The sequence below is a fragment of the Chrysemys picta genome, chromosome 18, assembly GCF_011386835.1.
Source record: "Chrysemys picta bellii isolate R12L10 chromosome 18, ASM1138683v2, whole genome shotgun sequence".
Classification (NCBI taxonomy): Eukaryota; Metazoa; Chordata; order Testudines; family Emydidae; genus Chrysemys; species Chrysemys picta.
Window position 1 is genome coordinate 7,153 of NC_088808.1, and position 139,265 is coordinate 146,417.

The following is a 139,265-nucleotide window of genomic DNA, read 5'->3' on the forward strand; positions in this document are numbered from 1 at the left end:
ACTTTTTAACTTGATACATATTTTGAAGCATGTGAATTTGCTCTTGTACTTTAGAGATTTTTTGAACTTCTGGTAACAGTGAAAGCAAATTTTGAAATCGATTAGGTACTAAACTAGTCCAATTAAAGGGTATTTGGAACCTAAGGACTACTTGCAAAATTCTATCTGCAGGCCAGTAAATAATATGATTGCCTGCAGTGGTAATGAGATTAAAATGTATGTCTTGCAATGTGGTGGTTTTAACAAACACACAGCTATTTTTAGCTTGAAAAAATAAGTGTCCTGTCAGGGTAGTTCTTTTTTTTCTACTTTTTTAGCAAACGTAGTCATGAAGAGTAACAACTTCTTCTGGCTTCAGTTTACGGATACACTGAAGCTGTGGGGGTTGTAACGGCCAAAATGTCCATTGACTCCTTAACTTTATCTAAATGTCAGATGTAATCTTAGGAGCACTGACTAAAAATCGATTGGGCATACCAGGAGGTCTAATTTCCCAGATGTTTCGGTGAATTACTTAATTTTACATGCATCTTTTTCATGGACCCAGCAGGATTCGGTATGTGGGAGCCCACACCTTCTGAACCGGTCCATATGCTTGGAAGGAGCACTGAGAACGTCCGCACTTCTACTTAGAAAGTTTCCAAGTATGTTTCCATGGCCACAGATCAGATGGTACTTTTGATGTGTCTGTAAGGGCAGTGGGCCAAGCCTGGTGCTCTAGATCATTCCGAATGGCCATTAGCTGGTCATTTAAGAAATCCTGAATCTCTGAGCATGCTAGATCTCACTGCAATGCCTTTCCAGCTTCAGTGATATTTAATACTATTTTTGTCAGCAACTTCTGGGTCATTGAACTAAGGGCAGAAATAACATGTAACTCACTAACTCTAGCCTGTACTTGGGTTAGTTGTGCTTCAGAAACAAGGCCAATGGCCTTCTCTAGTTGGCCCAATTTTTTATTATGTTTTTGGTTCTTAAAAATATTCCAGACTGCTGCTGCATTATTGGCTTCATCCCACAGGGATCCAGTCAAGTCACTTTTTTTTTTAGAGGAAATAACTCAAGCCCTTTGTTGTGCTAATTTAATGGCAGCCTCTTGTGAGCAATTTGGGTATGTAGAGGTAATTTGGAAACTGGATAAGGGTAATGAAAATTTAACAGTTTCTAGTGTAGTGTTAATTACAGTTCATTGATATTTTAATACATTTTTTTTGGTGTAGTACTATACCACATTTCTAAGCATGGGTCCTACAAGTTTCTTTTTGCCAGTGTATAATTTTTTGTTTCTTTACTAGGGTTAGTTCTTAATGTCTTTTGTAGTCAGGAATCTCTGGACTTTGTGGTTTTAATGAAGCAAGTGTTTTTTTTTCTTTTTTTTTGAAACAGTGTGGTTTAGCATTATACAGGGGAGAGGTTACTAGCACATCACCCTGTAATGGTTTTGCTTTTTCTAGAAAAATCCAGAGGCACAGTAGGTCTGTCAGTGGACAAGGGAGAGGTTACTAGCACTTCACTTTGTCTTTTTTTTTTTTTTGCTGTCTAGAAGACACAGCAGAGCTAGAAGGAGAAATAGGCTTATTATTAGTTGGAGAGTTTTTCCGGGGTGGAGGGGTCTTTTTACAGTGAGAAGCATGGGTCCAGGCAGGTAGTCCTTGGCACTTCACAGTGGTGGTGGTGGTTAACAGGACTTGGAAAGGGCCTTTCCAGTGTGGAGCCAAAGCAGTCTTTCGTTGATGGACTTTACGTAGACTTAGTCTTCTTGTTTCAATGAATGGCAGGGCTGCTAGGGTCTTTGGGTAGCACTTTTTTTATTTGTGAGAAAAGAAACCTAACACATTTCATTAATGCCTGGCAGTGTTTTGCAGATCTTATAGTTGCTTGGGCACATTCAGGCCCCTTTTTTATTGGCTGTCAGCCAAGTCTTAGCTGTGGGTAGTATTTTTGGATGGTGCTAGCATTTTATTTTTGGACTGAGCTTGCTAGCTATTTTTTTTTTAGTTAACTTATTTTGTTTTTTTTTTTTGTTTTTGTTTTTTGGCTTTTTTTAACTTACAAAGGAAACTTTTACTTTTTACTTATACACTTTTTTTTAACAATGAACACATACACATTGCTATTATACAGTACATTAGTTTTATTATTTAATGTATGCTATGTACACTTTTCTAGTAAAATAACTTTATTACAGAGCTTTGGAGCAACAAACCAGGACAAGCACACCCACTTTTGAGGAGTCTACTCGGTACAACTTTAGGTGTCCAATAGCTTTCTTTTTTTTTCAGCCCTTTGGCTAGAAATCTGAAGTAGCCAGAAGGATCCCATGGGCAATATGGGGAGTGGGTTAATCTTCCATGTCTTTGCTTTCAAAGACTGTTGGTATGCAAATTTTAACAACAATTTTTTCAATTAAAAAAAAATCTGGCCAATGAAGTTTTTTTTTTTTACTTAAGCAACTGTATTAGACTTTAGTATATTACATTTTTTTGATTTATTCAAACACTTTTTGTATTTCAAGTTGAATAAAACAAGTATCTGCTTTTTGATTTAACTCTTCTATTTAATTTTGAACTAGACGGTTTTATGAAAATATTAAACTCAACAATTTTGGCCACAAGACAAACACCACAAGACAGGACAAAGAACACAAAAATAATTCTTATTGTGCCAGTAAATGCATGGTACGTTGAATGCTATTCAGCTGGCATCCGTTTTTTTTGATGATTTGAAAGACAAAAGAACAGAGGTCTACCCTTTCTGGGTAGTCAGTCATTGCTTAAAATATTTTTTTTATATACACACATATTTTTGTTGATTTTAGACAAAACAGAGGAATTACCTTATATTTCTTTGTATTTGTTTTATAGGCAGCCCAGGTTTCAGTGGCTTCTACTTTATTAGTTAGAAAATTGCATTAATACAGATGCTTTTTGGCTTGCTTCTAGATCTAAAGCTATCTACAGCTTAAAGATTCTTACTTAAAAAGGGTCACAATTAACTTTACCAGACTTTTGATTGCCTTTTACTTCTAACTCTTGCTTTTAAACACCCAGTGATCTGAAAGGGACGACACAACCTATATTGGTAGGTTTGCATTTCTTTTACTTTTGCTACAATATACACTGCACATGTTCTGGGGAAAATGCACATTCTATTCACAATTCAATTTCTACAACACTAGCCACATCAATTTTTACACAAGGTGTAACTGTTTTTTTTGTGCTTACAAAATCTTCATGCACTCCTAGTAAAGTGACAGCTCGACCACACAGAGCCAGGGGCACTGTCTTTCTTTTTTTTTTTACTAGATTTTTTATTTGCTATTTTGTTACCCAAAAACAAATTCAAATTTTTATTTTTTTTTGAACACTGGGTAAAGGCCATTTACTTACTTCTTTCTTTTTACTATGCCTTCAAAGTTTCTAACCTGTTCTCTAATTTCTTTATTTATTGCTTGCCCGCTTGGGCCCGATCCTGCTTTTCTCGCTGAACTGTCTTTTTCATGGGCACTAGCTTTTTTACTACTAATTTAGATAGGAGGGTGGGCTTCTTAACTAGCCTCCACTCTTCTTGGTCTTTTTTCTTAAACATTCTTACTCACAAGGCTACTCAATCCTCCCTCGTGAGGCTTGCCACTTGGGCAAAACACATGGCCCATTGGCATTTAACTATTCAATTTTCTTTTGTGGCAAACACACTGCTCTTACAGCATATGCAAACACAAATGGTTAAATTTTGACACGTCCCTGAAGGACCGGTACTTGCTTAGCCAGTGCTTCCTTTTCTGCCTGGAAGTCCTGTCTCAAGGCTTGCAACTTGCCTTGGGCGTAGGTTTGAGTTGCTGCCTGGTTCATGATCTATGCTTTTAATTGCTCAATTCTAGTTATCAAGTACACAACTTTTCTCTTTTTTTTAACTTTTTTATTGCCCAGTCCTGCTACGACTGGGGTAGATCCACCTGACACTCTTCTCGGTCAACCGGGGTGGAGAGAGGAATGCTAAATCCCTCTCCGGTTTTCAGACTTACTGCGGCTGAGAGTAGGCACACTTTTATACTCACACACGTACGTCCAGACTGGCCATGTCTGTGTATAACGTTCAGAGAAGGTGCTGTGCAATCTCTAACTTGCTTCCTCTCTTGGGAGGGCAGTTCTTTTACGCCCTGGGGTCTCCTGGGGCGTCTTTTCAGTGATTCCAGTCCAGGCCGGCTGCCTGTGGCTTCTTCAGCTTCCCCAAACCACGCCAGCTCCAGGGTCGCAAAGGCAGACTGTTGGATCTCACTGGACAGTTAAGCTTTGCAAATGTAATCTCAGCACTGTAACTTGTATTGCCTTTGGTTTGACTATGTCTATATTTTTTCACAGTCAGCTGGGGCTGAAAGCAGTTTTTCTTTGTACTTAGCCTGGTCTGCATTGATTCTTGACCTTGAACGCAGATTAACTTTCTTTTTATTTTTGGACCAAGCTGAATTTCAAATTAACCCGTTCTTTTCCTCAATAGACAAATTGCTCCCATTGTGTGTCAGAGGCTTTTTTTGTGATTAAAAGCTCTTCTGAGATGTATGATTTTATCTAGATTGAAGGTAGCTTCTAGTGGGCATTGTTTAGATGAATTTTCACGCGTGTAATGATTCCAATTCTCTAAATACCTGCAGGTTTTAGGACCATAATGTACGTACATGAAATAAGATGGGGTACCCTTAGGGGGTGAGAGGGAATCCTTAGACAGTCCCCCACCCATTTTCCAATCACACACACAGGGAGGAGGATGCCCTGTCCACGCTAGCGGCACATAAACTAAGGATCTCTCCCTACAGGGTATTCACACAGGAGAGACTAACGAGGATGGCTACGACCCTCCTACACCTCCTTTCAGCAAAGAGCGTCGGCTAGTCTCAGAGAGACGGCGCCGCTTACTCTGTTGCATCCAGTGAGATGATCAGACTGTCAGTGGCTCACACGGAGAGGAAAAGGGGAGGGAAGATGGGTTCACACACTCTTAGACCCAGGTAGCCTCCTTGCCGGACGATGCCAGGCCGATTTAGCCCACCGTGGGTCGGATCGCCTAAAAGATCCTCTAGTTACCGGGCTTGCGTTAGAGTAGTTCTGGTCACGAGCCAAAAGACTTCGCAGAGTACTCTGGGCGTCTTCCGGTAACACTCAATTCACACTGCTCACACACACACACACAGACCACACACACACACCAAGGCCTTATACCAGGTACTACTCCTAAGTACCTCCAGGTACTATTCCCAAGTACTTCGATGCATCACTTGAGGCGGTAAAAACCCCTCTTGAGGCGGTAACAACCCCTCAACACAGGTGCAAACCCTATGCACCTAGCATATGCATACAGGGGGCGGCAACAATTCCCCTAAGCCGCTCAGCATCTGACCTTGCTGCACAGTCAATAAGTTCGGATGGCGTGAGCCCAACAGGGACAGACGGCCCCACGGACAGTCCTCCTCCGACACCCCAATAGAGATTTCAAAAGGTCTCCTACCTCTATTGTGGCGCCATGGGGTTCGAAGGGGAACGATCCGTAGCAGCTGCCGGTGCCTCTGCGGGCGTTGCCATCCCGGACGAGCCCCCAAATTGTCGGAGAAAAACAGAGTTCTCACTATTTGTTTAGGTATAGCAAGTCAGATGCTTTATTAACTCTCACAATTGCGCAGAGGGAGAGAGCTAAGCAGGTCTCTCAACAGGTAAACAATTACAGCAAGCATTTATACCTTTTGTTACAGACAATAATGAGCAACAGTTGCATTTTGTTTATACATAGGTCATTCTGATATCTTGTTTTGCTCACTAATGTAGACTCTTAGTCTACATTCCATATTATCTACACAAGGTCGCAGCAACTTCTTACACAGTTCTTTCTCACTTGCCTCACACATTCTTCGCTTTTACAAATCTCGCGTTATTAGGGTTACAGTTAGCCTAACTCTTGCTAATGAACTGTCATGCATTGCATCCCCTTCTTGTCAGTTCTTTCTTTGCTTCTACACAATGAATGAAAGGCTGTCTTTAAACCGAAGGGGGAGGGGTCTTTTGGTAAGGAGGGTAGAAGAATATAAACATCCAGTGAGGATGAGGTTTGAACCTAAACATGTGAAGCAATGTGGATTAAATGGCTAGTATCGTAACTAGTCAGGCACTTCATTTGTAAAGGCACGGAAGTGAAAATCTATGGCCAGCAGAGTTAAGGACATAAGAAGGAGTTTTTAAAAAATCTATTAGTAATTAAAAGAATTCTGACAATGCAACTGCTGTAGGGTCAAGTCATACTGCCTAGAAGTTTCAGCAGAAAAATGTAGAGCTCAAACTCTGTGTTTGGAGGAGGGGTGTGTTTATCCTTTTAAATATCTTCGATCATTTTTGAAGGTAAAAATCATAGAATCATAGAATATCAGGGTTGGAAGGGACCTCAAGAGGTCACCTAGTCCAACCCCCTGCTCAAAGCAGGACCAATTCCGAACTAAATCATCCCAGCCAGGGCTTTGTCAAGCCGGGCCTTAAAAACCTCCAAGGAAGGAGACTCCACCACCTCCCTAGGTAACGCATTCCAGTGTTTCACCACCCTCCTAGTGAAATAGTGTTTCCTAATATCCAACCTGGACCTCCCCCACTGCAACTTGAGACCATTGCTCCTTGTTCTGTCATCTGCCACCACTGAGAACAGCCGAGCTCCATCCTCTTTGGAACCCCCCTTCAGGTAGTTGAAGGCTGCTATCAAATCCCCCCTCATTCTTCTCTTCTGGAGACTAAACAATCCCAGTTCCTTCAGCCTCTCCTCATAAGTCATGTGCTCCAGACCCCTAATCATTTTTGTTGCCCTCTGTTGGACTCTTTCCAATTTTTCCACATCCTTCTTGTAGTGTGGGGCCCAAAACTGGACACAGTATTCCAGATGAGATCTCACCAATGTCGAATAAAGGGGAACGATCACGTTCCTCGATCTGCTGGCAATGCCCCTACTTATACAGCCCAAAATGCCGTTAGCCTTCTTGGCAACAAGAGCACACTGTTGACTCATATCCAGCTTCTCGTCCACTGTGACCCCTACATCCTTTTCTGCAGAACTGCTACCTAGCCATTCGGTCCCTAGTCTGTAGCAGTGCATGGGATTCTTCCGTCCTAAGTGCAGGACTCTGCACTTGTCCTTGTTGAACCTCATCAGGTTCTTTTTTGGCCCACTCCTCTAATTTGTCTAGGTCCCTCTGTATCCGATCCCTACCCTCTAGTGTATCTACCACGCCTCCTAGTTTAGTGTCATCTGCAAACTTGCTGAGAGTGCAGTCCACACCATCCTCCAGATCATTAATAAAGATATTAAACAAAACCGGCCCCAGGACCGACCCTTGGGGCACTCCGCTTGAAACCGGCTGCCAACTGGACATGGAGCCATTGATCACTACCCATTGAGCCCGACGATCTAGCCAGCTTTCTATCCACCTTACAGTCCATTCATCCAGCCCATACTTCTTTAACTTGGCGGCAAGAATACTGTGGGAGACAAAAGCTTTGCTAAAGTCAAGGAATAACACATCCACTGCTTTTCCCTCATCCACAGAGCCAGTTATCTCATCATAGAAGGCAATTAGGTTAGTCAGGCACGACTTCCCCTTCGTGAATCCATGCTGACTGTTCCTGATCACTTTCCTCTCCTCTAAATGTTTCATAATTGATTCCTTGAGGACCTGCTCCATGATTTTTCCAGGGACCGAGGTGAGGCTGACTGGCCTGTAGTTCCCCGGATCCTCCTTCTTCCCTTTTTTAAAGATGGGCACTACATTAGCCTTTTTCCAGTCATCCAGGACCTCCCCCTGATCGCCATAAGTTTTCAAAAATAATGGCTAATGACTCTGCAATCTCACCCACCAACTCCTTCAGCACCCTCGGATGCAGCGCATCCGGCCCCATGGACTTGTGCACGTCCAGTTTTTCTAAATGGTCCCGAACCACTTCTTTCTCCACAGAGGGCTGGTCACCTTCTCCCCATATTGTGCTGTCCAGTGCAGCAATCTGGGAGCTGACCTTGTTTGTGAAGACAGAGGCAAAAAAATCATTGAGTACATTAGCTTTTTCCACATCCTCTGTCACTAGGTTGCCTCCCTCATTCAGTAAGGGGCCCACACTTTCCTTGACTTTCTTCTTGTTGCTAACATACCTGAAGAAACCCTTCTTGTTACTCTTAACATCTCTTGCTAACTGCAACTCCAAGTGTGATTTGGCCTTCCTGATTTCACTCCTGCACGCCTGAGCAATATTTTTATACTCCTCCCTGGTCATTTGTCCAATCTTCCACTTCTTGTAAGCTTCTTTTTTGCGTTTAAGATCAGCAAGAATTTCACTGTTTAGCCAAGCTGCTCGCCTGCCATATTTACTATTCTTTCTACATGTCGGGATGGTTTGTTCCTGCAACCTCAATAAGGATTCTTTAAAATACAGCCAGCTCTCCTGGACCCCTTTGCCCTTCATGTTATTCTCCCAGGGGATCCTGCCCATCCTGCCCATTCCCTGAGGGAGTCAAAGTCTGCTTTTCTGAAGTCCACGATCCGTATTCTGCTGCTCTCCTTTCTTCCTTGTGTCAGGATCCTGAACTCGACCATCTCATGGTCACTGCCTCCCAGGTTCCCATCCACTTTCGCTTTCCCTACTAATTGTTCCCTATTTGTGAGCAGCAGGTCAAGAAGAGCTCTGCCCCTAGTTGGTTCCTCCAGCACTTGCACCAGGAAATTGTCCCCTACACTTTCCAAAAACTTCCTGGATTTTCTGTGCACCCCTGTATTGCTCTCCCAGCAGATATCAGGGTGATTAAAGTCTCCCATGAGAACCAGGGCCTGCAATCTAGCAACATCTGCTAGTTGCCAGAAGAAAGCCTCGTCCACCTCATCCCCCTTGTCTGGTGGTCTATAGCAAACTCCGACCACGACATCACCCTTGTTGCTCACACTTCTCAACTTTATCCAGAGACTCTCAGGTTTTTCTGCAGTTTCATACCGGAGCTCTGAGCAGTCATACTCCTCTCTTATATACAACGCAACTCCCCCACCTTTTTTGCCCTGCCTGTCCTTCCTGAACAGTTTATATCCATCCATGACAGTACTCCAGTCATGTGAGTTATCCCACCAAGTCTCTGTTATTCCAATCGCATCATAGTTCCCTGACTGTGCCAGGACTTCCAGTTCTCCCTGCTTGTTTCCCAGGCTTCTTGCATTTGTGTATAGGCACTTAAGATAACTCATCGATCGTCCCTCTTTCTCAGCATGAGACAGGAGTCCTCCCCTCTTGCGCTCTCCTGCTCGTGCTTCCTCCCAGGATCCCATTTCCCCACTTACCTCAGGGCTTTGGTCTCCTTCCCCCGGTGAACCTAGTTTAAAGCCCTCCTCACTAGGTTAGCCAGGCTGCTGGCGAAGATGCTTTTCCCTCTCTTCGTTAGGTGGAGCCCGTCTCTGCCTAGCACTCCTCCTTCTTGGAACACCATCCCATGGTCGAAGAATCCAAAGCCTTCTCTCCGACACCACCTGTGTAGCCATTCGTTGACTTCCACGATTCGACGGTCCCTACCCAGGTCTTTTCCTTGCGACACCACTCGCGCCTCAAACTCCTTTATCCTTCTTCCCAGAGCCACGTAGTCTGCAGTGATCTGCTCAAGGTCATTCTTGGCAGTATCATTGGTGCCTACGTGGAGAAGCAGGAAGGGGTAGCGATCCGAGGGCTTGATGAGTCTCGGCAGTCTCTCCTTCACATCGTGTATCCTAGCTCCTGGCAAGCAGCAGACCTCTCGGTTTTCCCGGTCGGGGCGGCAGATAGATGACTCAGTCCCCCTGAGGAGGGAGTCCCCGACCACCACCACCCTCCTCCTCCTCTTGGGAGTGGTGGTCGTGGAACCCCCATCCCTAGGACAGTGCATCTTTTGCCTTCCAATCGGTGGAGTCTCCTTCTGCTCCCTTCCCTCAGATGGGTCATCTAGTCCACTCTCCGCATTAGTACCTGTAGAGAGAACATGGAAACGATTGCTCACCTGTATCTCCATTGCTGGTGCATGGACGCTCCTCTTTCTCCTTCTGGAAGTCACATGCTGCCAAACCTCTTCACAATCCTTCTGTCCCTGCTGCGCCTGCTCTGAATCTTCAGAATATTGTGGCCGTAGAAGCATCTCCTGACGTCTGTCCAGGAAATCTTCGTTTTCCCTTATGCAACGCAGAGTCGATACTCGTTTCTCCAGCCCTCGAACCTTCTCTTCCAATATGGAGACCAGCTTGCACTTTGTACAGACAAAGTCGCTTCTGTCCTGTGGAAGAAAGACAAACATGGCACAACCTGTGCAGGTTACAACAGCTGATCGCTCACCTTCCATATCACCGTCCTCTTAAGAGCTTCCTCAACTGTTGCAGGAACTACTCAGAGAAACCTGCAGATGAAAGCCTCAGTGCGCTCTCCCAAAGCGAACTCCCAGGCAAACTCCCTCTGTTAGCCTCTGCTGTTCGCCTCTCAGCTGGTTCGCTGCTGACTGCTCTTATGTACCAGTCAGGACCACTCAAGGCCCACCTGGAACAAAGCACTCCCAGTTGGTACAAGACCAAGTAAAAGGAAGAAGACTTGAAAATCTGCATGAAAGCGTGAGGATCTCTGACTGCCAGGGCAGGGGGGGAGATTTTCATTGAGAGGGATTAAGGGATAAAATAGTCTTTTGCTGGAGCAAAGGGAGAGCTTTTTGCAGTTTAATTTTACCAATTGATAAACCCACCATCCTGCTACCCCAGCTCAGAGTCCATTGTCACCTCCCCTAAATACTGGCAAAGCATCTTGGTGGCCCTGAGACACACCCCTTAGTCTGGCCCTTCTCTCACATGCAAAACCTTCACTGATGCCAGAGCAGTCACCTCCCAATTAGGTCCCCTGGCAGTCACAGCTCTTCGAGCAGCTCCTCTGGGTGATGCCCTCAGTGTCTGTGCAAAAACACCTAGCAGCTTTTTCCTCCTTGGGCCAGTGGTGAGTTTCCCTGCCTCTCACACAGGAGCCCAGGTGTTGATTCCCCAACAAGGAGGCTGCAATTTTGACACAAATATCCAAAGTTGGACACTGAGGTCTGGCCTATACTAGGAATTTCCTTTGGTGGAGCTACGTTGCTCAGGGGTATAAAAAAAGCCACCCCTTGAGATATGCAGCTATTGACCTTACCCCAGGTGTAAACCAGTGCTAGACTGACTCCCATCACCATAGCTACTGCCTCTCAGCATAGCTACTGCCAATGGGAGAAGCCTTCTCACCACTGTAGGTAGCATCTTCACTGAGGAGCTGTAATGGGGCAGCTGCACCGCTGTAGTGTTTTAAGAGCACACAAGCCCTGACTCAGATCTTCCTTCTGATCAGCCCTTTCCTTTGTGCAGATCCATGAACAGCAAAACATTTCTGTGCCTCTTACAGAGGGGAGGGATAGCTCAATAGTTTGGCATTGGCCTGCTAAACCCAGGGTTGTGAGTTCACTCCTTGAGGGGACTGTTTAGGGATCTGGGGCAAAAAATTGGGGATTGGTTTTGCTTTGAGCAGGGGGTTGGACTAGATGACCTCCTGAGGTCCCTTCCAACCCTGATCTTTTATGACTACCTGAACCAGGACATTCAACTCTATTGAAACCTTCTCTCCTGCAATGGAAATGATCAGACAGAGGGAAGGTAGCCACCTTTCTCCCTGACAGTGAGATATTCGCTCTCCTCTTTCTTCATGCTGCTGTTGTTATTCCATGCTTTGGCCGGATGAGAACTGGAACATGCTAGGAGAGCACCTGCCCCACTGAGCTTTCTAGGCTGGTTGCAGACCCAATGTTGTTCACACGGCTTCACTTGGCTGAATCAAATTGAAATCTGAATCTTTGGAAGTTTGCCTGACACTGGTCATCTTGGCTGTTTCATGTTTCTGTAATGAGATGGCTGATTTACTTGTATATACCATCTCTGCTTTACCCTGGTCTGGGCAATCCTGACTGCCAAAAAAACTCTCACTGCTCAGCACTGAGTGATGCCCATAAGCCTATTTCAAGGACGATCCTGCCTGAATCCCACCCCTCCCCTTGTTTAAAAAAATGATTCTGGAATTTCTGGGGAGTTTTGAAAGCCATGATCACTAGGGAAAGATCCTGGCTCTGCTTAGGCATCCACTGCTGCAGAGATCTGCAGAGACATCAGCAAACCTTGATTTGAAAGTGATTTGTATCCCACAGGCATGTTGAATACAGAAGAGGGCCTCATTGTGCTATTTGACAGTGGTGTAACTCCCTTGACTTCTATAGATCTACTCTGGATTTAACTGGCTTAACTGAGAGCAGAGTTTGGTTCAAGAGTCTCCATTCACTCTCAAAGTCAAAAAGCATTGATCCACAGATGGAGACCTTGGCACTTACTGTTAGCTCGAAGGAAGAGAAAATGACCTAGATGGAAAATCCCTCCTGGAAGATTGAAGGAAGACTTAATGTGTAACGTCACCAGGTCCTGGCCTCCCCAGGAAAAGAGATGAGAGAGTCTCCTTGTGCCACTGAGCCCTGGGGCAGGATGGAATGGAGCATGGAGCAGGATGGAGCTGTTGCAGGGTGAATTGCTAGTTGAGGATACCACCCAGGGACATTGCAATGCTTAACTTTTAGGCACCCTGCGGTGTCCAGGCTCCCCATACAATGCATGGGAAGAGTTAGATGTGTGTGTGTGTCTCTGTGTGTGTGTGTGTATATATATACATAGGTATTAGATATTAGTTATTGGTCATAAATCAAATTGTGTTATCATAATAAACGTGGCATCTTGTCTTGTCCCCTGAAACGATCCTGTGTGGTTTTGTCTGCGTAACAGGAGTGGCCCACTGACCCACCTCTGAACGCACGGGCCACCAGCCTTGTAAGCCTATCTGCTTTCAGAAGCTGCAGCCTGATCGTGTCGCTTCTTCTCTGTATTCCAAGTTGACCTTGAACTCCTTGAAATGTCAGGTCAGCAAAGCTAGTATTACTGAGACGTTAGTCCATGGGCAGTACTGATGGAGGCCTGCTTTCCCCACAATCATTCTGCTGTTGGTGAGGGAGAGCGGCACGGTCCCAGGTCCCCTGCCCATCTGTCAATGACTGAGCTCAGACACGCTGGGACAGAGTTTATTTTTTCTAGGAAAGCTGATATCTTAAGGGATTTTGAATGGGGGAAGCAGGATGACGCTAATCTAGCAGCAATTGAATAAGGCCCTTTATCTTTGCCTTTGCCTTCCTGTGTCACTGTCTACAGTTTTTAAATAATGTTATGGGTTTTGTTGTTTTTCATATCAGCTCTGCCAGTTCCTGGCAGCTCTTCTCCTCACTCGAAAACTCCAGCCATCATACCCCATCTGTGGCAGCCACATTATAAGAAACTTGAATCGACTAAGGCCTGGTCTACACTACGAGTTTAGGTCAACTTTAGCAGCGTTAAATCGAATTAAGCCTGGACACGTTCACATGACGAAGCCCTTTCTTTCGACTTAAGGGGCCCTTTAAACCGGTTTCTTTACTCCACCTCCGACGAGGGGATTAGCGCTAAAATCAGCCTTTGCGGGTTGGATTTGGGGTAGTGTGGATGGAATTCGACGTTATTGGCCTCCGGGAACTATCCCACAGTACTTCATTGTGACCGCTCTGGACAGCACTCTCAACTCAGATGCACTGACCAGGTACACAGGAAAAGCCCCGAACGTTTGAATTTCATTTCCTGTTTGCCCAGCGTGGAAAGCACAGGTGACCACGCAGAGCTCATCAGCATAGGTAACCGTGATGGAGTCCCAGGATCGCAAAAGAGCTCCAGCATGGACAGAATGGGAGGTACGGGATCTGCTCGCCATATGGGGAGATGAATCAGTGCTAGCTGAACTCTGTAGCAGTAAACAAAATGGCAAAATATTAGAAAAGGTCTCCAAGGCCATGAAGGACAGAGGCCATAACAGGGACGCACAGCAGTGCCGCGTGAAAATTAAGGAGCTAAGGCAAGCCTACCACAAAGCCAGAGAGGCAAACGGAAGGTCCGGGGCAGAGCTGCAAACATGCTGCTTCTACGCGGAGCTGCATGCCATGCTAGGGGGTGCAGCTACCACTACCCCAACCATGTGCTATGACTCTGTCACTGGAGAAACACACAGGGAAGAGGGTTCGGGGTATGAGGAAGATGAGGATGAAGATAATGTAGATAGCTCACAGCAGCAAGGAAGCGGAGAAACCGGTTTCCCCAACAGCCAGGATATGTTTATCACCCTGGACCTGGAACCAGTAACCCCCGAACTCACCATGCTCCTGCTCGGCTTAACAGAAATGTTCCCCGCTGTTAGCCACGCAGTTGGGGGGAGGGGTGAAGTGATCATCCACGATAATTGGGTGTGTGGGGGGGAAGGGGGTTAGTTGGGTTTGTGCTGCATGTTAACCCGGGAACGGCAGCCCCTCCTTTTACATTGCAAACCCATTTTAAATGGCCAACCTAATGGGTCCTTGGTATGGGAAATGAGGGCGCTACTGTTTGAAACCATTCCCACATGTTAAGAAAGTTAAAAAAGCCAAAAGACTGTGGCTTACCATGGCTGCCTGCAAGCCGAAATCTGTTGCCTGGCACTGCGTGAGTGATCTCTCACACCAAACCGGCAGGCCCTCAATATAAGAGGAAAAATGCGACCTCGTAACGAAAGCACATGTGCTGTGTAATGTGAACAGCAAAATTTAACGTGAAAGAGTGTACTCATTGTTCTCTAAAATGTGTCTTTTTAACCACCTCTCCCTTCTCCTCCACCAGCTGCAAATGTTTTTCCTTCGCAGAGGCTAGTGAAGATTAGAAGGAGAAAACGGCGGACTCGGGATGACATGTTCACGGAGCTCCAGATGTCCTCCCACGCTGAAAGAGCACAGCAGAATGCGTGCAGGCAGTCAATGTCAGACTACAGCAAAGCACAGTATGAACGAGAGGAGAGGTGGTGGGCTGAATTGCGGGATGAACAGAGCAAGTGGCGGGCTGAAGATGATAGGTGGCATCAGCTTGCACACAGAAGGCAAGAGTCGATGCTCTGGCTGCTGGAGCATCAAACTGATACGGTCCAGCGTATGGTTGAGCTGCAGGAAAGGCAGCAGTAGCAGAGACCGCCGCTACAGCCCCTGTGTAACCAACAGCCCTCCTCCTCAAGTTCCATAGCCTCCTCGCCCAGACGCCCAAGAACACTGGGGGGGGGCCTCCGGCCACCCAGTCACTCCACCCCAGATGATTGCCCAAGCATCGGAAGGCTGGCCTTCAAGAAGTGTTAAAGTTTTAAACTGCAGTGTGTCCTCCCCCACCCATCCCAGGCTACCTTGGCAATTATCCCCCTAGTTGTGTGATGAATTAATAAAGAATGCATGAATGTGAAGTAACAATGACTTTATTGCCTCTGCAAGCGGTGCTCGAAGGGGGAGGGGAGGGTGGGGTGGTTGGTTTACAGGGAAGTAGAGTGAACCGGGTGGGGGGGTGGGGCGGAGGGTTCATCAAGGAGAAACAAACAGAAGTTTCACACCGTAGCCTGGCCAGTCACAAAACTCATTTTCAAAGCTTCTCTGATGCGCACCGCACCCTGCTGTGCTCTTCTAACCGCCCTGGTGTCTGGCTGTGTGTAATCAGCGGCCAGGTGATGTGCCTCAACTTCCCACCCCGCCATAAATGTCTCCCCCTTACTCTCATAGATATTGCTGCTTGCTGTGCGCTCCACAATAACAATGGGGATATTCTTTTCACTGAGGTCTGAGCGAGTCAGTAAGCTGCGCCAGCGTGTTTTTAAATGTCCAAATGCACATTCCGCCAGCATTCGGCACTTGCTCAGCCTATAGGCTGAACTATAGTTGAACAGGTCCTGACTACTGTCCAGGCTGCCTGTGTATGGCTTCATGAGCCATGGCATTAAGGGGTAAGCTGGGTCCCCAAGGATAACTATAGGCATTTCAACATCCCCAATGGTTATTTTCTGGTCTGGGAAGAAAGTCCCTTCCTCCAGCTTTCGAAACAGACCAGAGTGCCTGAAGACGCGAGCATCATGTACCTTTCCCGGCCATCCCACGTTGATGTTGGTGAAACGTCCCTTGTGATCCACCAGGGCTTGCAGAAGCATTGAAAAGTACCCCTTGCGGTTTATGTACTCGGTGGCTTGGTGCTCTGGTGCCAAGATAGGGATATGGGTTCCGTCTATCGCCCCACCACAGTTTGGGAATCCCATTGCAGCAAAGCCATCCACTATGGCCTGCACATTTCCCAGAGTCACTACCCTTGATATCACCAGGTCTTTGATTGCCCTGGCAACTTGGATCACAGCAGCCCCCACAGTAGATTTGCCCACTCCAAATTGATTCCCGACTGACCGGTAGCTGTCTGGCGTTGCAAGCTTCCACAGGGCTATCGCCACTCGCTTCTCAACTGTGAGGGCTGCTCTCATCCTGGTATTCTGGTGCTTCAGGGCAGGGGAAAGCAAGTCACAAAGTTCCATGAAAGTGCCCTTACGCATGCGAAAGTTTCTCAGCCATTGGGAATTGTCCCACACCTGCAGCACGATGCGGTCCCACCAGTCTGTGCTTGTTTCCCGGGCCCAGAATTGGCATTCCACGGCATGAATCTGCCCCAGTAACACCATGATTTGCACATTGCTGGGGCCTGTACTTTGTGAGAGGTCTATGTCCATATCAATTTCCTCATCATTCTCGTCGCCGCGCTGCAGTCGCCTCCTCGGCTGGTCCTGGTTTTGCTTTGGCATGTCCTGGCTCTGCATATACTCCAGGACAATGCGTGTGGTGTTCATAGTGCTCATAATTGCCGCGGTGATTTAGCGGGCTCCATGATCCCAGTGCTATGGCGTCTGGTCTGAAAAAAGGCGCGAAACTAGTATCTGACAGACGGAGGGAGGGAGGGGCGAGTGATGACATGGCATACAGGTACAGGGAATTAAAATCAACAACGGTGGCTGTGCATCAGGGAGAAACACAAACAACTGTCACACAGAATGGCCCCCCCCAAAGATTGAACTCAAAACCCTGGGTTTAGCAGGCCGTTGATTTCACGGAGGGAGGGGGAAACAAATTAATACAGAACAAATCTATTTTTTACATCTTAAGCTGGCAGACGACGGTGCAGCATGACTGATAGCCCTCGGCATCTTCTGGGTGCTTGGCAGAAAATACTGGGTGCTTGGTAGAAAATAGCATACTACGACTGATAGCCATCATCGTCGGGACTGCCCATGATTGACAGCCACTGCAGTACAATGACAACGGATACCAATCATAATATACCATCTTCTACCAAAAGGCAAGGGGCTGCTGCTGTGTACAATGCAGCCCCATGTCTGCCAGCCCCACGTCTGCCAGCACCCGGATTGGCGATGAAGTCTACCAGTCATACTGCACTGTCTACTGCCAAAAGGCAATTAGCTGTTGCTGTGTAGCAATGCAGTACCACGTCTGCCGGCACCCAGAGGACATATGGTGACGGTGAGCTGAGCTGAGCTGAGCGGGCTCCATGCTTGCCGTGGTATGTTGTCTGCACAGGTAACCCAGGTAAAAAGGCGCGAATCGATTGTCTGCCATTGCTCTGATGGAGGGGGAGGTGCCTGACGACATGTATCCAGAACCCCTCGCGACACTGTTTTGCATCATTCAGGCATTGGGATCTCAACCCAGAATTCCAAGGGGCGGCGGAGACTGCGGGAACTGTGGGATAGCTGTGGGATAGCTACCCACAGTGCAAGGCTCCAGAAGTCAACGCTAGCCTCGGTACTGTGGACGCGGTCCGCCGACTTCATGCACTTAGAGCATTTTATGTGGGGACACACATAATCGGCTGTATACAACCGATTTCTATAAAACCGGCTTCTATAAATTCGACCTAATTTCATAGTGTAGACATACCCTAAGTTGCAAGAGGGTCTTTGGTGCAGAACCTGAACTGTCTTTTGCTGTACTTGTTACTCCTTGGAAAGCTGTGGTCACTGTTAAAGCAACCAGCCATTTCTGTGTCCCAGCAACTACCAACAGCAACTGCCAGTCCTGTGTCCACGGTGTGTCATGAAGACAAAGGGCACAATGCAACCCTGATGCAACTCAAAGCTGCTCTGCCAGGGAGGACTGTGGTACAAGAGGCTTAAAATGTGTCCAAATGAAAGTGCTGGGGTCTCCCACGTGGTCCAGAGGGATTGTGGGATCTTCTCTGGGTGTATCTAACTGCAAAGGTGTTGCACCTCTTGTATTCCATGCTTTGCCCGTGCCCTAGAGTGGAGTGTGGGGGCAAAAGCTGTCAGCCACTGCGGGGACCCCAGAGCTCCAAGATGCTGACCCCGGAGCTCTGAGCTGCAGCGGGGGCTTTGGAGCTCTGAGCCATTGCCACAGGGGATGGGGGATGGAGCTGTTAGTCCCCTCCAGTCTTCCGCTCCTTTGTTTTTAGTAAACATCACAGACAGACTTCTTTGAATTTCTTTCTATTGCCCATGACCTGTCAGTAGCTTTTACTGGACATTACCGTGACAACATTACCTTACTGTTCACGCTAAGTACGCTTTTCCAGACAGTTGTGCATCCACCTAGGCTGTAGTTCCCTAGTTTCCTTATAAGTAGGTCATGTGAAATAGTATCAAATAGTATCAAAAGCCTTACTAGAGCTGAGATATATACCGCTTCCTCTATCCCCAAGGCTTGTTACACTGCACTGCTACCCAGCAGTGTGGGGTGGGATGGGGGGATTAAGTTTGCTCTCAGGGCAGAGACATAGTATTGTATGTGTATGTGTCATCTGCTGGCTGGGTGGCATAAATATAGTTGTTAAATAACTGACTGAAACCAACCCAGATCAACTAACACACGCTCCAGTGACTCATGAATCGATACTCAACAGTGGAAACTCTGGCCAGCAGGGTGGTGAACTCGGCATCGCTCTGCATGGAGAAACAAAGGACAGATGTGTCTAGCAAAGTATAAATGTGGGTTCTGGAAGAAGCTTGGGGCTCTCACCTGGGCTGAAAGAAGGAAGTCAGAGGGAGACAGAGACAGAGCCTGAGAATGGAGTTCACTGCAGCTTGGCTTGTGCATTGTGGCTTGACCAGAGTGGACTATGCTTTAACCTTCTTTTCTTTTATGCTCAGGACTTCCAGTGCTGCGTTCCAATTGACCAATAAACCCTCCTCTGGTCTGAAAAGGCTGCCTGAGGGTGTCACTGTCACTGCGAATACTTGCTGAAGGGCAGTAGGGGTTCTCACGACACATGTTTTGGTGGCAGTGCTAACAATTTTTCCTAAAATACTTAACTTTAGGGGGGAGAAATGTACATATCCACATCCAAGTCATTGTCATTTATTTATGTAGGGCTTTTTTACAGACTGAATAATCAAAATAATGTACAGTTGTCCTCTATTCTTTACCGGAGCTAAACAGAATAGAAACACAAATAAGGTGCTTTTTGTTATTTCTTGTTCTTTTTAGTTGATTTTTTTGACCTGCTAGTAAGTCAACTGTGAAAAGTGATACTTGTGCATTAATGTCACTTTTCATGACCTCCCAGCTAGCTACTAAGTCTGACAAGAAAAGTGATATTAACAAACAAACAAATATAACTTTTCACAGCAGATTTACTCAGCCTTGGCTATTCCAGGGACAAATTAAGCCCTGGATGGGGAGGTGGGCATGGAGGCAGTGGGGGTCAGGGGCGATGGGACGTGAGGGAGGTGAGCCCAGGGGCCAAAGCCCCAGGGCTGGAGCCTGCTGCCTGTCACCCCAAGACTGAAGTCTGACCCCACTGCCTCTGGGAAGATGGGGAACTCACTGGTTGCCTGCTTCTCCAGCATTTGTATCTCTAGAGGGAGGCAGGGCCCAACCCCTGCTGGGAGCACGTGGTGAGGGGGCCACTGCTTCCCACACACACATCACTGCATAGGAGGCTGTGTTCACAAGAAAAGACCTTGGTGGCTTCATTTGAGAAACACTCCGCTTGTCCCTGAAGAGTGGAGGAGGAGGAGGAGGAAATCAAGTCATTATTTCTGCAAGGAGCAGAACTCTGGAGTAGCTTTATTCAGTGGCGCACTGCTTCTGGGCTTGGCCAGTCCACACTGACGGGTGGGATGGGGTGGTGGTGTAGAACTGGGGCTGGCAGGGCTAAAGACAATAAGCACTTTAAGTATATTAGGAACAAAAGCAATCTTACAATGGCCTAGATGGAGACAGCAAACAGGTTAATGATGCAGAAAAGGCAGCTGTGTTCAATAAATATTTCTGTTTTGTGGCTTTCTTCCTTTGCAGGACTGTAGTGTACAGTTTTCACTCTCTTCTCGGTGACTCTGTATTTATCTATGTATATTTCCAGAAAATGTTCCATTGTTCAAAGCCAAGGGCACAATGAGACAATAAGCACTTTAAGTATATTAGGAACAAAAGCAATCTTACAATGGCCTAGATGGAGACAGCAAACAGGTTAATGATGCAGAAAAGGCAGCTGTGTTCAATAAATATTTCTGTTTTGTGGCTTTCTTCCTTTGCAGGACTGTAGTGTACAGTTTTCACTCTCTTCTCGGTGACTCTGTATTTATCTATGTATATTTCCAGAAAATGTTCCATTGTTCAAAGCCAAGGGCACAATGAGACAATAAGCACTTTAAGTATATTAGGAACAAAAGCAATCTTACAATGGCCTAGATGGAGACAGCAAACAGGTTAATGATGCAGAAAAGGCAGCTGTGTTCAATAAATATTTCTGTTTTGTGGCTTTCTTCCTTTGCAGGACTGTAGTGTACAGTTTTCACTCTCTTCTCGGTGACTCTGTATTTATCTATGTATATTTCCAGAAAATGTTCCATTGTTCAAAGCCAAGGGCACAATGAGCCTTGCAGAGACATAACAAGTACAAACCCTTTTATTTAGATCAGTCCCTAGCTATGTACTAGTGCCTCCTTGCTCAGAGTGAAAACCACTTGGTGGTTTATTTGTCAGTCTCAGCAGCACAATCTACTGGTGAGTCCATTACAATGCATAACACTTATATGAATTCACATGGCATCGGCCCTCTTTCTGAAAGCATCCTCCCAGGATGGACTCTGTAGACTGGGGTGTAAATACATCTGTTCGGAGCATGCAGCCACAAAGCTCTCTTCCCCATTCTGCTTTCCAAATGAGATAACCCGGCCCCAACACATATAGATCCTTTAGGAGTTTAATATAAACAACTAGGGATTGAGAATATTTCTCTAGATTTCATAATGAATCAATCTCTCCAGAGGCTGGAGTCCTCTGTCCATCCATGGCAGAGATACTGTGACAGGTAGGGAGTATTAACCGGATAATATTGCATGGGAGTTTTACTAGTTTATTGTCTGCACTAATACTAGATGGTGATGGGATATAACTGTTGTAACCTGCACAGGTTGTGCCATGTTTGTCTTTCTTCCACAGGACAGAAGCGACTTTGTCTGTACAAAGTGCAAGCTGGTCTCCATGTTGGAAGAGAAGGTTCGAGGGCTGGAGAAACGAGTGTCGACTCTGCGTTGCATAAGGGAAAATGAAGATTTCCTGGACAGACGTCAGGAGATGCTTCTACGGCCACAATGTTCTGAAGATTCAGAGCAGGCGCAGCAGGGACAGAAGGATTGTGAGGAGGTTTGGCAGCATGTGACCTCCAGAAGGAGAAAGAGGAGCGTCCATGCACCAGCAATGGAGATACAGGTGAGCAATCGTTTCCATGTTCTCTCTACAGGTACTAATGCGGAGAGTGGACTAGATGACCCATCTGAGGGAAGGGAGCAGAAGGAGACTCCACCGATTGGAAGGCAAAAGATGCACTGTCATAGGGATGGGGGTTCCACGACCACCACTCCCAAGAGGAGGAGGAGGGTGGTGGTGGTCGGGGACTCCCTCCTCAGGGGGACTGAGTCATCTATCTGCCGCCCCGACCGGGAAAACCGAGAGGTCTGCTGCTTGCCAGGAGCTAGGATACACGATGTGACGGAGAGACTGCCGAGACTCATCAAGCCCTCGGATCGCTACCCCTTCCTGCTTCTCCACGTGGGCACCAATGATACTGCCAAGAATGACCTTGAGCGGATCACTGCAGACTACGTGGCTCTGGGAAGAAGGATAAAGGAGTTTGAGGCGCAAGTGGTGTTCTCGTCCATCCTCCCTGTGCAAGGAAAAGGCCGGGGTAGAGACCGTCGAATCGTGGAAGTCAACGAATGGCTACGCAGGTGGTGTCGGAGAGAAGGCTTTGGATTCTTCGACCATGGGATGGTGTTCCAAGAAGAAGGAGTGCTAGACAGAGACGGGCTCCACCTAACGAAGAGAGGGAAGAGCATCTTCGCCAGCAGGCTGGCTAACCTAGTGAGGAGGGCTTTAAACTAGGTTCACCAGGGGAAGGAGACCAAAGCCCTGAGGTAAGTGGGGAAATGGGATCCTGGGAGGAAGCACATACAGGAGAGCGCAAGAGGGGAGGACTCCTGTCTCATGCTGAGAAAGAGGGACGATCGATGAGTTATCTTAAGTGCCTATACACAAATGCAAGAAGCCTGGGAAACAAGCAGGGAGAACTGGAAGTCCTGGCACAGTCAGGGAACTATGATGTGATTGGAATAACAGAGACTTGGTGGGATAACTCACATGACTGGAGTACTGTCATGGATAGATATAAACTGTTCAGGAAGGACAGGCAGGGCAGAAAAGGTGGGGGAGTTGCGTTGTATGTAAGAGAGGAGTATGACTGCTCAGAGCTCCGGTATGAAACTGCAGAAAAACCTGAGAGTCTCTGGATAAAGTTGAGAAGTGTGAGCAACAAGGGTGATGTCGTGGTTGGAGTCTGCTATAGACCACCAGACCAGGGGGATGAGGTGGACGAGGCTTTCTTCTGGCAACTAACAGAAGTTGCTAGATCGCAGGCCCTGGTTCTCATGGGAGACTTTAATCACCCTGATATCTGCTGAGAGAGCAATACAGCGGTGCACAGGCAATCCAGGATGTTTTTGGATAGTGTAGGGGACAATTTCCTGGTGCAAGTGCTGGAGGAATCAACTAGGGGCAAAGCTTTTCTTGACCTGCTACTCACAAACAGGGAAGAACTAGTAGGGGAAGCAAAAGTGGATGGGAACCTGGGAGGCAGTGACCATGAGATGGTCGAGTTCAGGATCCTGACACAAGGAAGAAAGGAGAGCAGCAGAATACGGACCCTGGACTTCAGAAAAGCAGACTTTGACTCCCTCAGGGAACAGATGGGCAGGATCCCCTGGGAGAATAACATGAAGGGCAAAGGGGTCCAGGAGAGCTGGCTGTATTTTAAAGAATCCTTATTGAGGTTGCAGAAACAAACCATCCCGATGTGTAGAAAGAATAGTAAATATGGCAGGCGACCAGCTTGGCTAAACAGTGAAATCCTTGCTGATCTTAAACGCAAAAAAGAAGCTTACAAGAAGTGGAAGATTGGACAAATGACCAGGGAGGAGTATAAAAATATTGCTCAGGCGTGCAGGAGTGAAATCAGGAAGGCCAAATCACACTTGGAGTTGCAGTTAGCAAGAGATGTTAAGAGTAACAAGAAGGGTTTCTTCAGGTATGTTAGCAACAAGAAGAAAATCAAGGAAAGTGTGGGCCCCTTACTGAATGAGGGAGGCAACCTAGTGACCGAGGATGTGGAAAAAGCTAATGTACTCAATGATTTTTTTGCCTCTGTCTTCACGCACAAGGTCAGCTCCCAGATTGCTGCACTGGGCAGTACAGCATGGGGAGAAGGTGACCAACCCTCTGTGGAGAAAGAAGTGGTTCGGGAATATTTAGAAAAACTGGATGTGCACAAGTCCATGGGGCCGGATGCGCTGCATCCGATGGTGCTAAAGGAGTTGGCGGGTGAGATTGCAGAGCCATTAGCCATTATTTTTGAAAACTCATGGCGATCGGGGGAGGTCCTGGATGACTGGAAAAAGGCTAATGTAGTGCCCATCTTTAAAAAAGGGAAGAAGGAGGATTCGGGGAACTACAGGCCAGTCAGCCTCACCTCAGTCCCTGGAAAAATCATGGAGCAGGTCCTCAAGGAATCAATTATGAAACATTTAGAGGAGAGGAAAGTGATCAGGAACAGTCGGCATGGATTCACGAAGGGGAAGTCGTGCCTGACTAACCTAATTGCCTTCTATGATGAGATAACTGGCTCTGTGGATGAGGGGAAAGCAGTGGATGTGTTGTTCCTTGACTTTAGCAAAGCTTTTGATACGGTCTCCCACAGTATTCTTGCTGCCAAGTTAAAGAAGTATGGGCTGGATGAATGGACTGTAAGGTGGATAGAAAGCTGGCTAGATCGTCGGGCTCAACGGGTAATGATCAATGGCTCCATGTCTAGTTGGCAGCCGGTTTCAAGCGGAGTGCCCCAAGGGTCGGTCCTGGGGCCGGTTTTGTTTAATATCTTTATTAATGATCTGGAGGATGGTGTGGACTGCACTCTCAGCAAGTTTGCAGATGACACTAAACTAGGAGGCGTGGTAGATACACTAGAGGGTAGGGATCGGATACAGAGGGACCTAGACAAATTAGAGGATTGGGCCGAAAAAAACCTGATGAGGTTCAACAAGGACAAGTGCAGAGTCCTGCACTTAGGACGGAAGAATCCCATGCACTGCTACAGACTAGGGACCGAATGGCTAGGTAGCAGTTCTGCAGAAAAGGACCTAGGGGTCACAGTGGACGAGAAGCTGGATATGAGTCAACAGTGTGCTCTTGTTGCCAAGAAGGCTAACGGCATTTTGGGCTGTATAAGTAGGGGCATTGCCAGCAGATCGAGGAACGTGATCGTTCCCCTTTATTCGACATTGGTGAGGCCTCATCTGGAATACTGTGTCCAGTTTTGGGCCCCACACTACAAGAAGGATGTGGAAAAATTGGAAAGAGTCCAGCAGAGGGCAACAAAAATGATTAGGGGTCTGGAGCACATGACTTATGAGGAGAGGCTGAGGGAACTGGGATTGTTTAGTCTCCAGAAGAGAAGAATGAGGGGGGATTTGATAGCAGCCTTCAACTACCTGAAGGGGGGCTCCAAAGAGGATGGAGCTCGGCTGTTCTCAGTGGTGGCAGATGACAGAACAAGGAGCAATGGTCTCAAGTTGCAGTGGGGGAGGTCCAGGTTGGATATCAGGAAAAATATTTCACTAGGAGGGTGGTGAAACACTGGAATGCGTTACCTAGGGAGGTGGTGGAGTCTCCTTCCTTGGAGGTTTTTAAGGCCCGGCTTGACAAAGCCCTGGCTGGGATGATTTAGCTGGGAATTGGTCCTGCTTTGAGCAGGGGGTTGGACTAGATGACCTCTTGAGGTCCCTTCCAACTCTGATATTCTATGATTCTATGATAAGGGTGTGACTTCACTTGAGGGATGATATTTGATGGCTAGCACATAAGCTAAGCCCAGGAGGCTGTTGGGGCCAGGTGACACCTTCTGTCCAGGAAATTGGACAAAGGCTGGAGGAGGAGCTGGGGTGTGTGGCTGGGTGAGACTGCTGGAGAGGGTTTCAGTTTGGAACTGGCGGGGGAAATGGAAGGGGGCCCAAAACCGGGATCTGGGCTCCCTACTCCCCAAGAAGGACCTGACTGAGGGGTCCTGTTCTCTGTACCTATTTAGACTAATCTTCTGTTTTACTGGATGGCTGAGAGTCATGGTGAATTGCAGGAATTGGGGGGGTGCAAGGCTCTGACTCCCATATGCTGCATGACAACTGGTGGACGGGGTGGGATGTACTGCACCCCGTGGATGGACATTTCTGCAGTGAGTGACTGGGGAACAGTAAAACGAAGGGGGATTAATGAGAACCAGGCGTGCTGAAGGCTAAGAGCGGTTTCAGGAGATGAAGGAGCTACAACTTAACTCCTGGGAGTGTGTGACCACTGAGAAGGACTGTTGCAGTAATGGGGTCCCCCTGAGGACTGCGGTTAGTGGTTCCAGGGGCAGAGGTGTATGTGGCTTGACCCTGGGAGAGAGAAGGACTGCTGCAGGAAAGGGGTCCTCCTGGTGAGCAGGTCCAGGGGTGGAGGAGTCTGCAGCTTGACCCTGGGAGAGAGGTGGTGACCAGGAGAAGGGCTGGCACAGTAGGGGTTCTTCCTGGAAACCGTGGGGCACTGAGAGCACACAACTTGGGAACAGCAGGTAGATGTATAACCATCTCCTTAAGATGGACCTTGTAGAGCTGTGCAGAGAGAGAGGGTTGTGCATTGGAAAGCTCACCAAAGCACAGCTGATTGCCCAGATGGAGGAGGAGGATCGCTCAGAGGAGCTGATTCCTGCCCAGGAGGGAAGCAGCTCGGCAGATGCAGTGCCAGTGCCGGTGTCTGTCCAGGCTGGGAGTGATCAGACTGCTGCCAAGGGCACTTTGAGGCCCCTCCTACCTATGGCGAGGGGAGGGGCTGGAAGGAGCCCGGCAAACTCCAGGGGCATTGTGCCCTCCACACAGTGTTTTCCCCAGGAATTGATATTAGGGGGGGTGTTGGAATATTCGGGAGGAAGGCCGATGAGGGCTGAGACCATGAGGGCAAAGGTGGGCTGTATGGCACCATAGTAAAAACTGCAAAATGTTTCATGACCATTTTATTAGATTTAACTCATTTAACAAAAATTAAAGTTGGCTACTCAAGCCTCCTATGAAGCACTACATCTACATCTGTCTTGGTTTCTTGTTGTAATTTTGCACTCCGTGGTGTCTTCTTGTGTGTCCGTTACTTCCAGTCCTTCATGATATGCTCATGATCAGGCAGAAGGCGACTTCTTTCAGAACACAAAATTCTATTCAATGAGGAAAAAATATGCTCAATTGTAGCTGTTGTGACTGGGATTAGCAAGAGATGAATTCCTACTTTCATCCCAGGAAACATAGCACAAAGATTGGGTCGAACCACTATTGATGATAAAGAAGTTGAAGTTAAATCTTCATTTGTTCAAAATTCTCTATTCTGTCCTAATCACATAGCAGCCCCATTGCTGGTAGTGCCTCACTCCACTCAACTGTGGGTGTTTTATAAGACAGGCGTCTGTAAAAGCTACGTGAAGGTTGAATAGAATCCAGAAATCTCTATTGTAGGTTTGTAAGAATCAAGTCTGTGTACTTTTTCAGCTCTCTTAACAAACATTTCTTTTCCTCTTTACTTATGGAGTCAATGTAAGTACCTTCATTAGTCAACTTCTCGACTGAAGAATTTGCTTCTTCCAATACATTTTCAATGGGTATCTCTGATCAAAGGATAGCTTCTATTTCTGCACAAAGATCTACTACCGTTGTAGCAGATGCCTGGATGACAATGTTTAATGACCCAAGTGGTTTCAACAGTAGACTTACAAGAGAGAGAATGGTGATCGTCTTCTCTGAACTTAGTAACAAAAGTAGTCCACCATTCTCACTACTTAGATCTGTCCTATCTTGGTGGATACTTTCCAAAGCCAGTAATAATGGTTGCAGTAATTTTAAAACAACTGCCAAGAATCACTCATGAGAAAGCCAGCAGGTTTTCCCAGTTTGGACTCATTTGAACTTCAATCCCAGTGTATCTTCTGTTTGTTTCCAAAATGTTCAGTCCTTTTGGACTCTTGCTGAAAAAAGAGTATAAAAAAAGCCATTTTGATGATTCTGCAGCTTGTACTAATGCTAGCTGGAGTAGATGGCCTCTACAGTGTGTATAGGAAAGATTAGGGTTACACTTTTCTCTGAGCAAAGTTTATACTCCACTATGTCTTCCAGAGAAATTTGTAGCTCCATCAAATGCACAAGCAGCCATCTGTTTGGGGTTCAATTTACAAGCATTTAACTCTTCTAAGATGTCACAGATGCAGCTGATATGTCTTCTATATAACCTGAAAATCTAGTATGCATCTACTGGCCTACCACAGACATCAAGATAACATACACAATGACTTAATACTTGATGCCTATTTGCATTGGTGCTTTCATCAGCCATGTATGCACATATTTTGAATATGGTGAGAGAATTCTTCACTTTTTCAACTCTTGAGTCTTTCACTGTTGCACCATATGTTTCAAGAGAGTCAGCTGAGTTTTTTGCAGAAAGATAGTGAGCATTTGCCAGTCTTGTTCGGAACCAGTGTCCAACTTCAGGATTAACAAGTGACAATGCACTTAACATAGGCCTCTAGTTTGTAGTGTGTGGTATCTCTTGCTTAAATAGAAAGTATGATGCAATTGCCATGTTGTTTCACATAAACTGAGTTCAGAGTAGCAGCCATGTTAGTCTGTATCCGCAAAAAGAACAGGAGTACTTGTGGCACCTTAGAGACTAACAAAGTTATTAGAGCATAAGCTTTCATGGGCTACAGCATCCGAAGAAGTGGGCCCACGAAAGCTTATGCTCTAATAAATTTGCTAGTCTCTAAGGTGCCACAAGTACTCCTGTTCTTTTTATAAACTGACTTGTGTCTCCAGCATTCTTAACAGCCTCATTAAGTTCTTGTAAAATTGGCTTTGACAGTGACTGGCTTATAAGGCTTTCTGCATGTTGATGGAGTCCAGAGGCATGGTGTTTTGCAGCCTTTTCATATAGGTTGTCAGTATTGGCTTAGCTGATCAGTGGCAAACCAAGCTCCTCCACTTTTACTATACAAATCCATGACATGCCCACATCTTAAATACTGTGTGTAGTTCTGGTCACACCATCTCAAAAAAGATATATTGGAAATGGAAAAGATACAGAGAAGGGCAACAAAAATGATTAGTTTCAGAGTATGGAACAGATTCCATATGAGGAGAGATTAAAAAGACTGGGCTTTTTCAGCTTGGAAAAGAGACTAAGAGTGGATATGATAGAGTCTTATAAAATCTTGATTGGTTTGTAGAAAATGATAACGAAGTGTTATTTACCCCTTCACTTAACACAAGAACCAGGAGTCATCCAATGAAATTAATAGGCAGTAAGTTTAAAACAAACAAAAGGAAGTATTTCTTCACACAACGCACAGTCACCTGTGGAACTTTTTGCCAGGGATGTTGTGAAGGCCAAAATTATAACAGGGTTCAAAAAAGAACTAGATACGTTCATGGAGGATAGGTCCATCAATGGCTATTAGCCAGGATGGGCATGGATGCAACATCATGATCTGAGTGTCCCTAGCCTCTGTTTGCCAGAAGCTAGGAGTGGACGACAGGGGATGGATCAATTGATGATTCCCTGTTCTGTTCATTCCTTCTGAAGCACCTAGAATAGTCACTGTCAGAAGACAGGATACTGGGATAGATGGACCATTGATCTGACCCAATATAGCCATTCTTACATAAAAAATAATTATAATAATAAAAAAGTTTAGTACAGAAACTCCCCAAGATAATGACCTCTTGAGATAGCTATGATGTAAGATAATGATCTTGGCAAATAATTCATTTTAAAAATCTTGGGCTATGAGGAAACATATATTTATTTAAGTTTCCCAGTCACAAATCTAGCTTCTGGAGAAAAGTCACTAAAACATAGTCCAATGCTCTGGCCGCTGTTCACTCTTTGCTTGTCTTGTCACCGTTCACTCTATTGCTCTGTCCCAATGGCCCTGCACTGTCCCTTCTGCTGTCACCTGCCACTGTGACCTCTGCGAGTCGGTCTCTCGTGGTTCCACCCGACTCTCAGTGATTTCAGATCTGGGGGGGGGGGGGGGGGGGGGGACCTCGGTGCTAGTGCAGACTGGGCCATCTCTTCCAGAGAAACACTATCCCACAGCAGGTCTAAGCACTTAGCCCTGATTATCAGAGATTTCAGCTCTAGTGGTCACTTAATGAAACAAAAGACTCTCTATGAAGCCTAATCAGCTCTGTCTTTAAACAATGGAGAGGGGAAGGTCAAATAGTACTTGTGACTCAGGCAGATCATCAAGCAAAACACCTGTCCCCACCCTCTCTCTTGATGCCCTCAATCAGCACAAGCTAAGGACAGTTCTACTGCCCTTTACTCATACAATAAAAACAACATATCATTCCCCCCCCCCCCCACATTCAAGTGATTTGTAACCCAATCCCAGCCAAAATCTGTCACTTGGGCAACACAGCTCTGTTTTCTGGATTCCTAGGTAGATTAGATGTGAATGTAAATACAATCTGGTTCTGAAGCCTTTTCCCCCAGCCCTTAGCTCATCATAGACTCATAGACTTTAAGGTCAGAAGGGACCATTATGATCATCTGGTCTGACCCCCTGCATGCTGCAGGCCATAAAACCGTCCCTACCCCTTCCCTGGACTCTGCTGCTGAAGTCCCCAATCCTGTTATTAGTGACTTCAATCAGCAGAGACCCTCCTGTTAGAGATCCCTGCCCCATGCTGCGGAGGAAGGCGAAAAACCTCCAGAGGCTCAGCCAATCTGCCCTGGAGGAAAATTCCTTCCCGACCCCAAATATGGCGATCAGTAAGACCCCGAGCATATAGGCAAGAGTCTCCATCCTGACCCCTGTTAGCCATTATACTATTTACCTACCATTGCTTGGTTTTCCTTGACTACTATGTTTTACCATTAAACCATTCCCTCCATAAACTTATCTGATTTAATCTTAAAACCAGACAGGTCCCTCGCCCCCACCGTTTCCCTCGGAAGGCCGTTCCAATATTTCACCCCTCTGACGGTCAGAAACCTTCGTCTAATTTCAAGCCTGAACTTCCCCACGGCCAGTTTATATCCATTCGTTCTTGTATCCACGTTAGTACTAAGCTGGAATAATTCTTCTCCCTCCCTTGTATTAATCCCTCTAATATATTTAAAGATAGCAATCATATCCCCTCTCAGCCTTCGCTTTGTCAGACTAAACAACCCAAGCTCCTCTAGTCTCCTTTCATACGACAGGTTTTCCATTCCTCTGATCATCCTAGTGGCCCTTCTCTGCACCCGTTCCAGTTTGAGTTCATCTTTTTTAAACATGGGAGACCAGAACTGCACACAGTACTCCAAATGAGGTCTCACCAGCGCCTTGTACAACGGAAGCAGGACCTCCTTATCCCTACTAGATATACCTCCCCTAATGCATCCCAAGACAGCATTGGCTTTTTTCACCACGTCACATTGTCGACTCATAGTCATCCTGCGGTCTACAAGGACCCCTAGGTCCTTCTCCTCTTCCATTACTTCTAACCAATGCGTCCCCATCTTGTAACTAAAATTGTTATTAGTCATCCCCAAATGCATCACCTTACACTTTTCACTATTAAATTTCATCCTATTTCTGATACTCCAATTCACAAGCTCATTCAAGTCTCCCTGCAGGATATCCCTATCCTCTTCTGAATTTACAACGCCTCCCACCTTCGTATCATCCGCAAACTTTATCAGCCCACTCCTGCAATCGGTTCCGAGGTCAGTTATAAATAGATTAAATAAAATGGGTCCCAAAACCGAACCTTGAGGCACTCCACTAGTAACCTCCCTCCAACCTGACAGTTCACCCTTTAATACGACCCGCTGCATTCTCCCCATTAACCAATTCCTTATCCACCTCTGGATTTTCATATCGATCCCCATGTTTTTCAGTTTAACCAATAATTCCTCATGGGGTACAGTATCAAACGCTTTACTGAAATCCAGGTATATTAGGTCCACCACATTTCCCTTATCTAATAAATCTGTTACTTTCTCAAAGAAGGAGATCAGATTCGTTTGGCACGATCTGCCCTTCGTAAAACCATGTTGTAATTTATCGCAATTGCCACTAACCTCCAGGTCCTCAACTAGTTTCTCTTTCAGAATTTTCTCTAACACCTTGCACACTACAGATGTTAAACTAACAGGCCTGTAGTTACCCGGATCACTTTTTTTCCCTTTCTTGAAAATAGGAACCACATTAGCTATTCTCCAGTCTAATGGGACCACCCCCGAGTTTACAGATTCATTAAATATTATCGCTAACGGGCCTGCTATTTCCCGCGCCAATTCCTTCAATATTCTCGGATGAAGATCGTCCGGTCCTCCCGACTTAGCCCCATTAAGGTGTTCAAGTTTTGTTTCTGCCTCGGATATGGTAATCCCCCATCCTGAATGCCCCTCTGTAGTGGTGCTAGTATCCCTAATACCTTCATTGGCCTCATTAAACACCGATGCAAAATATTCATTGAGATATTGCGCCATGCCTAGATTGTCTTTAATCTCCTCTCCGGCAATAGTCTTCAGCGGTCCCATTTCTTCTTTCTTTGCTTTCTTCCTATTTATGTGGCTGTAAAACCTCTTACTATTGCTTTTAATTCCCCTCGCTAGGTCCAACTCTACACGGCCTTTGGCCTTTCTCACTCTATCTCTACATTCTCTGACTTCACTTAGGTACATTTCCTTACTGATCCCTCCCCTCTTCCACTCTTTGTACGCTTTCTGTTTTTTCCTAATCACCCCTTTGAGTCGGTCGCTCATCCAGCTCGGTCTAAATCTCTTGCTTAGTAATCTTTTTCCCCTTTTTGGAATACAGGCCTCCGACAGCTCATGCATCTTTAACTTAAAGTAATCCCAGGCTTCTTCTGCCTTTAAATCCATTAATAAGTTTGCCCAATCCACTTCCCTTACCAGTCCCCTTAATTTGTTAAAATTGGCCTTTTTAAAATTATAAACCCTAGTCTTTGACTTAATTCTGTTACTCCTTCCATGTATTTTAAACCGAATTAGCTCATGATCACTGGAGCCCAAATTGTCCCCTACTACCACTATCTGTCAGGGAGAGCTCATTTAGACTTTGCTTACAAATCATAATTTGAAATTATTAGGTTGGCCAACATCATTGAAATGAATGCACTGACAGTCACAAAAAACAAAAGCTGTATAAGGAAGCTAGTCTATCATCATACTTTTCAAATATATTATACTTTTTCAGATACATGTATTTTATCATACACTTAATATGCTTTTAAAGTGTGTATTAATGTTTCAATTTCCATTCAAATTTCCAAACGATCACTAAATTGGCCACACTGCATGTAACTAGTTCACAAAACGGGTGGGGGGGGCGGTATTGGGAAAATTCAGGGTGGGGGGGGTAGGGAAATCCCTGCCCTCGTGGCCAGCAGGGAATCTGCACGGCCAAGCTTCCCCACTGGAGCTGAGGGGGCTGGAATAGGAGAGGGAGATAAAACTGAAAGAGCTAGAGCTGGAGGATCAGGAGAAACAGCAGCAGCATGAACTGGAGTTGGCAAGACTGAGGAGCAGAGAGCCCCCTGCTGTGGTGAGTGAGGGGAGGGGGACGCAGGACTGCATGGAGCTTTGATAAGCGCATCCTGTCCCAGTTTAAGGAAGGGAAGTACATAGATGAATACCTGATGGCCTTTGAGAAGTTCCTGTGGGAGAAGGGATTCCTGTACCGGGAATGGGCTCTCCCAGGGGAAGTGGAGTCATGGCGGATCCGGAGGCAGCTGGTGGTCCCCCTGAAGTATCGCTGCAAGCTACTGTACCTGGCCCGTGACATCCCTCTCTCAGGGCACCAGGAAATCTGGCACACCAGGCAGAGGCTGCTACAGAACTTTTACTGGGCTGGGGTCTTTACCACTGTCCAAGAGTATTGCCGATCCTGTGACCCCTGTCAGAGGGTGGGGAAAGCCCAGGACAAGGGGAAAGCAGCTTTGAGACCTTTGCCCATCATAGAGGAGCCTTTTTCAGAATGTGGCTATGGACATAGTGAGGCCTCTCAGCAAGACGACCTGGTTGGGGAAGAAATACATTCTGGTGGTGGTAGATTTTGCTCCCCGTTACCCTGAGGCCGTGGCAGTCACAGTGGCAGATGCACCGCTGACCATTTTCAGCCGTGTGGGGTTCCCCAAGGAAGTTTTGACAGATCAAGGATCCAACTTCATGTCAGTCGTGCTCCGGTTCTTGTGGGAGAATTGTGGGGTCTGGCACATCTGGACCTCAGCATATCACCCCTAGTCCAATGGACTGGTGGAGAGGTTCAAAGATGATACTGAAAACCTTTATGAACCAGCACCTGCAGGATTGGAACAAGTACTTACCTTACCTGCTGTTCGTGTACAGGGAAGTGCCCCAGGAGTCTACCAGGTTTTCGCCTTTTGAACTGTCATATGGAAGAAGGATAAGGGGGCCCTGGACCTGATGAGAGATGCATGGGAGGGGAAGGCCATGCCTGATGGAGAATCAGTGGTGGAGTACATCTTGACCTTCTGAGAAAGACTTGCTGAGCTCATGGGCTTGGCCAAGGAGAATCTGGCCAGAGCCCAGAGGAAACAGAAGGTCTGATATGACCACATGGTATGGGCCAGCCTACGCCACCGGAGACCAGGTGATGGTTCCCATCCCTGTGAGAAAAAACAAACTATAAGCTGCCTGGGAAGGCCCTTTCAAGGTTGTCAAGCAATTAAATGAGGTTTACCTCATTTCTATGTGGTAGAACTGTCTGTGTACCATGTTAATATGATTAAGCCATATTATGACAGGGGAAATGTGGTGCTGGCTGTGTGGACATTGGGAGGAGCAGGGAAATGACCCTTTAGTTGATTTATTCCCTGAGGTAGGATCTGGCTCCTCCCTGGAAACAATTTCCCTCTCTGATCAGCTAACCCCTGCCCAGCAAGCTGAGATCAGAGGGATGTTGCATCTGTACCAACAGCTGTTTTCCAACCAGCCTGGATTCACTAATCTGACTGTCCACCAGGTGGAGACAGGATTGCATCCTATTATAAGATGCTCCCCTGCTCAGGACCTGGAAAGAGAGGTTAGTGACATGCTGGCTTTGGGGGTGATCCAGCCATCTTCAAGACCTTGGGTCCTCAAAACATAGAAAATCAGGGTTGGAAGGGACCTCAGGAGGTCATCAAGTCCAACCCCCTGCTCAAAGCAGGACCAAACCCCTGATAGATTTTTGACCCAGATCCCTAAATGGCCCCCTTGAGAATTGAACTCATAACTGTGGGTTTAGTAGACCAACGTGCAAACCACTGAACTATTCCTCCCCCCACCAAGATCAGCTCAATCTGGTTCTGTGTGGACTATCGGAAGCTTACTACAATCACCATGTCTGATGTCTACCCCATGCCCAGGCCTGACGAGCTCCTAGTTAAGCTGGGAGGAGCTCGCTACTTTACCACTATGTAGGGTTACCAGATAGCAATTGTGGAAAAACAGGCATTATGGATCTTACAAAGGGCTACTGGCAAGTGCCACTGGATGCAGATGCCAGGCTGAAATCTGCCTTTATCACCCCTCTGGGGCTCTGGTTCCTGACCCTGCCTTTCAGCCTCAAGGGGGCGCTGGCTACCTTCCAACGCCTGGTGGATCAGCTACTGAGGGGGATGGAGAGTTTTGCTGTGGTGTACATTGATGACATCTGTGTCTTTAGACACATCAGACCTGAGAGGACCATCTGTCCCAGGTTAAACAAGTGCTGGACCGACTCCAAGAGGCTGGGCTGACCATAAAAGCTGAGAAGTGCAAGGTGGAGATGGCCGAAGTATCTTACCTGGGTGGGTGGGGAGCAGCTGCCTAAAGCCAGAACCAGCCAAGGTGCAAGTGATCAGAGACTGGCCCCCTCCTCAGAGCAAAAAGCAGGAACAGGCCTTTATTGGGATGGTGAGGTATTATCAAAGATTTGTGCCACATTTTAGCTCCATAGCTGCCACCATCACTGAGCTATGCAAGAAGGGAAAGCCAGACAAGGTGGTCTGCACCAAGCAGTGCCAGAGGCCTCTCTGTGCGCTGAAGGAGGCTCTGGTCAGTAGCCCAGTTCTGGTAAACCCAGACTTTGACAACCCCTCTATGGTGTTCACCAACGCCTCAGACATGGGGCTGGGTGTGTGTTAATGCAGGTTGATGAAAAGGGGGAGAGACATCCCATCGTGTACTTGAGCAAGAAGTTGTTACCTCGGGAGCAAAACTATGCGGCTATAGAGAAGGAATGCCTGGATATGGTATGGGCTTTTAAGAAACTCCAGCCATATCTATTTGGGCGACACTTCACTGTGTATGCATACTGACTACTCTCCCCTGACCTGGCTACACCAGATGAAAGGAGCCAATGCCAAGCTCCTGAGGTGGAGCCTGCTCCTCCAGGATTATGATATGGAGGTGGTCAATGTGAAGGGGAGTGCCAAGCTGATATGTTGTCCCGGAGAGGGGCGGGCCTGGACTTCCCCACTTAGTTCAGTCTTGAAGGGGGGAGAGATGTGACGGAGTATTAACCTGATAATGTTGCATGGGAGTTTTACTAGTTTACTGTTTGCATTAATACTAGATGGTGGTGGGATATAAGGGTGTGACTTCACTTGAGGGATAATACTTGATGGGCAGCACATAACCTGAGCCCAGGAGGCAGTTGGGGCCAGGTGACACCCCCTGCCTGGGAAATTGGCAAAGGCTGAAGGAGGAGTCGGGGTGTATAGCTGGGTGAGACTGCTGGAGGGGGTTCAGTTTGGCGCTGGCTGGAGAAACGGAGGGAGGCCCAGAACCAGGGTCTGGGCTCTCTACCCCAAGGCCATCCTTACCCTTACTCATAGATTCATAGACTTTAAGGTCAGAAGGGACCATTATGATTATCTAGTCTGACCTTCTGCACAATGCAGACCACAGAATCTCACCCACCCACTCCTGTAGTAAACCCCTAGCTTATGTCTGAGATATTGAAGTCCTCAAATCATGGTTTAAAGATTTCAAGGTGCAGAGAATCCTCCAGTAAGTGAATCATGCCCTATGCTGCAGAGGAAGGTGAAAATCTGCCCTGGAGGAAAATTCCTTCTTGACCCCACAGATGGCAATCAGCTAAACCCTGAGCATGTGGACAAGACTCACCAGCCAGACACCCAGGAAAGAATTCTCTGTAGTAACTCAGATCCTACCCCATCTAACATCCCATCACAGGCCATTGGGCATATTTACAGCTAATAGTCAAAGATTAATTAATTGCCAAAATTAGGCTATCCCATCATACCATCTCCCCCATAAACTCATCAAGCTTAGTCTTGAAGCCAGATCTTAGGTCTTTTGCCCGCATTGCTCCCCTTGGAAGGCTGTTGCAGAACTTCACTCCTCCGATGGTTAGAAACCTTCATCTAATTTCCAGTCTAAACTTCCTGCTGGCCAGTTTACATCCATTTGTTCTTGTGTCCACATTGGTACTGAGCTTAAATAATTCCTCTCTCTCCCTGGTATTTATCCCTCTGATATATTTATAGAGAACAATAATATCTCCCCTCAGCCTTCTTTTGGTTAGGCTAAACAAGCAAAGCTCTTTGAGTCTCCTTTCATAAGACAGCTTTTCCATTCCTTGGATCATCCTAGTAGCCCTTCTTTGTACCTGTTCCAGTTTGAATTCATCCTTCTTAAATATGGGAGACCAGAACTGCACACAGTATTCCAGATGAGGTCTCATTAGTGCCTTGTATAAAGGTACTAACACCTCCTTATCTCTACTGGAAATACCTCGCCTGATGAATCCCAAAACTGCATTAGCTTTTTTCACGGCCATATCACATTGATGGCTCATAGTCATCCTGTGGTCAACCAATACTCCGAGGTCCTTCTCCTCCTCCATTACTTCCAATTGATGCGTCCCCAGCTTATAACTAAAATTCTTGTTATTAATCCCTAAATTTTCACTATTAAATTTCATCCTATTACTATTACTCCAGTTTACAAGGTCATCCAGATCTTCCTGTATGATATCCCGGTCCTTCTCTGAATTGGCAACACTTCCCAGCTTTGTGTCATCTGCAAACTTTATTAGCAACATTCCCACTTTTTGTGCCGAGGTCAGTAATAATAAGATTGGTCCCAAAACTGATTCCTGAGGAACTCCACTAGTAACCTTCCTCCAGCCTGGCAGTCTCCCCTTTAACCAGTTCCTTATCCACCTTTGAATTTTCATATTGATCCCCGTCTTTTCCAATTTAACTAATAATTCCCCATGTGGAACCGTATCAAATGCCTTACTGAAATCATAGTAAATTAGATCCACTGCATTTCCTTTGTCTAAAAAATCTGTTATTTTCTCAAAGAAGGAGATCAGGTTGGTTTGGCACGATCTACCTTTTGTAAAACCATGTTGTATTTTGTCCCAATTACCATTGACCTCAATGTCCTTAACTACTTTCTCCTTCAAAATTTTTTCCAAGACCTTGCATACTACAGATATCAAACTAACAGGCCTGTTACCCAGATAACATTTTTCCCCCTTTCTTAAAAATAGGAACTATGTTAGCAATTCTCCATTCATATGGTACAACTCCTGAATTTACAGATTCATTAAAAATTCTTGCTAATGGGCTTGCAATTTCATGTGCCGGTTCCTTTAATATTCTTGGATGAAGATTATCTGGGCCCCTCAATTTAGTCCCATTAAGCTGTTCGAGTTTGGCTTCTACCTCGGATGTGGTAATATCTACCTCCATATCCTCATTCCCATTTGTCATCCTACTATTATCCCTAAGCTCCTCATTAGCCTCATTAAAGACTGAGGCAAAGTATTTGTTTAGATATTGGGCCATGCCTAGATTATCCTTTAGCCTCCACTCCATCCTCAGTGTTTAGCAGTCCCACTTCTTCTTTCCTTGTTTTCGTCTTATTTATATGGCTACTACTGGTTTTAATTCCCTTTGCAAGGTCCAACTCTACATGGCTTTTAGCCTTTCTCACTTTATCCTTACATGTTCTGACCTCAATAAGGTAGCTTTCCTTGCTGATCCCTCCCATCTTCCACTACCTATATGATTTCTGCTTTTTCTTAATCACCTCCCTGAGATGCTTGCTCATCCAGCTTGGTCTACAATTCCTGCCTATTAACTTTTCCCCCTTTCTTGGGATGCAAATTGCCCCAAATTTCCTGGTGCCCCACGCAGCTGCATGCTGCTCCCGCGGCCAGCCTGATCTCTCAGCCGGCTGAGCCAGCCAAGAAAGCTGCCCCCACGCCTGCTCCACCCTGCCTCTTCTCCAAAGCCCCCACCCCTGCTCTGCCCCCACCCCGCCTCTTCCCACCCCTGCTGTGCCCCACCCCCACCAGCTCTACCCCTTCCCACACCTGCTCTGCCCCAGCCCCGCCCCACCCCTGAGCTAAGTCCCAGGGGACTTCAGCAGGGGTCGGGTGTACCCTGCACTCACTGGGCAGCAGGAAGTGGAGCGACCCGGCCCCAGCTGGCTCCGCTCCGCCTGCTACCCTGCTGGTGAGTGCTGGGGGGCAGTTCCCCCAGGTCCCAAGGCTGGAGCCAGGGGAGCAGAGCGGAGCGGGCTGGGTCTGGGTCACTCCATTTCCTGCCGCCTTGTGAGTGTGGGGTCGGGCCCGCCCTGCAATCACTAGGCAGCAGGAAGTGGAGTGACCCAGCTCCAACCTGCTCTGCTCCACTGGCTCATGCTGGGGGGTGATTTCCCCCCTGCCCCCCAAGCCTGCTCCTGCCTCCCACAGACCTTGGGTGCAGCCCTCCATCCCTGCATAGGGCACTGGGAGTCCTGGGGCTAGCCCCCAGGGCACCACAGTGTCTAGGGATGGCCCTGCCTACTCCCTAAGATGGACCTGACTGAGGGGTCCTATACTCTGTACCTACAAGCTCTGTTTTAGACCAGGGGTCTCAAACTCAAATGACCATGAGGGTCGCATGAGGACTAGTGCATTGGCCCGAGGGCCGCATCACTGACACCCACCCCTTGCTGCCCCCGGCCCCGCCCCCACTCCACCCCTTCCATGAGGACACGCCCCTGTCCGGCCTCTTCCCACCCCTTCCCGGCCCCCATTCCAACCCCTTCCCAGAAGTCCTCATCCCAACTCTGCCCCCTCCCTGCCCCCAGAGGGTGCAGGAGAAGTGAGGGCTGTGATGGGGGCTCAGGGCAGGGAGTTGAGGTGCAGGAGCTGTGCGGGGTATGGCAGGGGGCTCGGCAGGGAATTGGGATGTAGGGTGCAGGAGGGGTGAGGGGTGCGGCGGGGGTTGGGGTGCAGAGTGCGGCAGGTGGCTCAGGGCAGGGAGTTGGGTGTGGGATGCAGGAGGGGTGAGGGGTGCAGCAGGGGGTCGGGGTGCAGGGTGTGGCAGGGGGCTCCGGACAGGGGGTTGGGGTACGGGCTCCTGCCCAGTGCCGCTTACCTAGAGCGGCTCCGGGGTGGCAGCACCACACACTGTGGCCAGGGCAGGCTCCCTACCTGCCTGCCTGCCCTGGCCCCTGGCCCCGCTCCGCTCCAGGAAGCAGCCGGAGTCCCGGGGTGGGGGGGATGGAGGACGGGGGACGGCGCCATGTGCTGCTCTTGCTCCTCCCCCAAAGCTCCCATTGGCCACTCCTGCAGAGGAGCATGTGGATCGGACAGAGACTTCTCTTAGGGGAGAGTCTAATGATAGAGAATCTCCAGGTTATAGTCAGGAGCAGAGGATGGAAGAGGATAAAGTAGGGGCCAGATCAGATGATAAACATTCACATAAAAAAGAATCTGACACATCAGAAAAGGGCAGACAAATAAACAGTGACAAGTTTTTAAAGTGCTTGTACACAAATGCTAGATGTCTAAATAATAAGATGGGTGAACTAGAGTGCCTTGTGATAAAGGAGGATATTGATATAATAGGCATCACAGAAACCTTGTGGACTGAGAGCAATCAATGGGACACAATCATTCCGGGGTACAAAATATATCGGAAGGACAGAACAGGTAGTGGGGGGGGGGGGGGGAGTGGCACTATATATGAAAGAAAATGTACAATCAAATGAAGTAAAAATCTTAAGCAAATCTGCATGTTCCATAGAATCTCTATGGATAGAAATTTCATGCTCTAATAAGAATATTATCGACCACCTGACCAGGATGGTGATAGTGATGGTGAAATGCTAAGGGAAATTAGAGAGGCTATCAAAATTAAGAACTCAATAATAGTAATAATAGTGGGGGATTTCAATTATTCCCATATTGACTGGGAACGTTTCACTTCAGGACGAAATGCAGAGATAAAATTTCTTGATACTTTAAATGACTGCTTCATGGAGCAGCTGGTATGGGAACCCACAAGGGGAGAGGCAACTCTAGATTTAGTCCTGAGTGGAGCGCAGGAGCTAGTCCAAGAGGTAACTATAGCAGGACCGCTTGGAAATAGTGACCATAGTACAATAGCATTCAACATCCCTGTGATGGGAAGAACATCTCAACAGCCCAACACTGTGGCATTTAATTTCAAAAGGGGGAACTATGAAAAAATGAGGGGGTTAGTTAAACAGACGTTAAAAGGTACAGTGACTAAAGTGAAATCCCTGCAAGCTGCATGGGCGCTTTTTAAAGACACCATAATAGAGGCCCAACTCAATGTATACCCCAAATTAAGAAACACAGTAAAAGAACTAAAAAAGAGCCACCGTGGCTTAACAACCATGTAAAAGAAGCAGTGAGAGATAAAAAGACTTCCTTTAAAAAGTGGAAGTCAAATCCTAGTGAGGCAAATAGAAAGGAGCATAAATGCTGCCAGATTAAGTGCAAGAATGTAATAAGAAAAGCCAAAGAGGAGTTTGAAGAATGGCTAGCCAAAAATTCCAAAGGTAATAACAAAATGTTTTTTAAGTACATCAGAAGCAGGAAGCCTGCTAAACAGCCAGTGGGGCCCCTTGATGATTGAGATACAAAAGGATCGCTTAAAAACTAAATGGATTCTTTGCTTCAGTCTTCACGGCTGAGGATGTTAGGGAGATTCCCAAACCTGAGCTGGCTTTTGTAGGTGACAAATCTGAGGAACTGTCACGGATTGAAGTGTCACAACAGGAGGTTTTGGAATTAATTGATAAATTTAACATTAACAAGTCACCGGGACCAGATGGCATTCACCCAAGAGTTCTGAAAGAACTCAAATGTGAAGTTGTGGAACTGTTAACTAAGGTTTGTAACCTGTCCTTTAAATCGGCTTCTGTACCCAATGACTGGAAGTTAGCTAATGTAACACTAATATTTAAAAAGGGCTCTAGAGGTGATCCCGGGAATTACAGACCGGTAAGTCTAACGTAGGAACCAGGCAAATTAGTCAAAACAATAGTTAAGAATAAAATTGTCCGACACATAGAAAAACATAAACTGTTGAGCAATAGTCAACATGGTTTCTGTAAAGGGAAATCGTGTCTTACTAATCTATTGGAATTCTTTGAAGGGGTCAACAAACATGTGGACAAGGAGGATCCAGTGGACATAGTGTACTTAGATTTCCAGAAAGCCTTTGACAAGGTCCCTGACCAAAGGCTCTTATGTAAATTAAGCTGCCATGGGATAAAAGGGAAGGTCCTTTCATGGACTGAGAACTGGTTAAAAGACAGGGAACAAAGGGTAGGAATTAATGGTAAATTCTCAGAATGGAGAGGGGTAACTAGTGGTGTTCCCCAAGGGTCAGTCCTCGGACCGATCCTATTCAACTTACTCATAAATGATCTGGAGAAAGGGGTAAACAGTGAGGTGGCAAAGTTTGCAGATGATACTAAACTGCTAAAGATAGTTAAGACCAAAGCAGACTGAAGAACTTCAGAAAGATCTCACAAAACTAAGTGATTGGGCAACAAAATGGCAAATGAAATTTAATGTGGATAAATGTAAAGTTATGCACATTGGAAAAAATAACCCCAACTATACATACAATATGATGGGGGCTAATTTAGCTACAACAAGTCAGGAAAAAGATCTTGGAGTCATCGTGGATAGTTCTCTGAAAATGTCCACGCAGTGTGCAGAGGCGGTCAAAAAAGCAAACAGGATGTTAGGAATCATTAAAAAGGTGTTAGAGAATAAGACTGAGAATATATTATTGCCCTTATATAAATCGATGGTACGCCCTCATCTCGAATACTGCATACACATGTGGTCTCCTCATCTCAAAAAAGATATACTGGCACTAGAAAAGGTTCAGAAAAGGGCAACTAAAATGATTAGGGGTTTGGAACAGGTCCCACATGAGAAGAGATTAAAGAGGCTAGGACTTTTCAGCTTGGAAAAGAGGAGACTAAGGGGGGATATGATAGAGGTCTATAAAATCATGAGTGATGTGGAGAAAGTGGATAAGGAAAAGTTATTTACTTATTCCCATAATACAAGAACTAGGGGTCATCAAATGAAATTAATAGGCAGCAGGTTTAAAACAAATAAAAGGAAGTTCTTCTTCACACAGCGCACAGTCAACTTGTGGAACTCCTTACCTGAGGAGGTTGTGAAGGCTAGGACTATAACAGAGTTTAAAAGAGAACTGGATAAATTCATGGTGGTTAAGTCCATTAATGGCTATTAGCCAGGACGGGTAAGGAATGGTGTCCCTAGCCTCTGTCTGTCAGAGGGTGGAGATGGATGGCAGGAGAGAGATCACTTGATCATTGCCTGTTAGGTTCACTCTCTCTGGGGCACCTGGCATTGGCCACTGTCAGTAGACAGGATACTGGGCTAGATGGACCTTTGGTCTGACCCGGTACGGCCTTTCTTATGCTCTTATGGTTCCCTGTTCCCGGCCAACGGGAGCTGCGGGGGGGCAGTGCCTGGAAGCGAGAGCACGGAGCCCTCTACTCCCCCCCCCACCCCTGCCCAGGGCTGCAGAGACATAGTTCCAGCCGCTTCAGGGAGCGGTGCGGGGCTCGCGGTGCCACGGGGTAGGCAGAGGGACGGGGAGGCGCATGAAAAAACCCCGCGGGCCATGTGTTTGAGACCCCTGTTTTAGACTATGTTCCTGTCGTCTAATAAACCTTCTGTTTTACTGGCTGGCTGAGAGTCACGGTGAATAGCAGGAAGTGGGGGGTGCAGTGCCCTGACTCCCCCACACTTCATGACAGATACACAGTCCAGATAGCAGCCAAGTAATTTTTCACATACTGTGCTGCCAGCATGTACCTAACTCTGATCTAGGGCAGAGCCAGGGCCGGCGCTTCCACTAGGCGACCCTAGGCGGTCGTCTAGGGTGGCAGGATTTGGGGGGCGGCATTTTGCCATCCCTGGCGGCAATTCGGCAGCGGGGGTCCTTTTGCTCCGCGTCTTTGGGACGCTTTGGCGGCGGGTCCTTCACTCGCTCTGGGACCCGCCGCCGAAGCGCCCTGAAGACACAGAGCGGAAGGATCCCAGCCGCTGAATGCTCTGAGGAGGAGCGCTGCTGCCTGGGGTGGTAAAAACCCTGGCGCCGCTCCTGGGCAGAGCATGGGGTTCACTCTCCTGGGCTCATTCAGCCATTAACCTCTCTGCTGAGGCTGCCAACTAGTGCCAGTTGGGGTTGCTTTGTGATGGGGACACCTGTCTGCTGTGATCTGGACTGAGACCCACCAGATTTGTTTCATACAAGCCACCGTCTGATGAAAACAATTTTCAGTCCTTTCTAACCCAATTAAAAAGGGTAAATAGGATGACGTGGGTAGTTATAGGCCTGTCAGTCTGACATTAATCCCAGATGAGATAATAGAGTGGCTGATATGGGACTCAATTGCTAAAGGAGGGTAATTAATGTAAATTAACATGGATTCATGGAAAATAGGTCCTGTCAAACTAACTTCGTATCTTTTTTTCCCAATGAGATTAGAAGATTAGCTGACGTAGTACTGTTGATCATGGGTGGCGGGTGAAGCTTCCCCTTGGAGAGGCTAACCCCATACCCCACCTCTTCTGGCCGATGCCACGTCCCCTCTTGCTGCACTCAAACACCGCCCCCGCCCCCCATCCGGCCCTGGCTGGGGGCAGGGGAGGGCTGAGACTTCAGTCGGAGCCATGGCTGAGGGGAGGGGAGGACTGTGACCTCAGTCCTGGCCAGTGTTGAGCTCTCAGCCACGACTGGGACCACGGACAGAACTCTCAGCCCTGGCTGGAGCTCCCGGCCTGGAGTCTCTCCCCACTTCCACCCCATTCCACCTCTTCCCCTGTGGCTCCTCTCCTATTCCAGCCCTGGGACCAGAAAAGCTCTGTGCCCCTGTCATGGCCCTGGGCCTGTGGCGGGGAGCAAGAGTTCCTCCAGTCCCAGGGCTGTGACCGGGGGAGATTTTTCTGGGGGCCCAAATCCGCCACTTTCCCCCACCCCCGATGGTGTGAGATTTGGCTTAGCCTCCTCCGGCCTCCATTACACGCCACCCATGCTGTTGATATAATAGACTTCTGTAAGGTGTATGACTTGGTACTACACAATATTTTTATTAAAAAACCTTAGAACGCTGTTTAATTAACATGGCACACATCAAATGGATTAAAACCTGGTTAACTGATCTGTCTCAATGTAATTGTCAATGGGGAATCATCACTGAGTGGGTGTGTTTCTAGCAGGGATCTGTTCTTGCAATGGTCACCTCGGGATGTGCATAAGCCCAAACAGAGCTGTGCCATTGGAGATGTCCCAAGATGTTGCTGTTTTGCAGCAAAAGCCTTAGTGACCTCATTAGGAGGGCTGAGCAGTTAAGGTGTGGGTCTTGGCCTTTTAATAGACACGGGTTCAAAGCCCACTTCTGAAGTGCATTTTCTCTCCTGGGTGGGAGCTGAAGGTTGGCGCTGTTTCTCTTTTGGGCTACCCTGGGACCTTACCATATGAGTCAGCTGGCAACTGCCCCAAGTGACGATGTGCAGGAGGGATCAGTGTGTTGTCAAGGCACTTGGTCACAAGGGGTTTGTCTGTTTCTTGTTTGCTATTTTTATTTTAAAGTGAGCAGGTGTCAAGTCCATAACCCAAGGAATCTCATGGGACTGAGCTTCAGGTGCTCCTGCTGAGCAGGGTCATTTTTATCCTTGTTTGTCCTCCAATGTCCGGAAGCCTGGCAGTTCCAGAGGGGTCTGGGGCAGATGTTGGCACACACCTCAGTGCAGGTCTAAGTGCAGGCATAAGCCATGGAGTCACAAGCTGCGGCACAGGCAGGGACAGGAGGGGTTTCACCTTCATGTGCTGTGCTACCATTCACTCTGTGCAGTGACTTTATAGTAGGGTTACCATATTTCAATCCTGCAAAAAGAGGACACTCCACAGGGCCCCGGCCCCACCCCAACTCCACCCCTTCCCCAAAGTCCCCACCCCAACTCCGCGCCCAGGGTGACCAGAGCAAAAAAAAACCCCAACCCCCCCCCCCCCCCCCCAACCATTCCTCCTCCCTCCACAAGCACTGGAGGGAGGCCCGGGAGACGCAGGGGGAGCGCGGAGCCGGGGTGAGTGAGTCCGGCCTGGCCCCGAGTGCAGGCAGGACTCGGGCGGTACCTGGAGGGAGAGTAGGGGGCGGCCTGTGGGGCAAGGCAGTGGCTGTTCGTTCTCCCCACCTGGGCAGCCGAACTCGGGAGCAGCCACTGCTGCAGCTCCCACTGCCGCGGGGGGAGGAAGCAGCCAAGCACGTGGCGCTCGGCGGCTGCGGCTCTGGCGCCCGGGCCCGAACCCTCCAAGCCCGGGCCTGCTGCGGCAACCTAGCATGCATGATGCGCATGCCCAGCCCCTGGCCAGTCGCGTCTGGGCTGGCTGCCCAGCTGGTGCAATCCCGCGGGCAGCCCTGGGGCGGAGGCATCGGCAGCCCCGTTCGTTCCCCTGCGGGACCCGAGCGGGACGGTGGGGCTGGGGCCTGCTGCCCCCACTCCGGGGCCACCCGCAGGATTGCACCAGTGGGGTCCCCACAGCAGGCCTGGGCTCAGGGGGTTCACGCCCCAGGTGCCAGAGCCGCAGCCACTGAGCACCACATGCTTGGCTGCTTCCCCCCACAGCAGTGGGAGCTGCAGCAGTGTCTGCTCCCGAGTCCGGCTGCCCAGGTGGGGAGAACGAACAGCCGCCGCCTGGCCCCGGAAAGTTGGAGCCCGGGGAGGAGGCGGTTCCCTTACCATGCCTCCCTATTTTCCCGGACATGTCCTGCTTTTTGGAAATTCCTCCTGGATGGGGATTTGAGGACCAAAAAGCCGGACATGTCCGGGAAAAGCCGGATGTATAGTAACCCTACTTTATAGTCTCAGGCCTGCCCTGCACACAGAGTTGCGGCAGGTTACCTAAGGTGTGATTTGAATCTGAGTTAGTGAAAGCTGTGAAGCCTTGAGTGTGGACATTCTTACATCATTTGAAATCTGGTTTACATCGGTTCAGCTCGCCTCTGTAAATATAGAGGTGCTATATACATATAAATATACTGGCAGCCGTCTTTGTTCTGTTCCACCCCCTTTTATGGCTTTGGCACAAGGTGGGAATCTTTTGTCTCTCTGAGTCCCACCCCTCCTTCTAAGGGTATGTCTACACTACAAAATTAGGTCGAATTTATAGAAGCCAGTTTTATAGATATCGGTTTTATACAGTCGATTGTGTGCGTCCCCACATAAAATGCTCTAAGTGAATGAAGTTGGCGGACTGCGTCCACAGTACTGAGGCTAGCGTCGACTTCCGGAGCGTTGCACTGTGGGTAGCTATCCCAAGTTCCCAGTCTCCACCGCCCATTGGAATTCTGGGTTGAGATCCCAATGCCTGATGATACAAAACATGTCGTGGGGGGTTCTGGGTACATGTCGTCAGGCCCCTCCCCCTCCGTCAGAACAACGGCAGACAATAGATTCGCGCCTTTTTACCTGGGTTACCTGTGCAGACAACATACCACGGCAAGCATGGAGCCCGCTCAGTTCAGCACAGCTCACTGTCACCATATGTCATCTGGGTGCCGGCAGACATGGTACTGCATTGCTACACAACAGCAGATAATTGCCTTTTGGCAGTAGACAGTGCAGTATGATGGATAGCCTTCATCAGCTATCTGGGTGCTGGCAGATGTGGGGCTGCATTGCTACACAGCAGCAGCCCCTTGCCTGTTGGCAGTAGATGGTGTATTATGACTAGTATCCGTCATTGTCGTATTCCAGTTTGATCAGAGGCACCTGGGCAGACATGCTTTGTCTCCTGGAGACTCAGTCCTGCCGGCAGTCCTAGTGAACTGTCTTGATGATGATGGCTAGCAGTCGTAGTACAGTATCTTCTGCCAAGCACCCAGTAGATGCCGAAGGCTATCAGTCATGCTGCACTGACTGCTGCCAGCTTAAGATGTAAAAAATAGATGGACCAGATTTGTTCTGTATTCATTTGCTTCCTCCTCCCTCCGTGAAATCAACGGCCTGCTAAACCCAGGGTTTGGAGTTCAATCTTTGGGGGGGCCATTCTGTGTGACAGTTGTTTGTGTTTCTCCATGATGCACAGCCACCTTTGTTGATTTTAATTCCCTGTACCTGTACGCCATGTCGTCAGTCGCCCCTCCCTCCCTCCGTCAGTTTCGCGCCTTTTTTGAGACCAGATGCCATAGCACTGGGATCATGGAGCCCGCTCAGATCACCGCGGCAATTATGAGCACTATAAACACCACGCGCATTGTCCTGGAGTATATGCAGAGCCAGGACATGCCAAAGCAAAACCAAGACCAGCCGATGAGGCGATTGCAGCGCGGCGACGAGAGTGATGAGGAAATTGACATGGACGTAGACCTCTCACAAAGTACAGGCCCCAGCAATGTGCAAATCATGGTCTTACTGGGGCAAGTTCATGGCGTGGAACGCCGATTCTGGGCCCGGGAAACAAGCACAGACTGGTGGGACCGCATCGTGTTGCTGCGAATTACCAGTGGCTGCGAAACTTTTGCATGCATAAGGGCACTTTCATGGAACTTTGTGACTTGCTTTCCCCTGCCCTGAAGCGCCAGAATACCAGGATGAGAGCAGCCCTGACAGTTGAGAAGCGAGTGACAATAGCCCTGTGGAAGCTTGCAACGCCAGACAGCTACTGGTCAATCGGGAATCAATTTGGAGTGGGCAAATCTACTGTGGGGGCTGCTGTGATCCAAGTTGCCAGGGCAATCAAAGACCTGGTGATATCAAGGGTAGTGACACTGGGAAACGTGCAGGTCATAGTGGATGGCTTTGCTGCAATGGGATTCCCAAACTGTGGTAGGGCAATAGACGGAACCCATATCCCTATCTTGGCACCGGAGCACCAAGCCACCGAGTACATAAACCGCAAGGGGTACTTTTCAATGCTGCTGCAAGCCCTGGTGGATCACAAGGGACGTTTCACCAACATCAATTTGGGATGGCCGGGAAAGGTACATGATGTTCGCGTCTTCAGGCACTGTGGTCTGTTTCGAAAGCTGGAAGAAGGGACTTTCTTCCCAGACCAGAAAATAACGGTTGGGGATGTTGAAATGCCTATCGTTATCCTTGGGGACCCAGCCTACCCCTACGTTGGGGACCATGGCTCATGAAGCCGTACGCAGGCAGCCTGGACAGTAGTGAGGACCTGTTCAACTATAGTTCAGCCTATAGGCTGAGCAAGTGCCGAATGGTGGTGGAATGTGTAAAGGGGAGACATTTATGGCGGGGTGGGAGGTTGAGGCAAATCGCCTGGTCGCTGATTACGCACAGCCAGACACCAGGGTGGTTAGAAGAGTACAGCAGGGCGCGGTGCGCATCAGAGAAGCTTTGAAAACCAGTTTTGTGACTGGTCAGGCTACGGTTTGAAACTTCTGTTTGTTTCTCTTTGATGAACCCTCCGCCCCACCCCAGGGTTCACTCTACTTCCCTGTAAACCAACCACCCCACCCTCCCCTCCCCCTTCAAGCACCGCTTGCAGAGGCAATAAAGTCATTGTTACTTCTCATTCATGCATTCTTTATTAATTCATCACACAACGAGGGGGATAATTGCCAAGGTAGCCTGGGATGGGTGGGGGAGGAGGGAAGGAAAAGGACACACTGCAGTTTAAAACTTTAAAACTTTAACACTTATTGAAGGCCAGCCTTCCGATGCTCAGGCAATCATCTGGGGTGGAGTGACTGGGTGGCTGGAGGCCCCCCCACCGTGTTCTTGGGCATCTGGGTGAGGAGGCTATGGAACTTGGGGAGGAGGGCTCTTGGTTACACAGGGGCTGTAGCGGCGGTCTCTGCTCCTGCTGCCTTTCCTGCAGCTCAGCCATACGCTGGAGCATATCAGTTTGATGCTCCAGCAGCCGGAGCATCGAGTCTTGCCTTCTGTCTGCAAGCTGACGCCACCTATCATCTTCAGCCCGCCACTTGCTCTGTTCAGCCCGCGATTCAGCCCGCCACCTCTCCTCTCGTTCATATTGTGCTTTTTTGCACTCTGACATTGACTGCCTCCACGCATTCTGCTGTGCTCTTTCAGCGTGGGAGGACATCTGGAGCTCTGTGAACATATCATCCCGAGTCCACCGTTTTCTCCTAATAATCTTCACTAGCCTCTGCGAAGGAAAAACATTTGCAGCTGGAGGAGGAGAAGGGAGAGGTGGTTAAAAAAGACACATTTTAGAGAACAATGGGTACACTCTTTCACGTTAAATTTTGCTGTTCACATTACACAGCACATGTGCTTTCGTTACAAGGTCGCATTTTTCCTCTTATATTGAAGGCCTGCCGGTTTGGTGTGAGAGATCACTCACGCAGTGCCAGGCAACAGAATTCGGCTTGCAGGCAGCCATGGTAAGCCACAGTCTTTTGGCTTTTTCAACCTTCATAACATGTGGGAATGGTTTCAAACAGCAGTGCCCTCATTTCCCATACCAAGCACCCATTGGGTTGGCCATTTAAAATGGGTTTGCAATGTAAAAGGAGGGGCTGTGGTTTCTAGGTTAACATGCAGCACAAACCCAACTAACCCCCCTCCCCCTCCCACACCCAATTATTGGGGATGATCACTTCACCCCTCCCCCCCCACCGTGTGGCTAACAGCGGGGAAGATTTCTGTTCAGAAGAGCAGGAACGGGCACCTCCGAATGTTCCCTTAATAAAATCACCCCATTTCAACCAGGTGACCGTGAATGATATCACTCTCCTGAGGATAACAAAGAGAGATAAAGAATGGACGTTGTCTGCATGCCAGCAAACACCGGGACCATACGCTGCCATGCTTTGTTATGCAATAATTCCAGACTACGTGCTACTGGCCTGGCATAGTAAAGTGTCCTACCATGGCGGACGGGATAAGGCAGCCCTCCCCAGAAACCTTTTGCAAATGCCTTGGGAATACATGAAGAAGAGCTTTCTGGAGATGTCCCTGGAGGATTTCCGCTCCATCCCCATACACGTTAACAGACTTTTCCAGTAGCTGTACTGGCCATGATTGCCAGGGTAAATAAATCACTAATCATTAAACACGCTTGCTTTTAAACCATGTGTAATATTTACAAAGGTACACTCACCAGAGGTCCCTTGTGTGCCCTCAGGGTATGGGAGCACGCCTTGGGTGAGTTCGGGGGTTACTGGTTCCAGGTCCAGGGTGATAAACATATCCTGGCTGTTGGGGAAACCGGTTTCTCTGCTTCCTTGCTGTGAGCTATCTTCATTGTCTTCATCATCATCATCATCTTCGGCGTACCCCGAAACCGCTTCCCTGTTGTGTGTTTCTCCATTGATGGAGTCAAAGCACACGTTTGGGGTAGTGGTGGCTACACCCCCTAGAATGGCATGCAGCTCCGCGTAGAAGCGGCATGTTTGCGGCTCTGCCCCAGACCTTCCGTTTGCCTCTCTGGCTTTGTGTTAGGCTTGCCTTAGCGCCTTAATTTTCACGCGGGACTGCTGTGCATCCCTGTTATGGCCTCTGTCCTTCATGGCCTTTGAGACTTTTTCTAATATTTTGCCATTTCATTTACTGCTACGAAGTTCAGCTAGCACTGATTTGTCTCCCCATATGGCGAGCAGATCCCGTACCTCCCATTCTGTCCATGCTGGAGCTCTTTTGCGATCCTGGGACTCCATCACGGTTACCTATGCTGATGAGCTCTGCGTGGTCACCTGTGCTCTCCACGCTGGGCAAACAGGAAATGAAATTCAAAAGTTTGCAGGGCTTTTCCTGTCTACCTGGTCAGTGCATCTGAGTTGAGAGTGCTGTCCAGAGCGGTCACAATGAAACACTGTGGGATAGCTCCCGGAGGCCAATAACGTCGAATTCCGTCCACACTACCCCAAATCCAACCCGCAAAGGCTGATTTTAGCGCTAATCCCCTCGTCGGAGGTGGAGTAAAGAAACCGGTTTAAAGGGCCCCTTAAGTCGAAAGAAAGGGCTTCGTCATGTGAACGTGTCCAGGCTTAATTCGATTTAACGCTGCTAAAGTTGACCTAAACTCGTAGTGTAGACCAGGCCTTAGTCGATTCAAGTTTCTTATAATGTGGCTGCCACAGATGGGGTATGATGGCTGGAGTTTTCGAGTGAGGAGAAGAGCTGCCAGGAACTGGCAGAGCTGATATGAAAAACAACAAAACCCATAACATTATTTAAAAACTGTAGACAGTGACACAGGAAGGCAAAGGCAAAGATAAAGGGCCTTATTCAAGTGCTGCAAGATTAGCGTCATCCTGCTTCCCCCATTCAAAATCCCTTAAGATATCAGCTTTCCTAGAAAAAATAAACTCTGTCCCAGCGTGTCTGAGCTCAGTCATTGACAGATGGGCAGGGGACCTGGGACCGTGCCGCTCTCCCTCACCAACAGCAGAATGATTGTGGGGAAAGCAGGCCTCCATCAGTACTGCCCATGGACTAACATCTCAGTAATACTAGCTTTGCTGACCTGACATTTCAAGGAGTTCAAGGTCAACTTGGAATACAGAGAAGAAGCGACACGATCAGGCTGCAGCTTCTGAAAGCAGATAGGCTTACAAGGCTGGTGGCCCGTGCGTTCAGAGGTGGGTCAGTGGGCCACTCCTGTTACGCAGACAAAACCACACAGGATTGTTTCAGGGGACAAGATGCCACGTTTATTATGATAACACAATTTGATTTATGACAATAACTAATATCTATGTATATACACACACACAGAGACACACACACACACATCTAACTCTTCCCATGCATTGTATGGGGAGCCTGGACACCGCAGGGTGCCTAAAAGTTAAGCATTGCAATGTCCCTGGGTGGTATCCTCAACTAGCAATTCGCCCTGCAACAGCTCCATCCTGCTCCCTGCTCCATTCCATCCTGCCCCAGGGCTCAGTGGCACAAGGAGACTCTCTCATCTCTTTTCCTGGGGAGGCCAGGACCTGGTGACGTTACACATTAAGAAGAACAGGAGGACTTGTGGCACCTTAGAGACTAACAAATTTATTAGAGCATAAGCTTTCGTGGACTACAGCCCACTTCTTCGGATGCATATAGAGTGGAACATATATTGAGGAGATATATATACACACACAGACAGAGAGCATAAACAGGTGGGAGTTGTCTTACCACCTCTGAGAGGCCAATTAATTAAGAGAAAACAAACTTTTGAAGTGATAATCAAGCTAGCTCAGTACAGACAGTTAGATAACAAGTGTGAGAATACTTACAAGGCGAGATAGATTCAATGTTTGTAATGGCTCAGCCATTCCCAGTCTTTATTCAAACCGGAGTTGATTGTGTCTAGTTTGCATATCAATTCTAGCTCAGCAGTTTCTCGTTGGAGTCTGTTTTTGAAGTTTTTCTGTTGTAATATAGCCACCCGCAGGTCTGTCACTGAATGACCAGACAGGTTAAAGTGTTCTCCCACTGGTTTTTGAGTATTTTGATTCCTGATGTCAGATTTGTGTCCATTAATTCTTTTGCGTAGAGACTGTCCGGTTTGGCCAATGTACATGGCAGAGGGGCATTGCTGGCACATGATGGCATATATCACATTGGTAGATGTGCAGGTGAACGAGCCCCTGATGGTATGGCTGATGTGATTAGGTCCTATGATGATGTCACTGGAATAGATATGTGGACAGAGTTGGCATCGGGGTTTGTTACAAGGATAGGTTCCTGGGTTAGTGGTTTTGTTCAGTGATGTGTGGTTGCTGGTGAGTATTTGCTTTAGGTTCGGGGGTTGTCTGTAAGCGTTCTGTTGTAATATAGCCACCCGCAGGTCTGTCACTGAATGACCAGACAGGTTAAAGTGTTCTCCCACTGGTTTTTGAGTATTTTGATTCCTGATGTCAGATTTGTGTCCATTAATTCTTTTAAAACAGACTCCAACGAGAAACTGCTGAGCTAGAATTGATATGCAAACTAGACACAATCAACTCCGGTTTGAATAAAGACTGGGAATGGCTGAGCCATTACAAACATTGAATCTATCTCGCCTTGTAAGTATTCTCACACTTGTTATCTAACTGTCTGTACTGAGCTAGCTTGATTATCACTTCAAAAGTTTGTTTTCTCTTAATTAATTGGCCTCTCAGAGGTGGTAAGACAACTCCCACCTGTTTATGCTCTCTGTCTGTGTGTGTATATATATCTCCTCAATATATGTTCCACTCTATATGCATCCGAAGAAGTGGGCTGTAGTCCACGAAAGCTTATGCTCTAATAAATTTGTTAGTCTCTAAGGTGCCACAAGTCCTCCTGTTCTTCTTTTTGCGGATACAGACTAACACGGCTGCTACTCTGAAACTTTTCGTTACACATTAAGTCTTCTTTCAATCTTCCAGGAGGGATTTTCCATCTAGGTCATTTTCTCTTCCTTCGAGCTAACAGTAAGTGCCAAGGTCTCCATCTGTGGATCAATGCTTTTTGACTTTGAGAGTGAATGGAGACTCTTGAACCAAACTCTGCTCTCAGTTAAGCCAGTTAAATCCAGAGTAGATCTATAGAAGTCAAGGGAGTTACACCACTGTCAAATAGCACAATGAGGCCCTCTTCTGTATTCAACATGCCTGTGGGATACAAATCACTTTCATATGAAGGTTTGCTGATCTCTCTGCAGATCTCTGCAGCAGTGGATGTCTGAGCAGAGCCAGGATCTTTCCCTAGTGATCATGGCTTTCAAAACTCCCCAGAAATTCCAGAATCATTTTTTTAAACAAGGGGAGGGGTGGGATTCAGGCAGGATCGTCCTTGAAATAGGCTTATGGGCATCACTCAGTGCTGAGCAGTGAGAGTTTTTTTGGCAGTCAGGACTGCCCAGACCAGGGTAAAGCAAAGATGGTATATACAAGTAAATCAGCCATCTCATTACAGAAACATGAAACAGCCAAGATGACCAGTGTCAGGCAAACTTCCAAAGATTCAGATTTCAGTTTGATTCAGCCAAGTGAAGCCGTGTGAACAACATCAGGTCTGCAAACCAGCGTACAAAGCTCAGTGGGGCAGGTGCTCTCCTAGCATGTTCCAGTTCTCATCTGGCCAAAGCATGGAATAACAACAGCAGCATGAAGAAAGAGGAGAGCGAATATCTCACTGTCAGGGAGAAAGGTGGCTACGTTCCCTCTGTCTGACCATTTCCATTGCAGGAGAGAAGGTTTCAATAGAATTGAATGTTCTGGCTCAGGTAGTCATAAAAGATCAGGGTTGGAAGAGACCTCAGGAGGTCATCTAGTCCAACCCCCTGCTCAAAGCAGAACCAATCACCATTTTTTTGCCCCAGATCCCTAAACAGTCCCCTCAAGGAGTGAACTCAAAACCCTGGGTTTAAGCAGGCCAATGCTCAAACCATCAAGCTATCCCTCCCCTCTGTAAGAGGCACAGAAATGTTTTGCTGTTCATGGATCTGCGCAAAGGAAATTGTTTCTCCCTGTGTGGCAACTGAGGTGGGAAATGAAGCACCCACACAGTGGCACAATGTCCTAAGGAATATGGGTGAAGGACTCTGGCTGAGAAACAACTGAAGTGGACTCACCTGGGATTGAAATGACATTTGTTCCTGTCAAATAGTGAGAAATGTGACGTTAATTCAGATATGGGGTTGAGGCTTCTTTTTACAAGAAGTAAAAACTTGAACTTGATTTCCGGGACGGGAGAGAGAGAAAGTCTGGAGCTGCTTTTTGTCCCAGGCTGGGGGCTCCTGGGCTGTCGAAAATGTTCCTTGTTTGCTGCTGCCAAGGGGACAATTGAGAGCTCAGATGTAGATCAAAGGGGGATGCTGGATGGAATTTATCACACACACACACCCTGCTCTTCATAGCCCCACCGGGAGAGTCTAGAGAAGGGAGGAGTCATACCTCACCTGCGTTCCCAGAAGAGGTGCTAGGGCTCTTTCCTGCCAGCTACTCACTCCCTGGATTCATCCTCACCTCCTGGGATCTTTCTGCTCCAAAGGCTCCAGACTCCTCGGGTAGGGAGAAGTGAAACAGAGAGAAAACGCCTCTTCTCTTTCCCAGCAAGAAATGTTATCAATAGGAAAACTCCCCACCATGAACGGCAGAGAACACAGAGAGATATTCCTCACCTGCTGAACAGTAACAGACTTCGTTCATTGTTCCTCTGTGAGAGAAAAGAGCCACTAGAGCTGAAATTGTGGCTACTGTGATCTCATTCCCAGAGGCTGGAATAATTAGCAGTTATAGAGACCTGGCTCAGGGCTGATCAGAAGGAAGATCTGAGTCAGGGCTTGTGTGCTCTTAAAACACTACAGCGGTGCAGCTGCCCCATTACAGCTCCTCAGTGAAGATGCTACCTACAGTGGTGAGAAGGCTTCTCCCATTGGCAGTAGCTATGCTAAGAGGCAGTAGCTATGGTGATGGGAGTCAGTCTAGCACTGGTTTACACCTGGGGTAAGGTCAATAGCTGCATATCTCAAGGGGTGGCTTTTTTTATACCCCTGAGCAACGTAGCTCCACCAAAGGAAATTCCTAGTATAGGCCAGACCTCAGTGTCCAACTTTGGATATTTGTGTCAAAATTGCAGCCTCCTTGTTGGGGAATCAACACCCGGGCTCCTGTGTGAGAGGCAGGGAAACTCACCACTGGCCCAAGGAGGAAAAAGCTGCTAGGTGTTTTTGCACAGACACTGAGGGCATCACCCAGAGGAGCTGCTCGAAGAGCTGTGACTGCCAGGGGACCTAACTGGGAGGTGGCTGCTCTGGCATCAGTGAGGGTTTTGCATGTGAGAGAAGGGCCAGACTAAGGGGTGTGTCTCAGGGCCACCAAGATGCTTTGCCAGTATTTAGGGGAAGTGACAATGGACTCTGAGCTGGGGCAGTAGCAGGATGGTGGGTTTATCAATTGGTAAAATTAAACTGCAAAAAGCTCTCCCTTTGCTCCAGCAAAAGACTCTGTTTTATCCCTTAATCCCTCTCCATGAAAATCTCCCGCCCTGCCCTGGCAGTCAGAGTCAGCTGGCTACTGCCCCAAGTGACGATGTGCAGGAGGGATCAGTGTGTTGTCAAGGCACTTGGTCACAAGGGGTTTGTCTGTTTCTTGTTTGCTATTTTTATTTTAAAGTGAGCAGGTGTCAAGTCCATAACCCAAGGAATCTCATGGGACTGAGCTTCAGGTGCTCCTGCTGAGCAGGGTCATTTTTATCCTTGTTTGTCCTCCAATGTCCGGAAGCCTGGCAGTTCCAGAGGGGTCTGGGGCAGATGTTGGCACATACCTCAGTGCAGGTCTAAGTGCAGGCATAAGCCATGGAGTCGCAAGCTGTGGCACAGGCAGGGGCAGGAGGGGTTTCACCTTCATGTGCTGTGCTACCATTCACTCTGTGCAGTGACTTTATAGTAGGGTTACCATATTTCAATCCTGCAAAAAGAGGACACGCTACCCCAATTCTGACCTGCTAAGGCCAATTTTATCGCTAATCCCCTCGTCGGAGGTGGAGTAAAGAAACCGGTTTAAAGGGCCCTTTAAGTTGAAAGAAAGGGCTTCATCGTGTAGACGTATCCATGCTTAATTGGATTTAACGCTGCTAAAGTCGACCTAAACTTGTAGTGTAGACCAGGCCTAAATGGAAAAGCACCAGGTTTAAGATGGATTCCAGTACCAGGTGACATGGTCACATGTCCTGTGAGACTCCAAGGGTATGTCTATTCGATGTATCGGGGATCGATTTATCGTGTCTCATCTAGATGCGATAAATCGATCCCCGAACGCACTCCCCGTCGACTCCGGAACTCCACCTCCACAAAAGGAGGAAGCGGAGTCGATGGGGGAGCCGCCGCAGTCGACTTGCTGCCGTGAGGACGGCCAGGTAAGTCGAACTAAGATACCCCGACTTCAGCTACGCTATTCACATAGCTGAAGTTGCGTTTCTTAGTTTGAACCTCCCCCCATAGTGTAGCCCAGCCCAAAGTCTCTGTTCTTCCCACCTGACTCACAGGAACACAGGACGGCTTACAAGTAAACAGAGCCATTTACAACCAATTGTCCTGGTCAATGGGAGCCATCAGGATTCTAAACCACCATTAATGGCCACACTTTGCATAATTACAATAGGACTTCAGAGTAATAATTCATATTTCTAGCTTCAGATACAAGAAATGACACATTCATACAAATAGGATGAACACACTCCATAGATTATAAGCTTTGTTATGATACCTTACAAGAGACCTTTTGCATAAAGCATATTCCAGTTATATTATATTCACACTCATTAGCATATTGCCATAAAACATATAGAGTGCAATATCACAAGGGGTTTGCACCAGTTTAACTAAACTGATTGCATTTAAACAGATGCAATTTTTGTGTGTAGACCAGGGGTTCTCAAACTGGGGATCGGGACCCCTCAGGGGGTAGTGAGGTTATTACATGGGCGCTTGCAAGCTGTCAGTCTTCACCCCATAGCCCGTTTTGCCTCCAGCATTTATAATGGTGTTAAATATATAAAAAAGTGCTTTTAATTTATAAGGGGGGTGTCACTGAGAGGCTTGCTATGTGAAAGGGGTCACCAATACAAAGTTTGAGACCCACTGGTGTAGAAGCATAAATTCCCCTACAACAAGACTTGTCTAACTTCCTCCTTTGCTTCCTCAAGTTAACTAGCTAATTCCTGAAACCTAGCTAATTCCTTTTTCCTCTTACCTTCTGTTGTTACCTGCACACTCTAGGGCACCCTCACTGGTTAATTTAGGCACCCGCACCCTTTCCCAGTTCCTAAGGATCCAGGCGAAAGGCACCTACTCTTACCCAGTTCCTAGGACTGAGGGTGTAACCTTCTGCGGATTGTGGGACCTCTTCGTGGTGAAAGTGCCTTACACAGTAATATCCTTAACCTCTATTTATTAACCATCACCAAGCAGATTACACACCTAAGCATACAATGCTCTGCTCAATGCTGATCATGCAGGAGGACTTTCCCTGTTGGCCTGGCAAGATCGGTCTCATCTGAGTTCTGGTTGCTGCACATCACAGTTGTGTGGAGGATTCTAGCAGCTCTGATCTTGGGCTGTGTCTTGGAGGTGAGTTCTTCTTCTTCTTCCCGGTATTTCCTTCTTATTCTTCGTTTTTCCTTTTCCTTTCTTTCCCAGTTGGTCTCCTCCTTGGACCCCAGTTTATATAGTGAAACTTGAGTCCTGCGTACCTTAACCAATCATTTTATTAAAATATTACAAAATAATTCTCTAACCAATCCTAACATGTTGCAAAGCAATTCTTTACCCAATCATACCCACCACATTAGTTGATTTAAATCTTGCATAATCAGTGATGCAACAGGCATAGACAATCAAAGAACGAGTCAGAAACCATACAGATAAACAATAGAGAAGTAGGGACCAGAAAGGCAAAACAATAAAGAAGTAGAGATTTCACAATCACAACTGTTGATAGTATTCTGTCTTGCAAGGAATCACTTATCAAACAAAGTTTTCTTTAAACATATTAAGATCTGTTTCTTTATCTGGTGGTGCTGGCTACTGTTAGGACAGGAGCAGCTTTCTTAACAGCCTGATATTTCATTGTTTTAATGTAATTTAGATGGAATGTGCAGATGTGACTTTCTGGTTTTTTTTGGCTCATGGCTGCTGCTGTCCTAATGTGGCTGCAAAAAAAAGGCCTTAGACCTTACACCATGTCTAGGGTTTCCAGGCATCTGGTTTTCAACTAGAACACCCAGTTAAAAAGGGACCCTGGCAGCTCCGGTCTGCACTGCTGACCAGGCCTTTAAAAGTCCAGCTGGCGGCACAGTGGGGCTAAGGCAGGCTCCGTGCCTGCCCTGGCTCCATGCAGCTCCCAGAAGCAAGACATGTCTCTGTGGCCCCTAGGTGCCCCCACCCCAAGCACTGGCTCCACAGCTCCCATTGGCCAGGAACCACAGCCAGTGAGAGCTGCGGGGGTGGTGCCTGTGGATGAGGGCAGCGTGCACCACGCAGAGCCATCTGGCCCTGCCTCCGCCTAGGGGGCAGACATCCTAGCTGCTTCCAGGAGCAACACCGACTGGGAGCCACCTGAGGTAAGCGCTGTCTAGATGGAACCCCCTCCCGCACCCAAACTCCCTCCCAGAGCCCGCACCCTGCCCCCCCCCCACAGCTGCCCAAGCCCTGAGCCCCCTGTCACACCCAAACTCCCTCCTGTAGCCCACATCCCAAACCCTGTCCTGCATCCCAACCCCATGCCCTGAGCCCCTCCCGCACTCCAACCCCTTGCCCCCGCCAAGTAAAAGTGAGTGAGGGTGTGCCAGGGAGAGAGAATGATGGAGGGAAGGGGGCTGGAATGAGTGGGGGCAGGGCCTCAGAGAAGGGGCAAGGCAGGGGTAGGGTAGTGGTGTTCAATTTTGTGCGATTAGAAAGTTGGCAACCCTAACTGTGGCTACTGCCCTTAATCTTATTCTGTGCACCCCCCAGGTAGAGAGGAAGTTGGCGCCTGCGGTTGGACTTTTGACAATAGCAACAACAGCATTTGCCAGCTCAGCAAACTTTTCCTTATTTTTAACCCGAAAGGGTAGCTATGATTGTCTTTGATCCCCTTTAACAGACTGCCAAATCAGGGGGGGGGGGGTTCCTTCTAAAACTCTCTGCAGCTAAAGGGAAGGGAAACAAAGGATGCTGTTCAAATAAAAGCCACGCTTAATACTTTACATTTCAAATGTCTTTTCTGTATCTCCAATAAAAAATGTAAAAGGGTTGTTATGGTGTTTGCCACATACTGAGTAGGCTGGAGGCAGTGCCGGGCCTAGGAGGCTATACTGGGGAGCAGTACTGGGAGCTGAGACAGTGGGAGGGGTGCAGGGCGAAGTACTGGGGAGCTGCATTGGAGGCGGGGCCTCGAGGAAGGGGGGGCGCGCTGTCCTATGGGGGCCGGGGGCGGAGCTGGCTCCCGGCGCAGCCCCACCCCCGACTCCGGCGCTGGTCGCTAAGGAGCGGAGCGGAGCGGAGCGGGCCGGGCAGGTGAGTGCGGGGTGGGGCTGGGAATGCATCGCCAGGCCGGGCCCCGCTTGTCGCCCTGGGTACCCGCCGCGGCGCGCTCCGGCGGAGAGATCCGGACGGCCCCACGGGGCGATGGTGGTCAGGAGCGCGGTTCCTCCCCCCGCTTCGCCTCGCCAGCCCCACGGGGCGATGATGGGTATGGAGCCTTGCTCCCGCCCGGGCGGACAAGCCCCACGGGGCGATGATGGGCACAGAGTATGTCTCCCACCCCCCCACACACACACCCCGGGTTGGCCCTGCGGGGCGATGGTGCGCGTAGAGCCCGGCTCCTCCTGCTCCCGGCTGGGTCGGCCCTGCGGGGCGATAACCGGGCTCACCAGTGCTCTCCCTGAAGGCCCACGAGACCGGGCTGTGGGGAAGAAGGTGCCCTGGGTCGGTATCCGCTGTTCAGTGTAGGTCAGGAGCAGCCTAGGGCACTGGTCACGATATCCTGATGCGTCCTCCCGGGCAGGTCTTGGCCAGCGAGAGTGAGATACGCAGCCCTGGCTCAGCAGTTCTCGCTCCGGAGTTGGGCTGGGGTCTGCACTACAGACTTGTGCCTAGAGCTGTGTGGGAATAGAGGAGACCCCTGAGCGACGCAGCTCCTGCTGTAGACAGCGCTTCTCTCCTCCACACAGCTCTAGTCCGGCCTCGGGGGGCGGTGGAGTTCCGACGCGGGCGGGAGAAGCTCTCCTGTCTGCTAAGAGCTCTGGCAGCACCGCATGCGTAGACAAGCCCTGACTGCTGACTTGTATGTTGTGGAGTCATTGGCACTGGTGCAAACGGTGCCATTCTGCCAGCCTCTGGTTTGGTGAATCAATCGCACGAGGTGCATAGAAACAGTGACTTGTGGCCCTGTATTTGTTAGTGTAGTTGCTAACATGTAAAGGTTATTAATATGGGGCATTTGGAGTGGAGACTAGAGGGACCCATTTTCCCAGGGAAACAGCATGTAATATTCCCTTTAAAAAAATAAGGCTAGTTAACTAATAACAAATGGCTAATATGTAGTTAGCACCATTCACAACTCCCTCCATACTTTCCCAGAGTCTAATGGGAAGATCATTACATAAGAACATAAGAAAGGCCGTACCGGGTCAGACCAAAGGTCCATCTAGCCCAGTATCCTGTCTACCGACAGTGGCCAATGCCAGGTGCCCCAGAGGGAGTGAACCTAACAGGCAATGATCAAGTGATCTCTCTCCTGCCATCCATCTCCACCCTCTGACAGACAGAGACTAGGGACACCATTCCTTACCTGTCCTGGCTAATAGCCATTAATGGACTTAACCACCATGAATTTATCCAGTTCTCTTTTAAACTCTGTTATAGTCCTAGCCTTCACAACCTCCTCAGGTAAGGAGTTCCACAAGTTGACTGTGCGCTGCGTGAAGAAGAACTTCCTTTTATTTGTTTTAAACCTGCTGCCTATTAATTTCATTTGATGACCCCTAGTTCTTGTATTATGGGAATAAGTAAATAACTTTTCCTTATCCACTTTCTCCACATCACTCATGATTTTATATACCTCTATCATATCCCCCCTTTGTCTCCTCTTTTCCAAGCTGAAAAGTCCTAGTCTCTTTAATCTCTCCTCATATGGGACCCGTTCCAAACCCTTAATCATTTTAGTTGCCCTTTTCTGAACCTTTTCTAGTGCCAGTATATCTTTTTTGAGATGATGAGACCACATCTGTATGCAGTATTTGAGATGAGGGTGTACCATCGATTTATATAAGGGCAATAATATATTCTCAGTCTTATTCTCTATCCCCTTTTTAATGATTCCTAACATCCTCTTTGCTTTTTTGACCGCCTCTGCACACTGCGTGGACATTTTCAGAGAACTATCCACGATGACTCCAAGATCTTTTTCCTGGCTTGTTGTAGCTAAATTAGCCCCCATCATATTGTATGTATAGTTGGGGTTATTTTTTCCAATGAGCATTACTTTACGTTTATCCACATTACAATAAGACAAGCATTGAAAAGGGGTGGGGGGGGAGCAGGAATCAAACTTCTAGGCTTTGTCTTCACCTCCAAAACCAGTGTGTTTTTACCATGGAATAATGAATGTGTATTAGCTATCCTACTGCAAAATCTCTGCGAAGGGATGGCACCATAGTGTTCCTTGCGAGATAAACACGGTGCCCTCTCCAGGGTTGACCTCGCTTATTTACCTTGCAGTAAAAGTGACAATGCTTTGTGTCCACTAGGATCTTACTGTGTGACAGTGAACAGGTGTAAAAAAGCCACGTTTGTTGCAGTGGAGACATGGCCCTAGCTGCACAAGGGGAAATGCCAACCCAGTGTGACTTAATTTAAACAAAGAGGCTTTTATTTTTGCTGGAATTTTCCAAGCACTTTGAGAAAGTTCAGGATTTCAGTGGGATTTGAAAACCCCAACCTTCTATGCCTAAATAATGTATGGTACTGCTTTAAAATGTCTGGTTGATGGTCTTAAAATATTGCAATATGTTAATGAGGCTTTAATACTGCAGTGTATTTGCTGGAACATAGAATAATCCAGGATTCTGCTAACCAGCACCATTGTAAAATGGGTCAAAGGAGCCGTTTAAGAACCCCAAAAAATTTACTTAAGGTTTCCCCAAATCTTTAAATGATGTTATCGGCTTTGTAAATGGGTGTTTTGTATCTGCATAGAGGGAGGAAAGAAAAACAGTACTAATTAGCTTAAACAGAGTAGTTTTCTTTCAATCACATACAGTATGCTCTCACTTTGTGTTGATTCTCTCCTTCATAATCATATGTAAGTCCCAAAGAGATCTGGCTGGCCAAGCACCTTCTCTTTCATGGCCTGGTCCAATCAGTCTGTACATATTAAAAACAAAACAAAAAAACAGTAAACCCATCAAAACGCTCCACTGTGTATACAGCTCTCCTTGGGGAGAGGATGAGAGAGAGAACAAGCCACAGGTGACAGATATTTAGCCATGTTGTTCAGTGCATGACTGGAGGGTGCTGTGACACTGCCATGAACCTGGATAATCAAATGTTGGGGTCTGATCTTGTGGTTTAGTTTCACATCTGTGTGTTATACCATGACTGTTTGTTATTAGGGATATTGTTGTTGCTTCCCAAAGCCAGCATGCAGATTTCACTGCTGTGTCACAATAGAATGAGGAGACTAAAACTTGTTTAAATGCAAATACTTTCTGCTGCCAGGAATGGGTTGCTAAAGAGCAATGTACATTTAAAAAAATAAATCCCTATGATGAAATGCACTCTTTATGAAGCATACCTAGGTGTCATTCAATTACCATGGGAGCCCTGACAGTAGAACTTCATTCTAGTAGACTGTTACTATAGTGCCTGGCATACATACAGGAGGATGGTAAATTTACATGGAAAGTCTGCCAAGAAATGACATACTGTATTGGGGTACCAGAGGGCTTGCCCAAAATGCAGCAAGACTCTGGAAGCTTGCATTCTTATTAAGCATTCAAAGTTGCAGAGGGATCTGCAGATTTATGCTATAGTTAACCAGTTGCAAGGAAGCATTCTCGAGGTACAAAATGCAATTTGTATTTTTATTCCTTGAATCCTTCTTTTCTCACAGTGCTAACTATCTGCCTTGATTCTATAGTGCAATTAGAATCTGAAGGTGTTTATGAATGGAAAACTTGTGCTGCTCGCATGTAATGAGGAATAATTAGCCACGAGGAAAACTGGTCTGCAAAATGGCTAGGAATGTCTGTTACTAGTAAAACAACAAGGAGTCTGGTGGCACCTTAAAGACTAACAGATTTATTTGGGCATAAGCTTTCATGGGTGAAAACCTCACTTCTTCGGATGTTACTAGTAGATTGCTAGAGGGTTTGTTAAAGCAAATCTTATAAATATGCTGGACTTCCCAGACTCACTTTATTAATAGCACTTAGCACTGTTACCATTATTACTTTTTTTACACCAGCTCAGGGGCTCACATTGTAATAGGCACTATACAGACATATAGTAAATGACAGTCCCTTCACATCTTCAAAGCATTTTGCAGATGCAAGCAAACCCCCAGGAAAAGGCACTATTGTCGTTTTGCTTTCTTTCTGCCAGTTCACTGTTTCATGCAGTTAATTTTAATATTTGCAATATCAGCTTAATTAAAAGCCAAGGAAATAATCAAAGTTAAATTCTATTAAATAAAATACAGACTGGGTTTCCAACTTCTTCCTGTTGCCAAATAAATAAATAAAAAAAAATCACCTCTATTCCCAGGACACTGAAATAGTTTGCAAACTCAGTCTTGTTCTGATTGAACGAAAGTCAGTTACCCAATTAATACACTCCCTGGCCTATGAGATTGGTTTAAACACTTTAAACCTTTTGGCTTTATAAACATCTGGATTGAATAAGCAGAGCTTAACTAGGTTTTACTCATTGCTAATTGCAAAGGATAGCAGGGTAAAATTAGTAGGGGAATGTCTGCCAGGAAGCCAGTACTCTTTCTGACCTAGCAATTCTAGCATCTGTGCTTCAGGCTTCTGTAATCAGTGACATGAAGGTTATTTTGATTTGTTTGCTCTGACAAACAGGTAAATGCAGTCAGTGAATTTTCAGCAGACTTCTGCTGACCTGGAAGACAGGAGCTTTAGCATACAGCTAGGTCAGACTGAAATTAATCCAGTTAGAGCATTTCCAGCTGAGAAGAATCCGATTACTGTACCTGGTAATTCACGACCATTGAAACCAGCCTATGGACAGCTACACCTCTCCTGTATTGATTTAATGCTTTTAGTGAGTTTAGTGCTAGTAAAAGGCAGTGGAGTGATTGGAGCCTTTACCCCAGAACAGTTAGAACATGGGCACAACAGTGTAGGCTTCCCCTTTGCTGCTTTGCCAGCGTGTATCAACTATTAGTTGGAGAGGTCACCCCAAGGTGACTGTCCCCAGGACCCATTTGATGCTTGTTTGTTCCCTGCTGCTGGGAATGGCACATTCACTGGGTTCTGGGTGACACAGGGCCAGGTGGGTTCAGCATTACTTAAACCTCTTGAACAACAGCCTATTTTTTCCTCTGGTTAGCGTTATTTGGGCTTTCCCCGAAGGTTAGCGTGATGCTCTCTGGAAGCCTGGGTGGATCGGGGGCCTGGTAATGGGACACAAAGACTTACAGTTCTAGGTCTCTAGCTCATCTCTAGTCTTGCTGTGACCAACGTTATCCTTAATGTAGGCAGCTTAGGAGTCTCAGACAGATAAGTGAGTTGGTAGTTGTCCACGTCATAAAACCTGCCAGAAACTGGCACCATGAAGGTCAAGGACTGAATGCCCATATTGACTGGGTAAGGCTGAGGTAGTTCAAGTAGGGACTGAGGTACATAATGAGGACACTTCCTATGCCATGCCTGTTCTGCAGCCACAGGGTAACGATCTGCCAGCCTGGCACTAGCACAGAATTCAGTTAATTACAATAAACTAGTCACAAAGACCAACAAAACAACAGTATAACCCAGACAGCACGCTCCCAGGAGAAACACACTCCTTTCAGCTAGTACTACGGGCCATTCTCATTTGGGGTGTTTGCTAATAAGATGCTGACTGAGTTGCCCATAAAGCAGTATCTGCTGGCCACACCTCCCAGCTGGAACTGTGCAGAGAGAAGCAGCAAGCATATGTTGTCAGAAGTGATGGATATGGGAATGGGAAGAGGAGTAAGGGAAATGCAAGGAAGCTAATGACTGGGTCTATAGTGAAAGTGATGCATTATCAGCATTGGATCCAATGGCTGTAAAGATCAGAATCGATTTATAAATTCCCCATAATGTGTCCTCTCCTAATCCCCCAGCTCCCAGAGATTGACTGAGATGCTGAGGTTTCGATGCTGAGCACTACATGCTGTATTACGGAGCTGCTCACCTTGGCTCATGGGGAAACTGCAGAGTAAAATCAACTGCAGCACCTCCAAATACAGGTAAACAATCTCCTGGGAATGCGATCTCCATGTTAAGTTACTAAACCCCATAATTGTATGGCAGGGAGGTTAGTGATCATATGTAATCATCTGGGTTTTATGAAATGTAACTTTTCCTTTTGATTCTAAAGGTTCTTAATTTCTCAATGGTCTAAAATACCTGTCTCTGCCTCCACACACATTCGAAAGCAGTGGCCTAGATCCCAGCACTGCAATGACTGTGTGGCTAAAATGGCAACTCCACCCCGACTCTGCATTTGCTTGTAGCCCTGAACATTAAAAGTTGCTTTAGTGGATGGAGTGTGTTGGCAGCTCACTCAAACTAATCCATCCTCTCTCGAGAGAGAGCGTCACTGACATTCACCTGGGCAGTTCCTAGGCAAGGGTGCAAAGTACCTGGGTGTACTATCTTGGGTGGAATATGGCTCCTCTTGACAAAGGAGATAGTGCTCTGCTAGTCCTGCACCCTGGGCCATCTAGCAAACAATTGTCCTTAGCCCTGCAGTATAGTGTCTACCAGGACAGCTGGGATGCAATTAGCTGCACTGTCACACACACATTATTTTCTTTTCATAGCTATTAGCCAGGGCAAAGGGAAAATTCCGGTGGGCACTGGCAAGCAGTGATCCCTTACTCTCCAGTGTTAATCCAAGGGAGGTGCTGGTGCCACCATGGAAGAGATCAGAGAGAGTTTCAGATATAGTTCCCCTCCTCTCCCTCCCCCAACCACACATGGAAATGGAGAGCTTCCCTCAAACTGAATGATCTGGGAGCTGTATCAAAGTATCTGGCAGCAAAAAGGGGATCTCTGGTTTGAGAGTATCCTAACAGCAACCCATTCAGCTTTGTCTTGCTCTCGTAATGAACCCAGTGGTGGTGCTGACAGCCTGTGTTGGGAGCAGTTCCTGTATTCCTGAGCCAGAATGATGTGCTGCAAACTCTTTGTGTGGGAGGGAGAGGGGAACTCCTGCTGGAGGGGTGGGGATATGCTACTGTAGGAGGGGACGTACCTGTGCATGCAGGGCTGGCTCCAGGCACTAGCCTACCAAGCATGTGCTTGGGGTGGCACCTGGAGGGGGGTGGCGCTCACCAGGGGAGAGCGGAGCTGCAGCGGGCTTGCCGCCCTCCCCCAGCGCTCCGGTCGGCCGGGGAGAGCGGGGCCGCAGCCGGGCTCACCGCCCTCCTCCCGGCACTACAGCCGGCTGGCCGGGGAGAGCGGGGCCCCGGCCAGGCTCGCCGCCCTCCCCGCCGGGGGACGGTGGGAGGATTTTTTGCCTGGGGCGGCAAAAAAGCCAGAGCCAGCCCTGTGTGCATGGGAGAAATGGTGAGCAGTCTTGTCTCTGAGAGTGAGAGACACACCCTCAGTAGCCTGAGCAAGTGACATGCATGGCTCCCTGCGAAGAAAGGGTTAAATTCTCCCTTTCTCCATGAGTAGGGAGATGGGCATACTGGCCCATAAGTACTGGAGATAAGCCAAGGGCACAGAGCAGCAAGAAGGAGAACAGGATTGTTATTGTGAGGGATATTTGAGACAGCAAAAAATGTCTGAACTGTTGGAACAGTGGCTGAGTCAGACCATCATCTGCCAGCTGTAGTAGGGAGACTGGTGAAGTTCTGTTAAAGTCGATCCCATGCACCATAGTGGAGGTGAGTAACTGTTCTGCAGGTTTAGGAATTAGAGGTGGAGGAGACCCTATTATGTCACATCTAGGAAACACATTTACGTCCCCGGAGAGCTGATCTCTGCATTGTCCAGAGCTTGCGTGTTGGCTTGCCTTTCTCCAGCATTTCAATATGCCGCGTTTCTTCCTAAAACAAGGCACTGCTATCCTTAAATTCAGTCTAATTGGAGCCAATGCCATGTGGTTTCAGAAGTGGGATGAGTGATCTACAGCATACAGTGACTTCTCTGTAACATGTACTGAAGTTCCTGCTGCTGTGTGTCTTTCCCTCTTTGGCAGGCCTGATGATTATGTGGAAGAGGACAGTCCTGCGCAGGCTGTTCAGCAATACAGCCCTGCTCACACTGGCGCCGTCACTTCTGTGGCTGCTCTAACATCAGATCTCTGTGTGTCGGGAGGAAAGGACAAGGTAGGGTGGGTCAAAATTCACAGGAACAAAATGAATGCAAGGAAATCAAGTGTGTCTGGAACTCCCTGCCATAGAGATAAGGGCAAATGACTTGATTCAAACGACAGGGTTTATGTGTTCACAGGCATCAGACCGACCGTTGGTTAAAATAAAAATGCAAAGGCTGTCAGTACTCCAGGCCACTGACTGTCCACCAGCTGGGGCGGGGAAGGAGTGCCCCTCCCATTTCCAGGTACTTGTGATGGGGAGGGACACAGTGGCCATGAGCCATTGTTGGCACCTGTGCTAGACAAACAGCTCTTGTGGGCCAATTCATTGGCTCTGAAGCATTTCAAACCGTGAAACATCCCTTTATTTCAGAGGAACTCATAACCAACTATCATGGCTCCATGAAATTCACCTTTGTGGGCAACGAATTACCCAGCCCACCTCTGAAGAGGGGTTCCAGAATAAATATACCTTCCCAGCTATAAGCACTGTGTCTCTTGTGATGCTAACACAGTTAGAGAAGGCTGAGCTGATGGCACCAAGCATGCAGGCCTTGCTGGCACAGGGGGATCACTACCAGAGCAGAGACTGAGTTAGACTGTGAAGTCGGGAGGACGTTAAGATGTGGCAATAGTGTTTCAAATAATGTTTATTTTTAAATCACTGCCCCCTTACCAGGGTGCCTGGAATGCCACGCAACACAGCTGTGCAATCCTCCAATTCAAAGGGCATCATAGAACCAAAGGGTTAGACGGGGTTGCAATTGTCATCTAGTCTAAGCCCCTGTTAAGACGCAGTGTTTGTTGTATCTAAACCATCCAGCCTCCTTTTGAAAACCTCCAGTGAAGGAGCTTCCACAGCCTCCCTAGGCAATCTCATTGTCCTATTCTGATAGGTAGGAAGTAATGTCAGTCTGCATGCATGGATGTGCTGGCTGAATTCACATAGACGTTTCTCTCTCCAGACTGTAGTTGTGTATAACTGGAGATCGGGAGCAGTGCTGAAGAGGTTCGTGGGACATCAACGCGAAGTGACTAAGGTAAATTTCAGACTTGTCAAAAGTGCTGGGTGAGTTTTATGTGGATCACTGACTTCTGTCATAGACAGACGTAACAAGGGACTATGATTAGTCATCATCCAGAGCTGATGTGACTTTGCTTGGTCAGCAAGGAAGGGATGGAACATGCCAGATACCCTGCAAACTGCCTCAGGTGCCCTGGATAGATCCTCTTGCTGCATAATATGAGTTGATTTTTCACGATTAGGAAGAGTGAGGTTTCTGCTCCCTAGAGATGAATATGCAGTGACAACATCCAAACAGCACTGGCTCTATGCAGCTTTAATATGTATTCATTCCTTCATATCAAGATACCATGACAGCAGGATGAATTGTTGGGTCAGGTTTTTATTTCAGGGACAATATCAGTTTGTCTTCAAGTCTTATGCTACTAGATTATGGGTACAGACTAATAGCTACTCACAGCCCCCAAAGGGCTTTGATCTGAGACCTGGTATTCTATTTGTGAAGCCAATTAGGCAGTGGCATAACGAGGGCAAGGCAAGTGAGGCACTTGCCTCAGGTGCGGAAGGTGAGGGGCGCAGAAAGTCTCTCCTTCGGCGGCAATTTGGTGGCAAGTCCTAACCTCCAAGAGGGACCCGCTGCCAAAGAGCCGGACGTGCCGCCCCTGTCCCTTGCTTCAGGCGCAAAAATCCCTAGTTACGGCTCTGCAATTAGGCTTTCTTTGTAGCAAATAGCAGGTGAATGTGCACACATGCATGCATGCACCCTCCCCCCCCCCCCATTTGTTATATAGCGAGGCAGGACTGGTAGCACCACCTATTATTAAGGTTGCCTAAGATAATTTTTCTGTTGCTTATAACTTTGCCAAACTTAAGGGGGTAGCCGTGTTAGTCTGTATCTACAAAAACAACAAGGAGTCTGGATGCATCCGAAGAAGTGAGGTTTTTACTCACGAAAGCTTATGCCCAAATAAATCTGTTAGTCTTTAAGGTGCCACCAGACTCCTTGTTGTTTTTGCCAAACTTTAACCAATTTGGTTGAAATTTTCCATGCTGGCCCCAGGCTAACTTGTTTTGCAAAGTTTCAGCCAAAATGGGTCAGCTGTTTCTGTGAGCGAGGCTGGGGCAAATGCATTGTTTTGCAAAATGTTGAAATGCTGGTGACTATTTCATCAAGAGGCTGTAGCGCATCTATGCATTGGAGCAGGAACATAGGTTCGACGGGGACAGGTGAGCAAAGCCCACAGGTAAGTGGGGAACATGGAGACCGGGGAGATGGGTCGGAAACGAGGGGGAGTGTGGGCTATATTGGCAGAGAGAAAGGAGAGTCAGGACAAAACTGGGAGGAAAGATCAAACCAGTATCTTAGATGCCTATATACAAATGCGAGAAGTATGGGGAATAAGCAGGAAGAACTGGAAGTGCTAATAAATAAATACAACTATGACATTGTTGGCATCACTGAAACTTGGTGGGATAATACACATGATTGGAATGTTGGTGTGGATGGGTACAGCTTGCTCAGGAAGGATAGACAGGGGGAAAAGGGAGGAGGTGTTGCCTTATATATTAAAAATGTACACACTTGGACTGAGGTAGAGATGGACATAGGAGACGGAAGTGTTGAGAGTCTCTGGGTTAGGCTAAAAGGGGCAAAAAACAAGGGAGATGTCATGCTAGGAGTCTACTACAGGCCACCTAACCAGGTGGAAGAGGTGGATGAGGCTTTTTTCAAGCAACTAACAAAATCATCCAAAGTCCAAGATTTGGTGGTGATGGGGGACTTCAACTATCCGGATATATGTTGGGAAAATAACACAGCGGGGCACAGACTATCCAACAAATTCTTGGACTGCATTGGAGACAACTTTTTATTTCAGAAGGTTGAAAAAGCTACTAGGGGGGAAGCTGTTCTAGACTTGATTTTAACAAATAGGGAGGAACTCATTGAGAATGTGAAAGTAGAAGGCAGCCTGGGTGAAAGTGATCATGAAATCATAGAGTTTGCAATTCTAAAGAAGGGTAGAAGGGAGAACAGCAAAATAGAGACAATGGATTTCAGGAAGGCAGATTTTGGGAAGCTCCGAGAGCTGATAGGTAAGGTCCCATGGGAATCAAGACTGAGGGGAAAAACAACTGAGGAGAGTTGGCAGTTTTTCAAAGGGACACTATTAAGGGCCCAAAAGCAAGCTATTCCGCTGGTTAGGAAAGATAGAAAATGTGGCAAAAGACCACCTTGGCTTAACCACGAGATCTTGCACGATCTAAAAAATAAAAAGGAGTCATATAAAAAATGGAAACTAGGACAGATTACAAAGGATGAATATAGGCAAACAACACAGGAATGCAGGGGCAAGATTAGAAAGGCAAAGGCACAAAATGAGCTCCAACTAGCTACGGGAATAAAAGGAAACAAGAAGACTTTTTATCAATACATTAGAAGCAAGAGGAAGACCAAAGACAGGGTAGGCCCACTGCTTAGTGAAGAGGGAGAAACAGTAACAGGAAACTTGGAAATGGCAGAGATGCTTAATGACTTCTTTGTTTCGGTCTTCACCGAGAAGTCTGAAGGAATGCCTAACATAGTGAATGCTAATGGGAAGGGGGTAGGTTTAGCGGATAAAATAAAAAAAGAACAAGTTAAAAATCACTTAGAAAAGTTAGATGCCTGCAAGTCACCCGGGCCTGATGAAATGCATCCTAGAATACTCAAGGAGCTAATAGAGGAGGTATCTGAGCCTCTAGCTATTATCTTTGGAAAGTCATGGGAGACGGGAGAGATTCCAGAAGACTGGAAAAGGGCAAATATAGTGCCCATCTATAAAAAGGGAAATAAAAACAACCCAGGAAACTACAGACCAGTTAGTTTAACTTCTGTGCCAGGGAAGATAATGGAGCAAGTAATTAAGGAAATCATCTGCAAACACTTGGAAGGTGGTAAGGTGATAGGGAACAGCCAGCATGGATTTGTAAAGAACAGATCATGTCAAACCAATCTGATAGCTTTCTTTGATAGGATAACGAGCCTTGTGGATAAGGGTGAAGCGGTGGATGTGGTATACCTAGACTTTAGTAAGGCATTTGATACGGTCTCGCATGATATTCTTATCGATAAACTAGGCAAATATAATTTAGATGGGGCTACTATAAGGTGGGTGCATAACTGGCTGGATAACCGTACTCAGAGAGTTGTTATTAATGGTTCCCAATCCTGCTGGAAAGGCGTAACGAGTGGGGTACCGCAGGGGTCTGTTTTGGGACCGGCTTTGTTCAATATCTTCATCAACGACTTAGATATTGGCATAGAAAGTACGCTTATTAAGTTTGCGGATGATACCAAACTGGGAGGGATTGCAACTACTTTGGAGGACAGGGTCATAAGTCAAAATGATCTGGACAAATTGGAGAAATGGGCTGAGTTAAACAGGATGAAGTTTAACAAAGACAAATGCAAAGTGCTCCACTTAGGAAGGAAAAATCAATTTCACACATACAGAATGGGAAAAGACTGTCTAGGTAGGAGTACGGCAGAAAGGGATCTAGGGGTTATAGTGGACCACAAGCTAAATATGAGTCAACAGTGTGATGCTGTTGCAAAAAAAGCAAACATGATTCTGGGATGTATTAACAGGTGTGTTGTGAGCAAGACACGAGAAGTCATTCTTCCGCTCTACTCTGCTCTGGTTAGGCCTCAGCTGGAGTATTGTGTCCAGTTCTGGGTGCCGCATTTTAAAAAAGATGTGGAGAAATTGGAAAGGGTCCAAAGAAGAGCAACAAGAATGATTAAAGGTCTTGAGAACATGACCTATGAAGGAAGGCTGAAAGAATTGGCTTTGTTTAGTTTGGAAAAGAGAAGACTGAGAGGGGACATGATAGCAGTTTACAGGTATCTAAAAGGGTGTCATGAGGAGGAGGGAGAGAACTTGTTCACCTTAGCCTCTAAGGATAGAACCAGAAACAATGGGTTTAAACTGCAGCAAGGGAGGTCTAGGTTGGACATTAGGAAAAAGTTCCTAACTGTCAGGGTGGTTAAACACTGGAATAAATTGCCTAGGGAGGTTGTGGAATCTCCGTCTCTGGAGATATTTAAGAGTAGGTTAGATAAATGTCTATCAGGGATGGTCTAGACAGTATTTGGTCCTGCCATGCGGGCAGGGGACTGGACTCGATGACCTCTCGAGGTCCCTTCCAGTCCTATAATCTATGAATCTATAAACTTTGGCAGAAAATGGCCCTTGTGTCAGGGATGAGTGTTTTGGTGTTCCTGTTAAAATCTGCCCTAGTAATAAGCCTTTGGAAAAAAAATCTGTTTGCTCATGTTCAAAGTTTCCTAGAGTTTAGCAGCTAAAATCTCCAAAGATTCCATCCTCCTTGAGGATATTCCAGCCCCTCTGTGCTATCGGGCTGAGCACGCATCATCCCCACAGAGTGACTGAGCAGCTAGGGGGCAAAGCTGGACTTTCCCTGTAATTGCACCTCCTGGCTAGGCCAAAGCCTAGGCACTGGAACTGAGAGTAGGGAGCCAGTCTCTCCTGTGCTCTCAGGACCCCCTTGCCAGTACCCAGGCAGCATGGAGGAGGAAGCCACTTGCCTCAGATGCAGAGGGAGAAGAGCCAGTTTGGTGTGGGAGAGGGAATGAAGTAGAGTGGAACAAGGAAACTGGGATTGGGAATTGGTGGGGGGAAGGAAAGAGTGTGTACTGAGAGCTGGAGGGGAGGAGACTGGGAGCTGGGAAGGGGAACAGGTGCAGGACGGGGGACTGGGAGACAGTTGGTGCGGGAAGTTAGACAAGGAGCTAGGGAAAGGGGGGAACTGGGATTGGCTGGACCCAGAGATTGGAACTGGGATGCTGTGGGGCTTCCTTATTCTCTGGGCGCCCTGGGATCTAATTTGCAGAAGTGTGGAGCACTCTCAGCTGGGACTGAAGTCACTGGGAGCTGTGGTATAAATATAAAAAGTGCTATAGAACGCTAAGGACTCTGCAAATCAGGTCCTAAGTGTCTCAAATTGGGCTCCTCAAATCCGTGGGAAGTTTTGTTCTTAATCTTTCTCTGCCCCAGCGGCTCATCTGTCAAATGGGGATAATCCCATCCTCTCTTCTTATGGGGGTGTTGTGAAGATTAATGTTGGTGAACGCTCAGATACTAAAGTGATGAGCCCCATCAAAAAGCCCTTGAGAAAATAATAATTCTGTTGTCAATGCAGGGTGTGGCCACCCATTGAACAAGGAGGAGAAAACAAAACCTTGACTAGCTGTTCATTCAGTGAGCACCATGCTCTGAGTGAGGCAAAAACCTGTACTTGAGCTTGTGTAATTAAAGATGATCATAATGGATATACACAATGGAGCTGAATTAAGGTTGCACCAGCAACCTTAATTGTGGCATGTGCGAACTTTTGAGTGCTTGGCTCACAACCTGAATATGTTCTTTTAGTGTAGATTTGTGAGAGATATATTGTTATGCTGCGTGAAACCTTTTTGAAGGTGGCCTTTCACTCAGGATAAATGTACAAACATTTAAGCACCTTTATGGAATACATTGTTGAAACAATAGGAGCTGCTGCCCAAAACGCAGGCCGTGTGCAAGGCTGTTCAGGAATCTGAGCTATGTGTGGGTGACATGGGTGGTTTCAGGGCTGGATGCAGACACGGGTGGCTGGATACTGTTTGAGGAAGCTATGTGCATGTGGAGAAAAGCAGCAGCAGCAGCAAGCAAGCCCCAGAGACAACCATAGAAACACTTGTAGCAGGACCCTGAGCTAGGGGAGAGAGCTTTGGGGTACAGTGCTGGCTGGAAGGAGGCTTGGAGCTGTGAACAAAGAAACTGTCTCCTGCTGTATGATTCCTACTGTGTTCAGAGAAACAACCTTTGTACATTCTTTGTAAATAAATATGATTGCATCAAGAAATGCCTGATTCGATCATCTGTTTCTCCCCCTAGCAGAAACAACCTTTAGGAGCCTGAATAGTAACTAACCACTAAGGTCACAGGGAGTAACAGCAGATATAGAAAACATTAAATCAAAGCGATTGCTGCAGGGGTACCGTGGCAGCAGTTTACTCCATGGAGACTAAACTGGCCCCCGGTTTACACAATCCCATTACTGGATCTAGCTCTGGAGAGCTCAGTTCATCTGTGCACTCAATTTTGGGAAAGCAGGTTAATTCTGCTTGCCTACCCACTCTGTACCACCTCCATAAACTAAAGTTTAAGTGCTAGCTCTGACTACAAGCGCTCCTCCCGCCCACAGAGGCGTGGCGCCTATCCCCCCATTCCCTCCTCCACAGGCCTGTGTAGGGCACCAAAATAGCTAGGGATGGCGCTGCTTGGTCCCCAGTTGTGTACATCACAAAGCCACTGTGCACTTTGAACAGCTCACCAGACATGAAGGGCTGGAATAGATGGGGTGTTGCAGGTACATAGCTAAACTGTACAACTGTGTTAGGTCATGCCTGGCTCTAGCCTCTGCTAGTAATCCCTTATTTTCAAGAACCCCTGTTGACTGTCAATGGGAACTAGTGACTGGGAGAAGAGGCTGGCACTCAGGAGACTCGAGTTCTATTCCTGGCTCTGCCGCTGACCTTCCTGGATGAGCTTGGGTCAGTCATTTCCCCTCCATGTGCTTCAACATCCCCCACTGCAAACGGGGATTAATAATGTGCTCTCTGCTTAGAAAAGGGCTGGCCTCAGATGAGAGGCCCTACCAAAATGCAGAGTACCCTGGAGAGTCCCCTCAGCGTGTAAGGAACTAAACCAAAAACACGCTCTCTTGCAAACTGCAGCTCCTTCCTAACCCATTGGCATTTCTGTAGAGCAGTGGTTCTCAAACTTTAGCAACCTGAGGATCCCCGTTTTGATTTAAAATTTTTCAGAGATTCGCAAATCCCCCACTCAGCCCCGGGCCTCACCCCCTCTCCAACGGTGCCCCTCTTCCACACCCCTTTCCACCCCCTCCCCGAAGCATGCCCTGTACTTGCACCTCCCCCTCCCTCCCAGTGCCTCCTGTATGCCCTTACAGACCCCAGTTTGAGAAATGCGGCTGTAGAGTATTTCATGTGGCCCGCGCCCTGTCTGTTCTGTGGCAAGCTGAGCCTAACTCCTGTGACAAGGCCTTGAGGGATGGCAGTGCTAAATCCCACAGTGCCCTAGGAGGCAAGTGGGTTGAATGTAAGGTGAACAGGCCAGCCTGTGACAATAGTTTGGTATAATCTCCATTGCAGGAGGTCTTGTGTGACGATAGTGTGGTATAATCTCCATTGCAGGAGGTCTTGTGTGACGATAGTGTGGTATAATCTCCATTGCAGGAGGTCTTGATTTACTCTGCCCTCTAGTGTCTTGTGTGCTGCGGCATGCTATACTTGCACTGCGTGGGGACTGAAATGGTTGCAGAGGAGGCAGGAGTCTGTATGGCTCCCGCTCGTGTGTGTATACCCTGTATCCGTGCAGCAGAGTTGGGGACTGTTAGGCTGGGAGGCAGTTTGGGCGTTTGCCACCCGAGTTCAGTGGAGGTTTTGGCACTGGGGTGGCACTGCATAGAATCATAGAATATTAAGGTTGGAAGAGACCTCAGAAGGTCATCTAGTTCAATCCCCTGCTCAGAGCAGGACCAACACCAACTAAATCATCCCAGACAAAGCTTTGTCAAGCCTGGCCTTAAAAACCTCCCTAGGTAACCCATTCCAGTGCTTCACCACCCGCCTAGTGAACTAGTGTTTCCTAATATCCAACCTAGACCTCCCCCACTGCAACTTGAGACCATTGCTTCTTGTTCTGTCGTCTACTACCACTGAGAACAGCCTAGCTCATTCCTCTTTGGAACCCCGCTTCAGGTAGTAGAAGGCTGCTATCAAATCCCCCCTTACTCTTCTCTTCTACAGACTAAATAAGACCAGTTCCCTCAACCTCTCCTCATAAGTCATGTGCCCCAGCCCCCTAAGCATTTTTGTTGCCCTCCACTGGACTCTCTCCAATTTGTCCAAATCCCTTCTGTAGCGCGGGGACCAAAACTGAACGCAGTACTCCAGGTGTGGCCTCACCAGTGCCAAATAGAGGGGAATAATCACTTTCCTCGATCAGCTGGCAGTGCTCCTACTAATACAGACCAATAGGCCGTTGGCCTTCTGTTGACTCATATCCAGCTTCTCATCCACTGTAATCCCCAGGTCCTTTTCTGCAGAACTGCTGCTTAGCCAGTCGGTCCCCAGCCTCTAGCGGTGCATGGGATTCTGCCTTCCTAAATGCAGGACTCTGCACTTGTCCTTGTTGAACCTCATCAGATTTCTTTTGGCCCAATCCTCCAATTTGTCTAGGGGACTCTGGACCCTATCCCTACCCTCCAGCTTATCTACCTCTCCCCCAGCTAAGTATCATCTGCACATTTGCTGAGGGTGCAATTAATCCCATCATCCAGTTCATTAATTAAGATGTTGAACAAAACCAGTCCCAGGACCTGGGGAACTCCACTTGATACCAGCTGCCAACTAGACATCGAACCGTTGATCACTACTTGTTGAGCCCAACATTGTAGCCAGCTTCCTATCCACTTTATAGTACATTCATCCAATCCATACTTCCATTTTAACTTGCTGGTAAGAATACTGTCATCAGACTGTATCAAAAGCTTTGCTAAAGTCAAGATATATCACATCCACCACTTTCCCCATATTCACAGAGCCAGTTATCTCATCATAGAAGGCATGATGTTGGTCAGGCATAACTTGCCCTTGGTGAATCCATGTTGACTCTTCCTGATCATCTTCCTCTCCTCCACCTGCCTCAGAATGGACTCCTTGAGGACCTGCTCCATGATTTTGCCAGGGACCGAAGTGAGTCTGTAGTACCTCGGGTTCTCCTTCTTTCCTTTTTAAAATATGGGCACTATATTTGCCTTTTTCCAATTGTCCTGATCACCACAAATTTTCAGAGATAATGGCCAATGGCTCTGCCATCACATCAGCCAACTTCCTCAGCACCCTTGGATGCATTAGATCTGGACCCATAGACTTGTGCACATCAAGCTTTTCTAAATAGTCCTTAACCAGTTCTTTCACCACTGAGGGCTGCTCACCTTCTCCCCGTACTGTGTTGCCCAGTGCAGCAGTCTGAGAGCTGACCTTGTCTGTGAAGATCGAGGCAAAAAAAGTGTTGAGTACTTCAGCTTTTTCCACATCATCTGTCACTATGTTGCCTCCCCCATTCAGTAAGGGTCCCACACTTTCCCTGACCACCTTCTTGTTGCTAACATACCTGGATAAACCCTTTTTGTTACCCTTCACATCTTTTGCTAGCTGCAACTCCAGTTGCGCCTTGGCCTTCCTGATTACACCCCACATGCTCTAGCAATGTTTTTGTACTCCTCTCTAGTTATCTGTCCAAATTTCCACTTCTTGTAAGCTTCCCCTCCTCCTCTCTGTAGGTGAACACGGCAGCAATCATTGACATTTTGGGATGGAGGGGGAACAGATCGAGGACCTTGTTTCCTTCTCCCTGCCCTACCAGCCTGTGACCACTTCCTGCCTCCCTACTATACCCCTGCATCCACTAAAGGTGGCTAGGCACAGCTCTGCAGGTTTCGGCCAAAATGATCAGCAGCAAAGCAGTTATTGACATTTAAATAGCCATCATTAGGTATCAGAGCTCTCACTTCCCAGGGAGGAACTGTTCACACCTCTCTGAGCGCTTGGTTCAGGCTTCTGTAGAGTCAGAAGAACAGAACTGCCTCAGTTTGTGTCTTTTTCGTACCTGGGAAGTTCCTTTCACACCCCGAAGGGTTGGAGAGTGATTTAGTTTTGTTAATGAAAGCTTAGGCCTGGTCTACACTATAGACCTAGAGCGATATAACTGCATGGCTCAGGGGTGTTAAAAATCCACCCTCCTGAGTGATACAGATGTACCGACCTAACCCTCCGTGTAGAGAGTGCTATGTCAGCGAGTAGTGGATTAATTAAACCAGTGGTTCTCAACCTTTTTTCATGAGAGGATTGTGTCTCTCGGGTCAGTGGTGGAGTAGGGTCCTTGCCTTGGAATCGTTGAGAGCTCAAGGTCCTGGATATATTCTAAATCTCTTCCTTTGCTTCTTGTCTTCTGCCCATGACTGTGACCTGGATCACTTAAGAGCCTCATGTTAATCTACTAGTTAACATTTGTCCACAGTTCTTCCATATAAGTTGAGGAGTGTGTTTCTGGGTTAGTTTAACTCTTGAGGGGAGCTATAAGGCTCTGCAGCCAGCAACAAGAATTCACTTTGCTGCAGTAATCGCCCTGAATTGCACAGCTTGGAGTCATCTTCATGTGAGTACAAAATGGAATTTGTAAGTCAAAATATCCCCCTTTCAGAGCTATGTGTTTCCTGGGCCTGACAGGTAGGAACATGGCTGCAGCCAAGTGCAGAGCTCTGAAACCATTGCAGACTTGCTGGGCTTTTCTTGCCTTGCCATTGGGTTGAGCTGGTAAACGGATCTTGTATCTCTCATTCTATTCTGTGCAGGTGGCCTGTGTCTTTGAATCCAACAGTTTTTTCAGCGCCTCCCGTGACAAGACAGTCATGATGTGGGAGCTACACAGGAACTCGGGGCCGAGCCAGCACTTCCCAGGACATGACTTGGTTGTAACTGGACTGGCGGTGAGCCCAGGTGAGGCCCAGCTGACTCCTACTGCTGGCAGCTGCAGTAATGCTGGTTTCTCTGCCCTCTCTTACATAGTCATTGTGGTTGTAGATTCTTTACAGCTGTGCACAGGTTCACGGGACAACACCATGTGCAAGTGGGACATAGAGACCGGGGAGTGTCTGCGGAGAGCTGCCATCTCCAGGAATCTGGTAAGAGCAGATGTCCCTGTTTGCCCTAGAATGGCAGCTCCCTACCCACTGGCTCGTGTGCATGTGAATCTATGCAAAGGGGAAGCTATTTTTGCTGCTGCCCTAGCAGCGATGCAGTGGTTTCCTTGTGCATATGGTGAGAGCAGGCCTTGCCCCCCACACAAACTCCAGTTGCATGTTTCATTAATGCTCTGACCTCAGGCAGGCCAGGGCAGTAGCCACTGAAAGCTATTCACAATGGATGGCACTTCAGGGGCCCTGGTAACTGGAAGTGGTGGGTCCACCTCACCAGATGCCCAGTTTGCACTGATCAGCATATTTGAAAGAAGCCTCTGCAAGGAGGCCAGTGGTGAGAGGGCACATTCTCTGCCTCTCCAGATAATGGCAAAACCGCAGAGCGTGTGGCTGGTACCTGGGAGGTGTCTATCCTGGGTGCACTGCAGCGTTTGCTTCCCAGTGCTTTATCTGGCACATCTACCAACCTAAAACTCCCCTGGGGAAACCCAGTGGTGCAGGTGTAACCCAAAGCTCCAGGACATGGACCCTAGCTTTCCAGAATGACTAAGGTGAATTTTAGAAGAAGCCTTTCACACTGGGTCCCAGCTTGATCAACCAGGAATCCCAGCAAAAGTCCTAAGCCTAGCACTCAGGCCATTGGATCAGAGGCAGCCTGGAGTGAATGGGTGTAACTACCTGGGGGAGCGTGGGTCACACTCAGCAGTGACTTCCGTGCTGAGGAAATTGAATGTGTCCTGGACACCTTGGACTTGTTGGAAGTGAGGTCCCTGCCCCAGAGTGCTCAGTGGACAATGCAAAACGAGAGGAGCAACAATGCAACAGCATTTTAGCGTAATCCTGCCCACATCCCCAAGAGCAGGAAGAGACCCCAGCAGGAGGGTGTGAGGTAAAGCAGGCTTCAGCTTCCATTCCATCATCTCTGCACTTCAATTACTGCATTGGTGACATCTACTTGCAGCACACGTGCTGTTCTGTCACTGCCACCCACTTTCTTACCCGTCATTTAAGACCCTACTATAGCGTCTGAGAGCTGTGATAGTGCAACACTGATTTGCTGTCACGTCAGTGTGATCATTGTACAAAGTAGTAATTGTGATAACCTGTTGCACGTGTAGCCCCCTTGTCTGCCATTGCCTGGCACATGAGTTAAGCCTCATGGCTCCTCATGTGAGGCAGGGTATGTCCTATCCCAGGGCCGGATTAACTTTTTATGGGCCCGGCGCCAAACATATTTGTGGGTCCCCATGGGGGAAGGTGCAGGGTGGTGGGATGGTCAGTCTCCAGAGTGAAGGGCAGGCTGGGGGCAATGAGGCACAGTGTGGCAGGAGCAGCCCCACTCCGCGCAGCCCAGCAGGAGGGCACTGTTTAGAAACCTGCAGCTGCCAGACGCACACTGGTCTGCCCAGCCCTGTGCTGCCAGTGGGCCCATTCCCCTTGGGGGTGGGCCTGCACCACACCGCCCCTCTGCCCAGCGCCCCACCCTTATGTCCAGTGCCTCTATGACTAGCCCTCACCCCTCCCAGAGACCTCTGCCGCTGGCCTCCCACCACAACTGCACAGCACCCTGCACACCACACCGCTCGCCCTGCGCCCCTTGCCCATAGACCTCCCCACTGCCCACCACCTTCCTCACAGTCCCGCCATCACAGCTGCATAGCACCCCATATTCCTGAGGGGATTCTGCACCAAAAAATTAAAAATTCTGTGCACGGTATTTTAAAATTCTGCAAATTTTATTTGTCAATAAATAAATCTGGAGGCTCCAACGTGGCAGTGGAGAGCACAGGCCACTGGTTGCATGGAGGTGGGAGATCACCATGCAGCCTCCTCCCACCCCACCCCGGGATAGGGACTCAGCAGTGAGGCTGCATCCAACCATGACACAGTGCAAGGGCCAGGTCTGCCACAGAAACACCCTGGGCCCCTGCCCCCATGTGCCAGGCGCACCAGGTGTGGGAGAGCAGGCTCAGCCCGGCAGCAGGATCCCAGTGCAGAGGGACTTAGTGTGGGGGGATCCAGGTGGGGATAAGAGAGTTCTCTGGGGGGCAGTCTGGGTGTGGGTGGCTCAGTGGGAGATTTGGATGCACAGAAGCTCATTGGGGAGTTCCAGGTGCAGGGGCAATGGGACTCTGCAGGGGATCCAGGTGAAGGTGTTTGGGGCTAGTGGGGGGGGTGTCTAGGTGCAGGGGAAGTGGAGTTTATTTGGGTGGGGGTCCAGGTACAGGTGGTTGAGGCTCAGTGGGGAGGGTGTCTGGGGGGGGGGGGCTCATCAGGGTGGTACAGATGCAGGGGAGGTGGGGCTTGTTAGGGTGAGGGTTCGATGGGCCTGCTTAACAGGGAAGCCCCAGCTTCTGCCAAGGGGATTCAGCATGCTGGGCTCCAGCCCCCCTCCCCCCCCGCCTCTGCTTCCCCCATCCTCTTCCCTTCTCCTCCCATGCTCCTTCCCCACTGCTCCATTTCCCCAGGCTTGGGAGGCAGGCAGGAAACCGCCCCCCAGCACTCACTGGTGGAGTGGAGCGGGTTGGGACCGGGTCGCTCCACTTCCTCCCACCTGATGATTTGGAGGGCGGGCCCGACCCCGCACTCACTGGGCAGCAGGAAGTGAAGTGACCCGGCCCCAGCACCCTCCTCTCTGCTCCGGTGGCTGGGTGTGCCCGATCCCTGCTGCAGTCTCCCAGGGCACTTAGCTCAGGGGAGAGGGCTTGGGGGGCAAGGGGTGGGGGCAGCTTTCCTGGCCATCTCAGCCGGCCGGGGCATTGGGCTGGCCGGCGCCCCTTCTGACTCTGGGCCTGGCGCCATGGTAAACCCGGTACTGCTGGGCAGACTGGGGCACTGAAGGGTTAGGGCCATCCCTTAGCCCATTGCGAAATCAGGCTCCAGGTGACTTGCCCAAAGGCAGAGAGTTGAAATGAGTCAGGACTAGAACCTGAACTCCCACTTCCCACTCCGCAGCACAAAAGTGGCTAGACTGGGTCAGACTCAATGTCCAGCTAGCCCCGTCTCTTGCCATCGACAGCATGCAGTGCCAGCTACTTGAGAGGGAAGGGCAGGAATCCCTGTAGAGAACAATGTGGAGTAACCTGACCATGGGGAAGCTTCTTTCTGACTCCCTTAAAGGTGGTCTCATGTCCTGAGACAGGAGGGTTTTCGATTACCCATAGAAATGTCCCGTTGGGATTTTGTGTAGGGCAGTTTAACGCTACAAGAGCCCGTACCTACTGACCAAGTCCCCTCTCCTCCTTCGTTGCACCTCAGATCACACACTGGCTACTAAGGGAGCAGCATTGATGGGATCCAGAGGTAGCTCCGCCCAGCCCTCCTGGCTCCAGTGATGGCTGCTTGGGACAGAGGATGGCTGGGCCCCAAGAGCAGTGTATGTTGGGCAGGGGTTCGTTTGGGCTGTGGTAGGTGGACAGGATTCTGGTACTTATTTCCCTTCGGCAGGTAACACACCTGTGCTGGGTTCCTGCAGAGCCGTATGTCATCCAGACGTCAGAGGATAAAACAATCAGGTAAAGCCTAGCAGTGGGAACCAGCTGCAGAGGTGAGACTTGGTGTATTCAGGAGAACGTGGGTGAGGAGTCCCAGAGCTTTGTAAAACCATCCCATGGACAGTGCTGGTGATTAGGCCTGTTGGTGGGATGGGGGCTGCTAATGGCCTTGGACTGCAGAGCTGCTCACTTGGGTCCAGAATGAGTGCCTCGGCATCCCCAGACCAGTGCACTATGGTTGTCGGGCGCCTTTCTCCTTCACTGGGTGGGCGGCAGTGGCATCTTTCATTCCTCAACCCATCTTTTGGCAGGCCAGGTGTTTCTAACCCTGGTGAGGAAGTAGATACACCAATAGAGTACTTCATTACTGCTTGAATTGGGGTAATAAGGAGGTTATTGTTTGGAGTCCGCAGCACAAACCACAGCAGGGAGTGGCTTTCTAGGTTAGTGAAGTTGTCTCCCAAGCTCTGTTGCTAGAAGCAAACCTTGTGCTAACCTCATATTTTGTGGAGAGCATGATCTACGGTGGGGTAGCGCATGATCAGGGCACCAGTGCTGTGAGCAATACCACTTGCCACTGGGTGGAAGCTACGTTAGTATTTGGCATGGCTTTGTCATCACTGATCAATATTATTACCATTGCTAGTAAGTTTGCAGACAGCATACGTGATACGCAGCAGAGCAGGAGGGTGACCAGCTATAAGAGGAGCAGTGTCCAGGGCTGCCCAGCCCTCTCCCAGGCAAAGGGAGCCACCAGCAAAGAAAAGAAACCGGCATTTCAAAGTGGCCAAGATGGAAATCCCCATGCAGCCGAGCTACAGGGTGGGAGATGGATGAGGCAAAGGGAATGGGGCTGAAAACATGTTGTGGTCTGAAGGGGGAAGTGTTGTTGTTTAACATGAGTATTTCAGTAGCTTCTCCTCAAGGCCCCAACCAAGACTGGGCCCTTTGTGCTAGGCCCATGGAGCTTGCAGGCATGGAGGCTAGATCTCAAGGGAGGAATGACTCTAGCTTGGGTGGAGGGAAGGAGGGCTCTGGTTCACACACGTGGAACACCACAAAGAACTAGAGAATTGGCTGGTCTGGGCCAGAACATGGGGATGAGTCATGGAGCTCGGTAACCTTTGAAATAGAGGAGAAGAGGCCCAGGCTGGAGGTGTGAAGAGATTGGGTTGTGCATATTGTCATGAGCATGCATCAAAATAGCCAGCTTGCATTCTCTTTTGTAGAGTCTGCCCCAGTAACTGGCCAGACGGTGCGAGGAGTTCAATCACTATATTAACTCTCCCTCGCTTGTTCTTTTTTCCTCCTTTCCAGGATCTGGGACAGCCGGGAGCTGCAGGTGGCCCATAGGTTCCCGGTAAAGCAGTATATTCAGACCTACTGTGATGTAAGCCAGGATGGCCGGTATTGCATCAGCAGCAGCAATGGCTTTGGTGGGGAGGGCTGCGAAGCCACAGTGAGTTTTCTGGCTGGGCAGCAAATTGCTGCTTGTTCTAGATCTCTCCAGAAATTGATACCTATAGATGGTAACCTGTCTCGCGGGCAGCAGGGCTCAGCGGGTTCACGTTGGTGCTCTGAGAGCAATCCTGCCAGGAAGTGCAGCCTGTGCGCTGGACTGGCTTTAGCCTTGGTATTACCTGTCCCCCACCAAAGGCTCTTACGTAAATTAAATTGTCATAGGATAAGAGGGAAGATCCTTTCATGGATTGAGAACTGGTTAAAAGACAGGGAACAAAGGGTAGGAATTAATAGTAAATTTTCAGGATGGAGAGGGGTAAATAGTGGTGTTCCCCAAGGGTCAGTCCTAGGACCAATCCTATTCAACTTATTCATAAATGATCTGGAGAAAGGGGTAAACAGTGAGTTTGCAGATGATCCTAAACTGCTCAAGATAGTTAAGACCAAAGCAGACTGCGAAGAATTTCAAAAAAATCTCACAAAACTAAGTGATTGGGCAACAAAATGGCAAATTTTGTGAGAAATTTGAAATTTAATGAGTATAAATGTAAAGTAATGCACATTGGAAAAAATAACCCTACTATACATACAATATGGTGAGGGCTAATTTAGCTACAACGAATCAGGAAAAAGATCTTGGAGTCATTGTGTATAGTTCTCTGAAGACATCCACGCAGTGTGCAGCGGCAGTCAAAAAAGCAAACAGGATGTTAGGAATCATTAAAAAAGGGACAGAGAATAAGATGGAGAATATCATATTGCCCTTATATAAATCCATGGTACACCCACATCTTGAATACTGCATACACATGTGGTCTCCTCATCTCAAAAAAGATATACTGGCATTAGAAAAGGGCAACTAAAATGATTAGGGGTTTGGAACATGTCCCATATGAGGAGATATTAGAGGCTAGGGCTTTTCAGCTTGGAAAAGAGGAGACTAAGGGGGGATATGATAGAGGTCTATAAAATCATGAGTGGTGTGGAAAAAGTGAATAAGGAAAAGTTATTTACTTGTTCCCATAATATAAAAACTAGGGGCCACCAAATGAAATTAATGGGCAGCAGGTTTAAAACAAATAAAAGGAAGTTTTTGAGTTTTTGGCTAACTGTTCTTCAAACTCCTTTTTGGCTTTCCTTCTTACATTTTTACACTTAATTTGGCCGTGTTTATGCTCCTTTCTATATACCTCACTAGGATTTGACTTCCACTTTTTGAAAGAAGCCTTTTTATCTTTCACTGCTTCTTTTACATGGTTGTTAAGCCACGGTGGCTCTTTTTTAGTTCTTTTACTGGGTTTTTAAATTTGGGGTATACATTTAAATTGAGCTTCTATTATGGTGTCTTTGAAAAGTGTCCATGCAGCTTGCAGGGATTTCACTCGAATCACTGTAACTTTTAATTTCTGTTTAGTAAATTGGTGAAGTGGCCTTCGGGTTGAGCTCTTTGTGTCTGTTCCTTTGCAGCTGTGGGACCTAAGGCAGACAAGAAGCCGAGTGCGTGAGTACAAGGGGCATTTCCAAACCACAGCATCCTGTGTCTTCCTTCCCAACGGTGTGGGTCTGATCCCAGTCGTTGCCACTTCATCACATGACTGCATGGTGAAGGTCTGGAACCAAGACAGCGGAGGTACGGCCTCGAAATGTGACTTAGGGCTTGGCTACACTTGCGAGTTAGAGCGCATTAATGCAGCCCCGGGCGCCCTAACTCCTGACCCATCCACACTGGCAAGGCACTTAGAGTGCCTGGACTCTGCAGCTGGAGCGCTCCTGGTAATTCAGCTCCACGAGAAGCATAGCACTTGCTGCGCCTTGGCTGAAACGCCCAAGCGTCAGTGGGAACAAGATGTTCCATCACTGCACTCTGATTGACCTCCAGAAATGTCCCATAATCCCCTTAGGTCAAGTGGCCACTCTTTTCATTGTTTTGAACTCAGCTGTAGGAATGCAGATATGCCCTTTCAAAGCTCCGTTTCTGACATCCCTATGCTTATCTGCTCCAGGACAAAGCAACCATTACTGAGGAATGCTGCTTGCTTTGAGTGAGTGAGAGAGAGGCCAGGGGGGAGGGGGGATCTACTGCTGTCTGAACTTACAAGACAGCATGCTGACACACTCTCAGCTCCCCAAAAACCCACTCTTCCCCCACATACACACAACACACTCCCTGTCACACTCCACCCCCCACCCCCGCATTTGAAAAGTATGTTGCAGCCACTTGCACACTGGGATAGCTACCATAATGCATGTTGCAAGACCTGCTAATGTGGCCACATCAGTGCGCTTCCAGCTGAGAGTGTAAACACAGGGTAGCGTTTTCCCTGCTGTGGTCTCCGAAGGCTGTTTTAACTCCCAGCACTCTACATCTGCAAGTGTAGCCATGCCCCTGGGAGGAACCACGTATTGATGGGGTGTTAAAACGTCCCTCTTTATTCCTCTCTCAGATGGTTGGTGATGTGCTACTGAGCCTTTATCCCAGCAGTCCCCAAACTTTGGAGGGTCGCGCCTCCCTTACCCATGTCCATACCCCTCCTCCCCGGGGCGAGGAGTGGGGATATGGCTCTGGGTGGGTGGGGGGACACGGAAAGGGTTAAGGGGGCCAAGGCTGGGGCCTCAACTGGGGATGGGTCTGGTGCTGGGAGCCATAGAGGAAAAATTTGCCAAGTTCTCCGCCCCCGCTCAAATTTGCCTCTGCCTCCTCCCCTGAGCACGCCGCATCCACGCTTCTCCTCCCAGCACTTGCCACTGCGAAACAGCTGTTTCATGGCGTAACAAGCTCTGGGAGGAAGGGGGGAGGAGCGGGAACACAGCGTGCTCAGGGGAGAAGGCGGGGAAGAGACTGGGACGGGGCGCGGATTTGGGGAAGGAGTTGAAATGGGGGCGGCGCAGGGGCAGGTCAAGAACTCACCGGCATCAGCAGGGCCACGGCCAGGAGCGGAATGGAGCTGCAGCTGGGCCTGTGGCCAGGTGCAGCTCCACTGCTTGCCTCGGCCCCAGGCCGGGAACGAAGCCGCAGCCAGCAGCTGAGGCTGGGAGCTGGCAGGGGCCGGGAGTGGAGCTCCGGCCGGGTGCAGAGCTGCACCGAGGCTGGGGATGGGGATGCAGCTGGGGGCAGGAAGGGGCTGGGTGGTGCTCCCTCCACACCGCCCATGGGGGCTGTCCTGGGCCCCACCACGCCCTCCCAGATGCTCCTCCATGCTACCATGGAGTGTGCACCCCACAGTTTGGGGACCTCTGCTTTATTCTGTAGGTCACTGACCCAGATCCAGCCTATGGGGTTTTGACAGAAATGGCTATTTCGTGACCTGTGATAAACAGCTTGGACTCAGTTTCTATATCACAAAAATAATGAGTGCTCAGGTTTGTAGCCTCGGAACTCAGTCGCATCCTGATTAAAGTGAAAGGATGCTATAAAGCGTGCAGTTTTACAGATGAGACAGTCCGGCAGCTGGGAGGACAGGATAACATATGAAAGGAAATGCCAAGGTGTTGTCCCAATTGGACTAGATGCTGTAATTGAATTTTGGAGCCAGGGCCTGGTTACTAAACATTCCCGCTCACTTTGGTTGATGTTCGCAGGGCTGGCTCTAGGCACCAGCAAAGCAAGCAGGTGCTTGGGGCGGCACATTTGCAGGGACGGCAGGGATCCAGCATAGGAGCTAAGAACCAACAGGCGGCCCTGGAAGCTGTAGTTCCTTGGTTAGCTCCCTGCCTATAGAGCCAACCCTGGAGCAGGGAAAGAACTACATTTCCCAGCATTCCCTTGGCCGCTATCAACAGGAAAGGGAGGGGGAGGGAGTGAGGTAGCTGAGACCTCATGCTGCAGCTTGCTGTGAATGGAGAGCTCACTGCTAGAATGGGGTGGCACTATGAACAGTAGGGTTACCATAATTAACATTCAAAAAAGAAGTATCAGAGGGGTAGCCGTGTTAGTCTGAATCTGTATAAAGCAACAGAGGGTCCTGTGGCACCTTTGAGACTAACAGAAGTACTGGGAGCATAAGCTTTCGTGGGTAAGAACCTCACTTCTTCAGATGCAAGTAATGGAAATCTCCAGAGGCAGGTATATATCAGTGTGGAGATAATGAGGTTAGTTCAATCAGGGAGGGTGAGGTGCTCTGCTAGCAGTTGAGGTGTGAACACCAAGGGAGGAGAAACTGTTTCTGTAGTTGGATAGCCATTCACAGTCTTTGTTTAATCCTGATCTGATGGTGTCAAATTTGCAAATGAACTGGAGCTCAGCAGTTTCTCTTTGGAGTCTGGTCCTGAAGTTTTTTTGCTGTAAGATGGCTACCTTTACATCTGCTATTGTGTGGCCAGGGAGGTTGAAGTGTTCTCCTACAGGTTTTTGTATATTGCCATTCCTGATATCTGACTTGTGTCCATTTATCCTCTTGCGTAGTGACTGTCCAGTTTGGCCAATGTACATAGCAGAGGGGCATTGCTGGCATATGATGGCATATATAACATTGGTGGATGTGCAGGTGAATGAGCCGGTGATGTTGTAGCTGATCTGGTTAGGTCCAGTGATGGTGTTGCTGGTGTAGATATGTGCGCAGAGTTGGCATTGAGGTTTGTTGCATGGGTTGGTTCCTGAGTTAGAGTTGTTATGGTGCGGTGCGTGGTTGCTGGTGAGAATATGCTTGAGGTTGGCAGGTTGTCTGTGGGCGAGGACTGGCCTGCCTCCCAAGGTCTGTGAAAGTGAGGGATCATTGTCCAGGATGGGTTGTAGATCACTGATGATGCGTTGGAGAGGTTTAAGCTGAGGACTGTAGGTGATGGCCAGTGGAGTTCTGTTGGTTTCTCTTCTGGGCCTGTCTTGTAGCAGGAGGCTTCTGGGTACAAAGACTGTGAATGGCTATCTGGAGATTTCCATTACTTGCATCTGAAGAAGTGAGGTTCTTACCCACGAAAGCTTATGCTCCCAGTACTTCTGTTAGTCTCAAAGGTGCCACAGGACCCTCTGTTGCTTTATTCAAAAAAGAAGACACTCCACGGGGGTAGCCCCGCCCCAATCCACTCCCTCCCACTTCCCGCCCCCTGACTGCCCCCTCCAGAACCCCCAACCCATCCAACCCACCCGGCTTCTTGTCCCCTGATCACCCCCTCCTGAGACCCCTGCTCCTAACCACCGCCTGGGACCCCACCCACTATTTAAGCCTCCCTTCTCCTTGTCCACGACTGCCCCCTACTGAGACTCCCCCACCCTAACTGCCCCCCTAGAACCTCACCCCCTACCTGTCCTTTGACTGCCCCGACCCCTATCCACACCCCCGCCCCCTGACAGGCCATCGGGACTCCCACGCCTATCCAACTGCTGCCTGTCCCCTGACTGCCCACCCCCAGAACCCCTGACCCATCTAACCCCCCCCTCCCTGCCTGTGACTGCTCCCCCGAACCTCTGCCCCATCCAACCCCCCCTTCTCCCTGTCCCTTGACTGCCCCCCGAGATGCCATACCCCTTCTCCAACCCCCCCCAGCCCCCTGACCGTGTCGCTCAGATCGGCATGTCTGGCTCCGAGCACAGCCAGACACGCTGCTGCGCTCCCCCGCGGAGCACGCAGCCCCGTCCCCCCAGAGTGCTGCCAGCGCAGCGTGCTGAGGCTGCAGGGGAGGAGCAGAGGAGGGGCTCTGGCTGCTGGAGGCCCCAATGTAAGCGGCTCAATCCATCCAGGCCGCCCTGTCAGCCGCGCCGCGCTCTGCATTGTTACTTCATTTCTCCCAAATCAAATATACTGATCCACTGTAACTTGCTGTAGAAAAAGTAGGATAAAATTGAGCAAGAAATGCTTCCCCGTGGTTATTAGGAGTGGAATTGCTATTTTCAACAGCCATTGCCATTTTTTTATTTTATTTGTTTAAAAGGAAGACAGTGATATTGCATTGGCAAATTCCCCATAGAAACAAAGAGTGGAACAAAAGAATAATAAAGGCACCTCAACTTTTCCTCATTTAGGACAGTCTTATAATATGCATCCAGATATCCTTCAATCACACAAGCTGAAAATTGTTCCACTTTACTGCAGTTCTGTAACCATATTGGAACCAATCCTGTCTGTGTTCTGTGCACATCCAAAATTCCTGCTGAATGACCTGCCCTGGGAGCGAGTTACCAGTGATCCAGGGCTGGGGCGGCAGGGGGGTGCGGGTGGGGGTGGGGGCCAGAGCTGGGACAGCAGGGGGTGCGGGTGGGGGGGGAAGAGCCCAGGGCTGGGGCAGCAGGAGAGAGCAGGGGAGAGCCCAGGGCTGGGGTGGGGGACAGCCAAAAATTTTTTTGCTTGGGGCAGCAAAAAACCTGGCCCTGAATGTTGTGACTGGGAATTACAGGCATTATGGAATTAATCTTGCTTGCTTCCCAGCCCCTCCCACCCAAGGGGTGTGATGAGGTTTGGCCTTACAATGATCTGAGAACAAAGAGCAAATACCTCCTAAGCACTATTATTATTATTATACTCGGAGGCTTGTGTTAGTTGCTGCTTATCTACCATCCAGTTTAGAATACGGAGGGGAGAATACAGCTGGGAAACAGCTGAACTTACAGTCCTGTTACTGAGCAGACCACATGAGCGTATCTAATGCAAATGATGATGATTAGACATTTTTGTTAAACATTTCTCTTAAAATGCAGTTGTTTAAAATTGTAGGGAAAGAGTGAAATTGGATGGTCTTCCCCAGAAACGGTCTTCACCAGCATGTTCTTCTGTGGCCATGTAGTAACTCATGTGATTATGACAGGTTTCAGAGTAGCAGCCATGTTAGTCTGTATCCGCAAAAAGAACAGGAGTACTTGTGGCACCTTAGAGACTAACCAATTTATTTGGGCATAAGTTTTCATGGGCTAGAACTGATGAAGTGGGTTCTAGCCCACAAAAGCTTATGCCCAAATAAATTGGTTAGTTTCTAAGGTGCCACAAGTACTCCTCGTTCTTTTTTCTCTAGAGACTGGCAATCCTTTTTATATTTCCCTTTCCACCGTCTGACTACACCTTTTATGCAATGTGTCTACTGTAAACAGGCGTTTGCATAGACTCTCTCTCTGCCCACAGACAGTTCAGCTTCCTGCACACACCCACACTCATCCCACAGTCTGCTGGTTGTAGAGGCCACTCTCCAGCCCTGGCAGTGAAGGAACCTGAGCTCAGGCTGGATCCACGATAAACTGCCTTAGTCCTCCTGCATGAGTGCAGTATGCTGAATGCATTATTGGTATGTTAGCCTCAGTCTTAACCAGCAGTTGATAACTGCACTTGTTTTAATAATAGTTAAACTAAGACTCTGAGTGCAAAATCATGTATTATTAATTTGTGTTACGATGGTGCCTAGGACCCCAGTCATGGCCCAGGATTCCAAGCACCTATGTACAAATATAGAACAACACTGAGTGAATTTGATTCTGATTGCCTGTTTCGTAAATACCCTGTGAAAGTCAGTGCTGGTGCCACTGGGATGGGAGGAACTACTACAAATGTCCTAGAAGACATGACATTAGGCTGTCTCCAGATATAGGTGCAAATGTCTGATGTTCTAGTCTCCATTTAAAATATATATTGTGCTGAAACCTCCTTCATTTTGGAAATAAGTTCAAGTCTAAGTCATTCTAACAGCCTTGCACACCATTCCACACAACCAGAATCAGACCAAAGTATTGCAGCCCTCAGGAGACTGAACTGTTGTGTGCCATAGGCAGAGAACCAGGGCAGCTGGTGGGTGACCAAGATGTGCCAATGCCCAAGGATCCTTTAATGACAGGGAACTGATTTGAGTGAGATATTACCCAGATGATCCTAGCTAGTGATCTGCACCCTATGCTGCAAAGAGAGTGAAAACCCTCAGGTTCCTGTCAGTCTGACCTGGGGAAAATTACTTCCCAACCCCCAATTTGGTGATCAAATGTACATTGCCAAAAAAAATGTAATAAAGAAATAAGCAGGGGGAGGGCAAGGAATCTGTATGGCATTAATTAGGGTTATCCCCAGAAGTGCAGTAACGAAGAATTTTATTGGCATTGGAAGAGAGGCTTGTTTTAATGTCCATTGGTGGTGATCAAAATCATCAGGCTGTGCTGAATTAATATGACGGCTGACTGTGTTTTCTGCTCTGAGACTAATGTGTTACGGGTTTCAGCTGCACCTTCTGCAAAGCAGTAAGGCTCTAAAGTTCTGAGGTTTCTTTCTGAATGTGATCCCACTCCCATCCCCATGACTGAGAACAATAAATCCAGCAACAATTAGGTCAAAGGAATTAATGTGTTGGTGAAACAGGACCCTGCAGACAAATCACTGTGAGAACAGCATGTTCTGTTTGATGGGAATGTCCTGAGGAGAAAATCTGCTAAATGATAGTGCCTAAGCAAAACAATTAACCCTCAGGCATAGATCCTTCCACATGCTATTGTAACATACCAGCTATTACGAGAGGATGTACAGTTCCTAACAACCCCTTATGTAATGGGTACCTGAGAATGTGTCTCAAACTGTGCCAATCCCATTGCTGTCGCAGTCAGTGTGTATTAGGACTGACTCCTCCATTGTCCCAGGCTTGCAGGAGTTTCTTAAGGCTATGTTGGCTCCTGAATGGGCTTCGGATCAGCATTCTGAGAGAGCCAATCGGAGGCACAGCAGGAGCCGATCCTGAGAGCAGCCCCTGCAAAATAAGCACCGCAACAGTCTGGAGTCCCAGCTCACAATCTGGGTGACCTGCTGTCTCTAAACTCCGGATACATGTTGCACCTGCTTGCCATGTCATCTCCCCTTAATCTCTATTCCTATCCGCCATTGCGGGGGGAGCAGAAGAGCAAAGAGATGACGTGACCCAGGTGGGGCCTAGTTTTGTGCTGGTTTTCAGCACATGTATATGTCATGAGACTGTTGAGCAGTAGAAGCTCTCACTTCTTTGGGTTGAGAGAGAGGCAAGAGGGAATCTTGATCATGTCCCTTTTTTAATCCTAGAAATACCAGCTGCTAACACCTGGCTTGCAGAGGGGCCCGTGGCCACTAGGAGCCCTAGGAAGGCTCATACAGCAGGGTGCTGTGGCGGTAATGTCAGGTGGGAGAAGTACCTGACCTGGAAGACAAAGTGGGGCCAGATTTCATATGCTGGGCCATAGCTTCCTTTGAGTGTCATCCCTGTGTGTCTGTAGAAAGACCCTATAACTGCACCCTCCTCCCCTTTAAAAAGCCCCTGTTTTCTGTAGGTGAATTGTTTGTTGTCTCAATGTACTTCTGAATTACACCGAAACACATCTGACTGACTAATGCTTCCCTGTTCTCTCCACAGCCTGCCTGGTCACCTTGTGTCTCGACGGATCTGGACCCCTTGCTTCCCTGGCTGTCTGTGACAGCTCCACACTTCTCTGTGCCAGCTTCAACTCAGGAATTCACTTACTCAGAATAAACAGCGTTAAAGGCCTGGAGCTCCAGGAGGTGGCAACGTTCTGATTCGTAGTGACCCTGTCTGCCCCAGACCATCATGGTCAAAATCCAAAACAGGAATTGCCTCTCTGGTTAAGAAGTCTCTCGGTTGCTGGTACTCATTTTCTGGCTGACTAGGTTTAATGGCACCTGAAATGTCCCTAGCCCCAAATAAGCAACAGTACAGAGCCAGCAGGGTCATCAGGTTCCAGTTTCTGAGATTATGGAAACTAGCTGCATCCATTTTTAAAGCCAAGTCATAGACGCATTTAGGCCAAATTTTAACTTGAAATAAGCCTTGCGCATTTGACACACAAAATCACAAGCAAACTAGTTATAGGTCTAGTTAGTCTTTAAGGTGCCACCAGACTCCTTGTTGTTTTTGTAGTTATAGGTCTAACAGTTAGATGAGAAAAGAGACACAAGCAGAGACTCTAGTGAAACAGGCTGCCAGCCTACAGGGAAGTGTGTTTCTGGGAACATCCTGCTGACCACGGTGGGGTAGCCTCCATCCTGTCGTGCAAGTATCTATTCCTTGCTATGCTGCAGGTTGCGTTGCTTTTCTTATTACAAAGAACCTATAAACGAAGGCCTGGATGCTTGTCAGCAGAGGTAAGGAAAAATCATGGATCGTTGTCCCTCTTCCCTTATCAATGTTACGTCGGGTTCCCCATTTGTTGCCACCAGGGCAGAGTCTGGCTCACCGAGAAGCCTGGGTTATTGATGCTGTGTGCAGTAGCAGACTGAGGAACAAAGGGTCCATTCTGTTATCTCACGTAGAAGCTGAGTACTGTGCTGTGAAGCAGCAAACTTGCTACGGATCTGAAAACCACCTTTCAGATGTCAGCATGTGGAATGAATGGCTTGTTTCGGAGCATACCAGTGATTGGCTAACTGAATGAACATACTAAGATGTCGACTAGAGAAGCTCAGCCCAGTTCTCATTGCTCAGGTTCAGTGTGCTGTTTAATGGTGTCGAACACTGTGCCCCAAAGCGAATGCTTGTTCTACAACCAGGGTTGGTGTACATGCACCCTGCTGGAAGGGGGAGAGAATTCATGCCAGTTAAAATGGCTGCTGGGTTGTCTTGTTGTGTAATGTTGTTTCATGTCTGTCCTCAGTGATCTGTCTTTTCCCCTTTTCTCTTGTAGGGATTTGGATTAATACCAGTGTACAGCTCTTTCTGTAGCACTTTGGCACCTTTTCACTTACAGCACATCAAGGGTCTTTTAAAACCCATCTCTGATTTATGTCAAACTGTGCCCCTCACTGGGGCCAGACAGTGCACAGGACACATGGCCCATTTCAGGCCGTGTCATGGTTGCTGGGGCTGGAAACTGACCATCCAGGGTTTAAAGTTTTACACTAAGGACTCTACCAGTGTATCTTTAAGCTGCCATTGATGCAGCGTGGGAGTAACAGAACCCCTCACTCCCAGCTGCTGACCCCTGGTAACCAAACCCTGTTGTGGGAGCTGCCATGTGAGCCAGGGAGAAGAGTGTTTGTAAGGGATGCACAGTGAGGCAGGAGACTCCAAGTTGCAGCAGTGTAGAAAGGTCACACTTGAGACCTAGCTTTGGAAAGTAACCCGTTTGTCTGCAAGTTAGGCCAAGATATGCGGCAGCAGCTATCTGCATGTGGTGGAGTTTAGCCAAAGCAGAGATAAGACTGAATAACTATGAAATCATCTTAGATGGCTGCCAAGTCCGACTGTACTGGTGCAGTGGACACACCTGCATTAACGGCAGTGGGATTTGCCTTCTTATGTCAGTGCTAAAGCTGGTCCTGCCGGATACCCCTTGCTCATCAGCAAACCCAAGTCCAGGCTCCATCTGTCTGTAGTGAAGGCGAGGCTGAGTACCTGACACAGAGAACACTGTCAGCTCAGACGAATACTGCCTTTCCCTCCCTTCCCTGCTCTTTGTGGGCTATGGTCTAGATTAGACAAGCATTAGGCCAAAAGCTAACAGTCTCCATTTAAAAAGGTAAATTGTAATAACTGTTGCTCTTACTGGCACTTTACATTCTTTACTGTGTAAATACATTTACCCTAAATTTGCACCTTCATTAGCCTTCATTTTCATGGAAGGTAGGTCCATGAACTATTAGCTAGGATTGTCAGGGATGCAACCCTATGCTCTGGGTTTCCTAAACCTCTGCCAGATGCTGGGACTAGATGACAGGGGATGGATCACTTGATAATTCATTCCCTCTGAAGCACCTGCCATTGGCCACTGTCGGAAGACAGGATACTGGATGGGATGGATCATTGGTCTGACCCAGTAGGGCTGTTCATGTGTTTCTGATCCAGTAGAGTTGTCCCTTGTTCTCTGTGCGACTCGCTAAGGGGGGCTGCTGCATCGTCTCAATGCATCTTTCTTAATCTCTTGTGCTTTAGATGCCATCTTGTGAGGAGGAAATGCCCCTTGCAAGCAAGGCCTTCCTTAGGCATATGCAGCATACGCAGCTGCGTAGGGCACCATGAAATTTGGGGCATACACGGTAGGGTTACCATTTTTTAAAATAACAAAATGAGCACACTCCAAGGGGCCCCGCCCCTTTCCCAAAGTCCCCGCCCCAACTCCGCCCCCTCACCGGAATGTTCCGCCCCCTGCTCCTCCCCCTCCCCTGCTTCCCGCGAATCAAATGTTCGCGGGAAGCCTGAAACAGGGAGGCAGGCAGCAGGTAAGCTGGGGCGGGGGGGTGCGAGAAGGCGCGGCCCAGTCCGGCCCCCTGGCCAAGTGGCTCGGGCCCCAGATCCAGCGGAGCGCGCCAGCCCCGGCCCCGACGGTTCCAGCTCGGCTCGGGCCCCTGGGCACCGGCCCCGGCCGAGCGGCTCCAGCCCCAGCGGCTGCGGCTCCAGCTTGGCTCAGGCCCTGGGGCGCCGGCCCCAGTTCTGGCGGAGCGCGCCGGCCCTGGCCCGCCTCGGCGGCTGTGGCTCGACTCGGGCCCCGGCCGAGCGGCTCGGCTCGGGCCCCGGGGCACCGGCCCTGGTTCCGGCTGAGAGCGCTGGCCCCGGCCATGCGGCTCCGGCCCGCCCCCGCCCCGGCCCCGGCGGCTCCAGCTCGGTCAGGCCCTGGGGCACGGGCACCAGCCCCAGCCAAACATCTCCGGCCGAGCAGCTCCAGCCCCGGCGATTCCAGCTTGGATCGGGCCCCGGGGCACCAGCCCCAGCCGAGCGGTGCCGGCCGGTGGCCAAGCACCGCCGGCCCCAGTGCGGATCCAAGCCCCATGACCCCTCCCTATTTTCCCAGACATGTCCGGCTTTTTGGAATTTCCCCCCGGACGGGGATTTGACAACCAAAAAGCCGGACATGTCCGGGAAAATCCGGACGTATGGTAATCCTAATACACAGTAGCACCAGCCCTGCCAACCAGCCCTATCCCTCTGCCAGCCCCCCGCAGGCTGCACCCACTGCAAGGGGCAGGGCCGCCCCTAGGGGGGTGTGGGGTGCCGGACAACTCCCTCTGCTCCACCTCTTACCCTTCCCCCCACCCTGCTCTGCCCCCAGCCCACCGCCATTCCAGCTCTTCCCCCAGCGACCCTGCACTCACTGGCCGGAAGCAGAGCAACCCGGCCCCGGCCCCGGCCCCAGACCGCTCTACTCCACCAGCTCCCAATGCGGCACTCCACTTCCTGCCGCCGGTGAGTGCGAGGAAGTGGGGAAAGTATGCACCCACGCTCACCGGCAGCGGGAAGTGGAGCGACGAGGCCCCTGCCAGTTCCGCTTCCCTTGCTCCAGCCATGTCGCTCAAGTTGGGGAAAGGACCGCCCCTGGCTCTCACCAGCGGTGGGAAGCGGAGCGCCGCGGCTGGGAGCTGGCAGAGTAGAGCGGGCTGCTCTACTTCCTGCCGCTGCCGGTGAGAGGAGGGGAATCCCTTCCCCCAAGCCTCCTCCCCCCAGCCACATGTGTGCGGTCGGGGCGAGGGAAGCGGAGCGGGCTCCTCCCAGCCCGCCACTAATCCACTGGATCACTCTGGGCCTGTGGGGCCCCCAAAAGAGGCCCCCCACAGCTCCTACCTACCAGATCCAAATGGCTAGGGACAGCCCTGCTTGCAAGGGGTTGTTGAGGGTTCTCAGCACTTTGCCGAACTGGGCCCTTGATGAGCGAGTTGCCTGGTCCCTGCTGTCACTGATTCACTGAATGGCCTTAGACCACTCTGATCATCTGGTCTGACCTGCATAGCACAGGCCAGAGAACTGCCCTGACATAATCCCTTCTCCTTAGTCTGCCCCTTGCCTTTTCACCCACCATGTTGCTCCTCGTTCCATAATCTCCCTTCCCTGACACCACCACCCTTTTTCTTTCCGTCTTCCTCTGACTCCTACTGTGTGAGCATAGGCACGGGAACTAGGAGTGCAGGGGGTGCTCCACTGCTGCTCCCCTCTCCCCCCGCCTCCCCTGCGTCTGGGCTGCCAGCTCAGGAGCAGACGGGTAAGGGGGCTAGCTTTCAGCACCCCCACTATTCGAAGTGTTCCTGCACCACTGTATGTGAGGCCTCGGCAACAGCATTGCGCTGGGCACTAATTCCTTCCTTTTCCATGGCTCTTTCCCCCCCCGCCCCCGGCGCCATCTTTTAGCTCACTGAGCTCCCCATTTCCTTCATGCTTTAGCCCACAATGTTGTTTTGCTGAAATTCAGCCCTTTCCCATTGCTTTAGCTCCTCCTGCACCAGCATCCAGCAAAGATGTGCACTGTGAGTGAGCTGGCAGGATCAGACAATGTGTTCTTATGCACCCAATCCTGAGTGTGACACTGACATCAGACGAGCTGCTGGTGCTCAGTGCCTCTTGAGCTCAGTTTTATTGAATCCTTAGTTTTGGTATGTGCCCCTTCGTTGAATTATGCTCTCTGTGTATCTGTCATCCAGGGATGTGTTTGCCTAGCCTTCACCCCCATGCTCTGAACAATCATGTGTTTTTGACTCAGGTGTAAGATACATGTCCTCACTTTTGTGTGTCACTTCTGTAGGATCTGCACAAAATGGAAATGGCCTCTTTGTGCTCTTTCAGACATGCTACTACAGTCTGTGCTAACACTGGTTTGTAAAGGACAAGGAATTGCTGTACTATGCTTTGTCTTACTTTTTCTACATTCTTTTAAAGTAAAGTCTAAGTGTCTGTGCTGGTGGCAATTCTTGTTAAGCTAATAAATGTTACTGTAGCAGAGTGTGTGGCATCCGGTGTGTTACCTGTTAGTCTCACCTGAAAGGAATGACGTGTGTTACTGTAACCTACTTAGCGGATCGGCTGGCACTTTTTACATAGCAAATACAAATGGAAGACGCTTTATAGATTCCTTGTTTGTTCCATCACTGCACTGAATGTTACTGTGCAGAAGCCACTGGCTCCCTGCTGCCCATCACTTGTTCCTCAGCCCGAGGGCTCCTCTCGGCCCCCTAGTCTCACCCCCCAACTCCTCTCTCTTCCTCCTGGCTGGACTCCAATGCACCTCCGGCTCCAGGCAGTCTCTGCTTCCTACCATCTGTCGGGTCCCTCGGAGCTGAGCTGCCTGGGACTGGTGCAGAAGTCTGGCCAGTCTCAGCCAGGTGTGGAGGGGGTGTGACGGAGCAGGGAGCAGGGCAGATTTGACCTGGGAATGTTGCAGGGGGGTTGCAGTGGGGATGTGGGACTTCCCTTGAAGGAAGCTACCTGAGCTGTAACCTGAGCCAGGAACGGGGGTGGGGAGAATTAACACCTTCTGCCCGGGAGACTGAACAAAGGAGAGGAGCAGCGGGAGGAGTTGGGAGTTTAGTTTCGGTTGGGGCTGGGTGGTACAACTCAGGGAACCCCAAGCTGGGGTCTAAGCTCCCTGAACCTCCCAGAGGGACCTAATTGAGGGGGTCTGGTCGTACCTACACGCTCTGCTTGAGACTGTGTTCCTGTCCTTAAATAAACCTTCTGCTTTACTGGTTGGCTGAGAGTCGCAGTGAATCTCGGGAAGAGGGGTGCAGGGCCCTAACTCCCCCACAATCCGCAACAGGGGGGTGACAGTGTGGGGGGCTTGCCTGGCCCCTCCAAGCAAGTGCGTCGAGAGCACCTGGTCAGGGCAGGCCCTGGCCTGGCTGCTCATGCCATTCCTCTGGCTGCATTGCTGGCTCAGCCTGGCAGACACGGTTGCCTCCCAGCAGGGCCAGGAGGCGGGGTGAGGGTGGGAGGGAATGGTGGGTGCTGGGCTGTGAGGTGGCAGGAAAGATCTGTGTTGTGTTGGGGCACTAGGGAGTGGAGATTCTGTGGGGGGTGCTGGGCAGTTGTGGTGGGGTTGTGGGCAGGGTGGTGCTGGGCAAGGGTGCTGTGCATTTGTGGGGGAGCGCTGGGCATAGCAGATCTGGAGGGACTCTGGCCATAGAGAATTCAGGGGGTGTTGCAGTGTTGGGCGGGGGAGCTGTGTGGCATGGCATGGGCCCACCCCCAAGGGGAAGGGGCATGCTGGCAGCACAAGGCCAGGCAGGCCACTATGCATCTGGAAACTGACGATTTGTAAATAGTGCCCTCGCACTGGGCTGGGGGGAGTGGGGCCATCCCTGCCATGCTATGTCCCATTGCTGCTGGCTGGCCCCTCAGTCTGGGGGATTGACATCCCCATTGCCATGCTCCATTCCCTCCATGGGGGCTGTGACAGGGTGGGGGAGACCCTGTCCAGTACGGGGTGAGTTCACCCCATCCTTCAAGCTGCCCTCGGTCTCCAGGCCCAGACACCTAAGGGCAGGAGTCCACAGAGATGCCCTGGTCTGCAGGGCTTTAAGGCCCACTGGCCAGATTCTATGGAATCACGTTGCTCCACAGGGCAATAGCATCACATGACCCATGTCCAGGGGATAGCCGTTCTCTGCCGGGCAGCAAGGCCTAGCGGCCAGAGTCCATAGGAGTACCCTGGGGTTTGCAAGGCAGTAAGGCCCGATGACCAAAGTCAGTAGAGATACCCTGGGTCTACAGGGCAGTAAGGCCTAGCAGCCAGAGTCATTAAGGTTCGCCAGCAGCCAGGTCTAGCAGCCCAAGTTGATGGAGATACCTCTCCAGGTGCAGCTGTAAGGCCTAGCGGCCAGAGTCAATAAAGTCATCCTCTGGGCGAGGCTGTATGGTCAAGCAGCCAGTTGGTGCGGGGCGACAACACCTGGGGGGGAGTTTGTGGGGGGTGGCAGCCAGATAGGGGGACCCAGGCCCTTACTGTTCCACTGGGTCCCAGGCCAGGGCCCTTCCAGTGGCAAGGGAATCCATCCACAATACACTGACTGGCCTCGGGACAATGGCTTGTCCCCCCAAGCTACTTCCTACATTGTCACTCCAGTCTGTGATCTGTGCGTCTTTAGGGTCTGGTTCTTTGGCTGGTGCAACTCCCTGTAGCTTGGACCTCCCTGGGGTGTCCTTCGCTAGCTGGGCATTTGTGTGGGTCTCAGTGCCTCTGGCTTCCTTGCTCCTGGGCTCCAGTGGTTCCCAGGCAGGAACCAGCAAGGAGTACCCTCCCGCTCCAGCAATCATCTTATACTGCTGCTACACCTGGAGCATGCCCAGTAGGGATGTGGGGGGCGTGGCTTCCTCTACACACAGTGAGGAGTTAACCCTTCCCCATCCAGTGCAGGGTGCATTCACCTGGTCATAGGGCCCATAAATATGTTTGGTGCTGGGCCCACACAGGCCCTGTCAACAGCCCCCACTTCACACAAAGGCCAGCCAGCCTTGGGGTCTGTGCTCCCGCAGCACACAGGCAGTGGTGTTATCGATGCTGAGGAGCCAGGGTGAGACTGCTGCCATGGCGGCCATCTCCTCCACTGTCCAGCATGCAGGTAATTCAGGGAACACATGGCCCATTCTCAAAGGGGGAGGGATAGCTCAGTGGTTTGAGCATTGGCCTGCTAAACCCAGGGTTGTGAGTTCAATCCTTGAGGGGGCCACTTGGGAATCTGGGGCAAAATCAGTACTTGGTCCTGCTAGTGAAGGCAGGGGGCTGGACTTGATGACCTTTCAAGGTCCCTTCCAGTTCTAGGAGATGGGATATCTCCATTATTATTATTATTATAAAGGGTGCTTCAAGAGTGCGCTTCCCCCATGACCCCCAGAGAGAGCTGCAGCTGGGACACTGAACATGGTCTGCCCCTCCGTCTCTGTGTCTGCCAGAGGCTCTGTGCACATAAGTGGCTTCCGGCCCTGATGCTATTGGCTAAAGCCTGGCCAGGATTATCAGAAATGGGGGCCTCAAGTCAGGCTCCTGGTTTAGACAACGAAGTTGCTGGCATGATTTCCCAGGGGAGCTGGTGAGCACTCTGCTGAGGTGAGCACATGGCCTCTGGCTTCCTAGCATTGGGGCTCAGCCTCCACCCCCAAGACAACATTGGGCTAGTGCCTCACTAGCTGCTGCCTGAATGGCCCGGCTGCCGGGTGTGATGTGACAAGCTCTCTTTGAGAATTGCTGCCCCGTTGTTGAACCTCTGCCACCAACTCTCTGCTGCTGCTCCCTGCCCTGTGGTTGCTGGCCCTGCCTCTGCCCCCGCCTGAAGGAGTTCCCATGGCACCAAGTAGCATCAGGTTCTTTCTTTCAGCCCTGCCCCCTTGCAATCCATGGATGTGGCTCCCCCTGAGCCTCCCAGCAGGGACCTGCAGCCACAAGCTCCTCCACCCCTGGTCACTAGGTCCAAAGCAGTCTCACCAGCTGTTCAGTGCCCCACGTGCCCTGGCTGCTAGTCTGTGTGGTCCATATTACCCAGCTACTCTCCCACATGCCACTCAGCCCATTCAGCCCTAGTGATTAACCGGTCTACTCCCTCTACTTCGAATCAGAGCTGTATCTTGGCAGCTCTGGGATGGTTCCTGGTGACAGCTGCTGCCTTTCTAAGAGCAATTACCTCCTGGCACTATGATAATACAAATGACAAACAACAATCATCATCATCAGCCTACCTAGCTCATCTCCAATGATTGTTATTAGTAGATCTCGTAATGCTTTACAAAGGAAGTCGGCCTTAGCCCTTTGTGTCCGCTGGGGAAACTGAGGCACAAGCATAGAATCATAGAAATGTAGGCCTGGAAGGGACCTCAGAAGATCATCTAGTTCAGTCCCCTGCACTCAAGGCAGGTCTAAGTAATAAGTAGACGATTCCTGACAGCTATTTGTCTAGCCTGTTCTTAAAAACCTCCCATGATGGACATTCCCGAACCTCCATAGGAAATTTGTTCCCGTGCTTAACTACCCTGACAGGAATTTTTTCCTAATGTCCAATTAAAACTTCCCTTGCTGCAGTTTAAGCCCATTGCTTCTTGTGCTGTCCTCAGAGGTTAACAAGAACAATTTTTCTCCCTCTTCGTAACAATCTTTTATGTACTTGAAAACTGTTATCACGTTCCCCCCTCAGTCTTCTCTTATCCAGACTAAACAATCTTCCCTCATAGGTCATGTTTTATTTAATAATTTCCATTGCTCTTCTCTGGACTTTCTCCAATTTGTCCACGTCTTTCCTGAAATGTAGTGCCCAGAACTGGACACTATACTCCAGTTAATGCCTTATAGGTGGACCCTGTCTCTGTTCAGCAGTCCTTCCCAGAACATCATCCATGGTCAAGGAAGCTGAAGCCCTCCTGGTGACCCCATCTGCCCAGCTGTGCATTCATCACCAGGATGTCTGTCTCTGCCCAGGCCCTTACCCTTGACTGGAAGGATTGAAGAGAACACCACCTCCCAATTCTTTCACCCTCCCTCAGCCCTGTAGTCACTTCTGATTTGCTCAGGATTGTACCTCGCAGTATCATTACTGCCTACATGGATGAGTAGCATGATCCTCAACAATCCCTCCATACTGTCTAGCTCCAGGCCCCTGGCAGGCAGCACGCCTCCTGGAATGCCATGTCAGGGCAACAGATGGGTGCCTCTGTCCCCTCAGAAGAGAGTCACCAACCACCACTACCCTATGTTTCCTTCTGGGAGTGGTGGGTGGCTGCGATCTTCCCAGTCTTGGGAAGGCTTCTCCTCACTTTTGGGGGTGATTCCTCATTGCCAGGGCAGCATAACGGTTCTTTATCACTGTGGTGGGTGGGTTGGGAGTAGGAGTTGAGCATGGCCTGTTGCCAGAAGTAACCAGAGGCCAGTGTCCTCCCTGTGACAGAGCCATATCCTCATCCCCTGGTGGTGCGACAGCAGTCCTCTCTAGGTGGATAGTTTCCTCAGCCTTGGATGTCTCCATATAAATACTCTCAATGAATTCCTCATAGGCGCAGATGTTCTTCAGCCTAGTCACCTCCTCCTGTAGCTCTCCCAGCTGCTTCCTCAGAGATTCTACCGGCAGGCACCTTTTCACACTGGATGGTCTCCCCAGCCTGACTTTCTGAGTGGGAGATGTAGGTCACAGTCTTTGCAAATCCACAGCTGGGTCTGGATAGAAGCATCCATGGTCAGATTCTCTGGGCTTGTCTATACTACCGTGCGGGTCAGTCTAGATCACTGGTTCCCAAATGGGGGTTCATGAACCCCTGGGGGTTCATGAAATGTTACAGGGGGTTCTCAGGAAAAAATTCCCTAATGGCAGACAGAGTTGTCCTTAGGGACCCCGGGCAGCACGGGACCAGCAGCCCGGTGCCCCTGGACTTACAAGAGCTAAGCAGTTCAAAGCAAGCATATCTATCACACTGAGGAGATTTAAACTTCAAGACTCCTTATAAGAAATGGAAAGGGAGGTGGATATTTTTTGCTGTTTTTAAAATTAAATAGGCAGCTAATCTTGTTTTTAAAATTATTATGAAGAACAAGTTTAAGCTTTGTTGTAACGTGCGTTGTTTGCCTGGACTGCTCAAGACCTGAATGCTTGTGTAGGAAGAACTCTTTGAGTTGGCTTCTTAAATCCCTTCATGCTGTTTCATGTCTGATACTCCTTGATGAAACATAGGAGCCTTGTCTTATAACAGGCTTATTCAAAGTGATACAAGCTATGAAAGTGAGATCTTGGAAGAGTGTTGCCCTTTTCATAAATGTAATAAAAATATGTAATGATAAACAGTAATTAATAATAAATAGTGTGTAATAAGCATGTCATAAAAACAAATTTTATATTTCCAAAATCACTGCTTTTATAATTTATACTCAGGTAAAGGAGAAAATCCCTGGAAATATTCATTTTTAGGAGGGGGTTCGCGAGACTTGACATTTTAGTGAAAGGGGTTCACAGGTGGTTAAAGTTTGGGAACCACTGATCTAGATACACAACTTCAGCTACGTGACTAGCGTAGCTGAAGTCAACGTACTTAGATCTACTTACTGCAGTAAGTTGACAGCTGACACTCTCCCGAGACGCGCAAGCGGAGTCGACGTTCTGGTGGAGTACCAGAGTCAACAGGTGAGTGCTCAGCGGTTGATTTATTGCTTCTATACTAGACATGATAAATCAACATCCCGTGCATCAATTGCTGCCCACTAGTCTGGCGGGTAGTATAGACAAGCCCACTGTCTGATCACAGGTGGAGGAGACAGGCGCAGTGTTGACCTTCCTAACCATAATAATTATATTACCGCTCCCTCCCACAAACTCCCGCTCAGACTCCCCTGTTTGCATGTAGGTGACTTGTTCAAGGTCACCCAGCAGGCCAGAGCCAAGACTAGAATACAGGTCACCTGAGTCCCAATCCAGTGCCTCATCCACTAGGCCACAGTGCCTCCTCTCTGGCTTCTGCCCATTGAGACACAGCACCCCTGTTACGTATAGATCTGATGTCAGGCATGGGAGCCATGACCTTTTGTTGGTCACAAAGCTCCAAGGTTTCAGAAAGCTTCAAGATCTCCTTGGGCAATGATGCCCTGGCTCCAAATACAGTAAAGCGGGGGAGGAGTTCTCGCTGCAATCCTGTGATCGAGAGTGGGGGCACTTTATTCTGGCCTGAGGATCTCCCAATCCAGCTCTTGACTCAGTTCCTCCTGGCTGAGCTGGTGGGAGCAGGGAGCTGTACAGAATTGACCCTTTCAGGGCTGGGTGTGGCGGAGAGGTCCTAGGGCAGGACTGACTCAGACCTAGATGGCCCCAAAGGAAAGGGTGAGGGGCCCAGTAGTAGGGCCACGGCCTCTCCATGGCTGCAGACGGGGAAGAGGAACAGATGAAATTTTGCCCTAAGAATCAGTGACCCTTGACCTCACCATGTTTGCTCAGCTCCCAGAGTCTGCCCTGTCTGGCCCCATGTCCCTCTTCCACAAGGTCCCACACACACAAAAACCCTATGGGTGCCAGTACCTCCCTGGCTGCAGCCAGGCAGTCTCAACCCCAGGCAATATTCCACCCTGCTCTGTGGGTGGGACCAGTCAGCTAGGCCATTGCTGGGGAGAGCTGCTGTTGCATTGGCTAGAGACGTTGCATCAAAGGAAAACAGATCCCACATAAATCAGAGTCCCACACAGCTCGCCTCCTCCTGAATCTCTGCTGCCTCATTGTGGGGCCGCCAACCCAGGGATCTCAGACCAAGTCACAGAGATTCCTAGATTCCAAGGCCAGAAGGGACCAATGTGACTATCTGGGCTGATCTCTTGTGTGATTCAGGCCAGAGACCTGCCCCAAAATAACCCCTGGAGCAGAGCTTTTAGAAAACCAGCCAGTCTTGAGTTAAACATTGTCAGTGATGGAGAATCCACCTCGACCCTTGGTCGTGTGGGAGAGGTTCGGGGTGCGGGCTCCGACCAAGGGTCGCTTACCTCAGGCGGCTCCCAGGTGGCAGGGAAGTGGGGCTAATGCAGGCTCCCTGCCTGCCCTGGCCCCGCACCACTTCCAGAAGTGGGCGGCATGTCTGGCAGCGGCTCGGGGGAGGTGGGGGGGAAGGGGCAGGTGGCGCTGCATGCTGCCCTTGCCTGCAGGCACTTCCTCCATAGCTCCTATTGGCCACGCTTCCCCGTTCCCGGCCAATGGGAGCTGCAGGGGCGGTGCCTGCAGGCGAGGGCAGTGCGGGGAGACCCCCAGCCCCTCACCCTCCACCCTCCGGAGCCACTACTCCCCAATCTAGCAACATCCTTCCTGAATTGTGGGCACCAGGACACAATATTCCAGCAGCCGTCTCACCAGTACCAAATACAGAAATAAAATAACCTCTCTACTCCTACTCAAGATTCCCCTGTTTTGGCCTCAGTGTCACACCAGCAGCTCATATTCAGCTGCTTATTCGCCACAATCCCGAAATCTTTTTCAGAGACACTGCTTCTGGGGTAGAGTCACCTGTATGGTCTACGTTTATTTCTAGCCTAAGACATGAGGCCTTGCATCAGAGGCCCAGTATGAGGCCTGAGGTCTGAACTAAAGTAGTGGTCAAGCCTGCTAATATACAGCAAAGTTAGCAAAGTCAGGCTGCGAGCAGAAGTGAGGCTCTGCCTGTGTGTAAAGCTCACAGAAACTTCACATTTATCCGTATTAAAAGCGCATATTGTTCACTTGTGCCCAGTTTGCCAAGCGATCCAGAGTGCCCTGAATCAGTAACTGGTCCTCCTCATTATTCCCCCCTTTTTGTGGCATCTGCAAAATTTACCAGTGATAACTTCATGGTTTCTTCCAGATCACTGATAAAAACGTTAAACAGCATAGGGCCAAGAAGTGATCCCTGCGGGACCCCACTGGAAACACATCTGTTTGATGATGCTTCCCCATTCACAATTACATTTTGCCAGTTTTTAATCCATGTAATGTGTGCAAAGCTAATTTTATACTGTTCTAGTTTTTTAATAAAAATGTTGTGCAGTATCCAGTCAAATGCCTTAGAGACATTTAAGAATATTACATCAAAATTATTTCCTTTAGCAACAAAACTTGTAATCTCGGCCAAAAAAAGTATCAGTTTAGTGTGATGGTATCTATTTTCCATAAATCCACCTTGATTTGCACTCCTTTAATTCTGTATTAATCGAGTCCTATATCAGCAGCTTCATTATTTTTGCCTGAGATCAATGTCAGATTGATAAATCTATAATTACGTGGTGGCCGATTTACCCTTTTAAAATATTGGCACAACATTCGCTTTCCTCCAGTCCTCTAAAACCAGTGTTTCAGGACTTATTGAAAATCAACAGTAATGGTCCAGAGAGCTCCTCAGCCAGTTTTTTTCCAAACTGTTGGATGAACAGTATCTGGATCAGTAGCAGCTGTTTAATATCCTCTAGAAATACAAGTGGAATGGAAAGAATGTCAGCATCATATGACATGCCTACATCATCATTTCCCCCAAATACAGAATACAAATATTTATTGAATACTTCTGCGTTTTCTGTATTATCATTGAGAATTCTACCATTTCCATTTAATAATGGACCAGTACCATTGAACCATTAATGAACCCTCGTATCCCACAAGGAAGCAGATGTAATTATCCCATTTTACAAATGGAGAAACTGAGGCAGGCAGCAGCAGTGACTTGCCCCAGTTCACACAGGCAGCCTATGGAAGAGCCAAAACCAGAACCCAGGAGTCCTGACTCCCAGTCCTCTACTTTAGCCATTTGTAAGCGGGGGAATGGTCCCGCTATTGTGGGGAACTTTCCTGGCTTCTGCACTACCCCGGTGAAGTGGGCTAGCGAAAGGATCTGAGTCCTCGCTCCCACTTCCTTTACCCAGAGTCCTCCCTGCCCTTGAGGACTCCCCTTCCACTCTTCTGTCTGGCAGAGTCCTCATAAACCCCGACAAGGCTGGGCCCCCAACCCTGCTGTGGTCACCCAGAACAGGGGCTAGGGTGTCCCCACTCTGGGGTACTCTCTTTGCACTGGGCACCTCCCTGACCCACTGATCATTTAATACAATTTAAAGCAAATACAAGTTGTTTAATTAACAATTAATTTTAAAAAAGAATAAGGAAAAATGGGAAAGGTTAAAGGAAAACACATCACCCCGCTCTGTGGCAGGGAACATTACAAACAGTGTCTCTGGAACGTCAGGGAAGTTCAGTCTGTTCCTTGTAGGTCCCAGGCTCGTTCTCAGGCCCTGGCTGTGCTGCAGAGACGCTGCCGGTTGGACACTTGCTCTGGCGGTGGCCACACGCCCTCAGGCTCTAGGTGGCAGGACCCTTTTTTCCAGCATTGCCCCTGCCCAATCGGGGTTATGATCCCCCTCCAAGTCTGGCCTGCAGAGCCTCTTGGCTGAGGCGTCTCCTTGTGCTGGGCCCACTGCCCAGGGTCCCCCTCCTCTCCCCAGCTGCTCACCGCACCCAGCTCCGGACGGCTCCAGCCCCAGCTCCAGCCCCAGCCCCACTCGGCCTCAGCACGGCTGCTGCTGCTCTGCCTCCAGCTCCTAGGCTGCTTCTCCGGCCCCTCTGGCTCTGGTTGCTACAGCTCTGCTCCCAGGACAGGTCTGCTCTGCAGGCTGCTTCTGTGACACTGCTCCCAGCTCTGACCTGCTTCCTGGCTGCTTGTCTGGCCCCCCTGGCTCTGGTTGCTGCAGCTCTGCTCCCAGGGCAGCTCTGCTCTCTCTGGGCTGTGCTCTGGCTTTGGGGCTGCAGCTCTGCTCCCAGCAGCTTAGCTCAGGCCCACTCTGTCTGACCCAGGCAATTCTAGTTCACACAGAGGACGGGACCTCCCTGCCTCCTGATTCTCTGATTAGCCTGCCCGCCCTGTCAATCAGGCTGATCTGGAGCATTGGCCTCTCCCCATTGTTCCTGGGGACTGTCCGTCTCAGGCTCCTGATTTCCCCTTTTAGTGCTGGGAGCTAGCCAACCAAAACACCCCCACTGAATGTTAGTAAGGGGGCAACAGTCCCCTTACACATGCACATCATCTACCTTTTACCCTCTCTACTGTAGCCATCTTCCAGCAGCTCCCACCTGCATCTGCCCCTCTGTCTTGCTTTTGGCACTGGTTGCCTCAGTCAAATAGAAGCAGTTATTGCATATTTTGGAGGGAGGCGAGGTTGGCATCTGCTGCATAACCTCCATCCCCACCCCCACCCCCACCCCACATGGAAAGTCACCATGCTCATGTCCTCTCATCTGGCATTTTAGGAGCAAGTTGTTGCAGCTCCTTGTCATGTGGCAAGGGCAAACTCAGGGACCGGGCAGGTGGGTGGCATCACCCTCTGTGCCCTCCAATGACAGTCTGCATCTGTTGCATTTCGCTGCTGCAAAGGGCACTTTATGCCGAGTGTATTTACCTCTCCATTCCGTCCCTCAATGTTAAACATTCCTGGACTGTGTCTCTTCCCCTGGACTTGAGCTGATCTGCATGTACCAAGGCAAAGGGGCGACAGTTATCACAGTGCAGAAACACGTTTGGAGCCAAGCTCAGCCCCAGGATAAGCAAGTGCAACTCCCCTGGCTTCATTAGCATCAGGCTGATTGACGTGAGGCCTGAATTTGTCTTTGGCCTTGGAAACCTTCCCAAGCTGGGCCCGAGCAGCTTCAGAACAACACAGCAGCTGAGGCCAGGCCTCTCGAGGCTGGGGCAAAAGTTATGGTCCAGCCCCAGCAGCTCCCCATCACCAAGCTATCCATCGGGCCCCCTCTGGCTCTCCTGGGCAAGTGAAGTAAAGCAGTAGGTGCACTGTGTTACACACAAGCAGAGGATGGCAAGTTGCTAGAAGCTCTGTGACCTGCTCAGACTGCTGCTTGGAGCATCGGCTGTCGGAAAGGTCCCCACCTGGTGCTGACCTTCTGGAGTCCTGGTCATGTGGGAATCAGGTATAAAAATGATGGGTAAAACGATCAATACCAGCAGCAGGATAGCAATCCAGAACACAGCCAGGCGACGCTCCCATAGGAGCTGGCATAGCCCCCTGCACATGGACAAGCGGGAGGGATGGTGGATACCTATCAGATCTCTTCTACTGACGTCCCAAGGGGCTGGGTTGTATAATAACTCCACTGTAACCAGCATCTCAAGGGCTTCTTCACCAGCACTCACTTGACAGGACAAAGACGGCTGTTTGATCCAGCACAGTCTGTGTCCATCTAGCCAGACCTCCTGCAGTGTCTGCAGCCATGGAGGGAACTGGGTCACAACATCCATATTGGGCGGGAGTTTGGGGATCCCTCCGTCGGGGACATGCACTTGGGCTCTGCAGAGAGGGCAGGGGAAGGTCTGGGCTTGTTTCACGAAGACACAGATCCTCGACAGGCATTCCAGGCAGAAGGTGTGAGCGCAAGGGAGGAGCAGGGGCCTCTGGAAGATGTTGTCGTAGGAGCCATAGCAGATGGGGCACTCAGGAATGGACTGCTGAGGGGCCTGCAGCTCCTTCTGGTTGGAAGGGCTGGGACCCCAGTCCATAGCCAGAGTCTAGCCACAGCCCCAGCAGCCCAGAGCTGTTTAACCCAAGCGGCACTTGCCAGGGCAGCAGAGTTGAGTAAGTTTTATCAGAGCCACCAGCAGTGAGTGAAGCTTTTCCTGCTTCTCAGCCCATCTCAATGCTTGTTGCTGCATGGCCTGGGCTGAGGCCCCAGGCTTGGGTTCCCTCCTCTGCCCAGCCAGTCGGTCTGAGGGGCTAAAGGCAAGCACTGTTCTGCTGCATAGCCAGACTGTTGTGAGTTCCTTCGCTTAGTAACTGACATTGAGCTCTAACTTTTGTTGAGCCAGGGTCAGTTCAGTCCCTCCCTCCTCACATAGCAACTCCAGCTCTGCATACACACAGCCAGCTCCCTGGGACACAAAGGAGACAGAGGCAGCCCTGGAAACTCAGAGCTCCCCAGGGTGGTGCAGGCATGCTCAGCACCCTTCAGATGAGCTAACAAGTGGCACGGCCCAGGATTTGGGCTGCTATGGTGGCAGGCCCAGTGGCACACACTCCTGGGCCCCCATTGTTACAGGAAGCTACCACACCTAGGGAAAAGCCAAGCCCAATCTGCTCTGTCAAGCAGAGAAATAACCATGGCCTTTCCTTAGTCATTAGTAGCTGCAATTGAACCGAGAGCTGAAGCCAGACTTGATGGAGCCTGATATCCCAGTCACAGGGCTGGGTCAGCCAGCTGCCCTGGACCGCTCAGGAGTGCAAGGGGGTGGTACTGATCTCCTTCACTCACAGGGAAAGCTGGGTGAGCCGGGAGCCACCAACAGCCCTCTCCAGCCGCCCTGGTGCCTGTCCAGCACAGAGACCCCAATCACCTCGGCTGAGTGGGTGCCAAAGCACAGCAGGTGGTGGGGGAGCAGGGGATGCCTTCTAGTCTCTGAGTAGGAGCCGATGGTATAACAGGTGTCCAAACAAAACCATGGAGCTGGGGAGAGAGCTGGGGGTGCTGAGCTACTGCAGGGCAGTGCCCGGCTGCAGAATCTAGGTAGGCTGGAACAGAGGGTCAGGTGATGCTGGCCTCCTTGGCAAGAAGGATGGGTCACCTCAGCAAGGGGCTGATTCACCTTTGTGTTGTCATTTATACCTGTGCTAGGAGGGGGAGCAATCCAGCAGTGCATTCTGCCACCAACTCTTCTCCCATACAATAACCCAACATGGCCAATCGTGCCCACTAGCGCCCAAGCCAGACCTGGCAAAGGCTGCCTCGCCTTCCCCAAGCTCAACACAGCTGAGGCAGTGCTGGAGTGAGTCCCCGCAGTGTGAAAGTGCCGTGACTGAGTAAAGAGGGTGCAATGCACTTATTGGCCTGTTAGCAGAACTAGACAGTGAAACTGCACTTGTTAATCCAGAGCTGCAGAATTTACCTACAAAGACCCCTATGAACCTCTCAACCTTCACACCTGCCCATGCCTGACAGGAACCAGCTGTGCGTGTGACACGAGAGCAAAGTGTGCAATGCCTGTGTCTGGCTGTGTTACACAAGTGACAGATTTCAGTGAGGCTTTAAGTGAAGAATTAGCTGATTCTTCTAGGTTTTAATGTTTTTTTTAATAACTAAGTTTGTCCTTAGGAGAAACATGAATGAACTTTACGGGGAGGGGGGAGAGGGGAGGAGGATATGACATAATATAGGTCCAAAGATGCAGATCAACATTAGCAAACTGCTGCCTAGACACTACATTTTAGGCCCTTTGTGATTCTGCCCCTTGTCCCCATATGTTAGCAAATATTGGTGCAGGGTGGGGCCTCACTAGGCTGTTTCCATTAGGGCAAATTTATGATAGAGTCAGGTATTGCTCTGGGCAATTCTGCTCATTTACAAAGCACACGCACACAGAGCCCTGTTTTCCTGAACACAGCAGGAACAAACAGCATTAGGCAGTTTCCTTGTTGACAGTTGCCGAGCCTGCTTCTCCAGACAGCCCTGTAGCTCCAGAAGCTCTGTCTCTGCTCCTGCTCAGGGCTATCCACATAGCTGCTTCTCTGGGATTTCTTGTTACTTTCCACCTCTGACCCTCACAGAGGCAACCAATCAGTGTTCCATCACTGCATTTTAAATCAGTCCCCAAAGAAACTCCTCTTATTTACCCTTAGTTCTTGCTCAGGCCTTCCATATGGTCCAGTGCCTTGGATGGTGGCTTCTGTTATTTCAGCTACGCTACGCCATAAACGAGCTTAATTGCTTCTTCCATTTAGCCTGAAGTGAGGATGGCTAGCACACCCATCCACTTGAGCTCTGAGGTATGTGATTGCCTGCAGACAGGGCCGGCGCTTCCACTAGGCAACCCTAGGCGGTCGCCTAAGGCGGCAGGATTTGGGGGGGCAGCATTTTGCCATTCTCAGTGGCAATTCGGCAGCGGGGGTCCTTCCGCTCCATGTCTTCAGGGCTCTTCAGCAGCGGGTCCTTCACTCACTCCGGGACCCGCCGGATGCTCTGAGGAGGAGCGCTGCCGCGTAAGGCGGCAAAAACCCTGGCATCGCTCCTGCCTGCAGATCAAAGCTGTGCCATTAACACCATGCAGCATAACTGCCATAATATTGGATTTCCTCTGCAATGTTCATTCACGTTTCTCCTCATGTGAAAAATCAGCAAAACCCCATAAAAATCCACTCAACCCATCGCTAGTCACAATGTCGATAATGCCACCAGTGGCACCCAGCTCATGACAGACAAGGAAATAAGAACATAACATAAGAACGGTCATACGGGGTCAGACCAGAGGTCCAGCTAGGCCAATATCCTGTCTTCTGACAGTGGCCAGTGCCAGGTATCCCAGAAGGAATGAACAGAACAGGGAATCATCAAGTGATCCATCCCCTGTCACCCATTCCCAGCTTCTGGCAAACAAAGGCTAGAGACATATCCCTGCCCATCTTGGCTAACAACCATTGATTGACCTATCTTCCATTAATTTATCTAGTTCTTTTTTGAACCCTGATATAGTCTTGGCCTTCACAACATCCTCTGGCAAGGAGTTCCACAGGTTGACTGTGTGTTGTGTGAAGAAATACTTCTTTCTATTTGTTTTAAGCCTGCTGCCCATTCATCTCCTTGGGTGACCCCTAGTTCTTATAAAGAGAAGAGCCCTGTCCCAGAGCGCACACTCAGCTGGAGTGGTAATGCTAGCACACAGCTGATTATCTCTATATTTGAGAAATGCATTAGCATGTCAGAGGGAATGAGGGGTTTACAACCTCCTACAGACAGTAAGGCCTTACTGGCCTCCTGGAAGCCATGTGGTTATTTCCAGGGGGGACTCTGGCAAGCAGCAGAGCAAATGAGTGCGGAAGTTCTAAGCCTTAAGGACTGGATAGAAGAAGGTGCAGAGCAAGTGTGAGAAGGATGTGAAGAGAGCAGTGCAATGTGGGGCTTAAGTGGAGTGAAAACAGAGGAGAATGAAGAGTTGTAAGAACAGCAAAGCAAGCACGTGCTTCGGGCGGCACATTTGCAGGGGCGGCAGGGATCCACCATGGGAGCTGAGAACCAACAGGGGGCCCTGGAAGTTGTAGTTCCTTGGTTAGCTCCTGCCTATAGAGCCAGCCCTGGAGCAGGGAAAGAACTACATTTCCCAGCATTCCCTTGGAAGCTATCAACAGGAAAGGGAGAGGGAGGGAGTGAGGTAGTTGAGACCTCATGCTGCAGCTTGCTGTGAATGGAGAGATCACTGCTAGAATGGGATGGGACTATGAACGGTAGGGTTATCATATTTTAACATTCAAAAAAGAGGACACTCCACTGGGTGGGTAACCCCGCCCTCTATCCACTCCCTCCTACCTCCTGCCCCCTGATGGCCCCCAACAGCACCCCCAACCCATCCAACCCCCCCCCGGCTCCTTGTCCCCTGATCGCCCCCTCCCGGGACCCCTGCCCCTAACCACCCCCTGGAACTCCACCCCCTATCTAAGCCTTCCTTCTCCTTGTCCCCTCCTGAGACCCCCACCCTAACTGCCCCCCTAGTACTCACCCCCTACCTGTCCCCTGACTTCCCTGACTCCTATCCACACCCCCATCCCCTGACAGGCCCCCCCAGAACCCCTGGCCCATCCAACCTCCTCTGCTCCCTGTCCCTTGACTGCCCCGACCCCTCTCCATACTTCCGCCCCCTGACAGGCCCCCCTTGAATCCCCGACCCATCCAACCCCCCTGCTCCCTGTCCCTTGATTGCCCCCCGGAATCCCATGCCCCTTCTCCAACCTGCCGTCATGGCGCGCTGAGGCTGCAGGGGAGGAGAGGGGGGGAGCAGAGGAGGAGGCCTGGCTGCTGGAGGCCCCAATGCGAGCGGCTCAATCCGTCCAGGCCGCCCTGTCAGCCGCGCTGCGCTCCGCATTGGGAGGGAGTTCTACAAAACTTTTGAGAGTTTTACTAATTCCTCCCGGATGGCTATTTAAAACCCAAAAAGCCATACATGTCCGTGAAAATACAGATCTATGGTAGGTAACCGTAGAACGGGGAACAAGTATGTCCAAGGAGTAGAAAGCTTTGGCCCAGATATCCCCTTCAGAAGACATCCCCAGACTGGATTAGGGATACTGGTGTGACCTCACCTTGCAGCCCCCAAAGAAAGAATTGGGTGGACTAAATGGACAGTGCACCTATCTCTCTGAAGCCTAGCAAGGGAGGTACATGGATCCCACTAGAATTTAAAATGAAAAGTAAGGGAGGGGAGGCTCTACTAGAGGACCTGGGCAGCTTTAGATACAGTACCAGGAATGTAGGAGGATTTCCACTTCTGAGCCATGGAAGCAGAAATTGACTTTTCCTTTCCAGATTTAGCTAATATTCAGAAAGGGAATCTAGCACCTGCCTTCCAGATTTGAACACCTCAAAAGTCAGGAGTGCTCAAGCTCAATTTGGGCAGCTGTTACTTCATTTCTCCCAGATCAAATATACTGATCCACTGCAACTTGCTGTAGAAAAAGTAGGATAAAATTGAGCAAGAAATGCTTCCCAGTGGTTATTAGGAGTGAATTGCTATTTTCAACAGCCATTGCCATTTTTTATTTTTATTTTTTTATTTTATTTGTTTAAAAGGAAGACAGTGATATTGCATTGGCAAATTCCCCATAGAAACAAAGAGTGGAACAAAAGAATAATAAAGGCACCTCAACTTTTCCTCATTTATGTAGGACAGTCTTATAATATGCATCCAGATACCCTCCAATCACACAAGCTGAAAATTGTTCCACTTTACTGCAGTTCTGTAACCATATGGGAACCAATCCTGCCTGTGTTCTGTGCACATCCAAAATTCCTGCTGAATGACCCGCCCTGGGAGCGAGTTACCAGTGACCCAGGGCTGGGGCGGCAGGGAGGTGTGGGTGGGGGCCAGAGCTGGGACAGCAGGGGGTGCGGTTGGGGGGGGAAAGAGCCCAGGGCTGGGGCAGCAGGAGAGAGCAGGGGAGAGCTCAGGGCTGGATTGGGGGGGTAGCCAAAAAATTTTTTGCTTGGGGCGGCAAGAAACCTAGAGCCGGCCCTGCTTCCAGCTCAGTATTTCTATTGCGGACAGACACCTCGCCTTGGCAGGGCAATCAGCAAGACAGATGGGGTTCTGTTAATTACAGCTCCCATTAGCAAGCTGCCCTGCCAGCATAATAACACGGACACCGATGACTTTGAGGCTCCTGTATTAGGGCTCCCTGAGCTGCTCTCTCCTCTCTGGATGTGATGGTTGCACCAGACACAGGGCCTTTGAAATATCTGGGCCAGTGCTGCTGCCCTCTAGGCTCAGTGCAGCCGCCATGGACAGTGAGTGATCAAAAGAGAACCATGGGCATGCTGGGTAACAATGAGATTTTCAAAACTAAGCACCATCCTGCATGCAGCCTGAGGACACAGCTCAGGTACCTTACAAATACAACTTAGAAAGCAGGTATGAAAGGAACAAAGCAGGACAGACGGGAGGCTGGTTTTGTTTTGGGGAGCAGAGTTAAGGTTGTTCGGGTTCCATCACTCTATCTCTATGCCTTTCAGTGTTTGGGCTGCTGTTAAGGTTAACCTTAACTCTGAATTTCCTGGGTTCCTACTAGCTGGGTTTATTTTAATACCTGCAATAATTTGTGAGGGTTTTTATATAGGGTTACCATTCGTCCGGATTTACCCGGACATGTCCTCCTTTTTGTGCTAAAAATAGCGTCCGGGGGGGAATTTGTAAATCACTCAAAATGTCCGGGATTTCCCCCCCATGCAGAGCAGAGCGAGCGGCTGGGAGGGCTGCAGGAAAGTCACGGGCTGGACTCCGGAGCAGCTGTAGAGCTCCTCCTCCCCGCCCCTCCCTCCCTGCATTCTGAGCCGGCAGCCCCTCCTCCCCTGCAGCCCAGCGCCCCGCTCCCGCAGCACTGTGCAGGGGCAGCGACCGGGTTGTGTGTTGCGCTGGGGAGCGCAGCCACGTGTCCGGCTCGCACAGAGCCCAACACCATGTTCTGAGCAGCAGGGCAAGGGGGCCAGGGGGCAGGAGAAGGGGCAGGGAGGTTCTGGAGGGGGCAGTCAAGAGACGGGGGGGGGTCGGGAGTTCGGGGGGGGCTTTTTGGGGGGAGTGGAGAAAGTTTTGGGCAGTCAGGGTACAGGTAGGGGGTAGGGTCCTGGGGGGCAGTTAGGGTGGGGGGTCTTAGGAGGGGGCAGTTAGGGGACAAGAGGCAGGGAGGCTTAGGTAGGGGGTGGGGTTCTGGAGGGCAGTTAGGAGCAGGGGTCCCAGGAGGGGGCAGTCAGAGGACAAGGAGCGGGGGGGGGGGTTGGGAGTTCTGGGGGCTGCTGTCAGGGGGCAGGAGTGGGGAGAGGGATCGGAGCAGTCAGGGGACAGGGAGCAGAGGGGTTTAGACGGGTTGGGAGTTCTGGGGGGGGCTGTCAGGGGGTGGGGAGTGGGAGTCCCAGGGGTCTGTCTGGGGGTGGGGGTGTGGATAAGGGTTGGGGCAGTCAGGGGACAAGAGGCAGGGAGGCTTAGATAGGGGGTGGAGTCCTGGGGGGTAGTTAGGGGCAGGGGTCCCAGGAGGGGGCAGTCAGGGGAGAAGGAACGGGGGGAGGGTTGGGGGTTCTGGGGGGGCGGGAAGTGGGAGGGGCAGGGCTAGGGCGGGGCTCCTCCCGTCCTCTTTTTTGCTTGCTGAAATACGGTAACCCTATTTTATACCTGTGTTACAGGCTTTCACCCTTAACTTGAGCCCTACAAAGATTTTGCCTGGAAGTTGCTCTCTGCAGTGCAGAAGGCTGAAGCAGTGGGCGTTGTTCTTGCTGCATTGATCATTTCCCCAGACTATGTCAAGAGCAGTACGGTGCTTCCAGAGAGCCTCACAAGGCAGGGCAGAGGCAGTACTCCAGGACATATGCACAGCAGAGCTTTTGCCAATCTCTCCCTCATCTGTTTACACAGCATGCAGGTCACTGATCCAATTAAACATTAACCCAGATGGTGAGAAAACAATCCTTAATTAGCCCTCAGTTCCCTGACACTGGCTCTCTAGCATAGCATTTCTCAAATGCGGCCACTGTGGCCGCATGCAGCCATCAGGGACTTTTCTTGCAGTCACGGCCTTCTGGGCTGTGATGGGGGGAGGGCAAAGTAACGCCCTCTCCCCCTCCCTGTTGCTCCTGGATGCACTGCCTTGGTGTTGGTTGCTACCAGCAGGGATTGGGCCCTGCCCTCCTCTGGAGTCACTTGGGGCACAACGCTGTAGGAGCAGGCAGCCAGTAAGTTCCCCACCTTCCCAGGGGAGTTGGGGTTCAGGCTTTGGGCTTTAGCTCTGAGGTGGTGGGGGCAGTGGGCTCTGGATATGGGGCTTCAGGCTCCAGCCCCGGGCTCGGGCTGCACAACAGCAGGCCCCAGGCTCCAGCCACACGGCTTCGGGCTCCGTCCCTGGGCCCTGTCCTCTGGCCGTGAGGCTTCAGGCTCTGGGAGCAGAGCTTCAGGCACCGGCCCTCCACTACCTCTCCCAGCCTCCAATCCCCATCTCCCCTAGCCCCCACTGCCTTCCCCGACCCTCCATCCAGGGCTTATTTGTCCCCAGGCTTGCCAGGGCTGAGTAAGGCTGCTTTAAGAAGTGATACTTGTATGTTTGTTAATACCACTTTTCAAAACAGACTTACTGGCTATCAATAAATAAACTCCAGTGATTTGGACATATCTGTGTGCATATTTATTTGGTTTTCCTAAAGCTAATGAAGTATTTTAGGAAAAAGTGAAAGCAGCCACCAGCAAGAGTTGGTGGCTGCATTCTGAGTCCACCAAAATTTTTGTCCTGAGAACCCCTGCTCTAGCAGGAGTTGTCAAGGCTCCTTCCCCCCTCTGAACTTTAGGGTACAGATGTGGGGGCCTGCATGAAAACTTCTAAGCTTAACTACCAGCTTAGATCTGGTCCACTGCCACCACTCCCAATGTGCTAATTCCCTTCCCTGGGTAGCCTTGAGAGACTCTTCACCAATTCCCTGGTGAATACAGATCCAAACCCCTTGGATCTTAAAACAAGGAGAAATTAACCATCCCCCCTCCTCTCTCCCACCAACTCCTGGTGGATCAAGATCCAACCCCCTTGGATCTAAAAAACAGGGAAAAATCAATCAGGTTCTTAAAAAGAAGGCTTTTAATTAAAGAAAAAGGTAAAAATCATCTCTGTAAAATCAGGATGGAAAATAACTTTACAGGGTAATCAAACTTAAAGAGCCCAGAGGACCCCCCTCTAGCCTTAGGTTCAAAATTACAGCAAACAGAGGTAAACACCCTAGCAAAAGGTACATTTACAAGTTGAGAAAACAAAGATAAAACTAACACGCCTTGCCTGGTTGTTTACTTACAAGTTTGAAATATGAGAGATGGATTGATGTCTGGTCCCTCTCAGTCCCAAGAGCGAACTCTCCCCAAAAACAAAGAGCACAAACAAAAGCCTTCCCCCCACCAAGATTTGAAAGTATCTTGTCCCTTATTGGTCCTTTGGGTCAGGTGTCAGCCAGGTTACCTGAGCTTCTTAACCCTTTACAGGTAAAAGGATTTTGGAGTCTCTGGCCAGGAGGGATTTTATAGTATTGTACACAGGAGGGCTGTTACCCTTCCCTGTATAGTTATGACAGGAGTGATGAATGTTTGATACATGTAGATGTGCTAGACAGAAAATCCAAAGCTATCTGATAAATCCACTGTGCCTGGCTGGAAAGCCACCCCACAAGTCCAGTCTTTGGTATTGAATCGGGATCATGACTCTGGATTAGATCCAAACAACATGCAGTGTGAAAGCTCAGCAGACTGCCTAGAATTTGTGACCACTGCTCTGACTGAAAGCCTCGGATTTTGCCAGCCATACTCACAGCCATGGTACTTGCTGGTCAGGAACAGTCATGTCAGTAAGGGTTGTTCAGGGGTCAAGACCCCTCAGATCTGCTTATTTGCAAACAGAGGGGCTTGTGAGAACTAGACATTGCCAAACCTATGGTCACCCAGTGAGAGCAGCAAAAAAAGCATGTGAAAAAAACAAATCATAGCCTGCAAATGATGAATGTGGAGTAGCGTGGTACTCGAGAGAAGCATATAGACAGGAAGGGCTTGCATGAACTATTGGCTGAATAATTGTGTATAAGGAATAAACCAGTAAAACCCCAAGTCACTTTTGGGGATAATTCATCCCCAGAAAAAGGGGCCTCATTGATTGATCTATCTTGCTTTTGATCTTAAAATTGGCCACTCGCCACAGGGTGCTCACCCACAGCTTTGGGTGCCCTTGGCATGCATTTAAACACACTGTGCAGGAATCCGCATCAGTCAATGAATTCTTTGCATCGGTCTTCACAGCTGAGGATGTGAGGGAGATTCCCAAACCTAAGCCATTCTTTTTAGGTAACAAATCTGAGGAACTGTCCTAGATTGAGGTGTCATTAGGAGGTGGTTTTGGAACAAACTGATAAAGTAAACAGTAATAAGTCACCAGGACCAGATGATATTCACCCAAGAGTTCTGAAGGAACTCAAATGTGAAATTGCAGAACTACTAATGGTAGTTGGTAACTATAATTGAAATCAGTTTCTGTACCAGATGACTGGAGGATAGCTAATGTGACGCCAATTTTTTAAAATGGCTCCAGAGGTGATCCGGGCAATTACAGACCAGTAAGCCTGACTTCAGTTCCGGGCAAACTGGTTGAAACTATAGTAAAGAGCAAAATTGTCAGACACATAGAGGAACATAATTTGTTGGAGAAAACTCAACATGGTTTTTGTAAAGAGAAATCATGTCTTACCAATCTACTAGAATTCTTTGAGGGGGGTCAACAAGCATATGGACAAGGGGGGTGTGATGGGTTGGGTCACAGAAACCCCTTTGGGACTGCCACCTGATGTGTCTAGACTACCTCTGAGCCCATTTTCCCTGCCAGCTTGGGACTTCAGTACCTTGCCTTGTTTGAGCCAGACACGCTTGCCTGCTGCAAACACAGATCCAAGTCTGAACCATGTCCCCCACAAGCTGCAGACTTAACTGAAAACAGCTTAAGAAGTGCTCCTGTCTCCAGCACTCAGATGCCCAGCTCCCAATGGGGGTTCAAACCCCAAATAAATCAGTTTTACTCTGTATAAAGCTTATAGAGGGTAAACTCAAATTGTTTGCTCTCTATAACACTGATAGCTGTGCATATCTCTCTATTCCACCCCCCAGGTATTAATAAGTAAAAAGTGATTAAATACAAAAAGTAGGATTTAAGTGGTTTAAAATAATAACAAACAGAACAAATATCAGAGGGGTAGCCGTGTTAGTCTGAATCTGTAAAAAGCAACAGAGGGTCCTGTGGCACCTTTAAGACTAACAGAAGTATTGGGAGCATAAGCTTTCTTGGGTAAGAACCTCACTTCTTCAGATGCAAGTAATGGAAATCTCCAGAGGCAGGTATAAATCAGTGTGGAGATAACGAGGTTAGTTCAATCAGGGAGGGTGAGTTGCTCTGCTAGCAGTTGAGGTGTGAACACCAAGGGAGGAGAAACTGCTTCTGTAGTTGGATAGCCATTCACAGTCTTTGTTTAATCCTGATCTGATGGTGTAAAATTTGCAAATGAACTGGAGCTCAGCAGTTTCTCTTTGGAGTCTGGTCCTGAAGTTTTTTTGCTGTAAGACGGTTACCTTTACATCTGCTATTGTGTGGCCAGGGAGGCTGAAGTGTTCTCCTTACAGGTTTTTGTATATTGCCGTTCCTGATATCTGACTTGTGTCCATTTATCCTCTTGCGTAGTGACTGTCCAGTTTGGCCAATGTACATAGCAGAGGGGCATTGCTGGCACATGATGGCATATATAACATTGGTGGACGTGCAGGTGAATGAGCCGGTGATGTTGTAGCTGATCTGGTTAGGTCCAGTGATGGTGTTGCTGGTGTAGATATGTGGGCAGAGTTGGCATCGAGGTTTGTTGCATGGGTTGGTTCCTGAGTTAGAGTTGTTATGGTGCGGTGCGTGGTTGCTGGTGAGAATATGCTTAAGGTTGGCAGGTTGTCTGTGGGCGAGGACTGGCCTGCCTCCCAAGGTCTGTGAAAGTGAGGGATCATTGTCCAGGATGGGTTGCAGATCACTGATGATGCGTTGGAGAGGTTTAAGCTGAGGACTGTAGGTGATGGCCAGTGGAGTTCTGTTGGTTTCTCTTTTGGGCTTGTCTTGTAGCAGGAGGCTTCTGGGTACACGTCTGGCTCTGTTGATTTGTTTCTTTATTTCCTTGTGTGGGTATTGTAGTTTTGAGAATGCTTGGTGAAGATCTTGTAGGTGTTGGTCTCTGTCTGAGGGGTTGGAGCAGATGCGATTGTACCTCAGTGCTTGGCTATAGACGATGAATCGTGTGGTGTGACCGGGGTGGAAGCTAGAGGCATGAAGGTAGGCGTAGCGGTCGGTGGGTTTTTGGTATAGGGTGGTGTTAATGTGGATTACCAAGCAAACAGAACAAAGTGGATTGCCAAGCAAAATAAAATAAAACACGTAAGTCTAAGCCTAATACAGCAAGAAAACTGAATAGAGATAAATCTCACCCTCAGAGATGTTTCGATAGGCTTTTTTCACAGACTGGACGCAGGGCCGGCTCTATAGTTTTTGCCACCCCTAGCACGGCAGTCAGGCGGCTTTTGGCGGGGCCACGCGGATTCGGTGGCATGCCTGTGGGAGGTCCACCGGTGTCGCGCCTTCAGCGTGCCCGCCGCTGAATTACTGCCGAAGCCGCGGGACCGGTGGACCTCCCGCAGGCATGCCGCCGAAGGCAGCCTGACAGCCACCCTCACAGCGACCGGCAGGCTGCCCCACGCGGCTTGCCGCCCCAGGCATGCACTTGCTTGCCTTCCTAGCCTGGGCCCAATCTTTTCCCCCGGTACAGTCCTTATTCCAGCTCAGGTGGTAACTAGGGGATTTCTCATGACTGCAGCCCCCTTTGTTCTCTTCTACCCCCTTATATGTCCTTTACACCAAGTGGGAATCCTTTGTCCCTCTCTGGGTTCCCACCCCTCTTCTAAATGGAAAAGCACCAGTTTAAAAATGGATTCCAGTTCAGCTGACATAATCACATGTCACTGTAAGCTTTCATTACCCATTTGCCAGCACACAGGGAGACTTACAAGTAAACAGAACCATTTACAACCAATTTGTCCTGGTTAATAGGAGCCATCAAGAGTCCTAGCCACCATTAATGGCCCACACTTTGCATAATTACAATAGGACCTCAGAGTTATATTTCATATGTCTAGTTTCAGATAACAAGAATGATAAATTTATACAAATAGGATGACCACACTCAGTAGATTATAAACTTCGTAATGATACCTTACAAGAGACACTCATTAGCATATTTTCATAACATCATAAGGAGTGCACCATCACAGGGGAATCTAGTGGATATAGTGTGCTTAGATTTTCATAAAGCCTTTGACAAGGTCCCTCACCAAAGGCTCTTAAGCAAAGTAAGCTGTCCTGAGATTAGCGGGAAGATCCTTTCCTAGATTGGGAACAGGTTAAAAGATAGGAAACAAAGGGTTGGAATAAATGGTCAGTTTTCAGACTGGAGAGAGGTAAATAGTGGTGTTCCCCAGTACTGGGAACAGTCCTATTCAACATATTCATAAATGATCTGGAAAAAGGGGTAAACAGTGAGGTGGCAAAATTTGCAGAGAATACAAAACTACTCAAGATAGTTAAGTCCCAGGCAGACTGTGAAGAGCTACAAAAGGATCTCACAAAACTGGGTGACTAGGCAACAAAATGCTAGATGAAATTCCGTGTTGATAAATGCAAAGTAATGCAAACTGGAAAACATTATCCCAACTATACATATAAAATGATGGGGTCTAAGTCAGCTGTTACCTCTCAAGAAAGATCTTGGAGTCATTGTGGATAGTTCTCTGAAAACCATTCAATGTACAGCAGCAGTCAAAAAAGCGAACAGAATGTCAGGAATCAAGAAATAATAGATATTTCTTATAATAAAACAAAAGATATCATATTGCCGCTATATAAATCCATGGTACGCACACATCTTGAATACTATGTGCAGATGTGGTAGCCCCATCTCAAAAAAGATATATTAGAATTGGAAAAGGTTCAGAAAAGGGCAACAAAAATGATTAGGGGTATGGAACAGCTGCCATATGAGAAGAGATTAATAAGACTAGGACTTTTCAGCTTGGAAAAGAGATGACTAAGGGGGGATATGTCCTTGTAGCTCTGTGAGTGCTTCCCTCACTGTTGTACAGTCAAGCACCCCTGCTGATCTCACTGTGGGCCGGAGAGGGCAGTGTCTTTCAAATAGTTAGGTCAAAATCTTCAGGCCCTACCAGCAGCCAGAGCAGACCCTGTAGCACCTGGCCAGGACCTCTGTTGGCACTGCTCTCTCCTGAGCACTCTCCCAGCTCAGCGTGCTGCACAGACATTAACTAACCCACAGCAACAGTGCCCGGAGTGCTTTACGCCAATAAACATACCGGGGTGGAGAAACAATCAAAGTTTATTTGCGATCTCAAAGTGGTGCAAGGAGACAGGCAAGTCTCAAATCGAGCACACCAGCAAAAACAGTTTCTCTCTTCTTTATACATTTTACAACTAAGCCCCCCTTCTCTACCACCCCTCCTCTACTCCCCCTCCCCTCTCTACCGAAGGCATGTTTATACATTTAAGCAACTAAATCATTCTAGGGCTATAAATCTAGCTTGTTAGTAACTTCTCCCTAAACAGTTATTTGGTCCTGTTTACCCTTAGTTTATTACCCCTTCCCCAGCTAGAAACATGCAAACCTCATCATTATTGTTTGGTACCGAATATGAGCAAGGTCGTAATTGCTAACTGGCTATTTACACATTCCAATTCCTGTCCTTGGTTGTTAAGGTCGATTAGAGTTAAACATGGAAGGACAGAGTTTAAACATGGAAGAACTCTGGCTCAGGCAGGCATAGTAACCCCAACAGTTCCCTCCTTTGAGAATACTCAACAAGCTTTTGGCTGAGTTTTCTCATATTCTATAGACAAGATACAATTGAGTGCCATGGAGCTGGGGTTCTCAATGAGAGAGAATGCTGGGATTTCTGGGGAACCACCCTCCAGGGTAACCCTGCAGCATGGTGTGGGATTTGGGAGCATACCCAGCAGTTGGGGAGGTTAAACTCTTGGGCAAAGCAAACCTTCAGGGACTCATATGTGTTTGTCTCTAAGTTAGTAGGGATTCCTTTCCATCCCGCACGTGCCTGGGGGGAAACGGGAGTTAACAAGAGGAGTGTCCCTATGGCAAAGAGCACCACTATGGCAGATGCTGGATCTGAACTCATATTGGGCAGGTGATCCTAGGGCCTAACAATCACAATTCCCCAAATACCCACAAAATAACAATTACCAATAGCAAGCAGATTAAAAACAAAAGGGACCAGGCCACCAGGTTAGGCCGGTCCTGTGAAAACAAACACAACCAACGCACAGAGGTCTTGCAGGGAGTGCGCTGTGACTGTCCAAAGAGATCACAGGGCATTCCCAGCAGACACTACTGTCGTCTGAATAACAGCTTAAGTCCCAAATCGCCGCTGGCAGTCTTCTCTGCAGGCTGGACGGTCCACCGTTCAGGAGCAGGCACTGCTTTCAGACGAGAGTGATGAATCCAGTTTTTGTGTCCCTCAACCTTTGCTGCTATATGGGAGACCAGCAGGACGGTGTAGGGTCCCTTCCACTTCTCTTGGAGAGGCTCATCCTTCCAGGTCCGGACGAGTACGAAATCGCCTGGCTGCAAGGAGTGGATCGGGGCATCCAGCGGGAGAGGTTACAAATCTTTGGTATACCTGTGGAGAGAACAGAGAACAGCAGACAGAGAGCACATGTACTGAGATAAGAAGCCACACCCCATTTTCCACTCCCCTGCCAGAACCGGTGTACCATTCATAGGCCATGCCCTTCCAAACATAATCTCGAAGGGACTGAGCCCTAACCTACCCTTAGGGAGAGCGCGAATGCGGAGCAGAACAAGGGGCAAAGCATCAGGCCACTTAAGGGAAGCCTCTTGGCAAACCTTTCAGAGGTGCCGCTTAAGTGTCTGATTTGTACGCTCCACTACCCCACTGGCCTGCGGTCGCCATGGCGTGTGAAGCTTCCAGGGGATCTGTAGGGCATCCGATATCTTTTGAATGACTTGGGATGTGAAGTGTGTTCCCTTGTCAGATTCCATCCACTGGGGGAGTCCGAAGCGAGGAATGATCTCTTTGACAAATTTAAGAGCCACTGTTTTGGCAGTGTTGTTACGGCATGGGAAGGCTTCAGGCCATCCGCTGAATCAATCAGCCAAGACGAGGAGATATCTGAATCCTTGAGTCCGGGGAAACTCAGTAAAATCTATTTGCCAAACCAGTCCCGGGCCTGGGGTAGGCTCCAGAGTGGCTGGCAGTACTGACACTCCCGGTCGAGGGTTGTTCTTTTGGCAGACTAAACATTCAGCCTGCACCTGGGAGGCCAGAGGCCTAAGTCCAGAGGTTAAAAAATATTTACCCATTAGCTGAGAGAGAGCCTCCCTCCCTGCATGAGTGGTTTGATGTAGTTTCTGCAGCACTGACCGAATTAGGCTCTTTGGTAGTAGGATCTTTCCTTCCAGGGAGTGGAACCACCCCCCTTTCTCCTGGAGACCGAGTCTGTCGGCCAGATCTCTTTCTTTCTTTCTTTCTTTCTTTCTTTCTTTCTTTCTATCTTTTGTAGATACAGACTAACACGGCTACCCCCTGATACTTTCTTCGCCGGAGTACTGAGGAGTCGGGAGCTCACCCACTGATGGGATGAGGACATGCATATGGGCATCTTCCGCTTCTAGTGGTTCCAGGGTAGCAGCTCGCCTAGCTTCCCTATCCGCCCTAGCATTACCTCTGGCCACATCTTGATCTCCCTTTTGATGAGCCTTGCAATATACCACTGCTACCACTGTGGGGAGCTGTACCGCATCTAAAAGCCGGAGAATCTGGGGTCCATGTTTGACAGGAGAGTTTTGCGCTGTCGATATTCCTCGTTGCTTCCATAGACCAGCATGGGCATGTAGTACTCCAAAGGCATATCTGGAATCAGTAAAAATGTTAACTCTTTTCCCTTTTGACAGTTCAAGTGCACGAGTTAAGGCTACCAATTCAGCCAGCTGGGCTGATGTCCCAGCAGGTAAACTCTCTGCTTCCACAGTTTCATGGAGAGATACAATAGCATAGCCAGCCCTCCTTTGCCCATTTACAACTGTGCTACTGCCATCCGTATACCACTCATAATCAGCATTCAGGAGAGGTTGATCTTTCAAGTCTGGGCGGCTAGAATATTGGGCATCTATGACCTCCAAACAGTCATGTTCCTGCTCCTCTGTCTCCAGAAACAGGGTAGCTGGATTAAGGGAGGGACAGGTCTGTAAGGTAACTTCAGGATTTTCTACAAGCTTTGCCTGATACCGAGCAACTCGAGCCTGTGTAAGCCAGAGACCACCTTTAGTATCCAGCAGGGCTTGAACCATGTGGGGAGTATACACTTGCACAGCTCCTCCCAGTGTCAATTTCTCAGCTTCCCCAAGCATTAGAGCAGTTGCTGCGACTGCTCGCAAACATGCCGGCCATCCCTTAGCAACTTGATCCAGTTGTTTAGAGAAATATGCCACGGGACGTTTCCAGGTGCCTAATAACTGAGTAAGCACTCCCAGGGCCACCCCTTTCCTTTCATGGACATACAGTTGGAATGGCTTAGAGAGGTCTGGCAGACCCAGGGCTGGAGCTTCCATCAGTTTCCTTTTTAAAACCTTAAATGCCTTGTCGGCTTCTGAGGACCAGTAAAAGGGGTCATGATCATGATGGGAGCGCCCTTAACACATTCATACAAGGGTTTAGCCCACAGTCCAAACTCTGGGATCCATATCCTACAGAAGCCTGCCATACCCAGAAATGCCCTGAGCCGTTTACAATTGCTTGGGATAGGAATTTGGCAGATAGCTTCCTTTCTTTCGTTTGACAGCTGACGTTCCCCCTGCCTTATATAAAATCCTAAGTAGTGAACTTCTGGAAGGGCAATTTGAGCCTTACTCTGTGCTACTCGATATCCTCGAAGTCCAACAAAGTTCAGGAGGCTCACAGTGGCTTTAAGGCAAGAGGTTAGACCCACTGCAGCAATTAACAAGTCATCCATCTCATATTGCAGGAGGAGGACTTTGTCCTCATTGTCCCACTCCTCCAAGTCTCTAGCCAGGGCCTGGCTGAAAAGGGTGGGGGAATTTTTAAATCCCTGAACCAGCACTGTCCAGCAAAGCTGCTTTCAAACCCTCTTTTTGTCCTCCCATTCGAAGGAGAAAATCTCCTGAGACTGGAGGTCAACCGGAATCGTGAAGAAAGCATCCTTTAAATCCAGGACTGAAAAATGGGTGTACTGCCCCCCTATAGAAGCCAACAGTGTATACGGATTTGGAACAAGGTGGTGTAGAGTCTTAACCCGCTCATTAACCGCTCTCAGGTCCTGGACCAGCCGGTATGTGCCATTGGGCTTTTGTATAGGCAAGATAGGAGTGTTCCAAGCTGACTGGCATTCTCAAAGTACCCCGCACTTTAGGAACTGGTCTATAGTTTCCTGCAATCCCTCTCTGGCTTCCCTTTTGATCGGATACTGCTTAATTCGCACTGGACCTTTTCCTGGCAAGAGCTGAACAGTAATAGGAGTATGATGGGCTGCCTTTCCTGGAATCCCTGATGCCCATACCAGAGGAAAAACCCGCTTCTCCCATTGACTCCACTCTGGGGCTTGCATGGCTGAGGGCTCAATTGCAAGTGTCATTATCCAGGCATTCTCTGGAGGTAAGGTGAGGCTTATTTCATCTTGAGTGAAATGCAAGGTGGCACCTAAGCGACAAAGCAGATCCCGTCCTAATAGTGGCGTCGGACAATCGGGGAGGTAAACCAGTTTGTGAGATAGAGTTCTGTTTCCCAAAGCACATTCCGCTGGGGCATATACTGGGCACTTAGTTCCTTTCCCTGTGGCTCCCACCACAGTGAGGGAATCTGCCACAGGCAGCTGCAGGGGTTGGTTTACAGCAGTTCGTGCAGCTCCAGAGTCTATTAAAAAGTCTATGTCTGAATCTCCCACCCGCATTTTTACTCGGGGTTCCGGGGGCAGGATAGTACGTCTCCCCTGACACCCCTATTCTTGATCCTCCGCTGCCATCATAGGGGTACCTTCCCTTTCGGGGCACTCATTTTTCCAATGTCCCTCCTTTCGGCACATGGCACACTGGTTGCGACCCAGACGCCTTTCCTGTGAGCCAAGGCGCACACGCCCACATTCCCCGGCCCCTTCCACCTTCCTGAAATCTTCCCCTGCCACCAGCCTGTACTGCTGCAACCATCATTTTCACTTGCCTCTTTTCCTTTTCTCCCTCCCTAAGGCTGTAAGCCCTGTTTGCAGTTTCCAAAATCTGTGCCATTGTCATGCCCATCAAATCCTCCTTTTTCTGCATTTCCTTTTAATATCAGGGGCGGCATGGCTGGTAAAGATACCCTTTATAATTGCCTCAGTAGCCTGATCATCAGGGTTTGCATTAGTAGTTTGCCTGATAGTATCCCGAATACGCTGCAGAAAAGCAACCGGACTCTCTTTTGGCTCCTGTACTAGCTCATAACGCTTAGCCCAATTGTTATGTCGGACAGCTGAGTGTTGGAGACCATGGAATAGGAGCTCCTTGTATACAGTGAGACAGGTCAGATCCGCCAGCAAGCTGGGATTCCACCGGGGGTCTGCTGTAGGGACCTGAACTGCAGCAACAGGAACGTTTGCTGCGTTTGCCTCATGTCTAAGCTGTGCCTCCTCTCGTGCCTTAGACACAACCTGATTACGCTCCACCTCAGACAGCAGGGTCCGCATAAGGACATTACAGTCATCCCAGTCAGGCTTATGGCTAGCCAGACACCCTTCAAAGACCGAGATAAACTTGCTTGGATTCGTAGAGAATTCCCCTGCCTGTGCCTTAAAAGCTGCTAGGTCCACTGGGTTAAAAGGCACATGAGTGTAAACCTGCATTGTAGTGGCTTGGCGATGTTCTGCTCCAGGACGGGCTATCCGAGTCTCAGTAATTAATGGATAGAATCCCACCGAGGGGGCAATCTCTGAGACCTGAGGCACCCTATCTTTATACGGTGGGGGTGTTGGAGCCGAAGGGGACACCGACTCTGCCATTACAACCGGGGGGGGGGGGGGGTTTCTGACGGTGAGCTCAGCTGAGCTGAGCGGGCTCCATGCTTGCCGTGGTATGTTGTCTGCACAGGTAACCCAGGTAAAAAGGCGCGAATGTATTGTCTGCCGTTGCTGTGACGAGGGGGGAGGGGCCTGACGACATGTACCCAGCACCGCCCGCGACACTGTTTTGCATCATCCGGGCATTGGGATCTCAACCCAGAATTCAAAGAAAAGGCGCGAACCGCTTCTCGGCTCTCTGAGCTGTGGCGCAAACATAGTATCTGACGGACTAGGGGAAGGAGGGAGGGGGGCCGAGTGACGACATGGCGTACAGGCACAGGGAATTAAAATAAAGAACGGTGGCTGTGCATCAGGGAGAGACACAAACAACTGTCACAGACTGGTCCCCCCCAAAGATTAAACTGAAAACCCTGGGTTTAGCAGGCCGTTGATTTGACGGAGGGAGGGGGAAGCAAATGAATACAGAGCAAAGGGAAGCAAATGAATACAGAGCAAATCTATTTTTTACATCTTAAGACGACGGTGCAGCGTGACTGATAGCCCTCGGCATCTTTCTGGGTGCTTGGCAGCAAATACGGGCGGTGTATGACGATGGTCTTCAGGCCTATTGCACAATCGGCTGCTCAGGAAAGACTCTGCTAATGTACGATGACCCGACTTGTAATAGGATGGCTAACAGTCGTAATACACCATTTACTGCCAAAAGGCAAGCCCCACGGCTGCCAGCACCCAGATCGCCGATGAAGGCTACCAGTCTACTGCACCGTCTACCGCCAAAAGGCAGTTAGCAGCTGCTGCTGTGTAGCAATGCAGTCCCACTTCTGCCGGCACCCAGAGGACATATGGTGATGGTGAGCTCAGCTGAGCTGAGCGGGCTCCATGTTGTCTGCACAGGTAACCCAGGTAACCCAGGTAAAAAGGCGCGAATCTATTGTCTGCCGTTGCTGTGACGGGGGAGGGAGGGGCCTGACATGTACCCAGAACCGCCCGCGACACTGTTTTGCATCATCCGGGCATTGGGATCTCAACCCAGAATTCCAAGGGGCGGCAGAGACTGCGGGAACTGTGGGATAGCTGTGGGATAGCTACCCATAGTGCAATGCTCCGGAAGTCGACGCTAGCCTCGTACTGTGGACGCGGTCCGCCGACTAGAGCACCTAGAGCATTTTATTGTGTGGACACACACAATCGGCTGTATACAACCGATTTCAATAAAACCGGCTTCTATAAATTCGAACTAATTTCGTAGTGTAGACATACCCTAACAATAGTTACTACCGAACCTGTCGGAGTCAAATTATACTTTTGCAAAAGATCTGATCTATCTCTTAACAACATAAACAACTGTACATACATATGTTCATTCCATTTACCCGTACGCTGACAAAACAAAAGCAATTGAAGGATCGTATTATAATTAAGTGATCCCTCCGGTGGCCACCTTTCCTGGTCCTCTAGCTGATATTGAGGCCAGTCTACTGTACAGAATCTTTTTAATTTACTTTTAATCAACGGATCCGATCCAAACACTTTCCAGTTCACCAGAATGAATTCTAAGGGCGTACACCTTGCCCTGCCTGCAGTACTCTGTCCCTGCCCCATACTCTAGGGAGACACTGGGCGTCCCCAGGTCAAAACAGGTAAAGTCCCCACTGGACTGTTCCTACCTTATCCAAGGGTCCGGTTCTGCACCGTTGCCCGCAGCTGTTTCTCCACTAATCAAGCGCGTTGCACCGTTGTGCCCTCTGGGGAAAGGTTAAAGGAAAACACATCACCCCGCTCTGTGGCAGGGAACATTACAAACAGTGTCTCTGGAACGTCAGGGCAGTTCAGTCTGTTCCTTGTAGGTCCCAGGCCTGCTTCTCAGGTACTGTCTGTGCTGCAGGGACGCTGTGGGTTGGACACTTGCTCTGGCGGTGTCCACACGCTCTCAGGCTCTAGGTGGCAGGACCCTTCTTCCCAGCGTCGCCCCCACCCGGTCGGGGTTATGATCCCCCTGCAAGTCTGGCCTGCAAGGCCTCTTGGCTGAGGCGTCTCCCTGTGCTGGGCCCACTGCCCAGGGTCCCCCTCACTCTCCCCAGCTGCTCACCGCACTCGGACTGCACACGGCTCCGGACTGCCCCAGACCCAGCTCCGGACTGCTCCAGCCCCGGCTCCAGCTCCACTCTGCGTCAGCACGGCTGCTGCTGCTGCTCTGCCTTCAGCTCCCTGGGCTGCTTCTCTGGCCTCTCTGGCTCTGGTTGCTGCAGCTCTGCCCCCAGGACAGCTCTGCTCTGCAGGCTGCTTCTGTGACTCTGCTCCCAGCTCTGACCTGCTTCCTGGCTGCTTGTCTGGCCCCTCTGGCTCTGGTTGCTACAGCTCTGCTCCCAGGGCAGCTCTGCTCTCTCTGGGCTGTGCTCTTTTCTTTGGGGCTGCAGCTCTGCTCCCAGCAGCTCAGCTCGGGCCCCTGCTCTCTCCTTAGCTCGGCCCCACTCTGTCTGACTCAGGCCATTCCAGTTCACACGGAGGACAGGACCCCCCCCCGGCCTCCTGACTCTCTGATTAGCCTGCCTGCCCTGTCAATCAGGCTGATCTGGAGCATTGGCCTCTCCCCATTGTTCCTGGGGACTGTCAGTCTCAGGGTCCTGATTTCCCATCGACCCCTCCCCTTTTGGTGCTGGGAGCTAGCAACCAAAACACCCCCACTGAATGTTAGTAAGGGGGCAACAGTCCCCTTACACCCAGGCCCAGGACTAGTGTGGCAAATAGACTTTACTGAGTTCCCCCGGACCCAAGGATTCAGATACCTTCTCGTCTTAGTGGATCGCTTCAGCGGATGGCCTGAAGCCTTCCCATGTCGTAACAACACTGCCAAAACGGTGGCTCTTAAGTTTGTTAAGGAGATCATTCCCCACTTCGGACTCCCCCAGTGGATGGAATCTGACAATGGAACACACTTCACATCCCAAGTTGTTCAGAAGATATCGGATGCCCTGGAAGCTCCACACTCCATGGCGACCGCAGGCCAGTGGGGTGGTGGAACGCACAAATCAGACACTTAAGCGGCACCTCTCAAAGGTCTGCCAAGAGGCTTCTCTTAAGTGGCCTGATGCTCTACCCCTTGTTTTGCTCCGCATTCGTGCTCTCCCAAAGGGCAGGTTAGGGCTCAGTCCCTTCAAGATTATGTTTGGAAGGGCATGGCCTATGAACGGTACACCGGTTCTGGCAGGGGAGTGGGAGGTAGGCTGTGGTTTCTTATCTCAGTACATGTGCTCTCTGTCTGCTGTTCTTTGTTCTCTCCACAGGTATACCAAAGATTTGCAGCCTCTCCCGCTGGATGCCCTGATCCACTCCTTGCAGCCAGGTGACTCCGTACTTGTTCGGACCTGGAAGGACGAGCCTCTCCAAGAGAAGTGGAAGGGACCCCACACCGTCCTGCTGGTCTCCCATACAGCAGCAAAGGTTGAGGGACACAAGAACTGGATCCATCACTCTCGTCTAAAAGCAGTGCCCGCTCCTGAACCGTGGACCGTCCAGCCTGCAGAGAAGACTGCCAGCGATGATCTGGGACTAAAACTGTTGTTCAAAAGACAATAAGGCCTGCTAGGGATGCCCTGTGATCTCTTTGGACAGTCATAGCGCTCTCCCCACGAGAACTCTGAGTGTTGGCTGTGTTTATTTTCACAGGGCCGGCCTAACCTGGTGGCCTGGTCCCTTTTGCTTTCAGTTTGTCTGCTATTGGTAATTGTTATTTTGTGGGTATTTGGGGAATTGTAATTGTTAGGCCCTAGGGTCACCTGCCCAGCATGGAAACAGGTCCAGGGTCTGTCACAGTGGTACTCTTTGCCATAGGGACACTCCTCTCGTTACCTCCCGTTTCCCCCCAACCACATGCGGGATGGAAAGGGATCCCTACTAACTTGGAAACAAACACGTATGAATCCTTGAAGGTTTGCTTTGCCCAAGAGTTCAACCTCTCTAACTGCTGGGTATGCTCCCAAGTCCCGCACCACGCACCACGCAGCAGGGTTACCCTGGAGGGCAGTTCCCCAGAATTGGTCATATATCTGTTGGGGATGGTTCAGTAGGGGAAGAAACACCTCGGGTACCCCCTTGTCACAAAACTGTACCATTGAATCCCAGTATGCATTAAGGGACAACCCTTGGGAGCCGCGGGCCAACTCAACGCAGATCCCTTCCCCTATTAGGTCAATGGCCCCCGGGTTGGTGTGCTATCGACAGTTCAAGTCCAGCAATCACACCTGGTCCGCTGGGAATAGCACCTGTCAGTATTATTTATCCCCTGACAGTGATGCTTCTGTCCCTGTCTATGTTAATGGCAAATCCAACTCTGCAGTCCGGTTCGCAACTTTTAGTGACAAAGAAACAAATAAGTGGCACCGAGGTTATAATGGTTTGGTAGGAAATGGCCACTCCTTTTACATTTGCGGAATTTCTGCCTATAAGTGGCTACCGCATCGGTGGTATGGGAGCTGCTATCTAGGATATCTTGCCCCTCCCCTTCGTGTTCTCCCTAGTCTACCTCCTCGCCGCCCCAGGCAGCGTAGATCTTTGTATGCCACCCCAGAGCCCATTACAGAAGGAGACAGGTTGGGTATGATCCTCCTCCCATCCTATGGGGTAGGACGGCTAACCCAATTTTATCGCAGGCTCTCTGTGTTTCTCACCAAGTTCTCCAATAAAACCTTGGCCATAGAGAAAAGCCTTAACTCAGAGCTTTACCAGCTCCGGCTGCTGTCCCTGCAAAACAGACAGGCCTTAGATTATGTTTTAGCCTCCCAGGGCGGGGTGTGTGCCCTTATTGGGAGTGAATGTTGTACTTATGTCCCAGAAAACTCACAGGACATTAACAAACACATCCTGTCAGCCAAACAGGCTTTTGAGCAGTGGAAGGCCCAGGAAAGGGAACCCACAGGTTTCGATTCCCTTTGGGGTTGGTTGCCCAACCTAGGAGGACTGGGAAATGGCCTTGTGCGTCTCCTCCTCACAGGTGTGGTACTGTGCTTGGTCACCCTCCTCCTGATTGCTTGTTTTAAGATGCTCCTCCGTAAGCTTTGTGCCCCCCGTTCCCCAGAAATCCCAGCATACCCTCTCATTGAAAACCCCAGCTTCATAGCACTTAATCATATCTTGTCCACAGAATATGAGAAAACTCAGCCAAAAGCTTGTTGAGTATTCTCAAAGGAGGGAGTTGTTGACGTCACCAGGCATTACCATCACCCTAGGTGACTCAGGAAGGTGGAAAATCACAAGTGTCAATGAAGCCTTCCTGCACTAGGCCTGAACCAAACTCCTTCCATGTTTAAACTCTAATCGACCTCAAAAGCCAGGTGCAAGTGGAATGTGTAAGCAGCCCGCTATCAGTGGTAACTCCCCCCCCCCCCCCCCTTTACCAGTACCAAGCGGTAATCATGAGGCCTGCAGACCTCTGGCTGAAGGAGAGAGAGTAAATCAAAGGAAAGGGACAAGATAGTAATTCAAGGAGACTTACTAACGAGCTGAATTTATAGCTGCCAACCTAATCTAACTGCTTAAATGTAATGCTATTTGCCTAGTAATTGTTACCAGGGATGGGAGGGGTAGAGAGAGAGGGGAATGGGGGGGGGGGGGGAGAAGGGGAGAGGTAGTGGGGGGGGGGGATGAGGCTTGACTGCAAAATGTATAAAAGAAGAAAAGCTGTTTCTGTTAATGTGCTTGATTTGAGACGTGCCAGTCTCCTTGCACCGCTTTGAGATCTCAAATAAACTTTGCTTGCTTCACCACCTGGTGTGTTCATTGACACGAAGCACACCGGGCAACAAACCCACTGTTGCTGTCCTGTGCTGGCAACACATGGCTCAGAAGCGGAAATCCTCCTACATTCCTGGTACTGTATCTAAAGCTGCCCAGGTCCTCTAGTAGAGCCTCCCCTCCCTTACTTTTCATTTTAAATTCTAGTGGGATCCATGTACCTCCCTTGCTAGGCTTCAGAGAGAGAGGTGCACTGTCCATTTAGTTCACCCAATTCTTTTTTTGGGGGCTGCAAGGTGAGGTCACACCAGTATCCCTAATCCAGTCTGGGGATGTCTTCTGAAGGGGATATCTGGGCCAAAGCCTTCTACTCCTTGGACATACTTGTTCCCTGTTCTACGGTTACCTATCATAGATCTGTATTTTCACAGACATGTCTGGCTTTTTGGGTTTTAAATAGCCGCCGGGGAGGAATTTGTAAAACTCTCAAAAGGTCTGGGATTTCCCTCCCAATGCAGAGTGCGGCGCGGCTGACATGGCAGCCCGGACGGATTGAGCTGCTTGCATTGGGGCCTCCAGCAACCAGGCCTCCTCCTCTGCTCCCCCCCTCCCCTGCAGCCTCAGTGCGCCACGCCGGCAGCACTCTGGGGGGACGGGGCTGTGCGCTCCACGTGGGAGCACAGCAGCGTGTCTGGCTCCACGTGGAGCCAGACACGCTGGTCTGAGTGGCACGGAAAGGAGGCCAAGGGGTTGGAGAAGGGGCAAGGGATCCCGGGATCAACATGTCAAGGGACAGGGAGCAGGGGGGGTTGGATGGGTCGGGGGGTTGGCGGGGGTGTGGAGAGGGGTCGGGGCAGTCAGGGGACAGGGAGCAGGAGGGGTTGGATGGGGTGGAGGTTCGGGGGGGCAGTCAGGGGCAGGGAGCTGGGGGGTTAGATGGGTCAGGGGTTCTGGGGGGGGCCAGTCAGGGGGCAGTTAGGGGCAGGAGTCCTGGGAGGGGGCGATGAGGGGACAAGGAGCGGGGGGGGGGTTGGATGGGTTGGAGGTTCTGTGGGAGGTGGGAGGTGGGAAGTGGGAGGGAGTGGATAGGGGGCAGGGGGTGGAGTGTCCTCTTTTTTGAATGTTAAAATATGGTAACTCTACCATTCACAGTGCCACCCCTTTCTAGCAGTGAGCTCTCCATTCACAGCAAGCTGCAGCATGAGGTCTCAGCTACCTCACTCCCTCCCCCTCCCTTTCCTGTTGATAGCGGCCAAGGGAATGCTGGGAAATGTAGTTCTTTCCCTGCTCCAGGGCTGGCTCTATAGGCAGGGAGCTAACCAAGGAACTACAGCTCCCAGGGCCCCCTGTTGGTTCTCAGCTCCCATGGTGGATCCCTGCCGCCCCTGCAAATGTACCACCCCAAGCAGCTGCATGCTTTGCTGGTGCCTAGAGCCGGCCCTGGGTTGATCCCTGCCTGCAAGTCAGCAAAGCGAGATTGTGTCTCTTTTCCTTTCACCTGATCTCTTCCCAGACTGCCTCTCTCGCTTTCC

At 49.3% G+C, this 139,265-nt stretch overlaps 1 protein-coding gene and 3 long non-coding RNA genes across 8 annotated transcripts; 1 reads left to right on the forward strand and 3 right to left on the reverse strand.

Annotated features, from left to right (window-relative positions):
- Nucleotides 1–1,336: 1,336 nt before the first annotated feature.
- On the reverse strand, nt 1,337–6,000 carry LOC135976479 (uncharacterized). The gene is made up of 2 exons (XR_010593604.1): nt 5,503–6,000; nt 1,337–4,264 (listed from the first exon to the last, which is right to left on the reverse strand). It is a non-coding gene; the product is annotated as an uncharacterized LOC135976479 (long non-coding RNA).
- A 52,081-nt stretch (nt 6,001–58,081) lies between these two features.
- Nucleotides 58,082–61,722, reverse strand: LOC135976444 (uncharacterized). The gene is made up of 2 exons (XR_010593557.1): nt 61,253–61,722; nt 58,082–59,092 (listed from the first exon to the last, which is right to left on the reverse strand). It is a non-coding gene; the product is annotated as an uncharacterized LOC135976444 (long non-coding RNA).
- WDR31 (WD repeat domain 31) lies at nt 60,758–101,118 on the forward strand. Of its 5 annotated transcripts, XM_042843484.2 has the most exons (12): nt 60,758–60,896; nt 66,715–66,840; nt 68,802–68,931; nt 69,056–69,163; nt 69,884–69,958; nt 80,428–80,572; nt 80,657–80,757; nt 84,220–84,287; nt 85,584–85,725; nt 87,195–87,357; nt 94,676–94,772; nt 95,004–101,118. In XM_042843484.2, the coding sequence occupies exons 2-12, from the start codon at nt 66,794–66,796 to the stop codon at nt 95,062–95,064; spliced, it is 1,137 nt and encodes a 378-aa protein (XP_042699418.1). In that variant the 5' UTR covers nt 60,758–60,896; nt 66,715–66,793; the 3' UTR covers nt 95,065–101,118. The 5 variants fall into 5 exon arrangements, with proteins under 5 accessions (XP_042699418.1, XP_023966146.1, XP_005295649.1 ...); XM_024110378.3 differs by lacking the exon at nt 94,676–94,772 and having other exon boundaries at nt 60,773–60,896; XM_005295592.4 differs by lacking the exons at nt 69,056–69,163; nt 94,676–94,772 and having other exon boundaries at nt 60,773–60,896.
- A 25,144-nt stretch (nt 101,119–126,262) lies between these two features.
- Nucleotides 126,263–134,897, reverse strand: LOC135976499 (uncharacterized). Its single transcript, XR_010593653.1, has 2 exons — nt 134,759–134,897; nt 126,263–133,748 (listed from the first exon to the last, which is right to left on the reverse strand). It is a non-coding gene; the product is annotated as an uncharacterized LOC135976499 (long non-coding RNA).
- Between the last annotated feature and the right edge of the window lie 4,368 nt (nt 134,898–139,265).

Coding starts and splice junctions, on each gene's coding strand:
- WDR31 (XM_024110378.3), top strand. CDS start 66,794: ATGGGGAAACTGCAGAGTAAAATCAACTGCAGCACCTCCAAATACAG. Junction 66,841..68,801: donor TGCAGCACCTCCAAATACAG/GTAAACAATCTC, acceptor CCTCTTTGGCAG/GCCTGATGATTATGTGGAAG. Junction 68,932..69,055: donor TGTCGGGAGGAAAGGACAAG/GTAGGGTGGGTC, acceptor ATGTGTTCACAG/GCATCAGACCGACCGTTGGT.